We start from the raw sequence: 144,179 nt of genomic DNA on the forward strand, positions 1-144,179 counted from the left end.
GCAACCCGTAGATCCCCTTCCGGCTGCAGTCGAGACCGATGTTTCGTCTTGATGGATGCCATTGCGGAAAATGTTGACTCACACAAGTAAGTTGAAGCGAAGGGTAATAACACGTCCATTGCTTTAATTGATAAATGGGGATATTCATTCCAAATCTGCATCCAGAAATGTTCAAGAGACTTCGACTAATTCATTTCGAAGAGTTCAATCACTTTAGAGTTATATTAGCTTCTCCTGTTCTACCGTTGACAAGTGGGCTGTTACGTTCGTATCGAACGGACTGTGAATCCAGTCATACTCAGCTGATGGTTCTGGAAATTTGTCCTCGAATTGTTGGCGAACATTTTCGAGGTGTGCTAAGGCAATTCCACTAATTTTACCTAAAACTAACTCATTTTACTCCAGGAATTCATTCAGACAAGAAAACATCTCACAGCTACTTTTGTCCATCTGAGTTTTCCACAGTTCAAGTTGTCTCTTAAACGCAAGCACTTTCTCGCATAGGAAGACAATATTACTATTTCGTCCTTGAAGTGACACGTTAATATCATACAGTTTCTCAAATACGTCAGCCAGATAGCACAGTATCAGGAGCCATTTTTCATCCAGAAACAGAGCTGCTAGTGTACGATTGGTGTCCAATAGGAAAAGACGAAGTTGATTCTTCAGCTCCAAAACGCTACATAGGGCACGAACACGAGACAACCAATGTACCTCCATGTGCAATAGAAGCAAATCATGTGTATATCCCATCTCCCCGCACAAAATGGAAAATAGCCTACTGTTTAAAAGTCTTGCTTTCACAAAATTTACAATTCTGATTGCATCGTTCAGAACTTTATTGACTTCTGGTTGTAATACTTTCGAAGCCAATATTGAACTCATAATTCTACCTTGCTAAAAATGTTTGCAACTACAAGACGGAGTGTACCCATATTTTTTATTGCAAACTCCTCCCGCGCTCCGTGGCGTGACAACTCACCGTGGGGAGCGAGCCACCAAACATTCGAACAATGTCGGAACCTTTCAGCAAACCTCGAGTAATTCATAATGAAATTCTAGATAATAACCCTCATTGCAAGAGATTTCGGCATATTCATTAAGAAAGAAATAAGTAATTCAGAATTTTTGGAAAATCTGATGAAGCTGAAGTCTACAGGGTGGAATGTATTTAATTAAGACTTGTAGAGTGGTGATACGTGTCAAGGACATACAGTAACAAAAATGCGCGGTAAACCTAATGCACGAAATTAATTAATTACGCCCGTTAAAGTAACGGAAGAAATCAGCAAGCAACACCATCATGACTGGAAAATTAGGTGGAATCTTTGGAGTGAGTCTCGAAGAAATCGGTCCAGTGGTCTTCAGTCGGAATGATTGCACCACAGTACATCATCCCAAGAATAGCGTCCGTACAAAATACATAAATACTCCCTCCTCAGGCAGGAGCGTCAGTCGTAATTCTATGTTCCGAAAGTGTGAACCTACGTCAAGCAACGTTAAAGAAGAAAACTTAAAGTGGGCGAAATAGACTTGTAGAATTTCTAAAGCCAGTTGGCTTGAGGTATGAATATTTTACCAAGTGGTAAATAGTAAACGAAGACAATAATATTGATACAAGGTCGGAGAAGAGAATCAAAACTTTAATAATTATAGGATTCCTGAACTTCTCGTAGGGAGACCGCAGATTCATAGATAGTTTTGTGAATTACTGCGGACAATGTTATTTTTGTTTATAATTGGTAAGAGAAGACGATAGTCTGGCGGAGATGAGCTTTTGTCTCACGGTCAGTCATATCTGTAGAACACCTGGACAGGACGGAGTTGGGAGATTCCGCGAACCGTATTAGTTGAGTTATCGACATGAAGCGAGGAGGTCTAGCTGTAATATGTGTATAGAATAGTTTATGGTAACGTGTGTTGCTTCAGGCTAAGTGTAAAATCTGTTTATGTATAAAGTAATGTTTAATTGAAGAAAGTATCCAACAATGATGAAGGGCTAAGTTAGAGTTGGCTGGCATAAGAAAAAGCCAAGATAATGCCATGCCACACGACTACAATTACAGGTCTGTCTAATTTAAATATTGTTTTGTAGTTAGAGATGTAAATGCTTGTCACTTTAAATTAATTAAATTAATCAAAGCATCGTGTTGTATAAGTGGCATGTGTAATCAAGTATATTGGGATGGTTAGGAAGGCTTTTGTCGGTACCGGTACTCTACTGTGCAGGCGAATTCTCTATTATTTATGCCAGCGCGCGAGACTTTAAAATGTGTTTAAATTTATTTTTTAAGTGTAAAAGTGAAAAAATATTGCAATGAAAATCAATGAAATAATCTTCATACCGGTAATAGTTAGAATAATGATAACGGTAAAATAACCGTTATGAGTGTGATGAAGGAAAATAACAAATTATCCGATAATAATAATAATAATAATAATAATAATAATAATAATCACGTCAGGATAAAAATTGAGATTATAAATCATGCGTTCAGCAGTTATAAGAGAGATTTGCTGTTTATATCGAAATCCAGTGAAGTATGATAAGATTAGCATTTTTGGGAAACTTAAATGTTGTGACACCGTGTATTTGTGATACAGGAAATCACAGTATGCTATTTTGCTCCTAAGGTCAGGAAAAATACAGAGAAGCAAATTGTGAGATCATTATAAAGTTGGTTGGTTATGGGATCGCTTGTATTTAAACGTTTCAAGAAAGAAGAAAATGGATTGTAATGGAAATAAAATATTGTGAGAATAGTTCGGAAGATGTTAAAGGCAGAGTGAGCCTTTTTATGAGTGATGCAGCATGAGCAGGATGCCGAGGAGGAGAGGTCCTGTATTTCGACAGAGAGGAATTTTTTTATATGGTGTATAAGTTGAGGTGTAATATTTCTGAGACAGGCTGTATAAGATGAGCAATGTCCTGTAGCAATCCAGAATTGTTGATGAATTTAAAGGTTGTCAAATTCAAGTGAGAGCGTTGTAACGCCTATTTTAAGTACAAGTATATGTTTCTCTCATGATTACTATTTCATGTAAGACCGTAGGTGACGGCAATTAAGTCTAAGTGACGGTTCTATTTGATACCAGAGAGAGTGCATTTTGTGATAGCCGACCTCACGAACGAAATACATTCTGACACACGGTCAAGATTATACTTGATTATTGTAAATTGAATTATATTCTGTATCTTTACGAGACGAAATCATCGCTGACTAGAAACATTGCGGGTGTGAAAAATGAATTATATTCGAATGATAGTTTAGCTTGAGTAGATTGATGAAAAGTTACTTCACTGGACAATTCACGGTGATACATGTTTGGAATCTTGAGATGAAAGGCCAGTTGGAGCCTGACACTTGAGTTATGCCGTGATATCGTGATGGTAGTGATTACTGTTTTCAGTGATATGACATAAAATCAAACGAGAGACGAGTTTATTTTTATTTACCGAACTTCACAGCATGTGTTGAGATTGTATTAAGGAATAGATTAATCTATTCGGACATGTTGTTTAATTTCGAGTTCACGCTTTATTGTAGGAAATGGAAACGGTAATATTTCCATGTTCGAGTATCTTCTTCTTCTTTTTCTACCACTTTTTCCTACACCTGTGGGGTCGCGGGTGCGAACTCTGTCGCACATGTGGATTTGGCCCTGTTTTACGGCCGGATGCCCTTCCTGATGCCAACCTTATATGGAGGGATGTAATCACTATTGCGTGTTTCTGTGGTGGTTGGTAGTGTAGTGTGTTGTGTGAATATGGAGAGGAAAGTGTTGGGACAAACACAAATACCCAGTCCCCGGGCCAGAAGAATTAATCAGAGGCGATTAAAATCCCCAACCCGACCGGGAATCGAACCCGGGACCCTCTGAACCGAAGGCCTCAGCGCTGACCATTTAGCCAGTGAGTCGGACATGTTCGAGTATATTTTATTTTATTTTATTTTTTATGTTCGAGTTTCAACGAGGATCAGATCTAAATATCCGGACATTGTGTTAAAGTGTCGATTTCGCCTGGCAGTATGAATGTTGTGTAGATACCATAACGTTGGCTCAACGATAGATTTAGGATGCCGCGAGCATTATATAACTCAATGATGAGTAGAAAGTAGTGGCATTAATGTAAGGTTTGTCCCGCGTGGAAACCTAGCTAGTGGAGACTGATCATTACTGCTTAGTCGCGCGTGTTCAAGTTCGATGAACTTTCGTTTTCCATTTACTTTCTCTCTACTTTTAGATTTATTGTTCGGATGCCCGGTATCTTATAATGCCGTATGTTCACACTTAGTTTATTTATGTAGGATTTACACTATGAATGCGGTTTCGATTCGCCAGTTGTTAATGTATTTTATTTTCATTGTCGTTATTCACATTATTTATGTGAGACGTTGATCTACCGATCACTTGTAGCTTAGTTTAATGGGACAAGTATAGGTAGATAGATTTGTAATAGTGGTCGTAGTTATAGAAAATTGGAAAGATTTCCATTTATGTGTTTTATATTGTGGACTTGTATTTTAACAAACTTAACGACGTAATTGTTTTATAACCTGAAACTTGGTTTAGTAAGAACATTTTCTTTTCTTTAACTTCAGTGTTTGGCATTTATTTTAAATGCATAATGAATTAATGTTTCCTGCATTTCTCAGTTTTGTTCCTTCAGGACGACGTAACGTAAGATCCCCTTGGATCAAGTGTTGTAGGTTCCTTCTGAACATCTGTTTGTGATTATCCATGTTTCAGCATCGGGATTCCTCTGTAACTTAAGGGTGTCACGAGATGACGATACATGGTGGAATTTTATTTTTGATTTTGACAATTGCCGTTAACTTGTAATGAACACCGTGCTTTCTAGTAATATTTTGCAACCTATCTAAAGCAACTGATAGTCGATTGGGTTCGATTAAGGGTCCATTCGGGGGATGTTCCAATATCCGATAGGATAGGAGACTGGTGGATAACCTTAATTAAATGTAAATCTGGAATTCTACTTGTTGAAGGTCAGATTTTCCACGGATCGTGTGGATTAACTCTCAGTTATCGTTTGGATTAATGGTGCCCGATTTTCAGGTTTTATTCTCGTTTTTCTGGTTTTTGCTGTCCACGAATTTTCACTATGTTTTCATTCTTTGAAAGACAATACTGTAATGAACAGTTCCAATAAAACTTTATCATTCACATTATGCAATGCAACTGGGTTAAAACATTTTTTTTTTTAATTTTAAGTGACTTTTCTTGCCAATCTAATTAATGAATTATCGTGATTTACATTGAATAAATATTTTAGTAAGCGCATTTTTTGCTCCTCATTTCAAGCAGTTATGCTCTCCTCTGAACCCTATCGTTTGGTCGATGTAGTGACAGAAAGAACTCGTAACGACCCCAAGATCCAAGAGTACGATATTGCTCTACTGAAGCAGCCGAGGCAGACGACCAACGATGGAGTGGTAAGTTCAAGGGTTCAATACCTCCCTGTGTACCATGCAGTGTGTGAATTTTACAGAATTATTAACAGCAGTCACTCTTGCTCCTTGAGTTCCAGTAAATGCCACCGCCCCATCGGTACATATCGATGGCTTACTTCTAAAACCTCGTATGTTCCATTGCTCATCCTACCCATTATATTTCCTTATACTGGTCACGCTTCCCAGCCACATATTTATATGCAGTCCATCAGACTAATTTTCGTTGTGTTCATTTTCCTGTCCTAATGTGTCAAGGAAAATAGATCTTAGTGTACTCCATTGTAGGGATGTTTTTTGCAAGCGAATTAAACATTCTTAAAGTATGATGTATTTAAGGTTCACTTTCTGTCACACAAAATTAATTAATTAATTAATTAATTCACAAATATTGTGTGAAGACCAAGGGACAGGTCTACAGAGAAATATTCCAATAATATCGCGATAATCGTTCTAATTAATTGGAAATGTGGGAAATCGATAATGAGAAACGATCCGGGAGGTCAGAAAAATATTTTTTCAATTATTTGTGGAATGGGAATTTTTTTTGCTAGGGGCTTTACGTCGCACCGACACAGATAGGTCTTATGGCGACGATGGGATAGGAAAGGCCTAGGAGTTGGAAGGAAGCGGCCGTGGCCATAATTAAGGTACAACCCCAGCATTTGCCTGGTGTGAAAATGGGAAACCACGGAAAAACCATTTTCAGGGCTGCTGATAGTGGGATTCGAACCTACTATCTCCCGGATGCAAGCTCACAGCCACACGCCTCTACGCGCACGGCCAACTCGCCCGGTGGAATGGGAATTTTATGAGCTTGTATTAAAGTAGATGAATATTCATGCCGAATATTTACGAAGATAATGTTTGTTATTATTTGTTTTACGTCCCACTAACTACTCTTTTACGGTTTTCGGAGACGCCGAGGTGCCGGAATTTAGTCCCGCAGGAGTTCTTTTACGTGCCAGTAAATCTACCGACAGGAGGCTGACGTATTTGAGCACCTTCAAATACCACCGGACTGAGCCAGGATCGAACCTGCCAAGTTGGGGTCAGAAGGCCAGCGCCTTAACCGTCTGAGCCACTCAGCCCGGCTTTACGAAGATAAACTTGCCATGTTTATACTACCTGGAAAAACATTACGCTGACGATATAAAGGCGCATGTGGTATTCTAATTTATATGACTTCGGTTGTTTTACCTGAAATTGACGATTACCTCCGAGGAGACATTTGCATGAGCTCTTCAGTGAGGTAGACAATGTCACTGAAGTGGTTTAGGAAACCTGGGCAATATTTAGATTCAAAATTAAAGTGAGTGCAAATATATACACACTGATCATCTAGAAACGAAATGCAAAAAAAATTGCATTCATATCTTTATTCGTTAGACTTCTGTGTTATTTTCTTTAAAGGGTAGCATTTATGTTCCAGCGTCTATTGGGATTTAAATACCCCTGTCAGAAAACACAGTAATTCCGGCCGGGCAGCCGCCCGTAAGTGGGGAACGGCAAAGGGTTAAACTGTTGCAGCATCTTTATTTATATTTTAACTTGATTTCACAGATGCAGGTTGCTAGGATATGAATCACTGGTGGTTTCCATAATTATAGTTTCATATTTACTTATTTAAGCCTCCGTGGCTCAGGCGGCAGCACGTCGGCTTCTCACCGCCGGGTTCCGTGGTTCAAATCCCGGTCACCCCATGTGAGATTTGTGCTGGACAAAGCGGAGGTAGGACAGAATTTTCTACGGATACTCCAGTATTCCCTGTCATCTTTCATTCCAGAAACACTCTCCAATATCATTTCATTTTTGATCTGTCAGTCATTAATCATTGCCCCAGAGGAGTGCGACAGGCCTCGGCAGCTGGCACAATTCCTATCCTCACCGCAAGATAGGGGCTTCATTCATTTCATCCCTAACCCGGTAAATGGCTGGAAAACATGCTCTAGATTTTCATTTTCATTTATTTATTTATTTATTTAAACTATTGGCAGGATTAAACAAAATTTTAAAAATCTGTTCAAAAAGAGAGAAACCGATCTAAACTTTTAAAAACGCGGGGAAAGGAGCTGAAGCAAGAAATAGAAAGGAAAGGTGGTAAAATGCAATAATCTCACAAAAAGGTGCAGCAAAATGTGTTTGTTTCGCTTCATTTCAAGTCCCCAGATGCATACTGTATACTATACTGACTTACCTGTATAAAAATAGCTGTATTGTTGGAAAGGTGCTACACCTTAAAATCCTTTCCCTATTCATAACTCTGCAGCTGCGGCCTGTGTGATGTTAGAGAAAAACATGCGCTGGGTTGCTGAACTTGCCATTTTCGGTGACACTGCAAACCATTTGAGTGATTTAAATGTTTCTTTGCAAGTTAAATATTTGTTAATTGTTGCTGTATGGGACAGAATTTGTGCTTTTAAGGTGCAAATTTCATTGTTCGAAAAATAATTACAGAAGAAAGATTTTGAAGAATTCCCATCTTAAAACCGTGTGACTTGTCCTATTGTAACACTATTATTTACTGTGAAGCCCTTATACAATTCGACAACGATTTAGGAATATAGGCCTACCGAAGGAGTGACTGCGTGTTTGACATCCCGTAGCTGCCAATTTGCATTCGGAAGCCAGTGGGTTCGAACCGCGCTGTCGGCAGCCCTTAAGATGGTTTTCTGTGGTTATCAATTTTACGCCAATTTTTACCTCAATTAAGGCCACGGTCGTTTCTTTCCTGCTCCTAGCCCATTCCTATCCCATCGTCGCCTTAAGACCTATCTGTGTCGGGGCTAAGTAACGCAAATTTGTTCAGGGATATCGAAGAAATGTCACCTGAATTAAACATTTTGGCGCCTTTTTCTGTAAATCTCCTCGAGATTCGATTCAAATTTCAAATAAAACGGATAAAGATTCAATGTAACACAATTTTGAAAGATAGGTATTAAAATATTCCAGGCCATGCTCGCGTACAATACGAACGCTCCGTGTTGATCAGAAACTGGGTTGATACCAAGATGTTATTGTGACAGACTTCTGCGTGGCTGCGGTGATTTTCGGTCCTCTCTGTGTTTTGTGTTCGAGGTTCATGCACGGAGCTGATAAAATACCTTTATTCATTTATATCAATCCCATGTGAGCCGAAGTAATGAAGATCATTAGTAATTATGATCAAATATCATATTCGACTCACTTTACTAACTTATTTCTGCATGTTAGATAACCCTTACGGGGCTCATGTAGGCCTACTGTATATTCTATCGGCAATGTTCAATTCCTTACTATAGGTACGCTCAGTTATAAAACCGGAAGCTACATATGCAGCAGAAACACTCTTTTACCTGAATAAACAATCAAAGACTGACAGACTTCAGAAAATTGAAAGGAGGATTGGAAGAACCTGTATCAACAAAAAATATCAGAAAGATGGACAGTGGCGGTTAATACCTAACAAAGTCGTGTACAAAGAGCTAGAACCCATTACAGATACTATGCGTAAGAGGAGACTGGGATTCTTTGGACATATCATGAGGATGCAGGACTCGAGACTTCTGAAACAACTAGTACAACACAATCTCGTCTCAAAAAATACCACAACAGGATGTAAATGGATCAGAGAAGTAAGAGAGGATCTGAAGGAAATAGGCCTTACAACAGAAGACACCAAAAATAAGATAAAATTGAATACAAAACTCAAGAATACAAACCTCCGCTTTACCCTTACACAAAACAAACCAACAACACGCACATTTTCAACTGAGGAAAGGGCACGAAGATCGGAGCGTCTGAAGAAGTACTGGGAGGACCGCAAAGCCCGAACAATCCCTTCAAAGAGACCTGAACGACGGACTGACTAAAGTGATCCTATGTGGTCATAAAAGAAGAAGAAGAAGAAGAAGGTACGCTCAGATTAAAAGTACTTTGATATACAGATAGGAAACAGTACTCCATTGAAGAATAAATATGTGGCTGTTCATCACTGTATTCGGTTTTGAGGTTCTTTAAATTTTTAGTATTTATACATTTCGATTTCACTCGTCAAACTTTAAGCACAAAATTTTAGTACCAACTTTTCCTGGTGGCATATAACTTATGTTGATGTAATAAAACAAACAGGATAGCTGTAGATACAACAAGTTTATAAGTTCTACAGGTAGGCTCTCAAATGTTTACTTTCTACCATTTATAGAATTTTAAATGAGAGTACCTAAATAAAAAAATTGCTTTACATTTTTCTTTATACAAATCCGATTGAACAAAAGTTAAGAATCCTTCTGTAGCATATCACTCGCATTCTTTGTCCTCCAGACTTATTTTGGCTGCTTTACTTCTCTTTCTTGCACTAGCTTCCACCATATACACTTCTTTATCTTCCAATTTAATGTGTCGAGCAACAACAGAATTGCCCCTAGATATACAAGTACTCTAACTTTCCCTACATTTTCCATATTAAATGGTATCACAGCATCAAGGAATCCGAGATTCTGGGGTTACAAATGACACTCTTAAAAGTTTCATTAAAATTTGCAGTTTACTGTGGAATATTTTCAACACATCATTGCGGGCAAGGTCTCGATATATGTACTTCATAAAAAGCACTGCTCCTTCAGGAATTTCATTTTGTTTTTAGACTTCCTTATTTCTGTTGTACTTGAACCATGAACCACAGAGATGAAGCTGGGATCCGCAGTTGGTAGTCTTTGTCCAGGAAATTTCTTTTACGAGTATCACTGTATAAGTGCATGAGACCTAGATATGTTGAAGTTATCAAATAGGCTTCATTATGATTAGGCTTGGACTCAGAAAACAGGCGTTGGATTGCAAGACCTATCCAGGAACAGACGTGAACTCTGACCAAAACTTAGTGGCTATGAAATGTCGACAGAATTTGAAGAAACTGAAGAAGGGAAGGAATGTAACGGGATGGGATCTAGACCGGCTGAAGGGAAAATATTGTGAGGGATTGCATCAAGGAATATGTTGCACAAGGCCTAAATGAAAAGGCTGAAGGAAACACAACAGATGAAGGAAAGTCGTGAAGAATGAGATCATCAGGGTTGTTAAAAAATTGTTAGAAGGAAAGGCAAGAAAAAGTAAGAAGTAAGAATCAATGTATAACTTAGGAGATACTACAGTTTCGCCAAAAAGTTTAAGAACACGCTATGATTTGAACTTATGCGAAAATATCCATAGGCCCTATATTATTAACAATGGTTAACAATTATTTTTTGGAGCAAACTAGGCATTTCTACGACAATGGTTACTCCTTCTAGAGAATTATATAAACTTTTAAGCAAACGATTTTTTAAATATTTTGGCAATAAAATGCAAATTACTTGAGTAACTAACTGGGAAGCAATTTAGGTTTATTGTTAGATTGTCTCTAACATATTATATTTTAAATTAGCAGGGTTGAAATATCCGTTGAAAAATTATTTCGCAAAGGTCCGAGCATTATCTGAACTTTGCTTTTTCTAGTCAAGTGTGGGGAAAATAATGGCATAAGTTGTTTGATATAACCTCCAAATGGAAGCACACAGCGCTCGCGGATCCTGTCTCGCCTACAGAGCGGCTCTCAAGGAACGCTGCTGTGAATACCTACTGGGTTTTAAATGGGAATCCACTGAAAACTATCTTCAGGGCTGCCGACAGTGGGGTTAGAACCCTCTATCTCCCATATGCACACTGATAGCTACGTGACTCAAACCGTGTAGTCCCTTCTAGGTGAATATTGATATAGTTGTTAGAAATATGTTCTTGATTATTTTCATCCGGAGCGTAGAATTGTAAGTGAAACATTGGCAATAACTAGCTCAGAAAGAAAGAGAATTGCAGCTTTTGAAATGTGGTGTTACAGAAGAATCCTGAAGGTAATGCAATGCAATGGCGTATAGCTTTTAGTGCCGTGAGTGTCCGAAGACATGTTCGGCTCGCCAGGTGCAGGTCTTTTGATTTGACTCCCGTAGGTGGCCTGCGCGTCGTGATGAGGATGAAATGATGAAGGGGACGACAAATATACCCAGCCCCCGTGCCAACGGAATAAACCAATGATGGTTAAAATTCCCGATCGCGCCGGAAATCGAACCCGAGACCCCTGTGATCAAAGGCCAGCACGCTAACATTTAGCCATGGAGCCGGGCATCCTGAAGGTGAAAAGGATAGATCGAATCACGGCTGAAGATATACTGATTCGAATTGGTGAGAGGAGAGGAGAACGATTTGACCAGAAGGAGTGATCTAATGATAGGACACATTTAAGACACCTAGGTTTGCTCTGAGGGTGGTGGAGGTGGTAAGAACGTTAGGGCTTTACCAAGGTATGAATATGACAAACAGATTAGAACAGATGTAGGATATAGTAGTTACGTAGCAATGAAACGCTGAGCACAGGATAGGGTGGCATGGAGCCATGCATCTGACAAGTCTACGGACTGATTACCCGACAACGATATGAACAAAATTACTAGATATCACACGAAGAAAACCATACCAGTAGGCCTACTGGTAGTTGTCTCTTGTCTTTTTCCCGAAACTTAACAAATGTCTTGAATTCTTACACATTCAGTCAATGCAAACCCATCTCCACTATTCCCATGAATTTTAGACCTTCTTATTATTCTTCTTCTTATTATTATTATTCCTCCTCCTCCACTTCCTAGCCTCTATCATAATTTATTCCAGCCGGAAGCGGATTTGGCCCAGGTTTATGGCCTCGTGCACTTTCTGACGCCAACTCTACGTTGAAGGATATAACTTACTCTGTTTCAGAGGGTGTCGACAGTGAGCTGTATTCGTATCCAGCCTCCTCTAGATGAAGAGATGTGTGATAAGTAGAGACCGGATTATATGTAATATAAAAATGAGAAATATGTACATAAATATGTAGTTAAAATTGACAAAATATTTAGTTAAATATGTAATAAATAAAAATATGTAACTTAATATCTAAGCTTTATTTGATGTATTCTTGTACACAGAAAAGGAAACAAAACCGAAAAAAATTAAAAGTGCAGATTTCATTCAACCTCTAATTTTAAATTGGAGGCGCAATTAACAACTAAATATTTGTCCAAATTTTCTGCCTTCTGTCTGTTAGAACGTTCTTATATAGGAAAAGACCTTTCAGCTTCACATGAAATCACTGGCGCGCATTTCAAATGAGGAATGATACTGAAAGATATGTTCTCATCCCCAGGGAGCTGCACAATCACCTTTAAGTATTTGGCATACATTTGAAAAATATATATATCCTGGGGTCTTTTTCAATATATCATTGAATTTTTCTGAAACAGACTCACCAACTACTCCCGGCTCAACACTCAATTTACTGATTGCATCTTCCACTATTGACATAGATTCATGGAGGGGCTGTCCCGAAGTTTCCAGCTTTGTAATGCTGTTTGGAATTCAACTAAAATTGCTTGTGATATGTGCAATCGATGAAGCTGCATTTGAATCTTGAAAGGCACTCATACATTATCTATTAGCTTGACCATGATGGCCACTAATGGTCAGTGTTGACTTAATTACTGTTATTAATTATGTCAAGGTCCGCCTTGTCAATACAATTCAAACTCTAGTGTATAGGCTATACTAAACCATCAAATACATAAAAATTTAAGTACATGTTTTGAGAATTAAAATTATCTTCTTAAGCTTACAGATTAAAGTCAAATGCATGTAAAAGACCTTATTTAAAATGATTTTATATCCTAACAAGCTTTATTTGATGTATTCTTGTACACAGAAAAGGAAACAAAACCGAAAAAAATTAAAAGTGCAGATTTCATTCAACCTCTAATTTTCAATTGGAGGCGCAATTAACAACTAAATATTTGTCCAAATTTTCTGTCTTCTGTCTGTTAGAACGTTCTTATATAGGAAAAGACCTTTCAGCTTCACATGAAATCACTGGCGCGCCTTGCCATACCGTATTTTAGCGATGTTGTTTGCATGACAAATTTACGCACTCCTACAGGATAAGGTATTTAATGTTCATTTTCCTGTACACATTAGCATAGGGAAATGAACACAACGAATATTATTCTGATGGACTGCATATAAACATGTGACTGGGTGGCGTGACCAGTCTTAAGGAATATAATGGGTAGAAATTCCGGCTCCATGGCTAAATGGTTAGCGTGCTGGCCTTTGGTCACAGTGTTCCGGGTTCGATTCTCGGCAGGGTTGGGAATTTTAACCATCATTGGTTAATTTCCCTAGCACGGGGTTGGGTGTATGTGTTGTCTTCATCATCATTTCATCCTCATCAAGACACGCAGGTCGCCTACGGGAGTCAAATTAAAAGACCTGCACCTGGCGAGCCGAACACGTCCTGGGATCTCCCGGTACTAAAAGCCATACGCCATTTCATTTTCATGGGTAGGAAGAGCATTGAGGCATACGAGGTTTTAAAGGAAAGCCTTCGATATGGTACTACAATTGAGCTGGTTGACAATTATCTAATGTTATTGTGGTGTGACATCTTTATGATCTTCATAGTCCCACCGCCCTTCATGGGTCTCAAGTTCTTATACTTAGCGAAGTTAAAACAGTATGGGTATGCTTATCCAAAACAATATCTCGACGCATCTAACAAATGATTGTATTCTTTTCTGGAGATCAAGTCTGCCAGGTTAAATTGGGCTTGATCTGTTTTAGATGCAAAAAAAGTCTTACAGGTGTGTTGGCACTATAAGCTCAATCGGCAGACTCTGGAGGTTTGCAGTATTTGCGTACGAATCCTTGAAACTTTGGCACTCTAAGTTTATACCATAGTATGTTTGCAGCTACCGCTGCCATGCACAAATCTTTATTAAATTCACTGGGAAAATACGAAGAAGTACTTATTTGGTTATTGTTTGGTCGGAGGAGCTATATCATATGAATGGAGAGTTGCTATAGTAGCCCCTGTGTATAAAGGAAAGGGTGATAGACATAAAGCTGAAAATTACAGGCCAGTAAGTTTGACATGCATTGTATGTAAGCTTTGGGAAGGCATTCTTTCTGATTATATTAGACATGTTTGTGAAATTAATAACTGGTTCGATAGAAGGCAATTAGGTTTTAGGAAAGTTTATTCCACTGAAGCTCAACTTGTAGGATTCCAGCAAGATATAGCAGATATCTTGGATTCTGGAGGTCAAATGGACTGTATCGCGATTGACCTGTCTAAAGCATTTGATAGGGTGGATCATGGGAGACTACTGGCAAAAATGAGTGCAATTGGACTAGACAAAAGAGTGACTGAATGGGTTTCTATATTTCTAGAAAATAGATCTCAGAGAATTAGAGTAGGCAAAGCTTTATCTGACCCTGTAATAATTAAGAGGGGAATTCCTCAAGGCAGTATTATTGGACCTTTATGTTTTCTTATATATATAAATGATATGAGTAAAGGAGTGGAATCGGAGGTAAGGCTTTTTGCGGATGATGTTATTCTCTATAGAGTGATAAATAAGTTGCAAGATTGTGAGCAACTACAACGTGACCTCGAAAATGTTGTGAGATGGACAGCAGGCAATGGTATGTTGATAAACGGGGTTAAAAGTCAGGTTGTGAGTTTCACAAATAGGAAAAGTCCTCTCAATTTTAATTACTGCGTTGATGGGGTGAAAGTTCCTTTTGGGGATCATTGTAAGTATCTAGGTGTTAATATAAGGAAAGATCTTCATTGGGGTAATCACATAAATATGATTGTAAATAAAGGGTACAGATCTCTGCACATGGTTATGAGGGTGTTTAGGGGTTGTAGTAAGGATGTAAAGGAGAGTGCATATAAGTCTCCGGTAAGACCCCAACTAGAGTATGGTTCCAGTGTATGGGACCCTCACCAGGATTACCTGATTCAGGAACTGGAAAAAATCCAAAGAAAAGCAGGTCGATTTGTTCTGGGTGATTTCCGACAAAAGAGTAGCGTTACACAAATGTTGCAATGTTTGGGTTGGGAAGAACTGAGAGAAAGAAGAAGAGCTGTTCGACTAAGTGGTATGTTCCGAGCTGTCAGCGGAGAGATGGCGTGGAATGACATTAGTAGACGAATAAGTTTGAATGGCGTTTATAAAAGTAGGAAAGATCACAATATGAAGATAAAGTTGGAATTCAAGAGGACAAACTGGGGCAAATATTCATTTATAGGAAGGGGAGTTAGGGATTGGAATAACTTACCAAGGGAGATGTTCAATAAATTTCCAATTTCTTTGAAATCATTTAGGGAAAGGCTAGGAAAACAACAGATAGGGAATCTGCCACCTGGGCGGCTGCCCTAAATGCAGATCAGTATTGATTGATTGATTGATTGATTGATTGATTGATTGATTGATTGAAGAATGTTCCCGCGTCCCTTGTGTAAAAAGAACTTGTTTCTTCAACGAATAACGTTTTTTCTTATTTTCCAAAGCATCAGTTTTTAAATACTATTCCAATTGTGACTTCATGGAGCACTCGATACGTTTGTCACACACTCTGCGTAAGACAATTTTACCGTCACTTATAAAGGCTCCATCAGTCGAAATCCAATCTCTTAACTTTGATGTTACTTTGGATGCGACTGGTGCCATACCGATCCATTAACTGTGACTCAGAATATGGTTCGAGCAAGCGTTTTCTTTCACGGGTTGTTTTTGCCAAAAGGTCATCCCAGCCGCGGGGTATCTTTAACTTTGCGTCTTTCCCTGTAGTTGCAGCGACATGTCATTGACCCAGCATTCACACCGTACCATTACTTCATAAGGGATGTACAGACCATCAACATAGCTAAGGGGTGCGATTCTTTGACATAATACTTCACTTTAAATTATTAACTTATTTTTAGATGTTAGAGACATACAGGCTTTTACAAGTTTTTTCGCCGGGCTGAGTGGCTTAGACGGTTGAGGCACTGGCCTTCTGACCCCAACTTGGCAGGTTCGGTCCTGGCTCAGTCCGGTGGTATTTGAAGGTGCTCAAATACGCCAGCCTCTTACTGACACGTAAAAGAACTCCTGCGGGACTAAATTCCGGCATCTTGGCGTCTCCGAAAACCGTAAAATTGCAGTTAGTGGGACGTAAAGAAAATAACATTATTATTATTAAAACTATTTTGAAGTGTTTAATTAAAAATATTAAATCGGTGTAAAATTAACAAGAAAAGAATTGTTTTCTTCCAAATGCGCAGTATCCTTCAAATATGTAAAATATGTATTATCTATCCAAATATTTACTATGCATCGAAATATGTACAAATATGTAACTTTAATCTCCTGGAATAATGGTCCTTTTAGTGTGATTCGCCGATATTTTAGCTTTTCTTGTAGCTACATATATGGGAGCAGAATATGTAATTCCATATTATAATCCGGGCTCTAGTGATAAGACAAACAACAATTCCGAGCGAGTTGGTTACACGTTTAGGGTCACGTAGCTGTGAGCTTGCATTCGGAAGAGAGTGGGTTAGAACCCCACTGTCGGCAGCCCTGAACATGGTTCTGTGTGGTTTCCCATTTTCACACCAGGCAAATTCTGAGGCTGTACCTTAATTGAGGCCACGGCTGCTTCCTTCCCACTCCTAGCCCTTACCTGTCCCATTGTTATCGGAAGACCTATATTTGTCGGTGCGACGTTAAGCAACGTATAAAAAACAAATCTGCCCTTGTCACTGCTTCAGCACGATGTAAAACAAAGAGGAAAAGAAAACACAAGCACCCAAGTCCCGAAACACAAACAATTTAACCATGCGCAGGTAAAATCTCTGGCCTGATCGAAAATCACACTCAGGTTCTGAACGGAAGGTCAGTATTCTCGCCTTTAAGCCAAGGACCCGGAAAAATTACAGACACATCACCATCACGCGCACGTCGCCTACGGGAGTCAAATCAATAGACCAGCACCTGGCGAGCCGAACATGTCCTCGGACACTCCCGGCACTAACAACCATACGCCATTTCATTGTTTTCATCACTTAAATATATAAAATCTCATATTCTCTTTTCCATCTCTTTACACTTAAAGGCAAAAGGCGTAGGTTTAACGTAAAAGACAGGGTATAACGACATACCGATTCGACTGTCGTCCTCACAAGGCATTGTAGGATATTACCACCTAGCGCAAGACAAAACTGGAGACTGGGAGAGAGCGCGAAGTTTGAAATTCGGGGTTTAGCTAGTGGACGACGTCTGTTGAATTCCGAGTTTACTAGGGCGTGGGATGGAAAAAAAGGTAAATGTATTAATTATGATTGCGGTTAGTGATTGTATTTCCGAAAATGTGTGCTAGTACACAAAGGCCAAGTTCCGGTCACAGCTACTGCGCTGGAGACTGTTTTCAGCGCACAGCCGCCAGAGTGTGGGCAGTGAGACAAGAACTGCTGGCAGCTGGCAGTTGAGGAGCGCTGGCAGGCCGCGACAGAAGTACTTGGACATCCCAGGAGCACTGGAATTGTTGAAGTAGTGTACAGTAGTGGTTCCTTTCACCGTGAGCTTGTCAATCGTTCTAGACTCCAGGTAAGATTCTCTTCTAAATATTATACGTTGCGTTTCTTTCTCTGAAAAAGAATATGCCTATAATGTATCTACCGTACACTGCCATCATTCTTTGTGTTTTACAAAGAGTAGTATGTAGGCCTAAAAGAGACACAGACGAGGGATAAGAAGTAGGAGGTAATCCAAGGACTATTTCTATTGTAGAGTGTTCTCTTTTTCTCACTTTTACAAAACACCATCATCACACTGGTATTCGGGAACCACGCTGCGGCACAAGCATCACATAACTCGAATTCGAAGTGATATGCCATCTGTCTGATAGCAGAATGGAAACTTTCCTCACAAGTTGGTATTTACAACGCTTAATTGCATGTTACGGCTACCAGCATGGGTTAGTACTGTATTTGTTTCATTCTTTGTTCGTTCCTGGATGTTTCTATTACACATTACAAACTACATTACCGTTCAGTCTCTTTTCTGGGTTTCTTTCTGATAAGCTAATAAGTGTAACTGAATATATTTTCTCACTGCTGGTTTGTTTTTGAGGTTGAAGACATGCCGGTACTTGACTATCAGCCATGCAGAATGTGTGTGTGTGTGTGTGTGTGTGAGAGAGTGAGAGAGAGAGAGAGAGAGAAAGATGTCTTTTCCTAACTGTTTAACTGTCATACCGGGCGAGTTGGCCGTGCGCGTAGAGGCGCGCGGCTGTGAGCTTGCATCCGGGAGATAGTAGGTTCGAATCCCACTATCGGCAGCCCTGAAGATGGTTTTCCGTGGTTTCCCATTTTCACACCAGGCAAATGCTGGGGCTGTACCTTAATTAAGGCCACGGCCGCTTCCTTCCAACTCCTAGGCCTTTCCTATCCTATCGTCGCCATAAGACCTATCTGTGTCGGTGCGACGTAAAGCCCCTAGCAAAAAAAAATAACTGCCATACTAACAGAGTGAGAGGTTTCCAGTCCTTGGGAGAAGAAAGTGTTAGAATTGAGCAGGTAGCGGCGTGTCGTTTGAAGCAGACAGATGAGTGACGGGGCGTGATTTAAAGGAGGTCGTAAAAAAATAGTGCGGATTTCAGCATGAACGACTATGTAAGTAAGTATTAGTACATATTTTTAAAGCTGGTGTCCATTATGTATTATACCACATCCTAAAATACATATCGGCAATCCTACGTTAAAGCCGCGATTGTGACAATGCGTGACAAGTCTTAAAGAAAAATAATGGATAGGAAGAGCATTGTCACATTAGCGCTTTGGCATAGGAGCGACGATATGTTACTCGCCTGCAATAAGGGTGATACTGATCCGATAGTCACTGTTTCTAACATAACTTACGTATACATACATACATATACAGAGTGTTAGGGGTATACGTGCATATATTAAGCTAGTCGGCAAAGAAAAATACATCTCATAATATACGCTATGTATTTTTTTCCTTGTCCTATTAGTTTGCCCATAACTGAGCCAAATATTTCAGGACGTAATGTGTTTTGAACGGCCGTAGCAGGATATGCCGATTACGTCATTCTGTCTACGCGTAGTGGAAGTTCAGTAGCAGAGTCTAGGGCTTGTTGAACCTGTTTCTTATCGCAGGCCAACACATGTTGTTGTGCACTTCCCCTAAAGGCTTGGCAAGTAGGAGAGGATGACTCACGTGCCAGGCTACTTGCTGTACTCGAAAACCGGTCTAGGGTACTCTGTGTGAAATGTACACAGAATCCTTACAGTGACCTCAAAGTTACGTACCAGCACATACATGCGAATCAAGTACTGTGTAGTTGTGTGTGATTTATAAGACGTCAATGGCATTACTCAGTGATCCAAGCTGACAAAACGAAAGGAAATAGTTAATAAGTAAATGAAAAATGAGCGCAACATTTCCGTGTTGTTATTGCGACAGTCTACGATGAATTTCTGACAATAGACAATGCGAGTTGTCTATGCTTATTCATAAACTTTTCAGGTCAATGAAAGGACAGTGGACACTGAAAGAAAAGGATGTAAGTATTCAGTCATATTGTTATTAATGAGACAGATTTCAAAAACCGTAGTTGCAACCATGCGTGAACATTGCTCGAAGGAAAAATAGCTACTGTGGATTTGTTTTTCTAGTTGCTTTACGTCGCACCGACACAGATAGGTCTTATGGCGACGATGGGACAGGAAAGGGCTAGGAGTGTGAAGGAAGCGGCTGTGGCCTTAATAAGGTACAGCCCCAGCATTTGCCTGGTGTGAAAATGGGAAAACACGGAAAACCATCTTCAGGGCCGCCGACAGTGGGGTTCGAACCTGCTATCTACCGAATACTGGATACTGGCCGCAGTTAAGCGACTGCAGCTATCGAACTCGGTCTACTGTGTAATTGCCGCCGGGCATTTCTAATAGAAGGCTTATTCTTCTTTTTCCTAAACTGTTTACCCTTCAGGGTTGGTTTTCCCTCGGACTCAGCGAGGGATCCCACCTCTACCGCCTCAAGGGCAGTGTCCTGGAGCATGAGACATTGGGTCGGGGGATACAACTGGGGAGAATGACCAGTACCTCGCCCAGGCGGCCTCACCTTCTATGCTGAACAGGGGTCTTGCTGGGGCCTTGCGGGGGAATGGGGAGATTGGAAGGGACAGACAAGGAAGAGGGAAGGAAGCGGCCGTGGCCTTAAGTTAGGTACCATCCCGGCATTTGCCTGGAGAAGTAGGAAACTACGGGAAACCACTTTCAGGATGGCTGAGGTGGGAATCGAACCACCTCTACTCATTTGACCTCCCGAGGCTTAGTGGACCCCGTTCCAGCCCTCGTACCACTTTTCAAATTTCGTGGCGGAGCTGGGAATGGAACACGGGCCTCCGGGGGGTGGCAATTAATCACACTAACCACTATACCACAGAGGTGGACAGAAGGCTAATTACTGGACAGTAAGTGCCGATAGGTAATGTAACGGACCCGTTTAATTAAATCTTCTGTAATAATAATGTTACTACTACTACTAATATCTTTACGTTCCAATAACTAATTTTCACGGTTTTCGGAGACGCTGAAGTGCCAGAATTTTGTAAAGCAGTAAGTAAATCCACAGACACGAGACTGGCGTATTTCAGCACCTTCAAATACCACCGAACTGAGCCGCCATCGAACCTGCCAAGGTGGGATCAGAAGACCAGCGCTCTATCGTCCGAGCTACGCAGACCGGCATTGGAGCTTAGAGTAAGTTGAACGTGCGGTTAGGGGCGCGCAGCTGTGAGCTTGTATTCTGGTGATAGTGGGTTCGAACTCCACTGTCGGCAGCCGGGAAGATGGTTTTCCGTAGTTTCCCATTTTCACATCAGGGAAATGCTGGGACTGTACCTTTATTAGACTTCGAACGCTTCCTTCCCACTTGTATCTCTTTTCTTTCCCATCGTCGCCGTAAGACCTATTTGTGTCGGTGCGACGTAAAACAATTTGTAAGTACATGTTTCGGTAATTTCGGAGACATGTCTGCAATTATAATATTAATAATAATTCGGACCTGTTAAAAGTTCACTATTTTCTTTAGTGTTTTCTGACAGATTATGAGCTACGAAGTTTGAGTGGGGGGATTAACTTTTATTTTCATAATGGTTAGTAATAATAGACTAACACATTTTTTATAATAATACTGTTAGTGGCTTTTCGACGGATGCAAGCTGACAGCTGCGCGCTCCTAATCCCACGGCCAACTCGCCCAGTATTATTAATAATAATAATAATAATAATAATAATAATAATAATAATAAATCTTCACGTGCCAATGGAGATGTGCGGTGTTGGAATTGTGCCCACAGGTATTCTTTAACGTGCCTGTAAATCTACCGATCAGAAGCGGTCGTATTTTAGCAGCTTCAAATACCAGCGGACTGAGCCAGGATCGAGCCTGCTAAGTTCATGAAACCAGTGCTTGAACCGTCTGAGCCACTCAGCCTGGCAACGTTTATTTTGATACGTTTAATAGGCACTGCAATATCAGCAGTAAGCTAGAAGGTTTTCATTTACATTTAAACATGTTCTCTTCGGTTGGAAGCACGAAAGGAAGGTACGTTTAATCAATTTATAACATGTCTCTTACTGGTATGAAGTAAAACGTTCGATGTGTTTTGACATTTCAATTCCGATACTACTCACTTGGAAATCCTATCCCATGCATTCTTTCGTTGACATAATGAACTTTATTTACGTACACGTCAACACGGGATGTTTCTGCATACGGCGAGTTGGACTCCCAAAAGACCATGATATTGAAATCGCACTATGGGAGAATATTCCACGTAAGCAGTTCGACAAAAGCACTAGACCTTTCACGTGCCAGTTCGGTTGTCTGCTGTTCCTAGCGACGGGGATGTGGCTGGACGGGTTCCCCGCCCCTACATGAAACCGGTCTGTCTGACCTTGACCTGAATAACAGCTGTCAGAGATGCGAATTATCGTCCGTACTAGTACGCGAGTTACTTCGTAGTAGTAGCATCAGTAGTAGTATTTGAATAATGCCAGTGTATAAATACCACGAATACCATGATATACTGCTAGTGTATCGTGTGGCAGAACAGAACACGGGTCGCCCTCCATGAATCTATCGGGAAAGGCTTCGAGCAATTTATATTTTGTTTCTTATTCACTACGAGTTAAAACAGAGGACACTTTGCGTTTTTAAGGGCCGATGACATTAAGACAGCAATCATCATCATCATCATCATCATCATCATCATCATCATCATCATCATCATCATCGTCATCATCATCACGTATAAATATTCAATAAAATAATTGTTTTCTATTCAACATTACTGAAATAGGAACTGGAAGTTAACATTTAACTTAAGAAGGTTGCCTAGAGTGTTTTGTTAATTTACAAAAGAAAGTTTAACATTTCTTTAAATGTAAGGCAATCTGTATGTTTTTGTTTTCTAAACTGTTGTACTGTAATGTTTAACATAGGTACATTTTTGGTTCACAGGCGTTTTCGTGTACGTTCGTAAATCCGTACTTTTCTATTCGAGATAGTCTTGTTACCGTCCACCTGGAATTACGGAGCCCGTACTGTATTTTAGTTCATTATTATTCTACAACTGAGTGTTACTAATTCGACTGTAGTTCCTGCGACCACGCCACTCTTATGCCTGTGTCACTAATGTGCGCTATGTTCGGCTCTGTGCTGCTTGACTATGTGGCTCTCGTTACCTTCTTCTTCTTCATCTTCTTCTTCTACTGCAGCCTTATGTCTTAACAGGTATACTGTATTCTACCGACATCATCTTAACACGCAGTAGCGTAATCTGCTCCGGTTTACCGAGCTCGATAGCTGCAGTCGCTTAAGTCCGGCTCCATGGCTAAATGGCCTTTGGTCACAGGGGTCCCGGGTTCGATTCCCGGCAGGGTCAGGTATTTAACCTTAATTGGTTAAATTTGCTGGCACGGGAACTGGGTGTATATGCCATCTTCATCATCATTTCATCCTCATCACGACGCGCAGGTCGCCTACAGGAGTCAAATCAAAAGACCTGCATCTGGCGAGACGAACTTGTCCTCGGACACTCCCGGCACTAAAAGCCATACGACATTTCATTTCAGTGTGGCCAGTATCCATTATTCGGGAGATAGTGTGTCCGAACCCCACTCTCGGCAGCCCAGAAGACGGTTTTCCGTGGTTTCCCATTCTCACACCAGGCAAATGCTGGGGCTGTACCTTAATTAAGGCCACGGCCGCTTCTTTCCCTGTCCTAGCCCTTTCCAGTCCCACCGTCGCCATAAGGCCTATCTGTGCAGGTGCGACGTAAAGCCAATAGCTGCTGTGATTTGTTATTAGCACCATCATAGTAAAATGTAATATTGTTGTGGCGGAATCTTATTAGATACGTTCGACATCTGTGGATTGTGTATAATTTGATAACTCATCTGTACTCATGAAAGCGACCGTCGGCCTGGCGTTCAGGTTAATAGCTACATGTCTCTAACGTGTAACCTTGTTTATGTTTCTTAGATTTGTTGATGTGTATGTTCGATGTTTATACACAATACGAGATTACAGCTGACTCATCCCCACGAGCTTGATCTGATTCTCGTCTTACGCATAGTAATCTGTAGGTAACTACTGCGACCGATGCTAACTCACGTGACATACATTTCATCTTGTTTCCTCTTAAATCACGCATATTTTACTATTTTCTTCCACGTATTTCAGCTTCTAATGACCTGATAATAATAATAATAATAATAATAATAACGTTAAGTGCTTTACGTCCCACTAACTACTTCTACGGTTTTCTGAGACGCTGAGGTGCCCGAATTTAGTCCCGCACGAGTCCTTTTTATGTACCATAAAATCTGCCGACACGAGGCTGACGTACAGTACTTGAGCACCTTCAAATACCACCGGACTGGGCCAGGTTCGAACCTGTGAAGTTGGACTCAAAAGGCCTGCACCTCAACCGTCTGAGCCACTCAGCCTGGAAGGAGGCACGAAATATAGGTACGTTTATTTAGTTGTATAACATGTCCAATATTCCTTTGAAACTAAAAGTTCGATGTGTTTCGATAATGCAATTCCGATGCTACTCATTTGGGCATCCCATGACTGCTTTCGTTGACGTAAGGACCTGCCATCTTTCTTCTACCTTTACGCAATGCACAACGGGGATCTACTGTATTTCACGTCCCGGTGCGCCTATCCCAACCAATAATAATATCACACGCTCGTACAGGTCCCGCACCGATGCAGGTTTTCAGGTCATTTCCATACTCACTAGACCACTGGGCTGATGACCACAGATATCCCAATCCCCTAAAGGACATAACAGCAAATGAACCAGTATTAACGCTGAGAATTCGGAATATCTCCAGGGTCCGAAACCGATGACCAGGGTTGTCTGAAGCCCCTAAGACGGAAACTAAATACTGACAACGAAACCAGTCTGGCGAGAATGTAACGTAACATGGCATACACTACTGTAGTAGCCACCTTCAGCTGTTATCGTAGCTCAGTTGCTCTTAAACTTAAAATCAGTTTGACAAGTATGTTACGTAACATCTCGTGCATTGCATAGGTAGCGTTCAGCTGTTACAGTAGTATATTTGCACGTAAACATAAACAGAAACCAGTTTGGCACGCATGGCGCGTGACTCGCCTGTTCTCAAAGGGAAGCTATTCATTCACAAGAACAAGGCATACTACCTATTCTAAAAACATCGTATCTCTTTGCTCTCGAAAATAACTTCCGAAGATTACTAAAAGTAACATCGTTCTCTATTGCTAGAAGAAATATCTGCAGGTATACACCTAACACCCTGCATATGTATGTATGCATGTACACGCATCACGAGAAAACAGCTGAAGAGAATTTAATGAAAATCGGTATGTAAAGTCGGGGGATGAGCCACTACAACTTAGGCTATAAATCATTTTATTCACGCTAAGTGAAATGGTAGTTTAGGGGAAGGCCTAAAATTAAATTCTCAAATATTTATATTATTAGTGGTCCTATTGATAAATACTACATAACTAAAGTTATATAGAATTACATTTCCGATCATTTATGTCTGATACATTTTTACCGGAACGGCATGATAACACAGATATTCATAAATTTGTATTTTTGTTGCTGAGTCCATATCAACGCCGAGCCACGAGAAAGTGGGTTATCAGAATGTAATGAAAATCGGTATATAGAGTCGGGGAATAAAAATCTGCAGTCTAAGCTATAAACAATTTTATTCACACTGGATGAAATTGTAGTTTAGGGGAAGGCGCCTATAATAAGTTATTTAAATAGACTACCTATGTTATTGGTCCTATCGAAAAGTACTACATAAAAAAAGTTACAGATAATACAATTTCCGATCATTTATGTTTTACTCAATTTTACCGTACCGACTATGATACGAGTGGTATTTACAAGTCGGAAGAAAACTAAACGTGAAGCCTACAACATCGAAAGCGCTTAACACTGATCAACAATAACATTATACTGACCATGATTTGTTGTGTCGGCTCCATTGCTAAGAGGTTAGCTTGCTGGCCTTTGGCCACAGGGGTCCCGGGTTCAATTCCCGGCAGGGTCGGGAATTTTAACCATCATTGGTTAATTTCCCTGGCACTGGGGCTGGGTGTATGTGTTGTCTTCATCATCATTTCATCCTTATCACGACGCGCAGGTCGCCTACGGGAGTCAAATCAAAAGACCTGCACCTGGCGAGCAGAACCCGTCCTGGGATCTCCCGGCACTAAAAGCCATACGCCATTTCATTTCATGGTTTTTTGTGATGTTCTTTGTCCCTTATGCGGCCACTCAACTCCGATAGATGGGATTACTGCTGCGTACCGAGTATAACAGCCTGACTGAATACTGGCGGGAAATAGCTGGGGAGTTAGAAAACTTTCTTCTTTAGCATGCCATTCCTCTGGTTCATACATTTTCTGATACTGCTGGTACGTAACACACTGGTTCATCATAGTATTCCAGCTATTCGATTCCTACTCTGACGTGCATACTTAGGCAGAGGCTCTCTTAAGGCGGGTACTCACTAGGAGGCTGCAACATGCAACGCAACGGTTGCTGCAACCATATTTTTCTACTGAGTAGGACTACGCCTTGAGCTTCGTTGCTGCAGCCGTTCGCAGTGAGGCGCGCTGTGATCCATCTGGTTGTCGGTATTCCGGCGAACACAAAGCGGCGCGCAGTGTGTTCGTTGACGTGTTCCAGGCACATTTCGTAGTCAGGACGCGCAAAGGTCATGGAGTGGACTGAGGAATCCTGTCTAAATTTAATAGAATTATATCGCAATTCTACATTATTATGGGAACCTTCAGTGAAGTGCCAAATGATTTCAATATCAATGACCTGTCATACAAAAAATATGTTTAATGAAATGAAATTAAATTAAATGAACCTTACCTCTATGTGATCTTTTAATTCGGTGATGATTGCTTGACACACTTGTGGTACAAATTTACGTATGACTACCGGGTGAGTTGGCCGTGCAGTTAGGGGCGCGCAGCTATGTACTTGCATTCGGGAGATAGTGGGTTCGAACCCCACTGTCGGCAGCCCTGAAGATGGTTTACCGTGGTTTCCCATTTACACTTCAATTAAGGCCACGGCCGCTTCCTTCCCAGTCCTAGCCCTTTCCTATCCCATCGTCGCCATAAGGCCTATCTGTGTCGGTGCGACGTAAAGCAAATAAAAAAATACTTATGTCTTGCTTGGATTTCTAAAGAGATACTGCAAGATGGTGAAACTGTCACTGGTAGCTAAAAATCTCAAAGTAAGTGCCCTTTCTGAAGCCGATCTTACGGGCAGGGTTTTATTCATTTTTGCGTGTTTCTGTGGTTGCTGATACGTTGTGCATTGTATGCATATGAACAAGTATAAGGCAAACATAAACATCCAGTCCCCAAGTCAGAAAGTTAACCATATACGGATAAATCCGAGGTCCACCCGGTAATCAAACGCGGCACCTTCTGAACCGAACGCCCATACACTGACCATTCATTTAACAACTGAATTATAAATACTATTAGGGTCCATAATGATGACTTATTATTACTGTCAGCCCTGTAGTGTGAGAGTAGCGTGCCTCTCTCATATGTAGAGGCCCTATGTTCGCTTCCCGGCCAGTCCAGACTTTTAACTCCAGACATAGCTGGAAGTGGTTTAACGATGCCTCGTGAGAACTGCTGAAGAGCTGATAGCTATGAGAGGCAGCGGACTCAGTCCCGAAAGCCAAGGAATATGGCTCAGTACGACGTTACGAAGACCGCAAGGCTCTCCAGTATCTGCAAGTCATTTGGCTGGGTAGCAGTCGTCTTGGCAGGCCAAGGCTCTAATGTTGTGCCACGAGTTTCTTTTTTGGATTAGGAAAGTAAAAGAGAGTCATTTCCGTAATAGCCGTGACTGGCCTTGGAGGAGTGTAAGGTAAAAGCTTCTAATTTCTGTGACTTCCGCAATAGAGTCTGTGTCAAAGGGGAAGCGTTTTGGCCTCAAGAGGTTACTGAGGTTAGTCCGACCAATCGGCTGTTATGTTGACGCGTTATCCAAACCACTCACTGCGCTGCGCTCTGAAGAATAATGTATTCCGTTATATTATATTACTTGCACCGGGACAAAATATTTTTACTTCATAAAACCGACCAGAAAGGAAGCATCTACCCTTTTGACACAGGTTATAAGTGAGCTATGTGTTGAACGTCGCACCGACGCAAATATGTCTTATTGGGACAACGGAATGGGATGGGATAGTGCTGGAACTGGGAGAGACGTGACCAGGGCCTTAATGAAGATCTAGCCCAAGCATTTGCCTACAGCGAAAATGGGAAACCATAAAAAACTATCTTCAGGGCTGCCGAGAGTTGGGTTTGAACCTACTACAGTATCTCCCAAATGCAAGACCATAGTTTTGAAACGCAAACCACGTAGCCTACTCGCTGGGGGCTATTACGTGAATGTAGCATCTGGCCACCTTTGGCGCAAGGAATTAATCTTATCTTAATTTTTTCATAGTTTTATCAGTTAACCTCCCACTAACTACTTTTACGGCTTACTCTGTTGCCGAGGTGCCGGAATTTTGTCCCACAGGAGTTATTTTACGTCCCGAAAAAACTACCCACAAGAGGCTGGCATATTTGAGCACCTTCAAATACCACTGGATTGCGCCGAAATCGGACTCGCAAGTTTGAGGTCAGGAGGCTAGCGCTCCAGGGCTACTTTGCACAGCGATATTAGTTGTTTTACGGCGCACCGATACAGACAGGTTTTATAACTACTGTGCGATGGTGTAGGAAAGGAAGGAAGCGGCCGTAGACTTAATTCAGGTATTTGCCCGGTATGAAAATAGGAAATGGCGGAATACCATTTTCAGGTCTGCAAATAGAGTGAGTGATTCGAATCCACTCTATCCCGAATTCAGGCTGACAGCTCAGTGACCCGAACCCCATAGCCAACGGGCATAACTTGTATCGCCCGAGAATAGGCCCGGAATCGAAGCCGGGACCCTCTGAACCGAAGCGCACTATACTGACCATTCAGTCAAAGAGAGGAACAATAATAATAATCCAGAAAGAACAAACAGAAACATTTTGGCAAGAAGTTTCAAACACCTTGGAACAAATTCCATCCAAAAACACAATAGTATTGCTTGGAGATTTTAATGCTCAAATTGGCAATATTATTGTGTTTTGGATGAAATTTGCTCCAGGTGGTCCTGGCTTCGATTCCCGGCCGGAACGGGAATTTTAACCTTCAATGGTTAATTCCCCTGACTCGGGAATTGGGTATTTGTGCTGAGACCAACATCCCTGCAACTCACACACTACTGTACACACAGCGCTATCCTTCACCACAAATACACGCAGTTTCCCATACACGGTAGATGCCACCTACCCAAGTCGGGCTGTACCCGGCGAGAAATACTTATACGAAATTAAATGAAAGGGGCCGATGACCTAGATGTTAGGCCCCTTTGAATAGCAAGCAAGTATCTAATTAAATTATATATTATAGGTCTATTATTATTATTATTATTATTATTATTATTATTATTATCGTGAAGTATTAGGCTACTACGTATAACATAATTATAAGTAGAGGAAACGGGCCTGCTTCTTACCCGCCAGCCCCTAGTTCGATTTTCGGCTCATATATAATACTGTAGGCTATAGGCTATATATTAATTCTTGACCATCACTTTTGCTTGGAACCCGAACCACACGGACCCGGACAAAAATGCCATATTGATAAACTGGGATTTCAAACGCGGCCGTCTTGTTGAGAAACCAGTGGCGATGACACTCAGCTATCAAGCCCACTTCTTCAATATCTGTACATCGTCCGACTGAGCAGCGGCCATCGTCTCAGAACAAGGCTTTTAGTGGGCTGTATTAACCACGAATTTTATTACTATTCTTTCCCCTCCAGGGTTAGCTTTCCCTTGGACTCAGCGATGGATCCCATCCCTACCGCCTCAAGGGCAGTATTCTGGAGCGTGAGACTTTCGGTCGGAGGATACAAGTTTGGAGAAGGACCAGTACCTCGCCAAGGCAGCCTCACCTGCTATGCTGAACAGGGGCATTGTGCGGCGATGGAAAGATTGGAAGGGACAGACAAGGAAGAGGGAAGGAAGCGGCCATAGCCTCAAGTTAGGTACCATCCCGGCATTTGCCTGGGGGAGAAGTGGGAAACCTCGGAAAAATACTTCGAGGATGGCTGAGGTGGAAATCGAACCCCCTCTACTCAGTTGACCTCTCGAGGCTGAGTGGACCCGGTTCCAGCACTCCTACCAATTTTCAAATTTCGTGGCATAGCCGGGAGTCGAAACCGGACCTCCGGAGGTGGCAGCTAATCACACTAACCACTACACCACTGAGGCGGACTTTGATTATTATTATTATTATTATTATTATTATTATTATTATTATTATTATTATTATTATTATTATTATTACCGGGGTTGGTGGACCAGCAGAGGTGAAAGAAGGTGCCGGGATGAATAGGTCTAACTACAAAATCAAAATTAATTTAAAACATTAACAATGGTTATTTTTTTCAACAATCAACAACAACAAAACTTTAACAACTTTTCACTAGGTGAGATAACAATAACATACCAGGTACCATGACAAAGTTTATACAAGTCAAGTACATCCAAAATTTAGTGACAGTTTAGTAATCCGGGCTTCCAGCCCCTCGCTTTACATTTCCTGAGCTCTCAGCTCGACCTTACAAAAGATTACTATTTTACACAAGGGCAGAAAACTCCTAGTCCCTGGAGCACTTGCTCCCGACTTCAAATATCAAGCCTCCCAGAGGCACAGTTACCACACTTGAAATGAGCTGACACGCTCTCACTTTTTCAAGCCTATTCTAGGCAATATCAGACTTTACAATTACTTGCCCTCATGGCACAACTTACAAAAATGAAACGGGGGTATCTTGTACCCAACCTACTGGGCCTTAGCAGAAAAAGAACAGGTTAAGTAAATGGCCCGAAACACCAAATTGAATGAAGGCGTGTACTTGCACTCCTAAATATGCATTCTTAAAACCTGAGAGGCACTAGGCCGATGAAACAGGGGCTATTCCCAAACTATGGAGGTGACTCGTACAAGAATAAATTAAGACATTACGGAAATGAAGAAAACCAGTTACCAAAACGTAGTCACCTCAAACCGATATGAAGGAGAGCTCGAGAGGGTAAATCACTCTCTAACCCCGAATTACGGTTACAGATTTTATGAAATTTTCACATTAGCCGGCAGAACTTACTTTTTAGAGAGGTAGGTTACATACTAAAGTTTCGGACCTCTCCCTCGGGTTAAACTGCGGAGCTAGCAAGAAAGAAAGATGTTAAACGGCCATTACCTTGCTGAAGAACTGCTGCCTGATGAAAGAGGCACCTCCTGCTTCACATACACACACTTAGTTAGATGTTGATCAAATGGCCAAGAGACGTGAAAATCCGTAGTTTATAAACCCTCGGGGAAAGTTCGAGACCTTTCATGAATGATCAAGACACACCCACGGCGTTTTATTGGTTAACATCAAAAGTTACACTCAAAATCGAAGAAGAAATACGTGATTGGTTGGAAATTAATTACAGAAATTCTTGATTGGCTAAATTCAGAACTGGTGGAAAGAAAAGATAAATATTGCCAAACCAAAAATAAATAAACATCAATTAGTAAAAAAACATATGAATACAAAACTTCTCAAAAAAAAGTTCTTTCACTTCGCACTTCTTGATAAATGGTAAACAAAACGCGTAGAATTTTATACAGTACTGGAAACTTCACAATAACAAAATTAAGGAGGTGACATCTTCTGAAGAAAAGTTTAAGTAGGTCTAGTTCCAAGTTCAGTGCTTCTCCTGTAGAGGAGTTCTTATTGGCGCAAGATTTAAATGTGCGGCGTAGAGGTGTACCTCCCGGTAGAATTATTATTATTATTATTATTATTATTATTAGACTATTATTATTATCATCTCTCTTAATCCGTTTGCTCTCCAGGGTTGGTTTTTTTACCTCGAACTCAGCGAGAGATCACACCTTCACCGCTTAAAGAGCAGTGCCGGATCGCTTCGTGCGCATCAACTCACGGCCTGGAGAAGTAGTATTTTCTCTGGTCATGCGGCAGCCTTTTGAGGAGCTCCGTGTCAAGCGTCTTCGTGTTGGTAGTATATATGTTCAAAATATTCCCTCCACCTCTCCAGAGATTCCCTGGGGATCCATTATGTGTTCACCTGAATTACTCAAAACACTGTTCATTTCCTTTTTTCCCTCCCTTTCTACGATTCTTTATTACTGTCCAGAAAGGTTTCCCTGCTGCTTGACCTAGTCTTTCCAGTTATTACCAAAATCTTCCCACGACTTCTTTTTGGATTCAACAACTATTTGTTTCGCTCTGTTTCTTTCATCTTTGTACAAATCCCTGTCTGCCTCGGCCCTTGTTTGGAGCCATTTCTCATAAGTCTTCTTTTTTACGTTTACAAGCTGCTCTCACTTCACTCCACCAAGATGTTCGCCTTTTCCCATTTTTACACACAGTTGTTCCTAGGCATTCCCTTGCTATTTCTACTACAGCATCCCTGTATGCTACCGATTCTCTTCTATATCCTGAACCTGCTTACTGTCTACTGTTCGAAACTTCTCACTTATCATATCCATGTACTTCTGTCTAATTTCCTCGTCCTGGAGATTTTCTACCCTTATTTGTTTGCAGACAGATTTCACTTTCTCTACCCTAGCCCTAGAGATACTTAGTTCACTACAGATCAGATAGTGGTCTGTATCATCGAAAAATCCCCAGAAACCTCGTACATTCGTAACAGACTTCCTGAATTCGAAGTCAGTTAGGATATAGTCTATTATGGATCTGGTACCCCTAGCCTCCCATATGAAGCGGTGAATAGCCTTGTGCTTGAAGAATGTATTAATCGTAACTGCTAAACCCATACTGTACCGTACCCGTCTTCATTATATCCCGGGCTAGTCGCGGCAGAGACGTGGTTTCCGTTCGAAAAATTATGATATGGGCAAAACTAAATTTAAAACTCGTCATGAGCAATATACCAAAGGTACATGACAGGAAGTCGGGTACATAGACTACGTGAATAAGACAGAGAAATTGGGGTACAATGGATTTATTAAAGACATTAACCCATTCACTTACGACATGAAATATATAAAACAACACTAAGCCTGATGGCCTCATAAAACCAGTAAAATATGTGCCCCGCACATGTCCATGTTAAAACACACAATTTATACACTAGGGACTCTGCCCTATGAAGAAAGACACGACTTGGAACTGACTTCGGATGAATACATTTTTAATTTAAGTCGACGCAAGATTCGCTTCAATGTCATGATTCCCTTATGGGATGCGCTTCGGAAAGTGTCTATACATGACCGCGGTAAATAGTTAAACACACTAGTAACCGATCCAAACTATACATATTTACATATCAATAACAAAATCAATTCAATTCAACACTAGCACTGAGCTGCAACTTATGATTACACAGATTCTAAATATGTGGCCGTCCACATAGCAATTGGATGGCATGAATGCCAGCGACCATCTAATTAGCAAACGAGCTAATAAAACACACAAATAATCTAACGCAACGCTGGTCACGCCGACACCTAATGCAAAGGAAATAAACAAACACAAACAAAACAAACCAGTCGTCACCATCTCATAGAAATCATGGATCAAACCAGATAAGCATGATAACATATGTAAATAAAGTAGGAGTATGGAACCTGAAAAATAACAACATGAAATATGCATAGGCCTAAATGCTCCACATGTGGTCAGCGGGATCCTCCCCAGCAGGCAGGTACATGGGTTACGTCCATAAGTCAGACGCAAGGGCAATCCCTTAGGGCCACTTTCACTGTCGCAAACAGCTGTTACCTGTAACTTCCTGACTTGTTTATTTTATTTTATTTATTATGGCTTCTTTCATGTGGCGAAGTTAGGTCACACGGCCCTCTCTTACACTTAACCACAATACAATAAATAATATTAAGGTTACCTATTACTGATTATACTAATTACACTACTTATACTATTTCCTAAATTAAGCTTAAGTTACACATCCGCACAATATGCAGCTTATTAGCTTATTAGCTCGTTACTTCAGTCCTCTTTTCTATCTCACACAGACACTTGCACATACACTTACAATGTACACACTTATCAACTACCCTTACGTTTATATTATATAAAACTAACAGAAACAATTTTTAATTTTACAATTACCAATCACGCGCACACAATACACACCAATACACACTTCAATCGGTATCTCTCAACAGGAAGTCTCGGCAAGATATTTTAAATTTGAGGAAGGAATCAATGCCCCTGACACTTACTGGCAGGGAATTCCAAAGCCTGGATCCGGTTACAATGAAAGATTTATTATACACAGAAGAGTGGTGAAGAGGAATAGCTAAAGTGGAGCCCGAGCGAGTGTTACGATTATGGAAGGAAGAGAGGAAGTGAAGTTTAGATGAAATATACCGGGGGGAGTTACTATGCAGGAGTTTGTGTATTAAGACAAGTATATGATATTCACGTCTCTTATCAGGTTTTAACCACTGCAGTGCCTGATAATAAGGAGTAATATGCACATCATACCTTAGGTTAAAAATGAATCTAAGGCAACAATTCATAATACGCTGCAGTTTCCTAGTTTGTTCTTTAGTAGCGTCTACCAAGATAACATCACAGTAGTCAAGGATAGGAAGAATTAGGGTCTGTGTTAATCTTTGCCGCATGTTTAGTGGTATAATATCTTTGTTTAATTTCAGTGGGTGTAGAGTAGCAAACACCTTATGACTTATGTTTTTGATATGTTCTGTCCAATTTAGAGTTTCAGTCATAGTCACCCCAAGATTTCTCACTGTTTTACTGTACGGAATTGTGCTATTATTTATTTGTAAAGGAGGAATGATCGAATCATTGATCTTGTGTAGGAGCTTCTGGGAACCGACAATGATAGCTTGCGATTTTGATGGATTTATGAGAAGTCTGTTTGCGAGAGCATATTCACTGAGTTTTTTCATGTCATCATTTATGCATTTTACTGCGTTTGGTAATTCGCTTAAGCTGCAATGGTAGTAAATTTGGAGATCATCAGCATATAGGTGATAATTACACGTTTTTAGAGAAGATGAAATGTCATTGATATACAATGTAAAAAGCAACGGTCCTAAAATACTACCTTGTGGCGTGCCAACTTTCCTTGTACGCCATTCTGAATTTCTTTCGCGAGTTATCACCCGCTGCCTCCGATCTTTCAAATATGACGTAAAAAACTTCAGTACTAAAGGGTCAAACAAGTAAGATTCCATTTTCTTAATTAGTAGCTGTACGTCTATTGTATCAAATGCACCACTGAAATCCAGTAGCGTTAGTACTGTAAGTTGTCGTTGTTCCATAGCTAGTCTGATGTCTTCTGTCACTTTAAGGAGAGCCGTGGCAGTGCTGTACCCTTTCTTAAAGCCCGATTGTAATGGGTCAAGGAGAGAATAGTTATTTAAATATTTCAATACTTGCTCGTACACCAGTCTTTCCAAAGCCTTAGAAAGCGCTGGAAGAATAGAAACTGGGCGATAGTCAGAGGTCAGTTTAGGATCGTTTATCTTGGGCACTGGGATGACATTAGCTTGTTTCCAGAGTGCAGGGAAAGTTCCATTTCTGAGACAGTAATTGAATATATGTGTGATAATCGGGAGGATAGCGCCTATTATATTATGTATGAAATGTATAGGGATGTCATCTACTCCTACTGCTTTAGATTTAATAGAGTACAGTACTTTTTTTAATTTGGTTGCTAGTGACCTCTTGGAACGAAAATTGAGGACGGTTAAGTGGAGGGACGGCTGGTTGATTCGTATTTAATTCTGCCTGATTGATTAGTTTAAACGCGATTCGTTCTTCAGAGAAATATGTAATAAGCTCATCTAGGGGAACAGTTGGTTCACGTTGCTGTTGTTGGCCTTTTACAATACCAAGAGAGCGTAGTTCTTTCCAGGAATTCCTGGCATTCAGTTTACCTGAAAGACAGTTTAAGTACTTAAATTTCTGATTTCTGATTTCTGATTTCTTGCTTAATTCTGTTCCTAAGTACCCGATAGTTTTCAAAATCGGATTCGTTACGGGTACGTTTGTACCGTCGGAACCATGAATCACGGCGAGCCATCAAATTCTTAATTTCGTCATTTAGCCATGGGCAGGGGGGGCGACTCACTTTCACTTGTCGTTTGGGAGCGTGTTTGTCGTATAGACTAGTAATGAGGGAATTTAGTTTGTCTATTTTTGCGTCAATATCGTCTAGTAGTAGAATATCGTTCCATGGTAGGTTGTGGGCGTCATACTTCAGTTGATCTAAATTAATATCTCTTATATTCCTACAAGTGATGAACTTAGGTTTGTATTTGGGTATGCGAAGAGAATAGGATAAATAAACTAGGTCGTGTGTTGAGATCGATGGAACAGGAATTTGGCCGTGATTTAAGGCTTTCTGGGGATTGTTTGTTATGATTAGATCGATTAGTGAGTGTGAAGTGTGATTATTGCTATATATATGGTTGGTAGGATTTAATGGGAGAATCGTAAGGTTACAGGAAAATAGTATATCAAGTAGTTTGTCCTTCTGAGCTGATTCTTTCAGTAAGTTTATATTTAAGTCTCCTAATAGTACGATATGTTCGTAAGTTGGTACTAGGTTGAATAAACAAGCTTCCAACTCCGTCATGTTCACTACATCTGGAGGTTTATAAACTACGGCGAAGAGGACTTTCGTCCCTTTAACGGTGATCTCCACGACCATGAACTCTGGTCCCGGTTGAGTGGCATTTTGTGATGTGCATATTACTCTACCTCTCAAGTCATTTCTGAAATATAGGGCTACACCGCCACCTTTCCTACCATCCGTTCTATCCCAGCGGACGAGTTCGTAATTATTAATATTTACCATAGCGGAAGGGATAGTAGGCCTTAGCCAAGTTTCACTAATACAAAAAACATGTACGTCATTGTCGTTAACAATTGTACGTATTTCATCTATGTGAGCAGGGAGAGAGAGAGCGTTCACATGGCAACATTGCAAACCATGTGGCGTAGAGGAGAGAGCCTGTCTCAACAAGAGACTTGTTGCAACAGGGGGTTGCGGACCGGAGCCAGGCTCAGGTAGCGGGCGTTGAGCTAACATTACAAGGGGATTATGTTTAACTTAGATTGACAGAAACAATGGGTACTCACCTCTGCCTCCCGTTGAATGAGACCGTTGACTGTTGCACACACACATTCACACTCACATTTCAAAAAAATAACATAACTAACACTATTTGAGGAAAATTTGAAACTCATGGTAAACAAGAGTACATATTTTAAAACTAGCCCAATTATAACACATTCACTCATTGTCACTGATTCTGTGCTCCGCTACGCTGCCTGATGAGAACGTTTAGGTCCCTAGGAGTGATCAGAGTGGTTTTCTTGCCGTCTGGTGTAATTACAGTCACACGTCCATCCTGAGTATACACATTTCGCAGACCAAATGCGTCGCGTGCCTTATTCAAAATCCCTTTTCTTGTTGCCGTGAGGGATTCCGTGACCATGATGTTTGTGCCCTTCAGTAGTCGCTTCGCCCGCCAGACTTGGTCCCGCTGATGGTATCGCAGAAACTTCACAATTATTGGCCTGTTCCCAGTGGCCACTACGTTGGCAGTCGTCCTGCGCTGGCCACCCAATCTGTGACATCTATCGATACTGTCCATGCCAATATCTACCTTGAGTCTGTTCTTAATGACGTCTATAACAGCCCCATAGGTGTCCTCTTCAGGTGATTCCTTAACCCCATGTATCAGTAGGCAATTTCGCCTACTGTACTGGGCTGCTTCATCAGCCATCTCCTCTTGTTTATCCATCCTTTGATGGATCTCCGCAATGGCCTGCTTCATGTCAGCTATCTCAGCACCCATGGAATCTCTGAAGTTCTTAAAGTCGGAGCTTAGGCTGGTGAGCAGCTCCTGGGGGTTGGCGGCACTGCTGTCTGCACTGCGGTCGGAAGCCGTCATGGCTTCCTCCAAGCGAGCTTGAAATTCAGCCATGCGGTTCTCGTACTGTGACAACCTCTTCTCGACGTCCTTGAGAGTCATTTTGACCGTTTTAAATCAAAACGTGCACTTAGTGATGACGACTAAACACACACAAGGAATCCCAGCTGCTAGTTATCTTGATAATTAGGCAGGTAAGTGCGGAGCAAGTTTACACGTGACTGGTCGTAGTCGCCATCAACTATGTCGGGAGAGAATGCGAATAACGGTCCACCTAGCACTCCCCGCGACCCCACAGATGTTGGAAAAGCAGTAGAAGAAGAACACATGAAAAATGAAATGGCGTATGGCTTTTAGTGCCGGGAGTGTCCGACGACGAGTTCGGCTCGCCAGGTGCAGGTCTTTTGATTTGATGCCCGTAGGCGACTGCGCGTCGTGATGGGGATGAAATGATGATGAAGACGACACATAGGCCTACACCACTGATCTCTATACCTGGATGGCTGGTAGCTTGGGTAGCAGTAAGCCGAATAGAAGATGACTGGCGTCGTAAGATGGCAGCGAGCGCATGGTGCAATAGACCACGAGGAGCGCGCTTGCTTTGTTTATGCTTAGTTCAGTGACGCCAGGCCTCTTGATTGTAGTTTCACGAGTGTTCTGTGCTGTGTTATTGCAAAGTAAATAGTAGTGTATTTTACGAATTTAGGTTCGTTGCCTTGTAGTATGCTTGTGAATTACAAGATTAAGTTTAAATATGTATGTGTTTATCTGAAATATGAATGAAGAAACATTCTACGGGGTATTAACATACCGCAGTGTTCAGGTTATGGATGTACAAACAGAACCGATCAGCAGAAGGAGAAATCATTTCATCGGGGAGTTTTAATAATAATGTTATTTGCTTTACGTCCCACTAACTACTTTTTTAAGGTCTTCGGAGACGCCGAGGTGCCGGAATTTAGTCCCACAGGAGTTCTTTTACCTGCCAGTAAATCTACCGACACGGGGCTGTCGTATTTGAGCACCTTCAAATACCACCGGACTGAGCCAGGATCGAACCTGCCAAGTTGGGGTTAGAAGGCCAGTGCCTTAACCGTCTGAGCCACTCAGCCCGGCTCGGGGAGTTTTATACTGTACATAAGAATCTTCCTAGGGTAGTGTTTTGAGTTTTAGGTTTATTGTATCTTATTTCGCATATTCCGGGAGCAAAATGGCAATTAATTTTTGTAGGTTTCCTTTCTCGAGACCCGAACATCTAAGATCATCGATTAGCAGTATCAGGCGGGAGAATTGGGAGCCTTCTAAAACAGCTATTCTCTGCTCGGATCACTTAGAGGAAGACTGTTTTGATAGAAATGGACAAACTGTACACCTTAGAAGTGATGTACCGCAACTGTTTTCAATTTTGCTGAACATTAACTGCAAGTAAAGATTTACTTATATATTTTTTTATTTCTCGTAAGTAAACTGACGGTTTCGATGAAATAATTGACGTGACCTTATAACAATCTTAGAAAATGAAGTCTGGAGGAATTCTAGACCTTATTTACATCAGTAATAATTATGGGTTTCAGACACTGGAGTGGTGGGAGAAGGGAAAGTGTGGTGGTTGTTTGGGGCTATTCCATTATACTATTCATGGTATTTGGGACTCTTTTAACTGGTGTTACATATTTCTGATGATGACTATCAATATCGCTTTGCTAGCTGAATTTAATTAAAGAGGTCTGTAATAGTACATTAAGCTGGAGGTAATGTGATATATTGACTAGTTTTGAATATTTGCTGGTTTCATAAATGTGTACATTTGCTTCAATGATATTTTAATTTGATAATATGCGCGTTATTTCTTGGAAACAGGAAACAGAAATTCATTATCAAGCACCGATTACGATATGTCGAATCTAGGCCTGTATATTGAGCTACGTTTATAGGTACATCATTTTAAGAATGCATAATTTCGTGGCATACATGTATACAATTTACAGCAATGTTTCCAGAAACTGGTTTTCACTCGTATTGTGTTACCGATCGCTAATTGCATGTATTCAGCACCTAAGTTAATATTTGCCGGCCGTTATTATACACTCATTTTTATTGCTATCCCGGTGATTTACTGACCTCGGAATGACGTGTCAGTGATCCCAATGTCCTTATGCTTTGAATGAACATGTCTCTATATTTTTAATTATTCCAATGCGCCATTAATTGCGACTTAAAATTGACTATATTATCATTGCTTCCCCATAAGGAGAGCTCGAGGTTGGGTACGCCAACATGGCGAACCGCGCGTTCAACTTGGCGTACTTTCTCCTGCAGCGGAGACCTGCCATCAGCGATCCATGTATAGAGATCAGTGGCCTACACCCAGTCCCCGTGCCAGCGAAATTTACCAAAGATGGTTAAAATTCCCGACCCTGCCGGAAATAGAACCCCGGACACGTGTGACCAAAGGCCAGCACGCTAACCATGAGCCGGACAGAAGAACACATAAACCCAGTTAACGAACGAAAGGAATTAACTGTGCGCAATTAAATTCCATGGCCCAGCCAGGAATGGAACCCGTCACCAACTAACAGACCAGGCATCCAGAAGTTCTCGTTTTACGGAACCAATGAGGCCTCGTCCTGCTGCGCTAAATGAATCTCTTTATTGTAGCCTAACGTTTATATCTTCTTTCAGTCTCTTCCACCTGCCGCCATTATCATTTGCGTTCTATCTGCGGAGAGCCAACGGGAGCTTAACATGACAACGGCCAATGAATGTCGGGCGTGTGCTTGTGTGATTCGTTGTTCGCAAGAAGGATGGCTGAACAGAATGTCCAAGACAGCCGTGGCTTGTCTCCTGGCTCTTCCCCCAATATTTTGCTTCATTCTTCAATGTACATATATAGCAGAGGTTCCTTCATCGTCGATGGCTGAAGATTTCTTGATGGAAAAAGATTCCATCAAACTCAAAATATACACTTCTTCGTCGAACACCTTAAACCGGAATAAACTGGCATAGTTGGACAACATAACACAGAGGCCACTTGCTCGGAAAAAATTAATACGTTCAAAAGACATCCACTGTTTATTATTTTAATAATAATAATAATAATAATAATAATAATAATAATAATAATAATAATAATAATAATAATCTCATCTTCAATATAGACAATATAGGCTATTCAGCGTTCCCTCTGCAAGCCTCTGTGACCTAACTAAACGCCTCCACAATATTATATTAACAGTCTAACCATCTCTGCGACTTCGCTTAAATCCATGGCTCCTCTCTTAATTCATTAGAAACTAACCATCATCCACTTATAGTCTAGTCTCTTCCTACAGCTCTTACACACCATGATGGAGTCCATTATTCTCTTAGGCAACAATGGTCTTCCACTCGCATCACATGATCCAACCACCGAAGCCGGTTTAAGCATACGGTAGGCCTACAGCTTCATCCAATGGACTTTTTCCTAACTTATCCTTTACCTTCTTATTCTGAGTACTCTCTTGCCATTGTGCCTACCTGTTTGTCCCAACTTTCCTTCTCGCTACTTTCATGTCCGTATCTTCTAAATTATGAATAAGATATCCTGAGCCCAACCGGCCTGCCATTTCCTGCAGCAAAGTCTGATTTCAGACCGATGTAAAACATCGTCGTTGCCGGGACAAAACCTCCTATGAGATAATATTTTTGGAGATATACTGACCCGCAGCACATACATTATGAAGAGCGAGAATGCCTTGACAATACTCACACAATATTGCACCTTAGATGGCATAACCTTACCGGCCAAAGTTCTAAGCTAAAATATTTCACATAGGATGTTTTGTCCCGGCAGCGACGACATATAGTTTCGTCCGGGAGCTGGTTTCTTTCTTATAAATTACTGCCAACCGCAAATCCGGATTCACTGCATTAATTTTACTGCACCTTAATTCAACTTCAATCCCCTTAATTTACTTCCCTAATAACATCACTTTTGTCTAGGAAATTCTAATTCTCATATCATAATCAAGTTCCAACTTAGGCCTATGAGTTTGCAGGCTTTCAGCACAGTCTGCCATTGAGAGCAAGTCTGTAGGCTATAGGCCAATATGCTTAAAACATTTCAACCTAAGTGAATCCCTCCCACGTTATAACTTGTACACTTCACACCAGGCAAGTTCTGGGGTTGAACGCCTACCTTAATTAAGACTACGGCCGCTTCCTTCATAATCCTACCCATTTCCTCTCGTATCATCGCTATACGATCTATCTGTGTCGGTGAGACGTAAAGCAAATTGAAAATATAGGGCCTATATAGGCGTATATATTTTGTCGAGAATGTATGCTAGTACAGTACACGAAGGCCCATGTTATCAACAATCACTAACTGACGAGAGCAGCTACAGAGATGGAGTTCAGCCCACAGCCGCCAGAGTGCGGGTAGAGAGACAAGAAGTACACTGACTTAGCAAATGTCATGGGAAAGTCACCTAAGAGAGTGTGGGGCCTCCTCTGGCCCTGCGAACTGCAGTGAGACGCCATGGAAGTAGTCCTCTGGACGCAGCTGACACCAAATCGTTTGCAGAGCGGCCACCAATGCTGGTCTGTTCGTGGGTGAAGGATCCATGGCACGGAGCCTGTGTTCCAGGACATCCCAGATATGCTCGATAGGATTCATATCGGGGCTCCTGGGTGGCCATGGCAGTCGTTGGACCTCTGCTGCATGTTCCTGGAACCATTCGCGGGCGACGTGGGAGCGATGTGGCGGCGCTTTATCATCTTGAAACACCGCAGAACCGTCTGGGCGCTGGAAGGCCAAACATGGGTAGAGATGGTCTCCGAGAAGCTCAACATACCGCGTGCCATTCAAAGTCTCTTCCAGAACAAGTAGGGGGCCCATTCCATACCAGGAAAATGCACCCCAGACCATAACAGAGACACCAGCGCCCTGGACCACACCTTCGAGGCAGGCGGGATCCATCGCTTCATGTGGTCTGCGCCATACACGGTGCCTCCCATCGGCATGGTGCATTTGAAATCGTGATTCGTCCGACCATATCACGGTACGCCATTGAGTTCCAGTGTCCATCTCTGGTGACTGGCGACAAATGCGCGTCGTTGAGCCCGATGACGTTGGGTTAACAGTGGAACCCGTATGCGGCGCCGGCTCCCATACCCCATAGAACCCATATTCCTACGGATTGTCCACTGGGAGACGTGTCTAGCACGGCCTGTGTTGAATTGAGCCGTGATTTGTTGCACGGTTGCCCGTCTGTCACTAGCCTATTAACAATCCGTCTCAGATGTCGCCGGTCACGGTCATCGAGGATGGCTGGACGGTGACACCCACATTCAACCATTCACGATACACCCTGGACACGGTTGATCGTGTGAAGCCGAATTCCCCACTACTTCCGAAATCGCACTTCCCATCCGTCGGGCACCGACCACCATACCCCGTTCGAACGTTGTCAGCTCACGACGATGTTCCATGTTACATCTGTCACATGCACAGCCACTGCTCACAAGGTCTCCTATACAACTGCCGCTGGCACAGGGGGAGTGTGGTGCGCAGACAACACCTGCGCATCAGTGCTCCGCTATCCCATGACATTTGCTCAGCCAGTGTACGAGCAGTTGAGGAGCGCTGGCAGGTCGCGACACAACGTCTCGGGAGCAGCCTACCTACTGGTCGTATTGTTGTTCTCTTCACGGTGTAATTCTCAGACTTTCAGATTCAAGATTCAAGGTAAGATTCTCTTCTTCTATACAACATCATACATTGCGTTTCTTTCTCCGAATGTTAAATAAATGTGCCTATGGTGGATCTGTCGAAGACTTCCATCATTCTATGTGTTTTACAAAGACCAGTATAACGAGAATGTCGTACAGTAAGCAAAGGCGAGATTGAATGCGCTAGCGAGTGGTTGGCTGTTCCAAGAGCTCTGCCTTATCTTAGTGATAAAGTAGTTAATAATTATTGTAGAAATTTAGCAAAGAGAGAGCGAGAGAGAGAGAGAGAGAGAGAGAGAGAGATACATTTAGTGCCACAGATATTGGTGTTTAGTGTTTGTTTGTAGTAAATTAGATTAGTGGTATTTACACTGACTGACAGTGACAATGCAACACCAAGGAGGAGTGGTTCGAAAGGGATGAAAGTTGGGGAAAAAACAGAGACGGCACGGACGAATAATTGATGTTTATTTCAAACCGATATGCAGGTTACACAATGCGCACGGCATCGACTCAGTAGGATGTAGGACCACCGCGAGCGGCGATGCACGCAGAAACACGTCGAGGTACAGAGTCAATAAGAGTGCGGATGGTGTCCTGAGGGATGGTTCTCCATTCTCTGTCAACCATTTGCCACAGTTGGTCGTCCGTACGAGGCTGGGGCAGAGTTTGCAAACGGCGTCCAATGAGATCCCACACGTGTTCGATTGGTGAGAGATCCGGAGAGTACGCTGGCCACGGAAGCATCTGTACACCTCGTAGAGCCTGTTGGGAGATGCGAGCAGTGTGTGGGCGGGCATTATCCTGCTGAAACAGAGCATTGGGCAGCCCCTGAAGGTACGGGAGTGCCACCGGCCGCAGCACATGCTGCACGTAGCGGTGGGCATTTAACGTGCCTTGAATACGCACTAGAGGTGACGTGGAATCATACGCAATAGCGCCCCCAACCATGATGCCGCGTTGTCTAGCGGTAGGGCGCTCCACAGTTACTGCCGAATTTGACCTTCCTCCACGCCGACGCCACACTCGTCTGTGGTGACTATCACTGACAGAACAGAAGCGTGACTCATCGGAGAACACGACGTTCCGCCATTCCCTCATCCAAGTCGCTCTAGCCCGGCACCATGCCAGGCGTGCACGTCTATGCTGTGGAGTCAATGGTAGTCTTCTGAGCGGACGCTGGGAGTGCAGGCCTCCTTCAACCAATCGACGGGAAATTGTTCTGGTCGATATTGGAACAGCCAGGGTGTCTTGCACATGCTGAAGAATGGCGGTTGACGTGGCGTGCGGAGCTGCCACCGCTTGGCGGCGGATGCGCCGATCCTCGCGTGCTGACGTCACTCGGCCTGCGCCTGGACCCCTCGCACGTGCCACATGTCCCTGCGCCAACCATCTTTGCCACAGGCGCTGCACCGTGGACACATCCCTATGGTATCGGCTGCGATTTGACGAAGCGACCAACCTGCCCTTCTCAGCCCGATCACCATACCCCTCGTAAAGTCGTCTGTCTGCTGGAAATGCCTCCGTTGACGGCGGCCTGGCATTCTTAGCTATACACGTGTCCTGTGGCACACGACAACATGTTCTACAATGACTGTCGGCTGAGAAATCACGGTACGAAGTGGGCCATTCGCCAACGCCGTGTCCCATTTATCGTTCGCTACGTGCGCAGCACAGCGGCGCATTTCACATCATGAGCATACCTCAGTGACGTCAGTCTACCCTGCAATTGGCATAAAGTTCTGACCACTCCTTCTTGGTGTTGCATTTGCTTTGTCAGTCAGTGTATTTGCAATTGTTACACTGAGTAGTTCCGTAGGCGTTCGCTAGATTACAAGCTGTAATTTAGACTGCTTGAAAGAAGAAAACTCATTTTAAAATTATTATTATTAAAATATCAGTAGGTTTGTTGATAAAATACTTATAAATACGGGATATTAAAAAAGAGTCGTAACTTCGGCAGCGGTTACATTAGTGCAGGCAATTGACAGGGCACTTTAAATAGCAGTTCAGCTGTTTCACCTATCACAAAGGTAATAACTTCTTTAAATAACGCGATACTCTTGTAAATTTTGTTTAAAGAAAGGATTTCATCAGAATGTAGGCTACAGTATTTCACTGGCGAAATAGTTAACAGTCGTATTGTTATCGACTATTGTCGCTCTTCATATTCAAATATTGCATTGTTGGCTACAGTCGTGAACAAAGGGTGTAGTGTAGTCAAGAAAATATAAATAAAAATCAGCCGATTCTTGTATTCCGATCATTTGTAGGAACGTTCCGATATACTGAAATATCGATATTTCATTCGATATCGATATTAAATGAAGTTATCGATATGCCGATATTACCAAAAGAAAATATCGATATCTCTCGATATCAATTGGTATATTTTCAAAACAAATAAGGATTTTATATTAGGCTATAAAGTACGTTAAATTTGGGATCACATGAGGTTTTTTTTTTTTTTTGCTTTACATCGCATCGACACAGGATAGGTCTTATGGCGACGATTAGAAAGGGAAAGGGTTAGGAGTGGGAAGGAAGCGGCCGTGGCCTTAATTAAGCTCCAGTATTTGCCTGGTGTGAAAATGGTAAACCATCTTCAGGGCTGCCGACAGTGGGGTTCGAACTCACTTCTCCCTTTATGTTTTCTTATATATATCAATGATAACGTAGGCCTATGTGTAAACAAGTGGCATCAGAGATAAGCCCTTTCCTGTCCCATTGTCGCCGTAAGACCTATCTGTGTCGGTGCGACGTAAAACAACTAGCAAAAAAAAAAATGAGATGTTAGGAAGGAAGAAAAGATCAACTAAGAATCAGTGGATAACTCAGGAGATACCGTACTAGACATGATTAATGAACGACGAAAGTACAAGAATGCTAGAAATGAAGAGGGCAGAAAAGAATACTGGCGATTAAAGAATCAAGTGGACAGAAAGTGCAAGGTAGCTAAGGAAGAATGGCTGAAGGAGAAGTGCAAGGATGTGGAAAGTTGTATGGTTCTGGGAAAGGTAGATGCTGCGTATAGGAAAATCAAGGAAACCTTTGGAGAAAGGAAATCTAGGTGTATGAATATTAAGAGCTCAGATGGAAAGCCACTTCTAGGGAAAGAAGACAAAGCAGAAAGATGGCAAGAACATATCCAACAGTTGTATCAAGGTAAAGATGTAGATAATTTGGTTCTGGAACAAGAAGAGGCTGTTAATACTGATGAAATGGGAGACACAATTTTGAGGTCAGAGTTTGACAGAGCTACGAGCAACCTAAATAGGAACAAGGCACCTGGAATTGATGACATTCCTTCTGAATTACTGACTGCCTTAGGAGAAACCAGCATGGCAAGGTTATTCGATTTGGTGTGTAAGATGTATGAGACAGGAGAAGTCCCATCCGATTTTCGGCAGAATGTTGTTATACCTATTCCCAAGAAAGCCGGTGCCGACAGGTGTGAAAACTATCGCACCATTAGTTTAGTATCTCATGCCTGCAAAATTTTAACACGTATTGTTTACAGAAGAATGGAAAAACAAGTTGAAGTTGAGTTGGGAGAAGATCAGTTTGGCTTCAGAAGACATGTAGGAACACGTGAAGAAATCCTGACTTTACGTCTGATCTTAGAGGACCGAATCAAGAAGGACAAGCCCACGTACATGGCATTCGTAGACCTAGAAAAGGCATTCGATAATGTTGATTGGACCAAGCTATTTACGATTCTGAAGGTGATTGGGATCAGATACCGAGAACGAAGAATTATCTAGAATCTGTATAAAAATCAGTCTGCAGTGATGAGAATTGAGGGCTTTGAAAAAGAAGCAGCAATCCAGAAAGGAGTGAGGCAAGGCTGCAGTTTGTCCCCCCCTCCTTTTCAATGTTTAAACAGAACAGGCAGTAAAGGAAATCAGCGAGGAATTTGGAAATTGAATCACAATCCAAGGAGAGGAAAACAAAACCTTGAGATTTGCGGATGATATTGTTATTTTATCTGAGACTGCAAAAGATCTCGAGAAGCTGCTGAATGGTATGGACAGAGTCTTGGGTAAGAAGTACAAGATGAAAATAAATAAGTCCAGAACAAAAGTAATGGAGTGCAGTCGAACGAAGGCATGTGATGCAGGAAATATTAGATTAGGAAATGAAGTCTTAAAGGAAGTAGATGAATATTGTTACTTGGGTAGTAAAATAACTAACGATGGCAGAAGTAAGGAGGACATAAAATGCAGACTAGCACAAGCAAGGAAGAGCTTTCTTAAGAAAAGAAATTTGCTCACTTCAAACATTGATATAGGAATTAGAAAGATGTTTTTGAAGACTTTCGTGTGGAGCGAGGCATTGTATGGAAGTGAAGCATGGACAATAACTAGCTCAGAAAGAAAGAGAATAGAAGCTTTTGAAATGTGGTGTTACAGAAGAATGCTGAAGGTGAGATGGGTAGATCGAATCACTAATGAAGAGATAATGAATCGAATTAGTGAGAGGAGATCGATTTGGCTAAATTTGACAAGAAGAAGAGATAGAATGATAGGACACATCTTAAGACACCCAGGACTTGTTCATTTGGTTTTTGAAGGAAGTGTAGGTGGTAAGAACGGTAGTGGTAGACCAAGGTATGAATATGACAAACAGATTAGAACAGATGTAGGATGCAATAGTTACGTAGAAATGAAAAGGTTAGCACAGGATAGGGTGCCATGGAGGGTTGCATCAAACCAATCTGTGGACTGATGACTCAAACAAAAACAACAACAACAACTATTATTATTATTATTATTATTATTATTATTATTATTATTATTACTTTTATTATTATTATTATTATTATCATCACTGGCATGCCTTGAAAATGAGGTAGCGTGTCGGCCTCTTTCATGCTGGCTCCGGTTCGTTCAGGGATTTTAATTCTGGACTCTGGGCTCGAATGTGGGATTTCGTGAGACCAGCTGAGAAACTTGATGATATGAAGAAAGTCAAGCAATGCAGCTGTGGGTGTCGTTACGCTGACCACGTGACTCCAATATGTGCAAGAGGAAGAAAAGTTCTAGTTTAGTTTTACATGACTATTGACACAGGACCACCAGTTTGGAAATCGTACAAGAAGGTTCTGTCTTTATTTCATAAGTCGCATATGCATTGACTGGGATTCGAAACGCGGTCTTCTTTGTGAGAAACTAGTGGTGATGGCACCCGGCTATCAGACACCCCTTCTCCAGTGGGCTTTTTTGTAGATCGTCTGGCTGAACAACAGTCCTCTTGCCAGATCAAGGCTTTTATTGCGCTTTATTAACTGCGATTATTATTATTATTATTATTATTATTATTATTATTATTATTATTATTATTATTATTATTATTATTATTATTATTATTATTATTATTATTATTATTATTATTATAGTCGACCGCAGTGGCCCACTCAGTTCAGTTTTATCCTTCTGTAACCAAGATAACCGTCAGCTATGAAAATGCAACAGAAACGCAATTAAAATACAACTCTGTTAAAGTGGGATGTTGAACAGAAATTTATCGTTCTCGTGTGGAAGATCAGTACCATGTTTATCCACCTCTGGCTCTGAGGCATTCTTGAACATAACGAGGCATATTCAGTAGCAAAGAACTGAACTTGTTTTGGGGCTGCTTATACACCTCTTCGGTAAGCAGTTTCAGTCAGTTGCTGTAGGTTAGCAGTATCATATGGTTAGGAATGTGGACAATAATTACTCTCTTCAGTTCAAGCTATGCCTGTTCAATAATAATAATAATAATAATAATAATAATAATAATAATAATAATAATAATAATAATAATAATAATAATAATAATAATAATAATAATAATAATAATGTCATTTGCTTTACGTCCCACTAACTACTATTACGGTTTTCGGAGACGCCGATGTGCCGAAATTTAGTCCCGCAGGAGTTCATTTACGTGCCAGTAAATCTACCGACACGAGGCTGACGTATTTGAGCACCTTTAAATACCACCGGTCTGAGCCAGGATATAACCTTCCAAGTTGGTGTCAGAAGGCCAGTGCCTCAACCCTCTGAGCCACTCAGCCCGGCTATGCATGTTCAAACCGGTCGAGTTGGCCGTACGGTTAGATGCGCGCAGCTGTGACCTTGCATCCGGGAGATAGTGGGTTCGAACCCCACTGTCAGCAGCGCTAAAGATAGTTTTGCGTGGTTTCCCATGTTCACACCAGGCAAATGCTGGGGTTGTACCTTAATTAAGGCCACGGCCGCTTTCTTCCCACTTTCCATATCCCATCGTCGCCATGAGACCCGTGTTGGCGCGACTTAAAGCAAATTGAAAGAAAAAAAGTTCAACACATTGAGAATGAAAATCCACAGCCTGTTCCCAATCATTCGACCGGGTCAGGAATGGAATGAATGAAGCTCCCATCTAGCGGCGAGGATAGGAAGTGTCCCGGCTGCCGAAGCCTGTCGCACTCCTACCGGGCAGTGATTAGTGACTGGCAGAGGAACTGAAATGATATTGGAAAGTGTTGCTACAATGACAGATGACAGGTAAAACCGGAGTACCCGGAGATAAACCTGTCTCGCCTCCGCTTTGTCGACCATAAATCTCAAATTGAGTGACCGTATTTTGAACCACGGAACACAATGGTGAGTGGCCGGCACGCTGACGCCAGAACCACGGAAGCTCTCTGTTCAACACATAAAGCTATTATTATTATTATTATTATTATTATTATTATTATTATTATTATTATTATTATTATTATTATCATCATCTTGGTGTGAAAAAGGTGATCTTCCTTGTCCAAACAACAGATGGCGTGAATGGACGATTCATACTAAGACCTAATGTCACACTATCGCGGGAGGCATCTTTGAAACTTCGTTATAGAGTCGATAATGGAGGGATATGTTGTTGTTGTTGCTTTATATATTCCGTTATATATTTCATTCCACGAGTGTAAAGCATATAGCGAACATAAAACACCGCCGTGTTCGATTACTAATTTAAAGGTAACAAACACTTGACCATGTTTCCAACCTACAATATGATATATCTTACGTTGTATACACCAGTGCATCACACTTTTCGTGGGCATCAGAGGCCTGATGGATTTATTGCGTCGTCAAGTAATACTGCAGAGTATGTTCGGAGAAGTGAACTAGCAGCACTATTCTCTTTGGGTTCTCGATAAAAGGGCCTACGTATTCTTGGCAGCAGTCTTTTTTTTTTTTTTTTTTTTTTTTTTTTGGCTTTACGTCGCACCGACACAGATATGTGTTATGGCGACGATGGGACAGGAAAGGGCTAGGAGTGGGAAGGAAGCGGCCGTGGCCAGGTACAGCACCCGCATTTGACTGGTGTGAAAATGGGAAACCACGGAAAACCATCTTCAGAGCTGCCGACAGTGGGGTTCGAACATACTATCTCCCGAATACTGGATACTGGCCGCACTTAAGCGACTGCAGCAGTCTCGTCGAAATCTTGTTTCATGAAACAGCGAGACATGTAGTGTTACTTTTGTGACGCTACAAGTCTCAGTTTCTATGACTCAGCGGAGAGATAACGACCCCAGTCAGGCTTCTATTTCAAAATGTTTTCAGCTTGAATTCTTTAACTAGTCGAATACTCGCTCCCTTTACTCAGATCACAATATTATCTTAATAATAGACCTAACAATAGCAAGTGATTTGACTGCGCAGTTTGTCACGTAGGTGTGAGATTTTTTTTCGGAAGATGATGGATTTACCCCATCTTCGGAAGTTCTGAAATTAATTTTCTCTGGTTTCCCATAATTTTCACACCAGGCAAATTCTGGGGCTGTGGCCTAATTAAATCCACGCCAAGTGCCTTCACGATACTCGCCAATCCCATCCCTGCATCGTTGAAAGCTTTAATGTTACTACAGCGTTAAAACTACTAGGGCCTACTAATAATAATGATAATAATATTATTATTAATAATAACTGCCGGGCTGAGTGGTTCAGACAGTTGAGGCGCTGGCCTTCTGACCCCAACTTGGCAGGTTATATCCTGGCTCAGTCCGGTGGTATTTGAAGGTGTTCCAATACGTCAGCCTCCTGTCGGTAGATTTAGTGGCACGTTAAAGAACTCCTGCGGGACAAAATTGCGGCATCTCGGCGTCTACAAAAACCATTGAAGTAGTTAGTGGGACGTAAAGCCAACAACATAATAATTATTAGGCGTAATGCTTCATGGTGTGGGTTACTGTAGTCACGTCCTAGTTCGTGAACCATGGGCAACGGCTGAGTGGCCTAGTAAGTGGTCCTGAGGGTCGGGATACCAGTTGCTATGGAATGGGAGTGGGCATCTCGGACATATTCTGAGTCATGGCCCTTCTTGTGCTCCGGCGGCTGGGACTAAACAATCCACCGATGGTCCATAACCCGTTAGAGGAGAGATCCTCACTTGGACCATGTGTAAGTAGCGTAGCATCCTACTTCATGAATCTACCGAGCTCAAAACATTTTAAGCAAGCCTCGGACCTATGGGAGTAAAGGAGTTCCACTCGCATTTGACAGGCGATGGGCTCCTTTGAAACAAGTTGGCGAAAGAAATGGAATTCGATGCGGAGCTATCAATATTAATGGGGCTTATGGAAGAAATAAATTAGAACTGGCTGAGTCAGCAAAAAAGATGCATCTGGATGTGCTAGGAGTAACTTAAATGCTATTCGGGTAAGGAGAGATACTGAGGCAGAGATAGGAGACTATAAAAGGTAGTTGACGGGTGTTAAAAAGGGAAGGGCAGGCAGTTGGGTTGTTCATCAGGAATACCGTTACACGCAACATAGTTTCGGGTTAGGCACGTAAATGAGCGAATGATGTGGGTAGATTTGGCAGTTGGAGGAATTAGGACGAGAATTGTCTCAGTGTACTCACCACGTGAGGGTGCAGATGAGGATGAAGTTGACAAGTTTTATAAAGCATTGAGTGGCATCAACAGCAAGGACAGGATAGTGCTAATGGGCGGTTTCAATGCGAGAGTTGAAAATAGAGCAGCAGGATACGAAAGGGTGATTGGTAAGTATGGGTAAGATATCGATGGTTTTCTTTTAAAACCTCGTATGTCTGAATTCTCTTCCTACTCATTATATTCCTTAAGAGTGGTCACGCCTCCCAGCCATATATTTATATGCAGTCCATCAGAATAATTTTCGTTGTGTTCATTTTCCGATGCCGATGTGTAAATAGACCTTACCATACCGTATTGTAGGGTTGTTGTTTGCATGGATAAGTTACGTACTCCTACAGTATAGAGTATTTAAGGTATAAGGAAATCTTCCTGGTGGTGTCGTGGACAGTCAAGCTCATGGGGAGGAGGAAAATGATGTTGGTGAAATTACGCTTGAGGAAGTGGAAAGGATGGCAAATGAACTCCACTGTCATAGAGCAGCTGGAATAGATTAAATTAGACCTGAAGTGGTGAAGTATAGTGGGAAAGCAGGGATGAAATAGCTTCATAGAGTAGTAAGATTAGCATGGAGTATTGGTAAGATACCTTTACATTGGACAAAAGCAGTAATTGCACCTATCTATAAGCAAGGGAACAGGAAGGATTGCAACAACTATCGAGGTATCTCATTGATTAGTATACCAGGCAAATTATTCGCTAACATCTTGGAAGGGATGGTGCAATCAGTGGTTGAGAGGAAGTTGGATGATTCATACCACAGAGGGGCTGTCAGGATCAGATTTTCAGTATGCGCCAGGTAATTGAAAAATGTTACGAGTTGTGTTTATGTTTCGTAGATGTAGAGAAAGCATATGACAGGGTACCGAGGGAAAAGATGTTCGCCATACTGGGGGACTATGGAATTAATGGTATATTGTTAAAATCAATCAAAGGCATCTATGCTGACAATTGGGCTTCAGTGGGAATTGATGGTAGAATGAGTTCTTGGTTCAGGGTACTTACAGGTGTTAGACAAGGCTGTAATCTTTCACCTTTGCTGTTCGTAGTTTACATGGATCATCATGTTCCGAGTTGTCAGCGGAGAGATGGAGTGGAATTACATTAGTACCCGAATAAGTTTGAGTGGCGTCTTTAAAAGTAGAAAAGATCACAATATGAAGATAATGTTGGAATTCAAGAGGACAAATTGGGGCAAGTATTCTTTTATAGGAAGGGGAGTTAGGGATTGGAATAACTTACCAAGGGAGATGTTCAATAAATTTCCAATTTCTTTGAAATCATTCAAGAAACGTCTAGCAAAACAACAGATAGGGGATCTGCCACCTGGGCGACTGCCCTAAATGCAGATCAGTATTGACGGATTGATTGATCTGCTGAAAGGTATAAAGTGCAGTCTATTGGAGCCCTGCAAACGAAGCAGACGTGTGTGCGGAGTGCTGAGTGTTGTGGCGTAAGCATAATGGGAATAAGCATAGAACTCTACCGAGCGGTCATCGGCCGATGGAACAATCGAATAAAATATCAGGTATGTGGTTTAAAATGTGATATAAGATACTCTGAAATCGTGCTGGCAGCGTTACTGATTGCTGCATTATTAGTAATTGGAGGAGTGGAAAGCAACCCTGGGCCACTGAATTGGGAAGAGCTAAGATCAAGGAGGTGATAAAAGAGGGCAGCCAAACAGACACAACGAGGGAGCTCATTATGGCACAGAGCAAAGGTATTCAGGATATGAAAGACAGCCTTCGGGGTGATATGGCAGGTATAAAAGAATCTCTAGATAAATACCAGGAAGAAATGAAAATTGCTAAGGAACACCGACTGGTGTTGGAGCAGCGCACACGGGAGCTGGAGATGCAGGTCCGGAGATCAGTGCTTGCCCAACGTAGCAGATGTCTGGTCATACATGGGATTAAGGACAATAGAAGCGAGGACAAACTGGCGTTACTAGATGCTGTGTTGGAAGTGTTCACACAAGGAGTGAAAGTAAATTGCACGGAATCCGATGTGGACGACGTGCAGAGAATAGGAAGGATCCAAGGGAACAGGCCGATTAAAGTACAATTGGTATCTGGAATGAAAACCTACCAAATTCTCCGGAATGCCAGGAATTTAAAAGGGACGGAAGTCTGGATCCAGAAAGACCTGGGAATTGAAGAAAGGAAAGAGATGAAAATACTACGATTTCACTTGGAAAGAGCAAGAAGGGAGGGCATTACAGCGTTTATTAGAGGCAAGAGACTATTCATCACAGGCGATGGTTGGAGAAAGAACTACACGCCATCCCAGCTGGAAGCCCTGGCGCGAGGAGGAAGTGCGGTACCGGCGCAACACGGAAGAAAGAATGATGACGTGCAGGAAACAGGAGCAGAGCTCGTGTCGCCAAGGTTGCTGACACCTACTGACAGTGAGGGCGTTGCCACTACTACGGAGAGACGACCTGTAAGTAAATGTTTAACACCTGATGTGGAACCGGGCAATAGCTCGTGTACTACTCCGGTAGCTGAAAAAAACAGCTGCAGGACAGAGGACGATAAGAAAGAGAAGCAGGGACAGAGCTTGAAGGACTTATGGGCTAAGAAGGGAGTGTTCTCAGATGGAAAAGGTAATAAACGGGAAGGAAAGAAGTTAGGGGAAATTAATAGTTCTCCTCATGGAAGTATAGTACAAATTGATAAAACAATAAACACACGTAGTAAAACAGGTAGTGTCTCAGATAATAGGAAAGTGAAATAACTAGCATTGAAAATTGGTTTTGTAAATATAGAAGGCATATTAAGTAAACTGGGGAATGATGGAGTGTCTGAGCTTGTGGAAAATTTTGAGATATTTGCTTTTTTAGAAACATGGATGCCGGAAGGAAAGATTTTAACATGGAAGGGCTATGTTACGAGAAGTGTAATAAAAAGAAAACGAGGGACTCGAGGGAGAATTCCGGGAGGAATAACACTTCTGATAAAGGAAGAGTTTAGTAGTCAGATAGAAGAATTGCCTAACGATATGCAAGATGTAATTTGGATCAAACTTAAACTGGAAGGGAGTAAACAGAGAGACATATGCTTAGCCTTTATATATAACCATCCAATGGGGTCACCATATACCAATGTGAACTTTTTTGAGGATTTAATAGAGGAGATTAACCTAATGAGAGGTAAATATGAAGAAGCAGGAATCATTATGTTGGGGGATTGGAACGCACGAATTGGAGAGCCAATTCCCGCATATAGTAAAGAAGGAATAGAGCCAATGAGAGGTAGCAGAAACAGTCGGGATAAAGAACGTAATGTTTATGGGGATAAACTACTAGAACTATGTACCGCAGAGAATTTATATATTCTAAATGGATGGTGGCGGGGAGATGAAACGGGAAAGCTAACATATATTACAGCGCAGGGAGGTAGTGTAATTGATTTGGTTGTGTGTACGGGAGATATTTTAGAGATGGTAAAGGAAATAGAGATATTAGAATGGGCCGAATCACATCATTCCCCGGTATCTGTTACCCTAGAAGTGTATGAGAAAGAACAGGAGGAACGTAACACTGTAACAGAAAAAGATAATATTAGGATAATTAATAAATACAAGTGGTGCGAGAATACCCCAAAAAGAGTAGAGTCATATTTAAAGGGAGAAGAATTCCAGATAATTAAGAGTGGAATAGAGGTTGCGTTACTGAGTAGTAAGGTGGACTTAGCGGTAGAACTGGTAGAGAAACCCTTTAAAACTATAGCTCATGTGAAAAGGAAACAGAATAATAATAAAGATAAAAGGAAAGGATGGTACAATGATGTGTGTAAAACAAAGAAAATGGAGGTGATTAGAGCCCTAAAGGCATATAGAAAAGAGGGGGAGCCTAAGGTTCGGGCACACTATTGTAAACTAAGAAAAGAATATAAAGTGTTGTTAGTAGAGCAAAAGAGGATATGGCAACAGGAGGAGGCAAAATTAATAAACATAGACTGTAAGAATAATCAAAGTGATAAGGTATGGAATAGAATTAACAAAATAAGTAGAGGTGAGAGAGGATATGCCAATGTTCAAATTGAGAATGGAGTCTGAATTGATTATTTTAATAAATTGCTAGGAGGACAGGATACTTGGATAAATAATAGAACGTGCATGGATATCTCGAGGGGCTTAGAGATTTGTATCCCTTGTTTAGATGAAGAAATAACAGAATGTGAGGTTTTAGAAATGATTAGAAAGGTCAAATGTAGGAAAGCGGGAGGCTTCAGTGGTATAACTAATGAATTTTGGAAAGAAGCAGTAAAAAGTCAACAAATGCTCGAAATATTAGTAAAATTGTTCAATAGGATATTTGATTCTTTGGAGTTTCCTAAGGCATGGCAGACAGGTATAATATGTCCAATTTACAAGAAGCGTGGGGAGAGAAGTAATCCAAACAACTACAGAGGTATAACACTATTGGACTCCCTAAGTAAATTATATACAGGAATTCTGGCAAATAGACTGATGAAATGGGCGGAAGAATTCTCCATCCTCTCGAAATATCAAAGTGGTTTCAGAAAACGCAGAAGAACAATAGATAACATCATGATTGTAAAAACAATAATAGATAAGTATATAAAACCGAAAGCAGGAAAATTATATATATCGGCTATAGATTTTGAAAAGGCTTTTGACACAGTCAGCAGGGGCGCATTGTTCGCAAAATTACGCCTATTAGGGGTATCTAGTAAGATGGTACAAGCATTGGAGGCAGTTTACCGAAGGGTGCAATGCAGTATAAGGGTAGGTGATGGGGTAGCATGTGGTCAAATAGATTCTTTATTGGGTTTGAAACAAGGATGTAAGCTATCTCCTATTTTATTTCTGTTATTTATAAACGATATATTAAATGGATATGGAGGTGATAACTGGATGAGCCCAGTTTTAGTAAATCAAGAAATACCAGGCCTAATTTTCGCGGACGATGTCCTGCTGATGACGTTAACGGCCGGAGGCATGCAAAAGAGCATTAATGCTGTGACAGAGTTTGCTAAAACGTGGTCATTAAAAATTCACATTTCCAAGACGAAAGTTCTGATCTGTAAGAAAGGCTGTAAACGAGCGAAGAATGAACAATGGACGATTGATGGTTGTCAAGTGGAGGTCACAAATAGATTAGAGTACCTGGGAATATATATAGCAAACAACGGGAAGTGGATCCATCAAATAAAACAAGCCAAATGGAAAGGTCTTGCAGCATTATCAGTAATTAGAATTCTTGAAAATAAATTCCCAAATATAGACTATAAGATTCAGAGAAATGTCCTGCAAGCCGTAGTTAAAAATCGAATGCTTTATGGAGCTGAGCTATGGGGTGTAGAGAAAGAGTGTGAGATGCTGAATCAGGTTATAAGTAAGTTCTGTAAAATTGTAATGGGGTTACCAAATTGTACAGCAAATTGTGGAGTAAGATTAATATGTGAAGAAAATATCCAAGTAGATGTTCTTAAGAGAGTTCTGAAATATCTGTTGAGATTGAAAGGAAGAGAGGGTGGCGAGCTTCTGCAGATCGCATATCAACATCAGAGAGATAATATCCAGGGAGAGTATTGGTTAACGAAAATCAGAAGTATATTAGATAGGTTGGGATATGGAAGTTATTGGGAGATGTTGGAAAGATCAACGAATAAACTAATCATTAGACGACTCAGAGATATTCAAAGACAGTGGTTGGTATCCGAGTGTAGAGGCAAGGCGACCCTCTCAGAGTTTATTAGGATAAGGCAGGATATGAACATAAATATTGTGAGTGTAAATAGAAGAGAAATCAGGGGTTTGATATGGTGGTTAATGGGAATTTACAAGAACAGGGGATGGATTAAAGTGAAAGATGTAACAAGGTGCCTTCTCTGTGGTGAAAATAGAGAAGAATTTCACATGTTGAAATCATGTAAAGAAACCATAGCGGTGAGAAGGAAATTTTTGAATAACAAGGAACAATATATGATAAATGAGGATGAGAATGGCTATAGGATTATTAAGATGATAAGCAAAGAATGGTATAAACCTGGTAATCTCAGTAAACTGTTAATTGTAATTAGAAATTCATGTAGAAGAGTGTTGAAAGAGCCTACAATGAGGGTAGGTCATATTACGGATGGATGATTGTGTTGCGAACCGATTAGATAAGAAATTGCCAATAGGGATATGTAGTAAAAGGAATATTAGTATATGTAGCACTGTAATAGTCGATATGTTAGTAAGCCATAACGTAATTAACTGTCAAACTGTTTGTAATGAGACAGGGCCCAATGGATATAATGTTTCATCCTCAGCTGCTGGCGGCGATCCGTGGCTGTAGGTTGATAACATTCACTCATTCATTCACTACTCATTCCACATATATTATTCATTCAATCATTTACACTGACTGACAGAGCAAATGCAACACCAAGAAGGAGTGGTCAGAACTTTATGCCAATTGCAGGGTAGACTGTCGTCACTGAGGTATGCTCATGATGTGAAATGCGCCGCTGTGCTGCGCACGTAGCGAACGATAAATGGGACACAGCGTTGGCGAATGGCCCACTTCGTACCGTGATTTCTCAGCCGACAGTCATTGTAGAACGTGTTGTCGTGTGCCACAGGACACGTGTATAGCTAAGAATGCCAGGCCGCCGTCAACGGAGGCATTTCCAGCAGACAGACGACGTTACGAGGGGTATGGTGATCGGGCTGAGAAGGGCAGGTTGGTCGCTTCGTCAAATCGCAGCCGATACCCATAGGGATGTGTCCACGGTGCAGCGCCTGTGGCGAAGATGGTTGGCGCAGGGACATGTGGCACGTGCGAGGGGTCCAGGCGCAGCCCGAGTGACGTCAGCACGCGAGGATCGGCGCATCCGCCGCCAAGCGGTGGCAGCCCCGCACGCCACGTCAACCGCCATTCTTCAGCATGTGCAAGACACCCTGGCTGTTCCAGTATCGACCAGAACAATTTCCCGTCGATTGGTTGAAGGAGGCCTGCACTCCCGGCGTCCGCTCAGAAGACTACCATTGACTCCACAGCATAGACGTGCTCGCCTGGCATAGTGCCGGGCTAGAGCGACTGGGATGAGGGAATGGCGGAACGTCCGATGAGTCACGCTTCTGTTCTGTCAGTGATAGTCACCGCAGACGAGTGTGGCGTCGGGGTGGAGAAAGGTCAAATCCGGCAGTAATTGTGGAGCGCCCTACCGCTAGACAACGCGGCATCATGGTTTGGGGCGCTATTGCGTATGATTCCACGTCACCTCTAGTGCGTATTCAAGGCACGTTAAATGTCCACCGCTACGTGCAGCATGTGCTGCGGCCGGTGGCACTCCCGTACCTTCAGGGGCTGCCCAATGCTCTGTTTCAGCAGGATAATGCCCGCCCACACACTGCTCGCATCTCCCAACAGGCTCTACGAGGTGTACAGGTGCTTCCGTGGCCAGCGTACTCTCCGGATCTCTCACCAATCGAACACGTGTGGGATCTCATTGGACGCCGTTTGCAAACTCTGCCCCAGCCTCGTACGGACGACCAACTGTGGCAAATGGTTGACAGAGAATGGAGAACCATCCCTCAGGACACCATCCGCACTCTTATTGACTCTGTACCTCGACGTGTTTCTGCGTGCATCGCCGCTCGCGGTGGTCCTACATCCTACTGAGTCGATGCCGTGCGCATTGTGTAACCTGCATATCTGTTTGAAATAAACATCAATTATTCGTCCGTGCCGTCTCTGTTTTTTCCCCAACTTTCATCCCTTTCGAACCACTCCTTCTTGGTGTTGCATTTGCTCTGTCAGTCAGTGTATTTAATTCATAATAAGGGCTCTCTCCCCAGTTACTGGTTATCCGTACTGGGAGGGATGAGTATTTTTTCCTAACATGCATGCATGAATATCCATATACCCATTCATAAACCCATCCTTACGTGTTATCTCAATACAGTTAGGGAATTGGTAATTAATTAATTAATTCATACACTCATGTAGATAATCGTAGGCGTGGCCCTTGCATGTGGAATGGCGATCCGCCTGTGCAAAGGGCACTATTTTAGATAGGGAATCATAGCCAATTAATTAATTCATTCATTAATTCATACACTTATGTAAGGCTATAACCGAAGTAGGTCGGGATAGGACGGGCCTATCCCAATCGAATATGTTGTTGTTGTTTGAGTCATCAGTCCACAGACTGGTTTGATGCAGCTCTCCATGCCACCCTATCCTGTGCTAACCTTTTCATTTCTACGTAACTATTGCATCCTACATCTGCTCTAATCTGTTTGTCATATTCATACCTTGGTCTACCCCTACCGTTCTTGCCACCTACACTTCCTTCAAAAACCAACTGAACAAGTCCTGGGTGTCTTAAGATGTGTCCTATCATTCTATCTCTTCTTCTCGTCAAATTTAGCCAAATCGATCTCCTCTCACCAATTCGATTCAGTATCTCTTCATTCGTGATTCGATCTATCCATCTCACCTTCAGCATTCTTCTGTAACACCACATTTCAAAAGCTTCTATTCTCTTTCTTTCTGAGCTAGTTATCGTCCATGTTTCACTTCCATACAATGCCACGCTCCACACAAAAGTCTTCAAAAACATCTTTCTAATTCCGATATCAATGTTTGAAGTGAGCAAATTTCTTTTCTTAAGAAAGCTCTTCCTTGCTTGTGCTAGTCTGCATTTTATGTCCTCCTTACTTCTGCCATCGTTGGTTATTTTACTACCCAAGTAACAATATTCATCTACTTCCTTTAAGACTTCGTTTCCTAATCTATTATTTCCTACATCACCTGCCTTCGTTCGACTGCACTCCATTACTTTTGTTTTGGACTTATTTATTTTCATCTTGAACTCCTTACCTAAGACTTCATCCATACCATTCAGCAACTTCTCGAGATCTTCTGCAGTCTCAGATAAAATAACAATATCATCGGCAAATCTCAAGGTTTTGATTTCCTCTCCTTGGACTGTGATTCCCTTTCCAAATTCCTCTTTGATTTCCTTTACTGCCTGTTCTATGTAAACATTGAAAAGGAGAGGGGACAAACTGCAGCCTTGCCTCACTCCTTTCTGGATTGCTGTTTCTTTTTGAAAGCCCTCGATTCTTATCACTGCAGACTGATTTTTATACAGGTTGTAGATAATTCTTCGTTCTCGGTATCTGATCCCTATCATCTTCAGAATCATAAATAGCCTGGTCCAATCAACATTATCGAATGCCTTTTCTAGATCTACGAATGGCATGTACGTGGGCTTGTCCTTCTTGATTCGATCCTCTAAGATCAGACGTAAAGTCAGGATTGCTTCACGTGTTCCTACATTTCTTCTGAAGCCAAATTGATCTTCCCCCAACTTAGCTTCAACTTGTTTTTCCATTCTTCTGTAAATAATACGTGTTAAAATTTTGCAGGCATGAGATACTAAACAAATAGTGCGGTAGTTTTCACACCTGTCAGCACCGGCTTTCTTGGGAATAGGTATAACAACATTCTGCCGAAAATCGGATGGGACTTCTCCTGTCTCATACATCTTGCACACTAAATGAAATAACCTTACCATGCTGGTTTCTCCTAAGGCAGTCAGTAATTCAGAGGGAATATCATCAATTCCAGGTGCCTTGTTCCTATTTAGGTCACTCACAGCTCTGTCAAACTCTGACCTCAAAATTGGGTCTCCCATTTCATCAGCATCAACAGCCTCTTCATGTTCCAGAACGAAATTATCTACATCGTTACCTTGATACAACTGTTGGATATGCTCCTGCCATCTTTCTGCTTTGTCTTCTTTCCCTAGAAGTGGTTTTCCATCTGAGCTCTTAATATTCATGCACCTAGATTTCCTTTCTCCAAAGGTTTCCTTGATTTTCCTGTATGCAGCATCTACCTTTCCCAGGACCATACAGCCTTCGACATCCTTGCACTTCTCCTTCAGCCATTCTTCCTTAGCTACCTTGCACTTTCTATCCACTTCATTCTTTAATCGCCTGTATTCTTTTCTGCCCTCTTCATTTCTAGCATTCTTGTATTTTCGTCGTTCATCAATCAGATCTAGTATCTCCTGAGTTATCCACTGATTCTTAGTTAATCTTTTCTTCCTTCCTAACATTTCTTCAGCAGCCCTACTGACTTCATTTTTCATGACTCTCTACTCTTCCTCTACTGTGTTTCCTTCGGCCTTTTCATTTAGTCCTTGTGCAACATGTTCCTTGAAACGATCCATCAAACTCTTTTCTTTCAACTTGTCTAGATCCCATCTTTTTGCATTCTTTCCTTTCTTCAATTTCTTCAACTTCAGATGGCATTTCATGACCAACAAGTTGTGGTCAGAGTCCACGTCTGCTCCTGGGAAAGTTTTGCAACCCAACACCTGGTTTCTGAATCTCTGCCTAATCATAATGAAGTCTATTTGATACCTTCCAGTGTCTCCAGGTCTCGTCCACGTATACAGCCGTCGTTTGTGGTGTTTGAACCAAGTATTGGCGAGGACTAAATTATGGTCAGTGCAGAATTCAACCAGCCGACTTCCTCTTTCGTTCCTTTGTCCCAATCCAAATTCTCCTACTGTGCTACCTTCTCTTCCTTGGCCTACCACTGCGTTCCAGTCTCCCATCACAATTAGATTCTCGTCACCTTTGACATATTGTATTAAATCTTCTATCTCCTCATATATTCTTTCAATTTCTTCATCATCCGCTGAACTAGTAGGCATATAGACCTGCACTATTGTGGTGGGCATTGGTTTGGTGTCTATCTTGGCGACAATAATTCTTTCACTATGCTGGTCGTAGTAGCTTATCCGCTGCCCTATTTTCTTATTCATTATTAAACCAACTCCTGCATTACCCCTGTTTGATTTCGTGTTGATAATTCGGTAGTCGCCTGACCAAAAATCCTGTTCTTCCTGCCAACGTACTTCACTTATACCAACTACATCTAACTTTAGCCTATCCATCTCCCTTTTCAGATTCTCTAACCTACCACAACGATTCAAACTTCTAACATTCCACGCTCCGACTCGCAGAATGTCAGTATCCATCTTCCTGATGATCGCCCCCTCTCGTGTAGTCCCCACCCGGAGATCCGAATGGGGGACTAGTTTACCTCCGGAATATTTTACCCGGGAGGAAGCCATCATCAGTACATCTTTCATACAGAGAGAGCTGCATGTCCTCGGGGGGTGGTTACGGCTGTAGTTTCCCGTTGCTTTCAGCCGTGTAGCAGTATCAACACAGCTAATCCATGTTGAGTATTATTACAAGGCCGTATCAGTCAATCATCTAGACTGCCGCCCTTGCAACTACCGAAAGGCTGCTACCCCCCTTTCGATGAACCATTCGTTAGTCTGGTCTCTCAACAGATACCCATCCGATATGGTTGCACCTGCGGCTCGGCTATCTGCATCATTGGGACACGCAAGCCTCCCCACCGCGGCAAGGTCACATGGTTCGCAGAGGAGGATCGAATATGTAGAGTGATCTAAATGCAACAGAGAAGGAAGAATAGGGAGGGGGGCACATGGGGAGCGGGATTTCCGCTTACATGTGCCTCGCAGCAATTAGGGAATGGTGAGAAATTAGTGTTTGACAGCTATTAGATCAGGTGGGGTCTTCCGTTTGGGCCTCAAGGGAAAGGGCCGGACGTGTTATCCTCGGGAACGTGGCTCCCTTTTCTCACCAGGGGTGGATAACACGACCGGGCAGTAGTCATGCATAATCCCATCCATGCATTTATCCTGCCAACCGAATGCTCTCTCCCCAGTTGGTGGCTATCCGTGACTGGGAGAGAAGTGTTCATTCATTTATTCATGCATGCATGACAATTTAATTCGGTCATGGAATCATTAAAAAAAAACCTCATTCATGCATTTATGTACACCTATGTATAGTGTCTGTGAAAATGGAGGAGAACTCTGTACAGACTTAAAAAAAAAAAAAGGTATAAAGTGACTGGGAGGGGTTCAGTTAGGTGGAAATGTAGTACTGTAAGCAGTCTTGCCTATGCTGACGACTTGGTCTTAATGGCAGATTTTGCCGAAAACCTAGTCTAATATCTTGGAACTTCAAAATAGGTGCAAGGAGTATGGTATGAAAATTAGTCTTTCGAAGACTAAATTGATGTCAGTAGGTAAGAAATTCAACAGAATTGAATGTCAGATTGGTGATAAAAAGCTGGAACAGGTACATAATTTTAAGTATTTAGGTTGTGTGAGATTGAATCAAGGTGTAGTAAAGCTAATGCAGTGAGTTCGCAGTTTAAATGAACAGTAGTAGAAATAGAAGGAAGTCAGCTCCCGGACGAAACTATATTTATATCGGTCTGTTTCCAGACCAATTTTGCTTAGCTGGGTAGACTCAGGATATCTTATTCATAAGTTAGAAGCAACGGACATAAAGTAGCGAGAATGATTGCTGGTACAAACAGGTGGGAATAATGGCAGGAAGGTACTCGGAATGAGGAAATAAAGGCTAAGTTAGGAATGAACTCGATGGATGAAGCTATACGCATAAAGCGGCTTCGGTGGTGGGGTCATGTGATGCGAATGGAGGAGGACAGGTTACCTTAGAGAAATAATGGACTCTGTTATGGAGGGTAAGAGAAATAGAGGGAGACCAAGACGACGATGGTTAGACTCAGTTTCTAACAATTTAAAGATAATAGGTATAGAACTAAATGAGGCCACAGCACTAGTTGCAAATAGAGGATTGTGGCGACGTTTAGTAAATTCACAGAGGTTTGCAGACTGAACGCTGAAAGGCATAATGGTCTTTAATGATAATGTATATATGTAATAATTATGATGCCGCGTAAGTGGCTGCGTGTTTTGGGTCACGGAGCTGTCAACTTGCATTCGGGAATTAGTAGGCTCGAACCCCACTTTTTGGAGCCCAAAAGTTAATTTTCCGTGGTTTCCTATTTTGACACCAGGCAAATACTTGGGCTGTACCTTAATTAAGGCCACGGTCGCTTCCTTCCCGTTCCTAGCCCTTTCCTATCCCATCGTCACCGTTGGACCTATCTGTTTTGATGCCACGTAAAGCTAATTGTAAAAACAATAACAATGATAATAGTTGTTTATCGAGTCCAACTCGTTGACTGAATGGTCAGTGTTGAGGCCTTCGGCTCAGAGGGTCCCGGGTTCGATTTCCGACCGGGTCGGGGTTTTTAAAACGTGTCTGATTAATTCTTCTGGCTCGGGGACTGGTTTTTGTGTTTGTCCCAACACTTTCCTCTTCATATTCACACAGCACACTACACTATCAACCACCACAGAAACACGAAATTGTGATTACATCCTTCCACATAAGGTTGGCGTCAGGAAGGTCATCCGGCCGTAAAACAGGACCAGATCCACATGCTTGACACTGGTCGCACCCGCGACCCCACAAATATGGGAAAAGCTGTAGTAGTAGTAGTAGTAGTAGTAGTAGTAGTAGTAAGTTAGTAGAAGTAGAAGAAGAATTGTTGAACGTCCCTTCATCTATTGCAAATTTGAAGAGACGCCAGAGTATCACAATTTGTCCCTGAGGAGATCTTGTACGAGCCGGTAAATCTACAGGTACAACGCTGGCGTATCAGAGTACTATCAAATAGGCTGCCACTGGACTGAGGCGGTATCGAACTTACCGAGTTTAGCTCAGAGAGCTCCGCTCCACCGTCCAAGCAAATCAGCCCGGCAAGCTTTTTCGACAAGAAGTGTGACCAACAGACGAAGGGTTGGATGTTTGGTACAGTCAACGTGGACAACAGTAGACATGCGCGAATAACAAATTTTATTGTGATTTTTCTTCCATGTGGTCACTCGCAATAAACAGTTAACTTACATGCCTTGTTATTTGCCCCAGCCTAACTTGGTCCAATTGTCAGAGTAACCGTAAACTTAAGTGCTTCGCTCCATACTTCGTGTGATTTTAACATGGTACTGAACTAAATAATAATAATAATAATAATAATAATAATAATAATAATAATAATAATAATAATAATAATAATCTGGTAACCTTGATCGTTGAAGCGTCAAATCTATAAGGTCTGACACCGTGGTTTAAATTGTTCGAATTCCGTTGCCCGAAAAAATGTTCACCTTCAGAATGTTGGCCGGCAGGGTAGGGGAAGTGGTGGTATACAATTTCTAATCACCAGACGGCGTTCCAAAAGCATGGAATCAATTCCTTACCTCTCCGCAGTGTGTATATGGCGTGAGATCATTTGGCGCTGTTGATGGTGATTCATCCGTCGGATGGAGACGTTAAGCTTTGAGCGGACCGCTTTGTGCTATTCGACAGAAAAGGGCTATTTACCGGCGCCGGGCTTCACTCTCTCACTTCCTGCTGTCATAACTTATATCACGTCATTCATTTCATCTCATTAACTCCTCTGATGAGTTTGACGTAAGGAAGGACATTCGGTCGTAAAAACTCACTACCACGTTTCTACTCACTTCATACCAGACAGCGTAGAAAAGTGGGACAAGGGTTGACAATAATAATAATAATAATAATAATAATAATAATAATAATAATAATAATAATAATAATAATAATAATAATAATAATAATCTGATAGATTTAAATATCTAGGGTAAGGGATAGAACCTAACGGATTAGATGAAGAGGCAAATAGGGCAAGAATTAGACAACTAGAATTAGCTTACAGGTTAACCCAGAACATACAACAAAAGAGCAATACCTTACAAGGCGAAACTTAGAAACTACAGTACAGTGGTAAAGCCAGAGAATCTCTACGCTTCAGAGAGCCTGACAATGAATAAAAAGGGTGAGCTTCAAGATCTAGAAAAAAAGGAGAGGAGAATTTTAAGGAAAATTTTAGAACCACAGAAAAATGCTGATGGGGAGTGGAGGAATAGAAAAAAATGGTGATCTCTACAAATACACCGAAAAAACAGTCACCATGCGAAAGCGAAAGCTAAATTTCTATGGGCATCCAGAAAGAATGGATGAGAAACGGCTAAGAAAATATTCAAGTACATCATTGGACTGAAAGCTTCGACGAAGTCGGTAGAAGAGGTAAAAAGAGATGCAATAGAAAGTGGACTTACAATGAATATGATTCACAACAGAAAATAATTTAGAAGCTAAGTGGACAGCACCAAAACATTCCAGGAGAAGCCACCAAAATGTAGACCCAAATTGGTCATATCATATCTGAGAAAGAAAGGAAGATCAGAAGTGAAAGGATGAAGAGGTTCTGGGGGGAGAAGAAGAGAAAGCCTTAAGTTCAATGCGGTCCATAGGCGGCCAAATTAGGAAATAATAATAATAATAATAATAATAATAATAATAATAATAATAATAATAATAATAATAATAATAATAATAATAATAATAATAATAATAATAATAATAATAATTGTTTGTCCAACCCATTTCTCTACGGGGTGAGGTAAAAGGTGAGATGAATCTGTCGTGGCGGGTTTTCATGACCGGGTACTCTTCCTGACGTCAACCTTATCAGATGAGTTAATGAGATGAAATGAATGACGTGATATAGCCTATGGTAATAAGAAGGGAGAGGGTGAAACCCGGTGCCGGCACATAGCCTACCCCTGTGGAATGGCACCAAGGAGTCTGTTCAAGGCTTAACGTCTCCATCCCACGGCCGAATCACCATCAACAGCGTCATATGCCCTCACTCCGTATGAGCACTGCGGAGAGGTTTGGAATTAAATCCAGGCTTTTGGCATGCAATCAAACGATTAGAAATTGTATAGCACCACCTCCCCTACCCTGCCGGCCACCATTCTGATGGCCAACCACGGTCTCAGACCGTTTAGACTTTAACGCGTTAACGATCCTGGCCACCGTGCGAGCAACAGTAATAATAATAGTAATAATAATAATAAAAATTATAATAATAATAATACCGAGCGCGTTGGCCATGCGCTTAGGCCTATGCAGCTGTGAGCTTGCATTCGGGAGATAGTGGGTTCGAATCCCACCGTCAGCAGGCCTGAAGTTGGTTTCCCATGGGCCTTATTTTCACACCAAGCAACAGCCCATTAAGGCTTTGGTTTCTCAATAAGACTGCTTCCTATCCTAATAGCCTGCAGATACTGAAGTGATATGTGGATATCCTTATGCATTCCTCATCCGAATTGTTTGCCTTAATTAAGGCCACAGCCGATACCTTCCAAACCCTAGACCTTTCCCATCCTTCCGTCGTTAAACAAGTAGTAATGATGATGATGATGATGATGATGATGATGATGATGATGATGATAATGATGATGATGATGATGATGATGACAATAATAATAATAGGCCTAATACTAATAATAAAGCAATGAGTTATCAATAGTTATCCCCATGGTGCATGTGTAGCATTTCTGTCTCTTTCCCGGAGGTCTCGGGTTCAGTTCCCGGCCAGTCCAATACTGAACTGAAGGCTTAAACGGGATTCACACACTCCGTGAGACTGAAGATCTGTCTGATGCGAGAGACAGTGGATCCGGTCAAGAAAGGCAAACAATTCAGGTGAGGAGTGCATAAGGGTGACCACATATCACTTCAGTATCTGCAGACTATTAGGATGGGAAGCAGTCTTATTGAGAAACCAAAGCCTTAATGGGCTGTTGCACCATGGGTTTGTTTCATGATTAATATAATTGAAGTATAGGTCAACTATCGCAAGTAGGTCTATACAAGTTACCCAGTACCTTTACACGCAGAATAACCTGGTCTTCATAAGGCTGACGTCGGCGTTATCTCTAGCTACTCAGGTGAATAATAATATTAATAATAATAATAATAATAATAATAATAATAATAATAATAATAATAATAATAGAAGGGTAAGAAGGGTAACAAGCAAGATGTCGACAATTATAGAGGTATTTCTCTTCTACCAAGTGCTTATAAAGTATTCACAACAATGTTACTCAACAGAGTACAATCTACACTTGACTGTGTACTGGGTGAATATCAAGCTGGATTTAGGAAGGGCAGGTCCTGCTCTGAACAGATATTCAACTTGAAGTCGGTAATTCGTCACAGACAAATGAACTCGAAAGACATAGTCGTTATATTAATCGATTTTAAAAAAAGCTTTTAACTCTGTTGATAGAGAAATCTTAGATAAAACCATACGTGAGTTTGGAGTTAAAACTAAATTGGCAAACCTGATCCACGAAACCCTTACAGACATAGTCTTAAAAGTTAAATTTATGGGTGAAATATCACGACCTTTTAAAATAAAAACAGGTGTCAGACAAGGTGATGGCTTATCTCCACTCGTTTTCAACTGTATCTTGGAAAACGTTGTGAGAATTTGGAACGAAAAATTGAAGCACCATAATATATTACCACTTATGCTGGGGAGAAAGAACAAAGGTGTTGCAATAAATTGCCTACCACTTGCAGATGATTTTGCCATACTCTATGAAAGCCTGACTAATACAGCAATATAAGTAAATCTTCTGGAAGAGACAGCCAACATGACAGGCTTAAGAATTTCGGCAGAGGAAACAAAATTCATGACGAATATAAAAAATGCTCCAAAATTGCTGGGAACAGATGTTGGTTCAATCGAAAGGGTAAAGCAATTCAAATATTCGGGGGAAACAATCCAAGAAAATGGTTTGGAAAAATCTGCTATAGAGGCAAGGATACACAAAATGGAAAGAGCATATGGTATAACAAAAAAAGTTTATCTATAAATCTTAAAATAAAGCACTACAACTCAGTTGTGAAACTAGAATGCTTATATGCCAGTGAATGCTTAGTACTCAACTATAAACTTGAAACATTGGAAATACTAGAAAGAAGAATTATAAGAAAAATATTAGGCCCTCTAAAAACTACAGAATTTTGGAAACTAAGAAGTAATAACGAAATTTATCAGAACATAGAAAACATATCTATAACCGTACAGAAGAGGAGACTGATATTTTTTGGACATGTTTACAGAATGGATGAGAGTAGACTAACCAAAAAGATCTTCACGTATCTTTGGAAGAAAAAGTCAAGACTTGGAAAGAAACAACATCAGAGAAGAAGTAATGGAACGAGAAATTTTCAGGAAGACAGTTTTAAAGATGGAAGGATTCCAAGGGAAGGAGGCAAAGAAAACTGGCATAAAGTGGTCTGAAGAAAGAAAAAAGAAAAGTAGTGAAACAACGAAGGAATACTGGAAGAAAAGGAACGAACAACAACAACAAAGGATGAAGAATTGAAACTGGAACGTGGTCCCTAGTAGGCCCTAATGCAACAATAATAATAATAATAATAATAATAATAATAATAATAATAATAATAATAATAATAATAATAATAATAATAATAATAATAATCGGTCGTACAAGACCCTGGAATGTCAAAACAGTGATTTCAATGTGGTTTCTTGAACGCACCAGAAAATTTGACACGGGTTTTATGAACACTAAATACCAACCCAATGAGCAGGAAAATAAGACTAGGATACGAGCATTCATAAAAGAAGTAGATGAATATATTACTTGGGTTGTAGGATTATCAATGGCAGCAGAAGTAAAGAGGACATTAAATGTAGACTAGCTCAAGCAAAGAAGACCTTATTTAAGAAAAAAAAATCGCTGTATACAAACGTAGTTATTCATGTTAGAGAGCTGTATCCGAATAGTCTAATGGTGTTTGACGGCGTTGAATGGAATTGAAGCAGGGCCAATATGTGGCACAAGAAGGAAGAGAATAAAAGCCTTTGAAACATGGTGTTATGCAGAATGTTAGGGTTAAATGGATAAACTGGATCACAAATGTAGACATACTGAAACAAGATGGTGACAAGAGAACGTGGTCGGACAGCTAATAATGTTATTTGCTTTACGTCCCACTAACTACTTTTAAGATTTTCGGAGACGCCGAGGTGCCGGAATTTAGTCCAGCAGAAGTTCTTTTTACGTGCCAGTAAATCTACCGACATGAGGCTGTCGTATTTGAGCATCATCATATACCACCGGCCACCGGACTGAGCCAGGATCGAACCTGCCAAGTTGGGGTCGGAAGGCCAGCGCCTCACCCGTCTGAGCCACTCAGCCATGCATTCTTCTTCTTCTTCTTCTTCTTCTTCTTCTTCTTCTTCTTCTTCTTCTTCTTCTTATTATTATTATTATTATTATTATTATTATTCGTAGTGTGGGTTACTGTAGTCACGTCCTAGTTCTTGAACCATGGCCAACTGTTGAGTGGCATAGTAACTGGTCCTGAGATTCGGGATACCAGTTGCTATGGAATGGGAGTGGGCATCTCGGACATACTCTGGGTCATTGCCCTCCCTGTGCTCAGGCGACTGGACTATATAATCCACCGGTCGTCCCTAAACCGTTAGAGGAAAGATACTCACTGGACTACGTGTAAGCAGAGTAGCATCCTGCTTCACAGAATTTACCGACCGTAGAACATTTTAAGCCAGCCTCGGACCTATTGGATTAACGGAGTCCCACTTCCGCTGGATAGGCGAGGGATTCTTTCGAAATAACTTGGCGATCAAACTGGAATTCGACGGGAAGCTGTCAATATTAATTGGGCTTATGAAAGAATGTAGACCTGGCTGAGTTAGCAGAGAGGTTGCGTCTGGATGTGTCAGGAGTTAATGCTGTGCGGGTAAGGGAGATAACGAGGAAGAAATAGTGGAATATTAAGTATTCATAATACGTGTTAAAAAGGGAAGGGTTGAGTGTGGGGTAGGACTGTTCATCAAGAATACTTTTGCACGCAACACAGTTTCTGTTAGGCACGTAGCGAATGATTATTATTATTATTATTATTATTATTATTATTATTATTATTATTATTATTATTATTATTACTTTTTTCTTTAACAATTTGTCTTACGTCGCGTCGACACAGACAGGTCTTATGGCAACGATGGGATAGGAGGCTTAGGAGTGGGAAGAAAACGGCCGGGCCTTAATTAAGGTACAAAAACAAACCCCATGGCGCAACAGCCCCGAAGGACCATAGCCTACCAAGCGACCGCTGCGCAGCCCGAAGGCCTGCAGATTACGAGATGTCGTGTGATCAAGACGGTGGATCCTCTCGGCCGTTATTCTTGGCTTTCTAGACCGGGGCCGCCATCTCACCGTCAGATAGGTCCTCAATGATTGTAATCACGTCGGCTGAGTGGACTTCGAACCAGCCCTCAGATGCAGGTAAAAATCTCTGACCTGGCCTGGAATCGAACCCGGGGCCTCCTGGTAAGAAGAATTAAGGTACAGCCCCACCAATTATTATTATTATTATTATTATTATTATTATTATTATTATTATTATTACATTCTTTTTCCACATCCTGTTGGGGCCGTGAATACGCACTGTGTCGCATATGTGGATTTGGCCCTGTCCTTCCCTATTCCAATCCTATGTGAACAAATTTATCATTCTGTGGTGGCTGGTAATATAGTAATAATGGCGTTTGGCCTCCAGAAATGCCTAGTGCAGGCCTTTCGATTTGATGTCCGTTGGCGATCCGCACGCCTGTAAGTATGGTTTTCTACTGAGGATTAACTTATATCTAATACTGAAGACAGCACAAGCACCCAGTCCCTCGAGCCATATCAATTAACCAATACATCTCCAAATCACGAGTCCATCCGGGAATCAAACCCAGGACCACTGAGAAAAAAGGCCAGTATGCTAACCAGTTAGTCACGGAGCGAAATTCGTGTCCTCATCCCAACGTGACCGCAGCTCTTTTTTATTTTCATCATTCGTATGATACTCATTGCCATTTGCCAGCCAGCCCCATGGTGCAGAGGTAGCATTCCTGTCTCGTTCGTGGAGACCACGGATTCAATTCCCGGCCAGTCGACGGATTTTAATTCTTGACTGAGGAATGAAACGTGATTCACTCGGCCTCGTAAGACCATATGAAGAGCTGCTGATAAGAGTGGCAACGAACGCGGTTGCGAAAACAAAACAATACGGCTGACGGTATCGTCACGCTGACCAGATGGCACTCCAGTATCTGCTGGGCAGCTGTCGTCCTGGCAGGTCAAGACCGTTGTGCCACGGCTCTGTTGGTTTGTATGTTTTTGTTTGTTTGGTTGGTTGGTTGGTTGGTTGGTTGGTTGGTTGGTTGGTTGGTTGGTTGGTTGGTTGGTTGGTTGGTTGGTAACTAGTCGAGTATTTTAATTGTTATTTCACACATTTAGGCACTCAGAATCAAAAGTTCTTAAGTTAAGTTTTCGAGAAATCAGGTGGAATGCATAGTTTTTGTCCTGAAGGCCCGTACTCATGTTGTGTTAATTTACAAACGGAATAGAAAATCTTAAGTCAGTCAAATGATGACCTTGTCGTGTTGTATAAGTACAGTAACTTATAATTTTTGAAACAGAAATCGTAAAGTCCACTTCCGAAGTCACAAGTAGATAAGTAAAACACCTTTCGGGTTAGAAATGGTTAAGTTGGCTGCGCTGCTGCCACCCTGCCGGCTGACTTTATCGCAATTTGCTAAATGGTGGATGGAGATAGTTATTCGATGGGCGGTTCCTCGACTGAATTGTTCGTTAAAGGATATCAGCTCCGAATATAATCGTAATGGGTACTCGATATGATCATAAGGCATAAGGTGAATACAAACAAATGTTCCTGTATAGGTGGAAACAAGTCTGCTGGGCCAGACGAGAAGTTTACCTGTATTGCCCATTTCAGGGCATTCTTTCATATCTTTCGAGAGAGCCTTTTGACAATACTGAAGGGGAGAAAAAGAAGAAGGAGAAGAGAGGTCAAAGGTTAAGACCCTTTTTCCTTGGGTTGGTGATCTAGATGTTAGGCCCCTTTAAACAGCAATCATCATCACCATCATCATCATAAACCTTTTCCCTTCTACATTGGTTACTCTGTTTAGAGGAACTCTACACACGATATTGTTAAAGTCAGTTGTACTCTCACTGATAATGGGGAAAACAGCGACACGCCTGTTAATGAGGTCCGTGATTTCAATGCTGCCTTTGACCAAATCCCGGTGAAAATTATTACTGATTTCCTTGCAGTAGGTGTGTCTTCTTAAATGAAGATATTAACTTTAAATTCGGCATACAATTTTATCCATATTGTTCAACTCCCATTCCCTTGAAGAGAAGAATTTGGATTTTGGTTTCAAGTCTTGTAGAAGGCATATGAAGACATCGGGCAGATTTCGACCGGTGAAGAAGACAAAGTATGATGATGTTCGCGCATAGCTAGAGCATAAATTACTCTACCCGAGACAGAACATTTTATAACTCCATGCTACGTAGGAATGATGTAGAAGGCGATGTAGTAGAGTCAAAGAAAATCCGGAAGCGGTTGCAACAGTGCTGTACGAAGAAAATGAGAAAATTCAAACAAGTTTCAAATGGAAATTGCATTTAAAATGGAACTACATTTAAACAAGCCTCTTTGAAATATATTATCCACTTCGTAGACTTGTGCAATGAGGTTTCTCGCATAGTTGCATCTAACAATATCCATAGATTTTCTTGCAGTATCTACCTTGTCTCTGAGTTTACTAGGTTACAATCTTGACTTAGATTACATAGACTACATCGGTGAATTCGTTAACTTGAAATCAGTGATTTAATCGCCTAAGGAGATTTTGCCATATCCCTTGTTTTCTGTTTGAAACACTATTTACCGGGCGAATTTTCCGTGCGGTTAGGGACGTGCAGCTGTGACCTCGCATCAGGGAGATAGTGGGTTTGAACTGCACTGTCGGCCTCCCTGAAGATGATTTTCCGTGGTTTCCCATTTTCACACCAGGCAAATGCTGGAGCTGTACCTTAATTAAGGCCACGCCCGCTCCCTTCCCATTCCTAGCCCTTTCCTGTCCCATTGTCGCCATAAGACCTATCTGTGTTGGTGCGTCGTAAAGCAAAATAGCAAAAAAAGAAAATGTGAAACACTATTTATTCCTTTGTAAAACAAACGTTTGTCACTGATTATTTTAAATTTTAAAGTACGGCTCCATGGCTAAATGATTAGCGTGCTTGCCTTTAGTCACAGGGGTCCCGGATTCGATTCCCGGCAAGGTCGGGAATTTTAACTATCATTGGTTAATTCCGCTGGCACGGGGCTGAGTACATGTGTCGTCTTCATCATCATTTCATCTTCATCACGACGCGCAGGTCGCCTACGGGAGTAAAATAAAAGGCCAGCACCTTGCGAGCCTAACATGTCCTCCGACACTCCCGGCACTAAAAGCCATACGCCATTTCATTCAAACTTTATGAACCATATCGTTAATACAGTAATATAAATTCCTCTCGGACTATCATAGTCCTAAGATATTCTACTCCTCCTTCTCCAGGGGCCTATTCCACAAAAGTATGGTCTTGTACATTACAAGTAAATTCTCTAGTAACTAGTACAAATACCAGAGTTTCTGTTCCACAAAAGAATTTTCTACAGTTGTGCTTTACTTCTCCATACTTACAAATTACCAGTGAATTTGTATGGGTGTGTTCCACGAAAGTACTAGTACTTGTAACTTACTAGTGAAAGGACAATAATATATAAATGCACTAGTGCTATTTAAATATACTTATTTCAGATACATTTTGATACGTATGTGGTCTAGCAGTAGTGTTAGTGATGGTGGTGAAAATGAAAACTACCGTCTGTATAGGGAAAGAATAAATTTCCAGTTTAACACTGAATTTGAATACAATGCGCGTTTTAGGTTAAGCACAATACAAGTGGAAGAAATTTTGAGAGATATTGGGCATAGGTTAAAACATCCTACGAACAGAAATACATCTCTCTCTGCTAAAGAACAGTTACTGACAACACTACATTGGCTAGTAAATGGTGGTCAGTACCATGGTATTGCAGATATGCATGGGATGGCCAAATCTTCGGTCGGTAGGTCAATACATTCTGTGGTAGCTGCAATAAATTATATAAAATTTCTTCAAATTGTTCGTTGGCCCGAAAATACTGAACAAACCTGTTCCAAGAAGGACATTCCTGGAATCATTAATGAGCAGTATATCTCTTACATACGCCCAACTTTTCCCCTCAAAAGCTCCATGAGATTTTCCCAAGTCAAAAATTTCCATCCAACCATTTATTTTGTCATATTTTTTCAGTCTCTCACTGAATGCACCGAAAAGAATATCTTTCCTTCTTTCTATTTCCTTCAAAATGAATAACTTCGTTTCTATTGACACCATTTTAACAATTCATGCAGAGTTTGCAATTTCGTAACAATAAAGTTTGGCCGCCGAATATCGTTATTAGCGGCATCTGATTCCTAATGAGAGATCAAGGTATGTCAGACTATCGTGGAACATGCGAGGATCGCGGAAGAACAGAATGAGTGATAATAACGAGTAATTTCCTATCATCAAAGAAATAAACTGAAAAATAACATTGTAGCATTAAGAAATTCACAGAAATATTAGAGTTCTTTGAATCTTTGCTGCATAACTTACCTTAAAATACGAGATTACGATAAATGAGGCAAGCATAACCTAATTCAACGAATGAAATACGAAGATAAACAGCTGATTCATGCTATGACGTAGTATGTTTATTGATATATCGTCACTTGTAAAACTTGTAACAATTCACTGATAATATACAAGAGACTTTCAATCTTTTGTGGAACAGAAATGTACAACTCCATACATTACAAGAACCCACACTAGTAGCTTGTAATGTATAAGACCATACTTTTGTGGAATAGGCTCCAGTTATTCCTGTCAATAGAATGTAAACCTCTATGCGAGCGAGACTAAACCGTACCCCCACGTCTCTCAGCTAAGTTCCGTGCGAGTTGTCGAGACTGGCGATACAAGCTCGCTGTACACGCAGGAGGGCGAAATTAACGGGAGCGGGAGGGTTTCTTGTTCATGTTTCTGAAGACATTTGTATAATGTGTGGCCTTGTATGGAAGTGAAACACGTACAGAGACTAGTGCAGAAAGAGAAATTCGTTTTTAGAGTGTGGCGTTAGGCCTACAGAAGATTCCTGAAGGTAAGGTGGTTATATCGAGTCACAAACGATCAGATACCGGTATTGAATCGATTCGGTGAGAGAAGAACGATTTGGCGAAATTTGACCTGAAGAAGAGGTAGATTGACAGGGCACGTCCTAAGACACTCAGGACTTGTTCAACTGGTTTTGTGCTGGTACTGCGGCGGCTTCCGGATAGTGTCGTCATCCGTTGGATTGGAGATGGAGCGTTTCGCAGCGATCTTGTCGATTCGTTGTGGTACTGGATCTGATAAGATATGGCGTGTTGGCGGCGGCAGAGTGAGGATTTCTATGCTGGGGCATGTGACCCCTCAGTTGTGTGCGGGAGTGGTGATCGTCAAAGCGCTGGATGATAGCGAAACGTTGGTCGTAGTTGTGGTGGTGCAGGTTGTAGTGGCAGTACTGAACTTGGTGTCGTCGTGATGAGTCTGTAACTCTCAGGCTTAAACGGGGAGACCCCCAGTTGTCCTACGAGCAAGTCCAGGATACCTGGGGTTTTTTGAACCCGGCCAGACACAGACAGAAAATTTCACGAAGTCCTGAGGTGACACCTCTCGTCAATCACTTAGTCCACCTAGGGATCCACGCGATAAACCGCCGTGGCCTCGTACGGTGTTGGTATTGACGCTGGACACAGAGCACAAATAGTAGAGAAACATCCCACTACTTGCGTTGTGGACGGCGAAGATGTCTGTATTGTGCAAAGGACACAATATTTTATTTCCGGCGCCATTGTCTGTTTGGTGATACAGAGTAATTCCCTAATATGAGTTACTGCTGTCATTTTCATCCATATCTGACTCGAAACTAATAATAACTCGGGGCCGATGACCTTTGATGTTAGGCCCCTTTAAACAACAAGCATCATCATCATCAATAATAACTCGTAATATTTCTTCTTCATTCAGCGAACGACTTGACTTGAAAAGATATTCAGATTAATCACCAACACAGGCGTAGAGATACAGACATTTTGTTCGATGAACACCATCAACTCGGGGCATACATCAAAATTAGAAAGAAGGATGTCACCAGATGTTATAACGTCGCCGTTCGGACAAAAGGTCATATATCACAATGCTCTTCCTATTCATTATTTTCCTTAATATGTTCACGCCTCCTAGCCACATATGGATATGCACTCCACCAGAATAATTTTCGTTGTGTTCATTTTCGTGTGCCAAAGTGTAAAGGAAAATGAACCTTAAGTACATTATACCGTAGGAGTGCGTAAATAAGTCATGCAAACATACATTCCTAGAGTGCGGTACAGTAAGGTTCATTTACCTTTACACGCAAGCATAAAATAATTAACACAAAGAATATTGTCCTGATGAAGTAAATATCCATATGTGACCGGGAAGCGTGAGTAATCGTAAGGAAAATCATGGATAGAAAGAGCATTGCCCGAACAGCGACCATAATGTAACTTAGAAGGGATCGTACTCGTATGTGCATAGTAACTGAGGCAAAAGTCTCCGAAAAGTACCAATAAATGTATAGGCCATATGGCACATACTGTAGCGAACTTGAGTAGTAATGTAACCGTCCAGGCTTCTCCAGCCCTACTAATTTAATATAATATCATTTTACGCGATATCATTTGATATCAAGTTTACCCGCCATCGGCAATTATTTGTAATAACATATTTATTCAATGTCAATCATTTGTAATCAAGGCTTTTTGGAATCATATTGTATATATGATAACATCGTTTTATTATTTAAATTATTATATTATGTAGGATAAGAATTCATTATGTTGTAAATACGGTCAATATGTTGAGACATAGTTGTTTTCATTTCATCTCATGTTTGTGTATACGGAGGGTTATTTTTGAAGCTTGGGATTTTGCGTGAGTCATGGGTTTATTTTATGACCAAGGCTAGTAAACAGCGACCCGTGCGCGAGGCTTGCAAGATGGTCAGCTATATCATCGCCACGCCTCCTGGACTTGTCGAGGAAGAAGGGAAGGGGAGTTGATGCTTCGATCTATCGAATCAGATACTTCGTTGTATATGAGTTTTAAGATTGAACTGTTACCAAGAGTGGGGGTGAGCCCGGATATATACTGATTCTCAACACGAGAATGGGACCTTGCGACCTTACGACCTTACAACCTTACAACCTAACTACGTGTACTCCATCACTAGTACTTCTACTGTGAACATCTACTTTGGACGACGTGATTTGATATTTGAAACAGAGTGTGGTCGCTCCGCGACATAGTTATTTTTGTACAATGTGTTATCGCTTCGATACAGTACTCAGCTGCGGTAATGTTATCGGATCTGCGTGACACGAAACAAGCTTACGGCTTGTGTTATATTCAGTAAATATTGTGGACGAAGAACTATGTTTAGTTCAAGTCTACGGAATTTTGGTACAAGTCTGTACAGTATAAATAGTATAGCTCAATTGGATTGAGATTTCTACTAATATGGAAAAATTCATATCTCTGAATTTTCTCCTCATACGATCAACGCTGATCAGTTTTTACAAGTATAGGGCCAATGTCTAATTTAAAGACTAGGCAAGTAGGGAGTGTTAGTCCAGATAGCCCGTACCACATCAGAGAAGGAAGGAAGGATGTCCATGGAACAAAGTCTACATCGAGAAGGAGAGAACGAGTAACCACGGAAACCAGATGACTTCAACGGAAGCTGCAATTGGTGAGCTTCAATTAGATAAAGCAAGCAATAGTAAATTCAGTAAATTTTAAATCCCTCCACGCTTTAAGGAAACTTTTCCGATTCATCTCATTTTTTTTGTATAATAAATTCATTTGTATTTTATATTGCGTTAATTTTCTTTCTTAAGCGATACTTAATGGTTAATTATTTAAAATCCTACCCCTGTGATTTCAATATAAGTCTCTATGCTAGTAAATATAAATGTTGGTTTACAGTTTTATTTAAAATTTATTACACAGAGAAATGGGGAACCATGGAATGTTAATTGTTTCTATTTGCGTGGCAATTTTCGGGCAAGCCACAAATAGTTTATTTAATATTCATGTGTCCCAAGATCATAAATTTCATCTCCACAAGTGTTTTGACGAGAGGGAACAGTTACATTTGTCGCACCAACGTGAAGCTCGAAAACCATTAAGTATTCGTGGAAAGAAAGCAGTAAAGTAGAGTCTGTGTTTGTGGGGATTAAGTGGGTGTCCATATAATTTGTATGTGTGATTTTGGGGGAATCATGGCTGCACAAAATGAAAAGGACATGAAATTACGTAGCGGAAACTTAGTAAAGGGAGGCGAGACACTGAATTCTAGGAATGTTGTAGATGAAAGTATTGAAGTAGATAAAACGGTAGAGAGTGGTGGGAGCATGGAAAATAGTACAGAATCTGATGTAGCTAGGATGTAGGGCGAGAAATGTAATACTAATAGTGATAAGAATATGGAGCAACTGTTTGTGATGATGCAAGGGATATTTGAACAAACGAATGAAATAAAGAAAGAAGTAGAGAAAACACAGACAGAGATTAAAGAAAATAGAAAGGAGATAGAACAGACGAAAACCGAAATTAGCAGAGAAATAGAACAGACGAAAACCGAAATTAGCTGAGAAATTAATGCTAGGATGGATGCTTTAGATCATAGATTAGATGAAGCACTAGAGCAGCAGAAACGTTTTGAGAATCAGTTAGCGGAACAGGGAATGAGACGTAGCCAGCATGAGAAAGTGGTAGAAAGTAAGTTAACTGAACATAGAAGCGAAGTAGACCAGCAGATCACAGCAATTAATTGTAAAATTCAGGAACAAGTAGGAGAAGTTAGTAAAGTTAGAGAAGAAGTACAACAATACGATGATCTGTGTGGTAAGGTAGAGATTAAAGCCAAAAATGTAATGAAAAGTTTAAGAAAGCAGAGGAATATGCTATTGAAATTAAAGCCACCAAGGAAAGACAGGAACACATTGCAAATGACGTAGAAACTAGAGAGAAAAGAATTAATGAACGTATTGAGAGGTCGGAGGCACTAATACGTAAAGAAATCAGAGAAAAGAGAGGTAATATAGGAAGTCAGTGCCATGGTACAAATTTCATATATGAAACTGAACTACCTAAATTCAATGGGAGGCAGACAAACCCTTTAGATTTTTTAAACACTGTTAAGAAACGGTTTGAAAAGCGAATCGAAGAAGGAATCATTGAATGGGAAGAAGCGTTAGAAGTAATTGGTAAAGCTTTTATTGGAGAAACGAAATCATGGTTTGCGGTGTATAAGAGCAGCATGACCAGCATGGTGGAATTCCAGAAATATTTCACGGAAAATTTTTGGAGTGAAGCTATACAAAGCAGGGAAGGAGAACGCATTGTCTTTGGGAAATTTAGGCCACACGAAGGAGTTTCTATGACCGAATATTGTTTAGCCCACGTTATGATTTGTAAAAACGTAGATGGGATGTCAGCGGAGAGAGATATTGTTAAGTTATTACTCAGACATTTTCCCAACAAAATCCGCGAAGCTAGCTGTATGCAACAGATAGAGTCTATTCAGGGAATGGAAAGATTGCCAGCAAGTTTCGATGCGTTAGGAAGTAGTAATAGTACACGTGAGCACACAAACTTTCAGACACCACCCAGAAGACAAGAACACAATCACCGTGGTCAGTTTCAACCGAGACAACAACCTGTAGGTAATCAGTCACACCAGCAAAATAGGAATGTTCAGAGGGAACGCAATGTAGAGGAAGGTACAAGCCGAAATCAGGATACAAGGAGACACAGTAATTTAAACTGATAGTAGACGGTAATGAGAGATCAGATTATCAGTCTTCAGTACATGTTGCGAGAAATTGTGTAATGACGCACATGAATTATGATCTCGATGTTAGAGATGAGTTATTACGGGAGGTGGAAGTAAATCAAGTCGATGTTGGTAGTAAAAGTGATAACCCCGTTGTTACGATCGTTATATGGAGGGCGCAGTATCAGGCTTTATTGGATTCAGGCAGTCAAAGATCATGTGTAAGTTTGAAGTGGTATGAGGACAGAAAGAAGGAGAATTTTGAGATTGAGGAAATGCCTGTGAAATCCACATATATCGTCACTGCTGTAGGTAAACGATCCAAGCAAATATGTAAACAAGTTGCCATACCTATTTGTATTAACGGGAAGTCGAAAATTCAGATATGTCTTGTTATTCCGAATCTTATATTTGATGTTATCTTGGGATCTGACTGGCTAAGTTTATACTCAGCTCGGCTAGATTACAATGAGGCGATAGTATATTTAAGGTGGGATAATGAGGATGTTAAAGTCACGTGGGATGCCGACGTTCAGACGAAAGTGGAGGTTTGTAACATGTGGTGTGTTAATGAGGTTTCAAAAGATGAAGAAGAGAGAGCGGATTTTAAGTTGTGTGAAGTGTGGTTAGAGGATAACACGATGATGCTTTGAGAGAAGCGGTAGATAGTAGCAATTTGGAAGAAGGTCAGAGGAACCGATTGTTGTATGTGTTGAGAGAACACAAGGAAGTATTTTCATCGAAACCTGGCAAAACACATGTGTATGAACACTCATTTTCAGTGCTGGATAAAAGTATATTCGCTGGACCGAGATATCCGATACCACATAAATATGCTAAAGCGGTAGACAATCAAATTGAAGCTATGTTAGAGGATGGTATTATTGAAGTTTCGAGTAGTCTGTATGTCAATCTTTTAATGAGAAAAGCGACAGGTCTTAGTTGTAGTAAGATTATTAGTGACAAGTATGTTCAGGAATTAGGTACGCCTAGTAGGTTATTATCTGATAGCGGATCTCAATTTACCTCGAAGAAGTGGAAGGCTGTGATGACAGAGTTAGGTATCACACATGTTTTTTCCTCAATTAGGAATCCGCAAGGGAATATGTGTGAACGCACGATGAAGGAATTAGGTAGGATGTTTAGATCTTTAGTTCATGACAAGCACACTGCGTGGGTGGGTTCTTTAACGTTGATTGAGAAATGGATTAACATGGTTCAGCATGATAGTACGAAATTCACCCCATTAGAGGTTCATTTTGGCAGCAATCCAAGGAATGAGCTGACAAAAGTACTAGGTATTACACAGGAACCTCAGCGGGACTCTCAGATATATGTCAGGTTAGCGAGAGAGAATTTGATTAAAGCGGCTGAGAAGCGTAGCAGACAGCAGAAACGTCAGGTGTTAGACGAATTTCAGGTAGGAGATTCTGTTCTGTTACGTGTTCCCATGCTCTCGTCCAGTGAAGAGAAAGTGACGAAGAAATTCTTTTTGTTGTATCAGGGTCCATTCCAGATTCACTGTCGGGTTGGTCCTTGTGCATACAGATTGAAAGATGGTAATCGTGTCATGTTGGCCACTTATAATATTCGCTCTCTGAGAAGATATACTTCTGCGAATTAAGTGTAATGTCTCCCAGGTGTTGTTTTGATAACATTAAATGTACTTGAGTTGGAAAACGTGAATTCATGTATAGGTTGTCAACCTAGACCTGACACCATTGTAGAAGCCATGAGTAACTTGGGATTTCTTTTGAAACTGCAGAAGGAAATGAATGCAATGATTTTCTCAGTAGTAATATTTTTTGCAATGAAAACAAGAAATTGCTTGCGGCCATCTAAGAGAGGTAATCCACGTGTGATTACGTGTGTGTGTGGTGTATATATTATTATAACCTGGAACTGCCGAACACTTTGATGGTGAAGTGCAAAGATAGAGTTATTTACCTGTTGTTTTGTTGTATATATGAGTGTTGCTGACAAACTTTCGCAAGAAAATCGGCAGGAATTATTACTAATGTTATCTGGTATCGTTGAAACAGATACTCTACAGTGAGATACAAGATTTAATTATGTATATTTTTATTAATTGTGCGTCAGATGTAATGATGTATATATCAACCATTTTGGTGTAGTGTGTTATTTTCATATATGTTATATCTGTAAATAACAGGAGGGCGTATGTAACCGTCCAGGCTTCTCCAGCCCTACTAATTTAATATAATATCATTTTACGCGATATCATTTGATATCAAGTTTACCCGCCGTCGGCAATTATTTGTAATAACATATTTATTCAACGTCAATCATTTGTAATCAAGGCTTTTTGGAATCATATTGTATATATGATAACATCGTTTTATTATTTAAATTATTATATTATGTAGGATAAGAATTCATTATGTTGTAAATACGGTCAATATGTTGAGACATAGTTGTTTTCATTTCATCTCATGTTTGTGTATACGGAGGGTTATTCTTGAAGCTTGGGATTTTGCGTGAGTCATGGGTTTATTTTATGACCAAGGCTAGTAAACAGCGACCCGTGCGCGAGGCTTGCAAGATGGTCAGCTATATCATCGCCACGCCTTCTGGACCTGTCGAGGAAGAAGGGAAGGGGAGTTGATGCTTCGATCTATCGAATCAGATACTTCGTTGTATATGAGTTTTAAGATTGAACTGTTACCAAGAGTGGGGGTGAGCCCGGATATATACTGATTCTCAACACGAGAATGGGACCTTGCGACCTTACGACCTTACAACCTTACAACCTAACTACGTGTACTCCATCACTAGTACTTCTACTGTGAACATCTACTTTGGACGACGTGATTTGATATTTGAAACAGAGTGTGGTCGCTCCGCGACATAGTTATTTTTGTACAATGTGTTATCGCTTCGATACAGTACTCAGCTGCGGTAATGTTATCGGATCTGCGTGACACGAAACAAGCTTACGGCTTGTGTTATATTCAGTAAATATTGTGGACGATGAACTATGTTTAGTTCAAGTCTACGGAATTTTGGTACAAGTCTGTACAGTATAAATAGTATAGCTCAGTTGGATTGAGATTTCTGCTAATATGGAAAAATTCATATCTCTGAATTTTCTCCTCATACGATCAACGCTGATCAGTTTTTACAAGTATAGGGCCAATGTCTAATTTAAAGACTAGGCAAGTAGGGAGTGTTAGTCCAGATAGCCCGTACCACATCAGAGAAGGAAGGAAGGATGTCCATGGAACAAAGTCTACATCGAGAAGGAGAGAACGAGTAACCACGGAAACCAGATGACTTCAACGGAAGCTGCAATTGGTGAGCTTCAATTAGATAAAGCAAGCAATAGTAAATTCAGTAAATTCTAAATCCCTCCACGCTTTAAGGAAACTTTTCCGATTCATCTCATTTTTTTTGTATAATAAATTCATTTGTATTTTATATTGCGTTAATTTTCTTTCTTAAGCGATACTTAATGGTTAATTATTTAAAATCCTACCCCTGTGATTTCAATATAAGTCTCTATGCTAGTAAATATAAATGTTGGTTTACAGTTTTATTTAAAACTGTAATCATGGCGCCCAAACATTACATAGAGAAATGGGGAACCATGGAATGTTAATTGTTTCTATTTGCGTGGCAATTTGCGGGCAAGCCACAAATAGTTTATTTAATATTCATGTGTCCCAAGATTATAACTTTCATCTCCACAAGTGTTTTGACGAGAGGGAACAGTTACAGTAAGAACAAGGTTAAAATAAGAGACATTGAAACTGCTGGTGCTGGGTGCCTCAATTACCGATTATCTTCATAGTACATAAGCTTGTCATTTAAGACCCAGTACGTATAGAAGCGAGCGGAGTGACAAGCTGTAATCTTAAAACCGTTAGACGGGCCGTGTATTGCCCTCGCTTCACTAGCGATGAAATTCCATTACTCACTGTACGAGATACCACACCGCTTTCTCAGCTATGATGTTCTCATCTGTCTAAGCTCAATCTGCTTATTGATATCTTACTCGATTTTATTCATGCAGATATCTAGATCGATGAGTAGAGCGGCGAAGTAAGATAAAATTTCATTTCTACTTAGGGTCCAGTTCCTTGGCTGAATAGCCAATGCAGTGACGCTTGGTTCGATTCACAGCTAGGTCATGGATTTTAGCCATATCTAGTTAATTCTTTTGGAGCTCGTACTGGGCGTTTGTGTTTGATTTTATACATATCGTCCCTGCTGTGCCAAAACCGCGAATGTGACAATGCTCTTCCTAGCCACTAATTCCCTTAAGACTGGTCACGCCTCCCTCAGCCACATATTGTTATACAGTCCATCGGAACAATTTTCGTGGTGTTCATTTTCCTATATAAATGTGTAAAGGCAAATGAACCTTACCGTACCGTACTGTAGGAAGATATGTTTGCATGACATATTTACCCACTTCTAGAATATGATGTATGTAAGGTTCATTATCGTTTACGCACGCCCATAGGAAAAGAAACTCAACGAAAATTGTTCTGATGGACTGCATATCAATATGTGGCTGGGAGGCGTGACCAAGTCTTAGTGGGAAATAATGGATAGGAAGAGCATTGTCACAATCGTGGTTTTGGCATAGCAGGGACGATAAACATTCATTCAAACAAAGTATACCACACTACCAACCACCAACAGAAGCATGCTCTAGTGAGTATATACATCTACACATAGTTGGCACTAGAAACGCATGCGGTTTTACAAGTGGGCCATGTTCATATGTGCGATAAAATACCAACTCGCAACCCCACCAGGATGTGGGAAAGAGCGGTACAAAAAGGATATTTCTACTTAGAAACCTTGTTTATAGCAATGCTGTTCAGCATCTTGTTCATTTCTCCACCATCGTCATAGCACTTCGTACCTTGTTTAAGGCAGTCACTTCCTTCCCTGTCCTGTCCTATCTCATCGTCGCCGAAAATCTATAATCTCATAAAATCATCGCCCCTAAACCTACCAGAGGGATTCATACCCCAGCTTCTTTATGTTTTACTGAACTGTATTTACTGTGTTTACGTGAAATCTTCCCTATTTTTCAGGTATCATGGATCAACAAAAGAGCCTAGGAGCTCGGCCAAAGACGACAGTGCGTCGTCATGTTTCAGCGCCTCGTTCGCGTATTCCGGTAAGTAGATAATTTAATCCTCCATTATACAGTAACGATATAATTGTCAAACGGTCAGTCAATGACAACATTTATGATGATCCTTATTTTACTGACACCAGTAGCCTAGTATAATGATACCTTTTAAATCATTCTCAGTGGTTGATATACTGTGGATGTGGTACACGTATCCCAATCACAATTCCTTCACCCGAATAACTTACATTATTTGTCAGCGTACTGGCCTTCGGTTCAGAGGGCCCGGGTTCGATTTCCGGCCGGGTCAGGGATTTTCTTCACGTCTTATTATATCCTCCAATTCGGAGCTGGATATTTGTGTTCGTCTTAATAGAGATCTTCAGATATCCACAACAAACCAGCATAAAAGTACGCAGTAGTGAATAAATAACCCCACAGATGGCTGGCGTCAAGAAGGGCATCCGACCTTAAAACGTAGCTAAACCCACTCAAAGTTATGACCCTAGGTAACAGGAAGAAGACAAGAATGTAGAAGGAGAAGAACAAGTAACTGGAAGCAGACATCTTAATTATTATAAACAGATTATCCCCCTCTCATTAGCCTACAAATAAATGGAAACCCCTATATTTTGGGAAGTAAGCACCTCTCTGAGGAGAGTACCAACTGCCTATAAAACCTGCAGTGTCACCGTATTAAATTCCAAGCATGGTATATGTTGTTGTTTGAGTCATCAGTCCATAGACTGGTTTGATGCAGCCCTCCATGCCACCCTATCCCGTGCCAACCTTTCCATTTCTACATTACTACGTCGGGGCGTCGACCCATGTGGACCTTTTGCCCGTACTGGCACCATCTAGTATGAACCTGCGTGTTAATGGAATGGCGATAGTGTGGAATGTTGTGTGTGAGGAAAGGAACATTAAGGACGTCACAAACACCCAGTCCCCAGGCCAGAGATATTAATCATTACAATCAAAAACCCTGAACCGGCCGGGAATCGACCTCGAGGCCGCCGGGTGACACACCTACACCGCGGGGCCGGACAATACTACATCTTACATCTGCTCGAATCTACTTGTCATATTCGTAACTTGGTCTACCCCTGCCGTTCTTACCACCTACACGTCCCTCAAAAACCAACTGCACAAGTCCTGGGTGTCTTAAGACGTGCCCTATCATTCTATCTCTTCTTCTGGTCAAATTTAGCCAAATCGATCTTCTCTCACCAATTCGATTCAGTATCTCCTCATTCGTGATTCTATCTACCCACCTCACCTTCAGCATTCTTCTGTAACACCACATTTCAAAAGTTTCTATTCTCTTTCTTTCGGAGCTAGTTATCGTCCATGTTTCACTTCCATACAGTGCCACGCTCCAGAAGAAAGTCTTCAAAGACATCTTTCTAATTCCTATATCAACGTTCCAGGTGAACAAATTTATTTTCTTAAGGAAGGCCTTCTTTGGTTGTACTAGTCCGCATTTTATGTCCTCCTTACTTCTGCCATCGTTAATTATTTTACTACCCAAGTGACAATATTCCTCTACTTCTTTTAAGACTTCATTTAATAATCTCATATTTCCTGCATCACCTGACTTTGTTCCACCGCACTCCATTACTTTTGTTTTGGTCTTTTGTTATTTTCGTCGGCACATCTCAAGGTTTTGATTTCCTCTCCTTGGAATTGATTCCCTTTCCAAATTTCTCTTTGATTTCCTTTATCATGTGTTCTATGTAAGCATTGAAAAGGGGAGGGGACAACTGCAGCCTTGCCCCACTCCTTTATGGATTGCTGCCACTCCAAGACTCCAAGACTCTGTCCATACCATTCAGCAATTTCTCCAGATCTTTTACAGAGTCAGATAAAATAACAACATCATCGGCACATCTCAAGGTTTTGATTTCCTCTCCTTGGAATTGATTCCCTTTCCAAATTTCTCTTTGATTTCCTTTATCATGTGTTCTATGTAAGCATTGAAAAGGGGAGGGGACAACTGCAGCCTTGCCCCACTCCTTTATGGATTGCTGCCACTTTTTCAAAGCCCCCGATTCTTATCACTGTAGACTGATTTTTGTATAGATTGTAGATAATCCCGATCACCTTCAGAATTTCAAACAGCTTGGTCCAATCAACGTTATCGAATGCCTTCTCTATATCTACGAAAGCCATGTACGTGGGTTTGTCTTTCTTAATTCGGTCCTCTAAGATCAGGCGTAAAGTCAGGATTGCTTCACGTGTTCCCACATTATTTTCTTCTGAAGTCAAATTGTTCTTCTCTCAACTCAGTTTCAACTTGTCTTTCCATTCTACTGTAAATAATACGTGTTAAAATTTTGCAGGCGTGAGATACTAAACTATTGGTGCGGTAGTTTTCACACTTGTCAGCACCGGCTTTCTTGGGAATAGGTATAACCACATTCTGCCGAAAATCGGGTGGCACTTCTCCTGTATCATACATCTTACACACTAAATGGAATAACCTTGCCATGCTGGTTTCTCCTAAGGCAGTCAGAAATTCTGAGGGCATGTCATCAAGTCCCGGTGTCTTGTTCCTACTTAGGTCTCTCAAAGCTCTTCTGAATTCTAACCTCAAAATTGGGCCTCCCATGTCATCAGCATCAACAGTCTCTTCTTGTTCCAGAACCCTATCATCTACTTCTTTACCTTCATACCTTCCTGCCATTTTTTCTGACTTGTCTTCTTTCCCTAGAAGTGGTTTTCCACCTGAGCTTTTAATATTCATACACCTAGTTTTCCTTTCTCCAAAGGTTTCCTTGATTTTTCTGAATGCAGCATCTACCTTTCCTAGGACCATACAACTTGCAACATCCTTGCACTTCTCTTTCAGCAATTCCTCCTTAGATGTCCTGCACTTTCTATCTATTTCATTCTTTATTCGCCTGTATGCTTTTCTGCCCTCCTCATTTTTGCGTTCTTGTACTTTCGTCGTTCGTCAATCAGGTCTAGTATCTCTTGAGTTATCCATTGTTTTTTAGTTGATATTTCCTTTCTTCCAAACTTTTCTTCAGCAGCCTTACTGATCTCATTATTCATGACTGTCCATTCTTTCTCTACTGTGTTTCCTTCAGCCTTTCCATTTAGTCCTTGTGTTACATGTTCCTTGAAACAATTCCTCACACTCTTTTCTTTCAACTTTTCTAGATCCCATTTCCTTGCATTCCTCCCTTTCTTCAATTTCTTCAACTTCATATGGCATTTCATGACCAACAGGTTGTGGTCAGAGTCCACACCTGCTCCTGGGAAAATCTTGCAATCCAACACCTGGTTTCTGAATCTCTGCCTAATCATAATGAAGTCTATTTGATACCTTCCAGTGTCTCCAGGTCTCGTACATGTATGCAACCGTCGTTTGTAGGGTTTGAACCAAGTGTTAGCAAGGACTAAATTGTGATCGGTGCAGAATTCAACCAGCCGGCTTCCTCTTTCTTTCCTTTGTCCCAATCCAAATTCTCCTACTATGTTACCTACTCTTCCTTGGCCTACCATTGCATTCCAGTCTCCCATCACAATTAGATTCTCGTCGCCTGTTACATATTGTATTCAATCTTCTATCTCTTCGTACATTCTTTCGATTTCTTCATCATCCGCTGAACTAGTAGGCATATAGACCTGCACTATTGTGGTGGGCTTTGGCTTGGTGTCTATCTTGACAACAATAATTCTTTCACTATGCTGGTCGTAGTAGCTTACCCGCTGCCCTATTTTCTAATTCATTATTAAACCTTCTCCTGAATTCCCCCTGTTTGATTTTGTGTTGATAATTCTGTAGTCGCCTGACCAAAAATCCTGCTCTTCCTGCGAATGCACTTCACTTATACCAACTACATCTAACTTTAGTCTGTCCATCTCTATCTTCAGATTCTCTAACCTACCACAGCGATTCAAACGTCTAACATTCCACGCTCCGACTCGCAGAATGTCAGTATCCATCTTGCTGATGATTGTCCCCTCTCGCGTAGTCCCCACCCGGAGATCCGAATGGGGGACGATTTTACCTCCGGATTTACCCGGGAGGAAGCCATCATCAGTACATTATTCATACAGAGAGGGCTGCATGTCCTCCGGAGTTAGTTACGGCTGTAGTTTCCCGTTGCTTTCAGCCGCGTAGCAGCATCTACATAGCTAAGCCATGTTAAGTAATTTTACAAGACCATTTCAGTCAATCATCTAGAATGCCACCCTTGCAACTTCCGAAAGTTTGCTCCCCCCTTTCGATGAACCATTCGTTAGTGTGGCCTCTCGACAGATACCCATCCGATATGGTTGCACCTACGGCTCGGCTACCTGCTTGATTGGGACACTCAAGCCTCCCCACCGCGGCATGGTCACATGGTTCACAGGGCAGGGAATGGTATATTGGATTCCAGAAAAATAAGACACTTACTGAGAGGTCAGGAATTCCAAAAGTGGTGTCAGCTTCCTCAAAAGGGAAAAGGTGTTTCCTTATTTAAAGAAAACTCAGCGAACAGTTGGATAACACATCATAATGATTTATTTTGCAGTGACTGGCGTGATGTTCTAAAGATGACCGCTAATTTCACAGCCGTTCGAGCCGTGCCAGGCAGGTCCAAGGGCAATAACCGTTGTCGGCATTGCCACAACGAGATAGAAACCCTTCCCCATACCCTGGGATAGTCTCCTACGGTGAAACCCTGCGACTTAATAGACACTACGCGACACGAAGCTCCATCCCTCAGTCATTAAGAGACGCACTTCGGATGGTCTACCCCACAAGGGCTGCACCAGGCTAGAAATAGCCACATGAAATTATTTTAGTGCTTAATTAAACTTCTCAGCTTCATTCTCAACTACACCCTCACATGGTGAATACGCTGAGATAATTCTCGTCATAATTCCTACAACAACTAAATCTATCCACACCAATCACTCATTGACTTTTGTAACAGAAACTATGTTGCGGGAAATAATACTCTTGACCAACAGTCCTACCCCGCACTCTGTCCTTCCCTGTTTTAACACCTGATTAAGAATATTTTATAACATCCTGCCTCTTCCTCGTTATCTCCCCTGATCCGAATCACGTTATCTCCTAACACATACAGTCGCATCCTCTTTGCTGACTCAGTCAGTTCTACCTTCTTTTTCCGTAATACTGATAGCTCCTCATCGAATTCCATTTCGTTCGCCAAGTTATTTCCGAGGAGTCCCTCGCCTACCAAACGGAAGTAGGACTCCGTTACCCTCGTAGGTCTGAGACTTGCTTAAAATGTTCTGAACTCGGTAAATTTTGTGAAGCAGGATGCTGCCCTACTTACACATAGTCCCAGAGAAAATTTCTTCCCTAACGGGTTAGAAACCACCAGTGGATTGTATAGTCCTAGCCGTCGGAGCACAAGGAGGACCATGACTCAGAATGTGTCCGAGATGCCCACTTCCATTCCATAGCAACTGGTATCCCGACTCTCAGGACCACTTACTAGGCCACTCACCCATTGCCCACGGTTCACGAACTAGGACGTGACTACAGTAACCTACACCATGAACCACCTGGTATAGTGCCCCCCATAACAGATCATGACCGCTGAATATGCGTCGCAATCATTCCCAATGAAAAATCCACAGCCTGTTTCCAGTTTCAACTGGGTCAGGAATGAAATAAATGAAGCCCCATCTAGCGGCGAGGATAAGAACTGTGCAGGCTGCCGAAGACCGTTGCATTCTTTCGGGGCAATGATCAATTGCTGATAGAAGAAATGATATTAGACAGTGTTGCCGAAATTAAAGATGACAGAGAAAACAGGAGTATCCGTAGCAAAACCTATCCCGCCTCCACTTTGTCCAGCTCAAATCTCACATGGTGTGACCGGGATTTGAACCACGGAACCCAGCGGTGAGAGGCCGGCGCACTGCCACCCGAGCAACGAAGGCTTACAATCATTCCCAATAAATGGTTAAAATTTGCAAGTTGCAGTCTCAAACGAGCCTTGTTGGTATTCCTTTGGATCCTCGAAAAGAAACTGAAACTCCCCGAGTGTCCTTTCGTTGCAACCATTCACTACTCCAAAGTCTTCTTCTTCTTCTTTTTCCTGGATTTCGCCCAATTTATTGGGATCCACATCCGATGAGGACTTGGCGCAGTTTTAGGGCTGGATGCCCACCCTGACGCCCACTATACGCAGTGTTACGTGTTTCGGAGGTGACTGGTAGTGTGGTGTGTTGTATTGTAGATGAAGAGAAGTGTATTGAGACGAACAAAAATACCCAGACCTGAACAATAGGAATTAACCATACACGGTTAAAACACCCAGTCCACAGCCCGGCTCCATGGCTAAATAGTTAGCGTGCTGGCCTTTGGTTACAGGGGTCCCGGGTTCGATTCCCGACAGGGTCGGGAATTTTAACCATCATTGGTTAATTTCGCTGGCACGGGGGCTGGGGGTGTGTGTCGTCTTCAATATCATTTCATCACCACCACCACCACCACCACCACCACGACGCACAAGTCGCCTACGGGCGTTAAATCAAAGGACCTGCACCTAGCGAGCCGAACATGTCCTCGGACACTCCCGGCATTAAAAGCCATACGCCATTTCATTTACCCAGTCCACAGGGAAATTGAACCCGGGACCCTCTGAAACGAAGGCCACCTGTAAAAATATCGTCTGCAGTAGTTAACTCACTACGGCGATATATTCTTGTTATCGTGAAAATATCAGGCTCCTTAGCTGAATGGTCAGCATAGTGACCTTTGTTGAGAGGTACCCAAGCTCAATCTCCGGCTGGATTGTAATTTTAATCTTAAATGACTAACTCCCGTGGCTCGGGTATTGGGTGCTTTTGCTGTCCTCAATATTCCTACAACTCACACACTACATGGCAAATGCCGCCCACCTTAGTCGGAGGGCCTCGCCTACAAGGACTGCACTAGGCTAGCAGTAGTTACACAAAATTAAAAATAGTAAAAAGTACGGTCAAGATATAACTTATATCAAATCGATCGTCACTTCACAGTGCACTGTTCAATGTGTTGAACAACATAACTGCCGCGACAGCCTAAACTCGGGACCGCGAGGGAACACGACGTTTGAAATCGGAGTTATCTCGGAGGTAGGATGGAATAGGTTAATAATAATAATAAGAAGAAGAATACCGAGAAGAGTTGGCGGTGCTGTTAGGGGCGCGCAGCTGTGCGCTTGCATTCGGGAGATAGTGGGTTCGAACCCCACTCTCGGCGGCGCCGAAGATGATTTTCCGGCTCCAAGTGGTCAGGATCAATCCTGGCTCAGTCTGGTAGTATCTGAAAGTGCTCCAATACCCCAGCATCATGTCGGTGAAGAACCCCTGCGGGACAAAATCACGGCATCTCGGCATCTCCGAAAACCCAGCACTCTGCCGTGTGAGCTACTCAGCCAGGCGAATAATGAATGAATAAAGATGCAGTCTGCTTCTAAATTCTGATGTATAATCTTCCACGATTTACAGAAACTAGAGGGGCTACCCAGTCGGCTGTAAAAGCTTCTCCGGTTCAGACGGAAGGACGTGGGTTCGATATGCCGTCAGAAATTCATAAAATTTCGAGATTTTCACTTCTGGAGATGCACATGGCCCTGAGATTCCCTCAACTTGCACAAAAATGAATACAATAGAATGGAAGAGTACAATCCTATCCCTTAGTTACGGATGGCCTGAGACTGAGGAGAGAGTAATGATGTATTGCAATCGACATTGTATGTTGATACATGCATGATTTTTCTAATTACAGTTAGGTTACCTTGTACTGCGTTAAACATTACCGTTAAGCCTAATAACCATTTACCGAGCTCGATAGCTGCAGTCGCTTAAGTGCGGCCAGTATCCAGTATTCGGGAGATAGTAGGTTCGAATCCCACTGTCGGCAGCCCTGAAAATTGTTTTCCGTGGTTTCCCATTTTCACGCCAAGCAAATACTGGGGCTGTACCTTAATTAAGGCCACGGCCGCTTCCTTCCCACTCCTAGCCCTTTCCTGTCCCATCGTCGCCGTAAGACCTATCTGTGTCGGTGCGACGTAAAGCAACTTTTTTAAACATTATACTTATTTTTGTCCTGGATGTTAACTTATAGTCTAGGACAATAAGTTATATATATATATATATATATATATATATTACCCTTCATAAGTTGAATTGATGCCTTTGCTGGCAGGACCTAGTATTTACAGTGCACTATGTCTTCTGGTATGGGCTAGAGTAATTATGTTACTTTCATTGATCTGTTTCTGTCTTATCCTTCGCTTTGACAATATGAAAGTGACTGAGGTATGAGCGATGCTAGTAATGCCATTCCTTGTACAGCCATTCCCTGCTATGAATGGTGTGAAAATATTGCTCATAGGGTCGGTTGGTGCATGCATTTCAGTGGGCTTGGCAGACTAATATGTAATAGCAACTTCTGGCTCGGTTAGGAAAGCAACGGGAAACTACCTCACTCCTCATTTCCCTAGTACGCCTCTTCAGTGATGCCTAGGCCATCTATGACAGCTGATGGCAGAGCTGTTGAGGATCCAACCAGCCTTAGGGCTGAACATACATACAAGTTGAATTAGTGCAAGTATCTACTGTATGTCACACGTCTGCACAGAATTATCTTCCAATTACAGCATGCATTGTGAAAGAATTGAATGAATGAATGAGTGCATGAATGGATGAATGAATGAATTAATTGTAATCATGCATGCATGAATGAATAAACACTCTTCTCTCGTAGTCACGGAAAACCACCGACTGGGGAAGACAGCATTCATTATTGAATGAGTTCTTGATTTAATGAATGAATGAATGAATGAATTCATTAATTGAATGAATGATCTCAGCCTACAGCTACTGAACCACAGCAGATAAGGTGAGAACATGTCGTTATTGATGAATGAATGAATGAATGAATGAATGACAACTGAATTCATGCATGCATAAACAAAGTGAAACTCTCTCTCCTAGTCACAGATAACCACAAACTGGGAAGAGAGGCTTCACTATTGAATGAATGAATGAAGAATGAATGAATGAATGCTCTCAGCCAGCAGCTACGGTGGCGAGTTGGCTGTGCGCGTAGAGGCGCGCGGCTGTGAGCTTGCATCCGGGAGATAGTAGGTTCGAATCCCGCTATCGGCAGCCCTGAAGATGGTGTTCCGTGGTTTCCCATTTTCACACCAGGCAAATGCTGGGGCTGTACCTTAATTAAGGCCACGGCTGCTTCCTTCCAACTCCTAGGCCTTTCCTATCCCATCGTCGCCATAAGACCTATCTGTGTCGGTGCGACGTAAAGCCCCTAACAAAAAAAAATAGCAGCTACGGTACTCCGGCTGCTGAGGAAGGAACATTCCATCCATTTGTACCTAAGCAAATTCACAATTTAAGGAAAAGTAATAATGACAACGACAATACAACTTCTTCTTCCACCGCCTTTCCCACACCTGTGGAGTCGCGGGTGTGAAATGTGTCACACATGTTGATTTGACCCTGTTTCTCGGCCGGATGCCCTTCCTGATGCCAACCTGATATGGAGGGATGTAGTCACTATTGCGTGTTTCTGTGGTGGTTGTTAGTATAGTGTGTTGTCTGAATATGAAGAGGGAAGTGTTGAAACAAACACTAACACCCAGTCCCCGAGCCAGAACAATTAATCAGACGCGATTAAAATCTCCGACCCGGCCACGAATCGAACCCAGGACCATCTGAACCGATGGCCTCAACACTGACCATTCAGCCAAGGAGTCGAACCACAAAGACAACAACAACAACAATAATAATAATAATAATAATAATAATAATAATAATAATAATAATAATAATAATAATAATAACAATAATAATAATAATAATAATAATAATAATAATAATAATAATAATAATAATAATAATAATAATAATAATAATAATAATAATATACATTGAATTAGCGCTTACTTTCTTTTATTCTCTTTTGTCACGTGTGTTTTACTATAACAAGAAATGTTGCTGTCCTAACCGGCGCGATCCATTCTTCGTTTAATAATTTTATAGTTATATACAGTTATTTCTCCCTATCTCTTTTTGTTTTACAATCACTATCCAGGAAATTGATCCTGAGTGAGTCTATTTCCCTACACACTGTACTTTCAACAAACGTGCCTGGTCAATTAATTCTCAACATAGCAAACAATAATTCTCTTCATTTTCCTCTGAGACCCTTATAGCGGCAGATATCCATTAGCCACAACACCAAAATGAGTATCAGGTTGGTGCCTTGTGATAAAGGCGGTCACACATAGGCCTATTAGGCTACTAACTACTTTATCCTAATTAGTGTCGAGGTTACGTACAGCAGTCGGCTCCGCTGTCTAGGGGTAGCGTGTCTGCTCCCTACTCGGAGGTCCCGGGTTCAAATCTCGGCCAGGTCAGGGAATTTTACTTGGATCTGAGGGTTGTTTCGAGGTCCACTCTCCCTGCGTGATTACAGTTGAGGAGCTATCAGACAGTGAGATGGCGGCCCTGGTCTAGAAAGCCCAAGAATAACGGACGAGAGGATTTGTCGCGTTCACCACACGGCACCTTGTAACCTGCAGTCTTTCGGGCTTCGCAGCGGTCGCTTGGTAGGCCATGGCCCTTCGGGGCTTGCTTACTTCAATCTCTACTTGCCTCTTTTTTGCTTGCCTACATGTTTGCTTGTTTATTAGTGGGTTGGTTTCTTGGCTGCTTTCTTACTTACTTGCTTGTTTTCTTATTTATTTATTTATTTATTTATTTATTTATTTATTTATTTATTTATTTATTTGCTTGCTTGTTCGCTCGCTCACTTGCTTGTTTGCTATTTCGTTTGTTTACTTGTTTGTTTGTTTGCTTAAGCATACTTGATTTTGTTTGCTTGCTAACTTGATAGTTTGTTTGCTCGCTTGGTTGTTTATTTGCATGTATGTTTGCTTGCTTGCTTGTTTGTTTATTTGCATGTATGCTTGCTTGCTTGCTTGCTTGTATGTTTGCTTGCTTGCTTGCTTGTTTGTTTCTTTGCTTGCTGGTTTGTTGTTGCTTGTTTGCTTGTTTGCTTGCCTGTTTGCCTGCTTGCTTGCATGTTTGTTTGTTTGTTTGTTTACTTGTTTGCTTGCTCGCTTGCTTGTTTATTTTCTTGTATGTTTGCTTGTTGCATGTATGTTTGCTTGTTTGCCTGCTTGTTTATTTACTTGTTTGCTTGCTTGCTGATTTGCTTCTTTGTTTGTCTGCTTGCTTGCTTGTTTGCTTGCTTGTTTGCTTGCTTGTTTGCCCGCTTGTATGTCTGCTTGTGCTTGCTGGTTTGCTTGTTTGTTTGCTTGTTTGCTTGCTAGTTTGCTTGTTTGCTTGCTAGTATGCTTGTTTGCTTGCTAGTATGCTTGTTTGATTCTTTGCTTGTTTGCTTGTTGGTTCGCTTGTTTGCTTGCTGGTTTGCTTGCTCGCTTGCTTGATTGCTTGCCTTCTTGCATGGAAGGATTTTGGGAAATCACATATTTCTAATCCCGAACGATGGCTGCCATGGCTGTAATGTATGCTATGTATACTCCTACATCATGCCGTAATCCACCTCTATCACTTCTCGTCCTAAATGTACAGACACGTCCACTGGTCCTACGCAAAACACTCGTCATATAGTTTCTACGCCCACTAGGCTCATGACAAAGTATGTTCCAAGTCGTCAATAAACTTATGATTAAACTATTCCAAGAATCTAAATAAAATGTTATATTTTGGAAAGTAATCTTTGGAGGAATTTGGTGGTTGGGATATCAAGTATCCACACTTTCTTATACAGCTGTAGAAACCATGCAAATATAACTATAAATGCGTTTATTTTAGCACACGTAATAATGTAACTCGTTTCACAAAGTCAGTGCTGAATTCATACTCTTTTCCAGGTTCGAGAATGCGCAGTGGAGAAAGTCGACTGGTTCGCAAAGGCCAGGAAACAACTGCAGGTAAGGTACACAAATCTACAGTGATGGTAAAAGTACAAGGCTGGATTACACTTACTTGATAATTTTTTTACTCAGATACAATTACAAATTACTTTTGCAACAAACAATCAATATAATTACAAATACAAATAAAATTTCTTCACAGATCGCCAGTCTCAAGCAAATCACTGACTTTTGTTTTTCGCATGGGTAAAAAATGACACAAAAATTTGCAAGGAAAAATAATTTACTTCCATTTGATTTTTTTTTTTTTAGCATAAAGACGTTTGGCTATCATCACTAGGTGAGACGAATCATGATACATTGGATTTTTCGAAATGATCTTTTCTCATCATTTTTATTTATGTAAGTGAAGTTTTGCAGTTTAAATAATTTGTCATTTACTTTACAAAGTAATTAATTGTTAAACTCCTCATCCCTATGTATCGACTTCCTTGGGGGAAGTACATCTTTGCATTTCCTGAAAAGACGCTCTACAGGGTCACTTGTGTTTAAATTTAAGAGCATTAACACCAGTGATAGATAGTTTGTAATTACTGCAGAGGTAAGAATATACCTCATCCAACACTGATGGAGCTACTGGTTCTGATGTAATAGAAATGAACAAATTATCTTCATCATTACCAATTTTTTACCGATTGTTCTTCCATGCGATGTGTATAGATTATTAGAATGTAACAAGAAGTAAATTACGATTAAAGATTACATTTTGCTAAAAGTAACGGCTACAAGTAATAAATACTAAGAAAGCATTCGTTACAAGCTCTTCGATTACTTTTCCTCAATTACTTTCCATCTCCGCAAACCGTTCATTACCGAGCGTGTTGGCTGCGCGATTAGGTCGCGCGCTGTGAGTTTACATTCGGGAGACAGTGGATTCGAATCCCACGGTCGGCAGTCTTGAAGAGGGTTTCCCTTGGTTTTCAATTCTCACACCAGGCAAATGCTGAGGCTGTACCTTAATTGAGGCTACGGCCGCTACCTTCCCATCCTTTTCCATCCTTCCGTCGCCGAAAACTTTCAACGTGTTAGTGCGACGTTAAACAAAAAGCTAAAAACACGTGTATTGATCTTGTAGTTAATAAGCAGAAGAAGGAGAAGAAGGAGAAGAATCGTTTCTGGGGTTTCGTGGAACGCAGAGGTGTAAGAAGGTGTAACGTTCCAGACGTTACAGTGTAATTATGTTAATTTTATTATGTGTAATTAATTCAGGAATTTAACGTCATGATATTTATTTTGGTATGTAATTGTATTATAATTCATGTTTAATCATTTGCTCACTATCATTTCATTACTTTGTAACTACGACTTGTAAACGAGGGCTGAATATCCTAATATTCACTTAGATTCTTGCGACATTCGTTTAAAATTAACTTGCAGTAGATTTCCTCTATCTTGCCACATCACCGAGGAAGAAGGAAGGACAAATTTAGACACCAAGTTCTGGGAAAAGCGAGCACGTGTTCAAGCGTTCTAACGTAAGCTACCGTATTTCGACCAGAATTATTCAAACTGATCACCGCCTATATTTTCAAAGGAGCGTCATGTTGCCATGGATACTGAGTGAAAGGACTAATAGAAGAACAGTTGATATCAGAGTTAAGACCCGTCAACTCTAATATCTGGAGTGGGGAGAGACGTGTCATCTGATTGGACCACGTGTAGCGACCTGTAATTAGCGCCAGAGAAGGTTATAAAAGGGCGTGTTGGAGCTCTTGGCTTCACCTGCTACTTGATCTTCTACGTGATTCTTATTGAGTTTCTACAATCTTCTACGTGATTCTTATTGAGTTTCTACAATCTTCTACTTGATCTTCTACGTGATTCTTATTGAGTTTCTACAATCTTCTACTTGATCTTCTACTTGATTCTTCTACTTGATTCTTCGGATTCTTCGTTTGATTCTGCATTCGTATTCTACATTAATTACTTCATTTACCACGACGTGGTACTTAGAAATTCTGAATGAGGGGTGTATAGCCACTCTCATCAGGAAGTACGTACAGCTCGGCTACAAGACCGGTTTGAACCAGTCTAAGTCAATAGGTAGTATTAATCTAGATAGAAATGAAACTTCAGAGCACATTTTCAGTAAAGTTGGAAGGATTCTTAATTGAGTATCCTCTCCATAAAACCCAAGGTGGTTCTTCTAACTATGACTTAGGGCTTATCTCCAATATATGGGATAGAGCATAATAGGGAGTGTTAGTTTTGAAGTCATCTTCCAATTAGTGGCAGGTGCAATTTGCAAGGTAGGAATGGTACTTAGCTGCAGATGAAGAGATCTCAAAGACGACCGGTGATGTTCCAGCTACAAGGATGGAAGCTTTCCAAGGACCAGCAGAACAAGACTACATGGTGAGCAAGCGAGTTAAAGATATTGCAAGTTTTCGCGAAGTAGAGTCATTCAATTTTTTGTTAAATTCATTTTCTATTTTAAATTCAGTTCTCGTTAAACCGTCGTCATTTATATTCAATATAATAAATAGTATTTTTCTAGTTCACTTTAATCAATCTGCCTTAATTAGCCTTTTGATTTCTAATTCTCCTGCTTATTGATTAGTGCACTATCACCCCACCCCTGTGATAAGAGTCCGTCCAAGCTTGATTATAAATTTTTATCTTTAAGTCCTCAACTTAAAGATTGGCGCCCTTAGCTTGAATGGTTGCATTTCTCGTTCGATGATTGTTCTCCGAGAGGGGAAGTCACATAAATGCCGCTCCAACGTAGGGCGAGAAAATCATTAAGTACGGAGCAGTTAATGACAGTAACGATATCAGAATTCGTATTATGGGCAAAATTTGGATATCCACGTTTCATTAGGAGTGTTTGATTGTGGGAAGGGTCATGGCTGATCAGACGAAAGAGGAGAGGATGTTGCGCAGTGGACGGGCGATAAAAGGCAATAACGTATTGAGTTCAGAGGAAGAGTTGTGTAGTCTAGTAGAGGAAATTGAAGATAGAAGTGTAAGTAGTATGGAGAGTGAAGGCAAGCAGAAAGAAGTCAGTATGGAGTCAGATGATAGTAGGATGGGGGGCGAAGCGGAAGTAAACACTAACAATGAAAGTAATAATAATGATCAGTTAATGGGAATGATGCAGTTAATATTAAGTAAGATAGAGGACAGTAAAACTGAAATAAAAAGTGAATTGGAACAAAATAAAACAGATGTAGAACAAACTAAATCTGAGCTTAAAGGTGAATTAGAACAAACTAAATCTGAACTGAAAGAACAGTTAGAACAAACTAAAGCTGAATTAAGCAGGGAGATGAGGGAAAATAAGGAGGAAGCGAATCGGAGAATGGACGAACACAGTAGGCAGTTACGCGATCTGGTGGTAAAAAATGAACATTTTAATAAGCGATTAGAGGATCAGAAAAATGAATATGTACGGCAAGGGAAAGAGGTAGAAGAAAAGTTTGCGGAGCAGAGAAGTGAATTCCTGGAATTAATGGGGAAGGAAAACAACTCTACTAGGGAGGAAGTAATGAGGCAGGTCACTAGTATTGATAAGAGAGTTGAGACTCAAAGAGGGGAAGTACGGATATTCAAAGACCACGTCCAACAAGAGATTGACACGGTAAAGCTTAGAATAGAAGATGAGACCCGGGCAAGTGAAGAAAGGTTTGCGATAGCTGAAGAGAATAAGATTGAAATTAGGACATTGAAAGAGAAGCAGGTTAATTTGGAGAGGGTTTTTTCTAAATTAGAGTATGCTGGTTTTACTCTGAAACTTGACAAATGTGTTCTCAGTAGACGAGAGGTGACTTTTTTGGGGCACCGTGTATCGGCAATGGGAGTGACGCCTGAGAGCACAAGAATTGAAAAAATATTGAATACTACGACACCTAGAAATATTAAGGAGCTCAGATCGTATATTGGTGTATGTAATTTTTTCAGACGATTTGTAGTGAGATTTGGTAACTTACTAGAGCCATTTAGAGAACTATTGAAAGCTGGCAGTAAGTGGGAATGGACACAAGATCATGATAGAGCTTTCCTAAAATTAAAAGAAGGATTCAGGCAGGCGGTTGTTTTGAGATACCCCATGCCCGATAGGAAGTATGTGTTGCTGACGGACGCATCTCACTGTGGTATCGCTGGTGCACTATGTCAAGTAGATGATGATGGTAATTTAGGGATTGTGTCTTTAGCTTCCAGAGGTTTAAGTGCTGCTGAAAAGCGTTATACTATAACGGAACTTGAATTCCTAGCTATCGTATACTCCCTCAGTAAATTTAGGATGTATGTTTTAGGTACCGAATTTGAAATTAGGACGGATCATCATGCTCTTTCTTTTGTATCCAAGTGTAAATTATCATCTAACAGAGTTAGTAGATGGATACTCGCCCTACAAGAGTATGATTTTAAGGTAACTCACATTAAGGGAAAGAATAATGTCCTTGCTGATTTATTGTCACGTGATCCGAAGTTGAGCGAAGAAGGTAGCCTTCTAGAGCCACGTGAGCGCATTATTATATGTACATGTCTGTCTAAGGAAAATGAAACTGCTCTAAATAGACTACGTAACCTATTGGTTGAACAGTCGGTAGACGAAGAATGTCGGGAACCTTTGTCTGTACTTCAGGGAGGAGAGCAGCTCACTGTGTCGCATGGTAGGCACACGTACAAACTGGTTAACGGGTTTCTAGCCAGGAAATGTGGCGAGGATCTCTGGGGGATTTGTGTACCCAAAGCGCTACGTGTGGAATTGATTTGGTTTATCCACAAGGAATTAGGACATTTTGGAGCTAATAAAGTTCTGTATGAGATCCGACAGAATTTTATATGGGACAAGATGGGAAGAGATATAAGAAAAATTCTTTCCACTTGCGATCTGTGTCAGCGTAGCAAAGTTCCTAACCGCTATTTAGAAGGACCTCGTCAGGCAGTAATCTCAGAAAGACCTGGTGACTTGGTGTGTACTGATTTATTTGGACCTGTGGTAAAGGGACAGTTCGGCTTCCAATATATTTTAGTCATTATTGATGCCTTCTCGAAATTGGTCAGATTATACGGTATGGGAAAAGCCACTGGAAAATCTTGTAGTCGTATAATCAAAGAGAAGTATATCCCTGAATTAGGTACTCCTCTTAGAATATTATCAGACAGTGGACCGCAATTTATTTCGAGAAAATGGAAGTCCATAATTAGAGAGCTAGGTATTACACAGGTTCATTCATCTATTAGATACCCTCAGGGCAATATGTGTGAACGCGTTATGAAAGAGTTATCTCGCATGTTTAGATGCTTAGTGTTCGATAAGCATACAGCCTGGGTGGCTCATTTATCCCGCATAGAGACATGGATCAATGCAGTTCAACATGAAAGCACTAGATTGGCGCCGTCACAAGTTCATTTTGGTTGTAAGCCTCAGAATGAACTAGTGAGAGTGTTAGGTTTGCCTGAGGAACCACCTCGTAATGCTGAATTTTACGTCCGACTGGCACGGGAGAACCTGATTAAATCTGGAGATAAACGTAAAAGGCAGCAGAAACGTAAGGTACTGGATAACTTTGAGGTAGGTGATATGGTTTTGGTGAGAGTTCCAATGTTGTCAAATAGTGAGGATAAGGTAACAAAGAAATTTTTTCTTTTATATCAAGGCCCTTATAAAGTACATAGAAAACTAGGACCCTGTGCTTACAAGTTAGCGGATGGCGAGAGCGTAATGAATGGTTCATATAACATTAGTAGTTTACGGAGATACCTGTCGTGTGAGGTGGCTGAACCGGATTGTGAGATATAGGTCAGTAACTCGGGGAAGTTGCTACTTGTTATGTCAGACTACGAGCGGAATGAGTTTACGTCTCAATTGTGGTGGTATTTCCTAGTTGTGTTTGTAAACAAGGGAGGTGTTTGTGTGGCGGTAGATTTACGCTCGTTCATTGACGATAGATCATCTGTTTTCCGTATGTGAGGCCATGAAATTTTATATATTTGTTTTCTGAGATGTTACAGAAGGCTAATTAAAGCTGACGACGGCAAATAATTAATTTTCCCGTATGTGCATTTCTAACTTGCAATAATTTTACCGTGAGCTTAAATCACGTGTGTATTCGTGTGAAGTGTATTGCATCCTGCTTCAAGATAAGGTTGAAACATTCGAAAGAGTGATAAAAGTGTAAATTGTTTGTATCATTTGTTTTCCATGGTTCTAATGTAAAAGATTGGAAGAGAACGTGTTACTGCTATCTAGCAAAGAATGTCGGAGAGATGGGGAGTAAAAGGACAAATAGACACTCGGCAGAGTCTGTAATCTGAATTGTATATATATTATGTTATATTCTCTAGGATAATCTTGTTTTTTACAAAAATGGAAAGTTGCTTGTGTTGGGCATAATTTAGTATCTAAACCTCAAGATGAACTGAAATAACAGACATTCGCAATGGTAAGCAGTCTAAGAGAGATATGGAAACAGTGAGATATAATTAATTGTATGAAAATAATGTCGCTCGTTATGGGCAGGTAATAGAGGTATTTCAAGTCAATGTGGGAGTAAGTGTGTGAGTTCTCAACTCATGTGATATTTGTTAAGAACTCATGGGGGCGTATGTAACGTTCCAGACGTTACAGTGTAATTATGTTAATTTTATTATGTGTAATTAATTCAGGAATTTAACGTCATGATATTTATTTTGGTATGTAATTGTATTATAATTCATGTTTAATCATTTGCTCACTATCATTTCATTACTTTGTAACTGCGACTTGTAAACGAGGGCTGAATATCCTAATATTCACTTAGATTCTTGCGACATTCGTTTAAAATTAACTTGCAGTAGATTTCCTCTATCTTGCCACATCACCGAGGAAGAAGGAAGGACAAATTTAGACACCAAGTTCTGGGAAAAGCGAGCACGTGTTCAAGCGTTCTAACGTAAGCTACCGTATTTCGACCAGAATTATTCAAACTGATCACCGCCTATATTTTCAAAGGAGCGTCATGTTGCCATGGATACTGAGTGAAAGGACTAATAGAAGAACAGTTGATATCAGGGTTAAGACCCGTCAACTCTAATATCTGGAGTGGGGAGAGACGTGTCATCTGATTGGACCACGTGTAGCGACCTGTAATTAGCGCCAGAGAAGGTTATAAAAGGGCGTGTTGGAGCTCTTGGCTTCACCTGCTACTTGATCTTCTACGTGATTCTTATTGAGTTTCTACAATCTTCTACGTGATTCTTATTGAGTTTCTACAATCTTCTACTTGATCTTCTACGTGATTCTTATTGAGTTTCTACAATCTTCTACTTGATCTTCTACTTGATTCTTCTACTTGATTCTTCGGATTCTTCGTTTGATTCTGCATTCGTATTCTACATTAATTACTTCATTTACCACGACGTGGTACTTAGAAATTCTGAATGAGGGGTGTATAGCCACTCTCATCAGGAAGTACGTACAGCTCGGCTACAAGACCGGTTTGAACCAGTCTAAGTCAATAGGTAGTATTAATCTAGATAGAAATGAAACTTCAGAGCACATTTTCAGTAAAGTTGGAAGGATTCTTAATTGAGTATCCTCTCCATAAAACCCAAGGTGGTTCTTCTAACTATGACTTAGGGCTTATCTCCAATATATGGGATAGAGCATAATAGGGAGTGTTAGTTTTGAAGTCATCTTCCAATTAGTGGCAGGTGCAATTTGCAAGGTAGGAATGGTACTTAGCTGCAGATGAAGAGATCTCAAAGACGACCGGTGATGTTCCAGCTACAAGGATGGAAGCTTTCCAAGGACCAGCAGAACAAGACTACATGGTGAGCAAGCGAGTTAAAGATATTGCAAGTTTTCGCGAAGTAGAGTCATTCAATTTTTTGTTAAATTCATTTTCTATTTTAAATTCAGTTCTCGTTAAACCGTCGTCATTTATATTCAATATAATAAATAGTATTTTTCTAGTTCACTTTAATCAATCTGCCTTAATTAGCCTTTTGATTTCTAATTCTCCTGCTTATTGATTAGTGCACTATCACCCCACCCCTGTGATAAGAGTCCGTCCAAGCTTGATTATAAATTTTTATCTTTAAGTCCTCAACTTAAAGATTGGCGCCCTTAGCTTGAATGGTTGCATTTCTCGTTCGATGATTGTTCTCCGAGAGGGGAAGTCACAAAGGTGCCGGGGTGAATGGGCGGACAGGGAAATGATCAGAGCATAAGTTAAAGTAGGCTACTAAATTTTGAAATTTTATTTCTTCCCTTTCATTTTAATTTTAAAATTTATAGATAATTTGAATGAACAACAACAATGTAATAATGACCTCGTCAGCTCACCCAGCAAATGACTTAAAGTCAAAAATCAGGTACAAAATTAGAGAGAATTATCCATGTGATAATTTACAAGGGATGAGCAATATAGCTCTAAATAGGTACACTTTTACAAGAGCATGTTTGCTCCGCTCATTTACATTCCAGGAGACTGAGCTCCAAAATGTTACTGTAGTCCAGCCTCTAAGAGGCACAAGCTTCTTACAAAATTATGCCTTCAAAATACTGTGTTAACAGTCACTTCTGCTCAACAGTCTGTTACACACTCGTCTACAATACAAACAACAGGCCCAATGAGTGCCCATTCTAAATAGCCTTAAAGTAAAAATAAAAGGATTAACACGGACGGCCATGGGCAAAAGGCTAGGAGGCGAAATACTTGCACTTTTTTTAGGAAAAATTCTTAAAACCCTAAATGGGCTTACGGCCCGAAGTTGCAGAGGCTAAGCCTATACTACAGAGAAGCGACTAAACGAACAATATTAGATGCCGAAGGAGTGTGAAGAGTTGAGAGGTTTAGAAAATTTAGTCACCCCTTACCAAGCTGAATGGGAATCAACAGAGGGTGAACACTCTTTGTTCCCTTAATTTACATGTTTCCCAGCAGGGATTTGAACAGAGTCTTCAGACTTGCCCAAAATGTACATTTAAACAATTCCTTTATAACATTAATCAAAGAAGTTTGAAACATTCCTTTCAAGCTATCTGCCTGGAGCTATCACATGTTAAGAAATTTCTGCCATTACCTTGAGTTAGATGGACCTTCTGAACGTCGGTAGGCAGCCCCTGCCTCCTAATAACACGCCGCACTCACTAGACCGGAGCGATGAAGATGACAATACGGCCCTAAAGCGCCCAGCTTTTATGGCATCTCAGAGGGGAAAGTCCCAGAACTCTTTATAGATAGGCTGGATGCCTGTACACACCACCAATTTTAATTGGCTAGAGAAATATAGCCTACACAAAATTCATGAATGGTTAATAACTAAGGAAGAAGGAAGCCATAGAAGCAACACATAAAAAAACAATCTACAAAAACTTAAGGATTACCACCTTCAAAAAATTGAAGTTCCCTTAAGAATTAATTGTCCTTAATCCCGCCAGCGAGGGCACATAGGCCGATAGTAGAGACGCCTAATGGTTAAAGGTCCAAGTATCTTGAGTTATATTAGTTCGAGATTCCTAGCACAGATGGCCTTCTAGAAGGCGCGCAGTTCAACGGGACGGAGAAGGTGAACTCCGGTACAATAATAATAATAATAATAATAATAATAATAATAATAATAATAATAATAATAATAATAATAATAATAATCGTAATGCTATTTGCTTTATGTTCGACTAACTACTTTTACAGTTTTCGGAAACGCCGAGGTGCCGGAAGTTAGTCCCACAGGACTTACTTTACGTGCCAGTAAATCTACTGACACGAGGCTGAGCCACCGGACTGAGCCAGGATCGAACCTGCCACGTTAGGATCAGAAGACTAGCGCCTCAACCGTCTGAGCCACTCAGCCCGGCGATCTTGTAGATAAGAGTTGCGGTCCAGATGCTTATTTTAACGAAAGTAGACCAGTATTTTAGAACCGATAATTATTTAACACTAGTGAGTCTTTCAGTATGTATTGCAACTCCTGTCTGCCTGCTCTTAATCATTTTCATTACCAATACGCAAACAATTTCCCTTAAAGACAACCCCTCGTCCAAGTCGTGGGAGGCGGGGAACAGCATGATGTAGGGGGCTACCTGTAGGGGTGATGTACAGCGGAGACTAAGTGTACCCCATGACGGCTACGGCAGCAGTGAAGGCCTTACAGGGACTCGGAGCAGTGACGGCTAACGGGAGCTCTGATGAAGACCTCAGCGGCAGCAACGGTGGAGATGTCCTTTGTGACGACGAAGCCGGCAGAAGAGGCAGCCGTTCTTCTAGGGCGTAAATAAGGAAGAAACCACTGCCTTGTGGAAAAGAGATATATTTAAAAGCTATGGGAGATAACCCTTACAGACCAGTATCTCGCCCAGGCGGCCTCATCTGCTATGCTGAACAGAGGCCTTGTGGAGAGAATGGGAAGGTTGGAAGGGATAGGCAGGGAAGGAAGCGGCCGTGGCCTTAAGTTAGGTACCATCCCGGCATTTGCCTGGAGGAGAAGTGGGAAACCACTGGGATGGCTGAAGTGGGAATCGAATCCCCTCCATTGAGTTGACCTCCCGAGGCTGAGTGTACCCCGTTCCAATGCACGTACCACGTTTCAAATTTCATAACAGAGCCGGGAATCGAACCCGGGCCTCCGGGAGTGGCAGCTAATCACACTAACCACTACACCACACAGGCAGACAATGGGAGACTTAACCCTCAAACACACGCGTATGGGGTGGAATCCACCCCAGGTCATTTTATTTCCTAGTGAAATGTACAAATAACTTTTCTGTGCTCTCCCCGCTCTTATACCTTTCTGGCTGGATCCCTGCAGAAAGATTCATTCGTACATAATCTACCTTAAAATCTCCAATTAATACAGTAATTCATATTTTATAATACAATGATATGTGGGGTGGAAAGCACCCCCACGCGTGTGTCTGCGTCCTAAGATCTGGCGCGTGTGCTTGAGGGTTAAATGCAGAAAATGATAGTGAAAATGAAGGAAGAGAAGAAAATAATAACGCCCAGAGATTCATAGACCTGTGCATTAATTGTGGGTGGTTATAGGTGGATCAATGCTTCCATATATCTTGATTGTCGCCTAATCTCCCGACAGAAAATAAATCGATCACTTGGCAATAAGCAATAGATGGAGGCATTCACTCCTGTATGTGAGGAATAAACGTGGAGCAGATATAGGGAGCGAACATCAGCTTATGTTTGCTAACATTCAATGAAAGTTGCAATATCAATAAAATAGGCTGAACATACACATTTTCAGAGAGAAACACATGTTTTGGAAGGCATTTAGTATTAAAGGGAAGTATCCCACAAAGCTCAAACCCAGCGACAGCAGTCCCAACGGCAGCAGCGCTATTCCCGCCTCTATAAAAATACTATCAAACTCGACTTTATTAATACCTAATCCTGAATTTCTCCTGATGTAATTGCTACAGGCATTATTGTATTACGCCATAAATGGGCCAAACAATGGCTCATCGAGTGTTTGTAGCATGCGTGTACTGTGAGGTGGTAGGCAAAAGACAAGGTCCTAGTTCATTGCGTTTTTGAGTGTAGGAGGATTCAACAATGTGAACCATGCCCATCGATAGTTAAAATGACGGGTCCACAAGGCTTCACGTCAATGAAGTGATACAGTAGATGAGCAAATTGTTCCCATTCCATGTAGTCACTCTTCGAAAAAACTCAATCAATCAGTCAATACTGATCTGCATTTAGGGCAGTCGCCCAGGTGGCAGATTCCCTATCTGTTGCTTTCCTAGCCTTTTCCTAAATGATTTCAAAGAAATTGGAAATTTATTGAACATCTCCCTTGGTAAGTTATTCCAATCCCTAACTCCCCTTCCTATAAATGAATATTTGCCCCAGTTTGTCCTCTTGAATTCCAACTTTATCTTCATATTGTGATCTTTCCTACTTTTATAAACGCCATTCAAACTTATTCGTCTACTAATGTCATTCCACGCCATCTCTCCGCTGACAGCTCGGAACATACCACTTAGTCGAGCAGCTCTTCTTCTTTCTCTCAATTCTTCCCAACCCAAACATTGCAACATTTTTGTAACGCTACTCTTTTGTCGGAAATCACCCAGAACAAATCGAGCTGCTTTTCTTTGGATTTTTTCCAGTTCTTGAATCAGGTAATCCTGGTGAGGGTCCCATACACTGGAACCATACTCTAGTTGGGGTCTTACCAGAGACTTATATGCACTCTCCTTTACATCCTTACCACAACCCTTAAACAACCTCATAACCATGTGCAGAGATCTGTACCCTTTATTTACAATCCCATTTATGTGATTACCCCAGTGAAGATCTTTCCTTATATTAACACCTAGATACTTACAATGATCCCCAAAAGGAACTTTCACCCCATCAACGCAGGAATTTAAACTGAGAGGACTTTTCCTATTTGTGAAACTCACAACCTGACTTATAACCCCGTTTATCAACATGCCATTGCCTGCTGTCCATCTCAGGTTGCATAAGCCCTTCCAATAACAACATTTGGATTTTATCTCTGATCTTTCATTACAACAATAGATGGAAAGTACTGACCACTAGCTTCTGCACAAGCTACAATACTAATGGTCTTCTCCCGTGCAAAATTTGTCTGGCTGACAATAATTCGTTATCGTTATTGAGAGATCACCTTCTTGGGTTTAAAATAAGCTGCAAGTCTGTTTTATTGCAGATGAATATTTTCCCAGGTTGGTCGCATGAATTAAACTTTTAGAAGATTGAATAGATCAGTCCTGCTCACGCTGGGTTTTTCGCACCGTGGGCACACAGCATATAAATGTGAGCCCGGGGGATAACGTGTGTGCTTGAGCCGCAGTGACGTTGTGGTTACATCACAGGCCGTGCAGCTCAACGGCGGGTGAAGGTCTGCCAGTCAGTCTCGATCCTTCGTCGATACCCGAGTTTGAAATGGTGGCACAAATTAATGAAGAAAAGAATAAAAGGGCAGCGCCGAATTTGACTGCAGAGAGCCAGTGGGAAGGACAGTACTTTTAGAGCAAAAGGAGACAGTGAAAAATGCCTACAATGTGGGCAGTCCATTATATCGAAAATATATAATGTATAACGCCACTACAAAACTTAATGAATGGGGAAAGTCACATTACACTACCACACTGTGCAGAATCAAGCATTATAGGCCTACTTGTAGATTTATGTTTTGCTGAATCTTATAATTCCTGGCCTTTTCCCAATCACTTTGAGTCGGCACTTCTCGTGGCCTTAGCCCAATTTTACGGCCGGATACGCTTCCTGCCGCTAAACCTACGTGGAGGGATGTATTTGTGATTTCGCAGTTGAGATCAACAGTATTCTGTAAGTAAGAAATCAGCTCCAGGAAAAAAAAAAAACTATTTTTACACCAGTCTATTTTCTGGCCAACTTTGCTTTACGGGAGTGAAAGCTGGATGGGCTCGGGATATCTTATTCATAAGTCTGAAGTAACAGACATGAAAGTAACGAGAATGATCAATGGTACAAACAGGTGAGAACAATGACAGGAGGGTACTCGGAATGAGGAGATATAGGCTAAGTTAAAAATGACCTCGATTGATGAAGCTGTACGCATAAATCGGCTACGGTGGTGGTGTCATGTGAGGCGAATGGAGGAGGATAGGTTACCTGGGAGAATAATGGAGTCGGTCGTGCAGGGTAAGAAAAGTGGAGGGAGATGGTTAGACTCAGTCTGTAATGATTTAAACACAAGAGGTGTGGAAGTAAAGGATGCCACAGAAATAGTTAAAAATAGAGTATTATAGCGGCGTTTAGTAAATTCAAAGAGGCTTGCAGACGGAACGCTCAGAGAGATGGTGCGTTCGAATCACACCGGCGGCAGCCCTGAAGGTGGTTTTCCATGGTTTCCCATTTCACACCAGGCAAATGTTGGGACTGTATCTTAATTAAGGCCACGGCCGCTTCATTCCCAATTCTAACCCTTTCCCATTCTTGCGTCGCCGAAATCCTTCGACGTATTAGTGCGACGTTAGCAAAAGACAGGGTATAAATGAAACACGAATATTTAAAAAAAGGTGTGTTTATCGAGCGATTATTTATAGTGTACTTCAATCTACATTTCCTTGAGAATTGTGCGAGGAAAACTCCGTAGTCACAATCGATCGTTACTGCTCCTGTTCGCTGCCGAGACATCTGTACTACTACTACTACTACTACTAGGATATTTCACAGTATCTTCAGTTGGGTGATAGCAAGAATCGAAATACGCTCGAGAGTTTATTTCTTATTAATAAATGTGTATTGCTTGATAACAAAGAAACGAAAAGGTCAAAATGTATATTTTTTTAGCCTACTAACAATTACATATTACAAGTTGTTATACATCGCACCGACACAGATAGGTCTTATGGCGACGATGGGATAGGAAAGGGCTAGGAGTGGGAAGGGGGCCGCCATTGCCTTAATTAAGGCACAGCCGCAGTATTTACCTGGTGTGAACATGAGGAAACCACGGAAAACCATCTTCAGGGCCGCCGACAGTGGGATTCGAACCCTCTCTCTCCAGAATGCAAGCTGAGAGCTATGTGACCCAAACCAAGCGGCCACTCGCTCGGTCTACTGCGTTTTAGTATGAGAAACTAGGTCCACTAACGCTTGTGGAATTTCACCCAGATATTGCCCAGTTAAGCTAAAGCGTGGGAAGCGATCGCTCATTCTCTCTTATTTTCGCGGACTTGACCTGCGACACTCCGTGTCGTATTTTAAGTACCGTGCCGGGAAATCTGTACTTAGAGACGTTTACAAAAGTGCGTTAAAGTGTGAAGTTTTGTGGACAGGATTTGAGAACTGGACTATTCAACAGAATTGGTTTGCACAAGTAAATTTCGTGATGTAAGACCGTCGGGTTTCGTGTTTATCCAAGTAACCAGTATTTCAACTTCCACTCGTCAATGAGGAAAAGACTCCTACAGATTAAGCGTAATACCTAGCATCAGCGAGCCAGGGCTGACGAGGTCCATTTTGCAGCCAGATATATACTGTATTTGTGCTAGGCGACAACTTTTGTTTCAACCGAGGGGAGATGATTATCCGAGAAGAAACACCTGGACGAACGACGTGTTTAAACAGTTGAAATTCTCGCCGTAACCGAAAGATGCACTACAGTTCACGGATTGCTCGGGATATAACTGCATAAAAATACGTGGGCGATATTCACGCGATTCCGAGTATCAGAAGTGCTTTTATCGGCTATCCGAAGTGCCAATAGTGTAACTTAAAGTGAAGAATGAAAACCTACAACCTGTTTTCCAGTCAGTGACCGGGTCAGGGATGGAATGAATGAAGCCCCTATCTTGCGGCGAGGATAGGAATTGTGCCGGCTGCCGAAGCCTGTCGCACTCCTCTGGGGCAATGATTAATGAGTGACAGATGAAATGAAATGTTAATGGAAAATGTAGCTGGAATGAAAGATGACAGGGAAAACCGGAGTACCCGGAGGAAAACCTGTCCTGCCTCCACTTTGTCCAGCACACATCTTACATTGAGTGACCGGGATTTGTACCACGGAATCCAACAGTGAGAGGCTGCCGCCTGAGCCACGGAGGCTCAGTGTACTTTAAGTATTTAATAAATAAAAGTGTATATATAGCGTTTATTAATGAAAATGTTGTGTGTGAAGCTGAGTCATCATATCCATTGTAATTTACAATATGGAGAAATGAAATGGCGTATGGCTTTTAGTGCCGGGAGTGTCCGAGGACATGTTCGGCTCGCCAGGTGCAGGTCTTTTGATTTGACACCCGGAGGTGACCTGCGCGTCGTGATGAGGATGAAATGATGATGAAGACGACACATACACCCAGCCCCCGTGCCAGCAAAATTAACCAATTAAGGTTAAAATTCCCGACCCTGCCGGGAATCGAACCCGGGACCCCTGTGACCAAAAGCCAGCACGCTAACCATTTAGCCATAGAGCCGGACTATGGAGAAATAAACACATGGGATAGCCGGTTGGCTGATGACGATGGAGACGAGGAACCACATATAGGCCTAAAGGTCTGTGTAACTGTGTAAAAACGTAATTAAAATGTATATTTTGTAAATGTAATGTTCCGTCACGCTTTGTTTTGTTTTTTGTTTTTCGGCTGAGTAATGCCATTTTTCATTTCTTGTTTTAAAGTACGGTAGATCTCAGATTTGAGGAATAAGTCACCATATGGACATGTACAGCGATTTATTTGCGCCGTGCGGGAGGCACATTCGAGTGTTATAGTGTCCAACAGTTACATTCATTTTGTTTTCGACATTGTGTACAAAGTAAATTCAAGACCCTAATACTAAATTTGCGATGATAATAATCATAATATATTGTGTCGCGTAATTAATCAAGTCATTTTTTTAAAAGAACATGGTTATAACTTCTAGGGGAATTCTGAGTTCCGAAATATAGTACAGTATATGTTACTATTTTTGGGATAGATAAAAGGCCCAAGCTTTACGTGCAGATGCTGGGATTTTGTATGTCAACAGATGTGAAGTAGGAGTTACTGTTACGTGTCGGGGAGCCAATGATTTCAGACAATGTTGTATTTTATCCAGAGAGTGGAATTTTATTCAGGTAGAACGCGAGAGCCCCTGTGGAATTCGTTTGTGTACACAATATTTTGGGAGAGGGTATAGCCAGGTTTGAGCCCCTTTGTCGAGGTTATAAATTGTAAATTATAAATTATATGTTGTCATGTAGTGTTTGGGATTTTGTGTGCACTATTTTTGTATCCGCGGATTAGCCTGGAGGGCACACGTGATTGTTTTAGATGTCTGAAAAGGTTTTGTGAATTTTCGTCAGCAGGACTTGTTCAGTTGGTTTTTGAAGGAAGTGTAGGTGGTAAGAACGGTAGGGGTAGACCAAGGTATGAATATGACAAGCAGATTAGATCAGATGTCGGATGCAATAATTACGTGGAAATGAAAAGGTTAGCACAGGATAGGGTGGTATGGAGGGCTGCATCAAACCAGTCTTTGGACTGATGACTCAAACAACAACAGTTCGATGAAACTTGCCTAACGATTTCCAAGTGAAGCTTAGTGAGAGTGGCCTCTGAACTGAGAGAGTAGATGGGAAGATCATGTTGTAAGCATTTCATGTCATGTTTGCCCCTGTTAATAACTTCATGTTAAGTTCAGTCTTCTGTTGGGAATGCCGTAGGTTCATTTCCGTCTGTTATTGAAGATCAACGTTTGTTTTCATGAGAGATCAGGACGCATTTTGCTGCGCAGTAGTGAAATCTTCGTACATAATTACCTAATTTTCACCAGAAACCACTTAGTTCAGATTTTTTATATTCTCAAAAGTACCCACGGACATGGTAGGTATGTTTAATCCTCTCCAGTAGCCACCAAAGTTGTAGGTCGGGTGGATCCTCAATAATGACTCGCTGCGACGGAGGTGGACTTCAATAATTAATGATATTTTGCAGTGCCAGTGTCGTAACTTTTTGTTGGATTTCGTCCATAGTTTAGTTCGACGTTGTACACGATTGGACTTCACCGGTCACTTGACGTGGTCGCGGTCACTTTTAATTTATTTTTATTTTTTTGGATTTACTTATTTAACAGTTTGATAAATAGTACGTGGATTTATTTGTTGCTAGTGTTTGTGGTTAGATCTTAGAGGATGGTTTAGTGGGAAACGGGGGTCATTGGCGGTGTTGAAACCGAGTCAGGTGAGGTACACTTTCAGAATTAATACTGCGTAACCTAGTCTGACATAATCAGTCCTCATCCCCACGAAATCGTGATTGACTTTGGCCACTAGTACACGGTTGTCCGGCCCCGCGGTGTAGGGGGCAGCGTGTCCGCCTGTCACCCGGCGGCCCCGGGTTCGATTCCCGGCCGGGTCAGGGCTTTTTAATTGTACACGATTAATATCTCTGGCCTGGGGACTGGGTGTTTGTGTCGTCCTTGATGTTTCTTTCCCCACATTCAACACTTTACACTTCCGCAATTTCCAAATACACGCAGATGCAAAGTATGGGCAAAATATCTTCTTAGGTCGACGCCCCGAATAAATAGCATGTTAAAAAAAAGCATACGGTTATGTGTCTTTGTCGTAGCATTCCGTGTTCAATGTAATTGTAAGTGACGTGGTAGGTACGTTTAATCCTCTCCAGTAGCCACCAACGTGGTAGGTTGGGTGGATCCTCAATAGTTTATTATCAGCGAGTTTATGCGTACCTAGTCTAGGGTTGTACCGGTAAATATTTCTTTAATAAGTTAATAATGTTATTGGCTTTTAGGTCCCACTAAGTAATTTTTCAGTTTTCGGAAACGCCGGGCTGCTGGAATTTAGTCACGCAGGAATTCTTTTACGTACCAGTAAATCTGTAAATATTATATATGTCAATGATATATATAAAGGAGTGGAATCAGAGATAAGGCTTTTTGCAGATGATGTCATTCTGTACAGAGTAATAAATAAGTTACAAGATTGTGAGCAACTGAAAAATGACCTCGATAATGTTGTGAAATGGACAGTAGGCAATGGTATGATGATAAACGGAGTTAAAAGTCAGGTTGTGATTTTCACAAATAGGAAAAGCCGTCACAGTTTTAATTTCTGCGTTGATGGGGTGAAAATTCCATTTGGGGATCATTGTAAATACCTATGTCTTAATATAAGGAAAGATCTTCTTTGGGGTAATCACATAAATATGATTGTTAATAAAGGGTACATATCTCTGCGCATGGTTATGAGGGCATTTGGGGGTTGTAGTAATGATGTAAAGGAGAGGGCATATAAGTCTCTGGTAAGACCCCAACTAGAGTATGGTTCCAGTGTATGGGACCCTCACCAGGATTACTTGGTTCAAGAACTGGGAAAAAATCCAAAGAAAACCAGCTCGATTTGTTCTGGGTGATTTCCGACAAAAGTGTAGCGTTACAAAAATGTTGCGAAGTTTGGGCTGGGAAGAACTGGGAGAATGGAGACGAGCTGCTCGACTAAGAGGTATGTTCCGAGTTGTCAGTGGAGAGATGGCGTGGAATGACATCAGTAGACGAATAAGTTTGAGTGGCGTCTTTAAAAGTAGGAAATATCACAATATGAAGATAAATTTGGAATTCAAGAGGACAAATTGGGGCAAATATTCGTTTATAGGAAGGGGAGTTAGGGATTTGAATAACTTACCAAGGGAGATGTTCAATAAATTTCCAATTTCTTTGCAATCATTTAAGAAAAGGCTAGGAAAGCAACAGATGGGGAATCTGCCATCTGGGCGTCCGACACGAGGCCGACGTACTGTATTTGAGTACGTTTAAATTACACCGGACTGAGCAAGGATCGAACCTGCCAATCTGAGGTCAGAAAGCCAGCGCCTCAACCGTCTGAGCTACTAAGCCCGCCAAATAATAATAATAATAATAATAATAATAATAATAATAATAATAATAATAATAATAATAATAATAATAATAATTTCCTTGAGCGCACAGCATGTTGCTGTTTGTTTTTCGAGTGCGGTTGGACTCGGTGATAGTGAAGCCGATTTATTTGATACTTGTCCACATGTGATAATTGATTTTTATGTTGTGTAATCGTTTTAGTGTGACGGAACGTTAAAACTTACAAATTTGTAAATATGCATTTTCAAGCCAGCAGCTCACGTTCGAGTGAAATGAAATGTCGTATGGCTTTTAGTGCCGGGAGTGTCCGAGGGTAGTTCGGCTCGCCAGCTTCAGGTCTTTTGATTTGACGCCGGTAGGCTACCTGTGCGTCGTGATGAGGATGAAATTAAGATGAAAACAACTCATGCACCCAGCCCCCGTGCCAGCGAATTAACCAATTATGGTTAAAATTCCCGACCCAGCCGGGAATCGAACCCGGGACCCCTGTGACGAAAGGCCAGCACGCTCACCATTTAGCCGTGGAGCCGACTTGATTCGAGTAATTCGAATGCATACCGATACTTGTTTTAATCGTTTTTATTAATCACGCCAGGAGCCTGAAGATTATTTTTATTATTAATTCATCTTAGATGCAACAGTTCAAGAATAGTTGAAGATTTCAAAGTCATTAACGTGTTCATTAGGAACAGATTTTTCTCGGTGATGGTTTTAGGCATTATTGTTGGCATGGTCATGATGTCAATTCTTATTGCCAGTGATGCAATTATTATTCTTGCTTGGTCTTGGTTTTCAGTTATTTGAATCTGAACTGTAGAGCATTAAGGTCAGATGAGAAGCATTTAACTTCATGAAATGGTGCTTAAGAATTAATTTGGTTCATATTGGATTAAAGGATGGGTCATATCAGTTAAGGGTTCATTTCATAATTGCGTGATACCATGTTGGGCGATTTTAATCATTGGATATCCTTACTATAGATGAAATGTGGCAATCGTTTGTCCGAGAAACCAAACTTTCACATGCAGGCAATTTAACTTACGGTTTAATTTAAAATCCGCTTTAGTGTTCAGGTTCTGTTTTTTCTTAATTTAATTGTAAAATAAATGCAACCTCAGAAAGCATTATTATTATTATTATTATTATTATTATTATTATTATTATTATTATTATTATTATTATTAACAAATACATCGTAATTGGGAAATATCCCGATGGCAATGGCCACTTAGTGTAGTGTGATAATAAGGTAAAGTTAACACATAATTACACCACCACCACCACAATAACAACAAAAGTACAGCAAGCCATTCCACGAAAATAAAATATTACAAAAAATACTACTAGTTTAACATTCTAAATCCAGCATCATCATTTACAAATTCACGCACAGCTTAAAATATATCCAGTACCTAACAGTACACCTTACAGTATTATAGGTTGATCTTACTACTAGCTTAATATAACAAGTGATGTTTCCGGCTCCATGGCTAAATGGTTAGCGTGCTGGCCTTTGGTCACAGGGGTCCCGGGTTCGATTCCCGACAGGATCTGGAATTTTAACCATCCATGGTTAATTTCGCTGACACGGGGCTGGGTGTATGTGTCGTCTTCATCATCATTTCATCCTCATCACGACGCGCAGGTCGCCTACGAAGTCACATCAAAAGACCTGCATCTGGCGAACCGAACATGTTCTCCGACACTCCCGGCACTAAAAGCCGTACGCCATTTCATTTTTCATTACAAGTGATAAATAAAACCAAACCCAAACCCCATGGCGCAACAGCCCCGAAGGACCTTGGCCTACCAAGCGACCGCTGCTCAGCCTTAAGGCCTGCAGATTATGAGGTGTCGTGTGGTCAGCACGACGAATACTCTCGGCCGTTATTCTTGGCTTTCTTGACCGGGAAGTGATAAATAAAGTTAAAACCTAACTACCCAACCACGCCACTACAGCGACTAGAGTAGCCTACAATAAGCAATTCCATGAAAAGAAAATACGACAAGAAATACTACTAGTTTAACATTCTGTATTCACCATCTTCATATATTATCATTTCACACACAACTTAAGTAACTGCAGTGCATAACACTAAGTCTTACAATACTTTTTTTTTTTTTTTTGCTAGTTGTTTTAAGTCGCACCGACACAGATAGGTCTTACGGCGACGATGGGACAGGGAAGGGCTAGGAGTGGGAAGGAAGCGGCCGTGGCCTTAATTAAGGTACAGCCCCAGCATTTGCCTGGTGTGAAAATGGGCAACCACGGAAAACCATTTTCAGGGCTGCCGACAGTGGGATTCGAACCTACTATCTCCCGAATACTGGATACTGGCCGCACTTAAGCGACTGCAGCTATCGAGCTCGGTATCTTACAATACTATTGGCTGAGCTTACGACTAGCTTAGCATTACAAGTGATAATGAAGTAAAGTTAAAACATAATTACAAAACAACAACAACGAGAGTACAACAAGCAATTCAATGGAAAGAAAATAGTACAAGGAATACTACTAGTTTAACATTCTAAATCCAGCATCTCCAGCACAGGACAATACATTGTCAAAGTTTATTTTTCACAAAGTTTACTCCGTTATTTAGGCCTATACCTGTCGACATGATATAGGCCAAATATTCACTTATTTGTTTCTTCGGTTCTTTTTTTTTTTTTTTTTTCAATTTTGATTACTTTTACTTAAATATTTATTAAAGAAAATTCTTTTTTTTTCATTTCAAGTAGTTAATATCTCTCTCCTACAATGTCGATCAGTAGAATATGTACAACGGATAACAGCTATCCCTGAGATCAAGAAGACTTCATAATGCGGCCAGTATCCAATATTCGGGAGATAGTGGGTTCGAACCCCACTGTCGGCAGCGCTGAAGATGGATTTCCGTGTTTTCCCATTTTCACGCAAGGCAAATGCTAGGGCTGTACCTTAATTAAGGCCACGGCCGCTTTTTTTTTTTCACTCCTAGCCCTTTCTTGCCCAACCGTCGCCATAAGACCTAGTGTGTCGGTGCAACATAAAGCAACTTGTAATTTCTTTTTAACAAGACTTCATGAGTTGTGCTCATGACAGTGAAATTCTGGGATCGTCAACGGCAAGGGTAAATCCTGGTGCATAATGGTCTCCAATCGTAGGTCAGTGTAATGTAAACGCTACGGTGGTCCTAATAAAATGTCATAAAGTTATGAATTCACTAAAATCATTCTGGTTATTAATTCCGTTTTCAAATTGTCTTCCGCAGCGATTGAAGATCTCAACCGCTCCCGTCCTGCCTCAGAAGCTTCATTCTAAACGACGGCTATTCCAGAAGGAACGCCTACTTGATATTCAGCCTGCAACTTATAAGCCCGCAGATCAGTCGGTAAGAATCTACCATACAATATTTATTATACCAATGCATAAAATTCAACTTCCTTGCACAAGCGACCTTTCCAAAAAATGCAGTTTACGGCTTAAATGTACTCTGATAACAAGGGTTTGTACCTGGAAGAAGTAGGCCTATCTACCCCATTTACAAAGTCTGAGTTAATCAAACTCACTATGGAAATAGCTGAGGTGGAGTTGATTGTCCAATTACGAAAAGAGGAAATGAGCACTGTGTCAAAGTTCAGATCATTTATTTTCAGATTCGCAATATTCTTAACTTAAACAATATGTATGGTAGGTACATGTAACCTAATTGCACTAAATATCGTATTGTAGTACGGTAATGCTTACGAGTATTTCGTTGTACGAGTATTTTGCTGAATGGTCACCGCAACGACCTTCAATTGAGTGGGACCCGAGTTCGAATTCACAGCCGGCTGGGGATTTTAGCTCAGATTAATACTTCTGACGGTCCTTAAGGCCATGGATTCCACTTCCGACCGGGTCGAGGGATTTAATTCGTAAACCATTAATTCCCTTGGCTCGGGGACTGGGTGTTCTTGCTGTCCCCAACATTCCCACAAAGTATACACCAAACACAACATAATACTCCATCATACAAGCAAGCAATTTCTTACGTAAGGTAGACCCCAGCTATCCTCATCAGAGGGTCTGCCATACAAGGACTGCACTAGGCTAGCAGTAGCCTTAGGAAATTAAAATGTATCACAGAACCAACAACTACAGCGGCATTCAATAGTGAATATATCCCTCCACATAGAATTGGCATCAGGAAGAGCAATCAGACATCAAACATGGACTAATCCCAAATAATTTGAAAAGGCCAGGATTCAGTCCTACGGGCTCGAGTCTACGAGTTCATCTGAATAACTTGAGCTTGAGCTTGTTTGAGCTTTCTCAGTTAGACAGGCGTTGTTTTAGCGGCGACCGTGAGTGGGTAACCACTTTGATTCCCATTTCAGGCTTCAGCTACTCTTAGTGTGATGTGCCAAGTAGGGTTATTTCTAATGATTCCGGTACAACTTAGGAATGTCTTCTGGCAAATGTTAATACGGACATACTGTGTAGTTTTAGAGGGTACTGACTACACCCAGTTACTTCCCGAACTTTTCGGAACTCTGCGGTTACGTAATATTTCTTTAAAACTTCCCACATGCGGTGATTAGGATTTCAAATGTCCAGTGTATAAAGGTAACCAAAGGGCTTGACCAAGCACTCACACATTATTTTCATTTTCTTTAGTATAGGGTTGAGAGTTTATGGACTGTGTGATAACAACCAGTTTCACTGATGGTGTCTACATCTCTTCTTCCGGCTTTGACATCCTCCCTGAATTTCTTGAGTCCACCAGCCAGCGTTTCCTTGTGCTCTTCGGGTAGAGATCCTCTCAGTCTTTTGGGCTCTGACTCCATCTTAAAACATAGATAGCACTTTACTGTCTAAATTTGACATTGTCATTAACTTTACATTTTGGGATACAGTTCTTTCTCAATTACTTTTTACGTTCCTGAAACTACCTTGGCCATGTTGACTTCGGTTTGATCCTATATTCTTCTTCTTAGTCGGTCAGCTGACATCCTGGAAGTGTGCCTGCAGAATAGCAGTCTTTTGTTCTTGATCGATTCTACAATAGGTACTATATTTCTATACACCTTTCGATCTCAATCGTACCAGTGCTTCGACCCATCTGTTGTCTAGAATTTTTCTTAATATCCAGTGTTCCCTTTTGTCAATTTGACTGATTTTTCCCTGTTTACTCATGGACAAGGTTTCTGATTCATATAAACATCTGTTGTCTAGAATTTTTCTTAATATCCAGTGTTCCTTTTGTCAATTTGACTTATTTTTCCCTGTCTACACATGGACAAGCTTTCTGATTCATATAAACCCTCTCTTTAACAACTGTGTTGTAATGCATAAACTTGGCTCCTCTTCTCATTGTCCTTTGTTGCACGCGTTTTTTGTGAGATGGTATGACCGGTCTAATTTCCATTTCCTGACGTTAATAGCTTTCTCTCCTAACCCAATCTGCTGGATCACCTCACCTACGGGTAGATATCTGAGATATTTGACTTGTCTAATTTTCCCATCTTAGTCGTGCCATCACTGATGTTTGTCATATAACATACTTTGTCTTCTCAGAAGAAATATCCATTTCTACATTCTTGGCCATTTCTGCCAGCCAGTTGATCTTATTCATTGCTGAATTAATGCCATTAGCAAAGACCAGCACTCCCTGTACACCTCTTTACGTTTGGGAACAAGTCTGCAACGAACTTCGTTTGTTCCTTTTTGGCTAAACATTTTCTTCCACCCTCGAATGACCTTATTTGGAACACAGTTGAGGAAGAGTGAGGATTGTCCATCACCTTGTCTGAGTCTTGTTTTGATCATAAACGGCTGTGAGATTTCACCCATGAATTTCACTTTAAAACCAAACATGGCAACATTGATCCTTTTCTCATTTTGAACTTCAGCTTTCATTAATGACGTGAATTTAGTACGCCGTTGTTCTGCATCAGCAATATCACTATATAATGGACTTCACTGCCATACTCTTAAAAAGTCTTCCGTCATGCATGATTCTAACAAAGGGCGAAGAATTGCTGCACAGAGAGATTCAAGTGCCCTGAAATGACACTCCAGCTTATCATATATCTCCGTGAGGGAACGGCATGATTTACTAGCAGGAAGGGTCAAATTGATAAGATCCCTAATGTATACTTCAATTAGAAGATCCTTCCTCCCAAAACATTCTTGAAGTGCCTCCATCACTAACATGTAATTGTCATCTGTAGCTGGAAAACTGTCTACAACAGACCTAGCTCTTGAATTTGGTAAAGTAGCTTGCATCATTAATAAAACTTATCTAACTGTCCAAAATCTATATTATCATGAATACGCCGAAACTGGTTCGAAAATAACAACCAATCTCTGAGTTCACCACCGAACTTACAAAATCCTATGGTTGGGAGCTTGATTTTCCTATTTGCTTGAGCAACATTTCCTGAATTTACTGAATCTTCACTTGCGACAGACTGTCAGTATAGGGAATCAATTTTTAAGCACCGTACTTTTAATGGTTTGTACCCACTGTGGTACTTGTCGGCTGATAACACCTCTTGATCTATTTCTTCCTCGCTAGTACAGTCATCCAACATCCATTCCATAACCTCTTCATTCTGGGCACTGATGTTCTCGAAATATTGTTCGAAGGAAGCAAGGTTCAATAAATTTCCAATTTCTTTGCAATCATTTAAAAATAGGCCAGGAAAACAACAGATAGGGAATCTGCCACCTGGGCGACTGCCCTAAATACAGATCAGTAGTGATTGATATTTCATGAATGCTGTGCAAGCTTCTTCATATTTCTTCTCTTCAAGAAACTTATTAAAAGCAACGGAATGTCTGGCAAACAATGATCTGTCGATTTTTCTTCTATGTTTAATCTTCTTCATTGCGGAAGTAATCACAAAACACTGATAAGAAAAATATTCTGCCGTCACGCTGGGCGCCAAATGTCAAATGTTCGACCCTCCACCAAATGTAAAGGGTCTATAAACTTAAAGGAACAGAACATTATTACATAATAGTACCTATGTCGCTAATTCTTCTTAACTGACTACAAGGATTATATAAGAGATTGACTTTACACAGCCTCCTCCATCTTAGAAACTACCAACTTTTTATAAGTAAGCAAAACATATCACTCAGTGTTCCCAACACCAGCAATCATTAATGAACAAGGGGAGAGTGTATGTGAGGATCTTCAAAAGGCAGAACTATTCAGTCAGCAGTATGTAAAGATTGTTGGTTACAATGATAATGCCCAGATAGAGGATGTTACTAATGCTAAAGAAGTACCGGTACTAAACTTTACCTATGATAACAATGGCATGAGATACAAAAGTTGCAAACTAGAAAAGCGGATGCAATTGATAAGATTTCTGGGGATATACTAAAGACAATGGTTTGGGATACAGTACAATATCTGAAGTACTTAGCCTACTTGATTATTGCTTGCATGAAGGAGCTATACCAAATGAATGGACAGTTGCTATAGTAGCCCCTGTATATAAAGGAAAAGGTGTTAGACATAAAGCTGAAAATTACAGGCCAGTCAGTTTGACATGCACTGCATGTAAGCTTGGAGAAAGCATACTTTCTGATTATATTAGACATGTTTGCAAAATTCATAACTGGTTCGACAGAAGGGAGTTCGTGTTTACGAAAGGTTATTCTATTGTAGCACAGCTTGTAGGATTCCAGCAAGATATTGCAGATGACTTGGAATCAGGAGGTCAAATGGACTGTTTGCGGATTGACCTGTCTAAGGCATTTGATAGGGTGGATCATGGGAGACTACTGGCAAAAATGAGTGCAATTGGACTAGACAAAAGAGTGACTGAATGGATTGCTATACTTCTAGGAAATAGATCTCAGAGAATTAGCTTTATCTGACCCTGTAATATTTAAGAGGGGAATTCCTCAAGGCACTATTATTGAACCTTTGTGTTTTCTTATACATATAAATGATATGAGTAAAAGAGATAAGGCTTTTTGTAGATGATATTATTCTGTATAGAGTAATAAATTAAAAGATTGTGAGAAACTGCAAAATGACCTCGATAATGTTGTGAGACGGACAGCAGGCAATGGTATGATGATAAACGGGGTTAAGAGTCAGGTTACGAGTTTCACAGGTAGGAAAAGTCCTCTCAGTTTTAATTACTGCATTGATGGGGTGAAAGTACTTAAGGGGATCACTGTGAGTACCTAGGTGTTAATATAAGGAAAGATCTTCATGGGGTAATCTCATAAACAGGATTGTAAATCAAGGGTACAGAACTCTGCACATGATTATGAGGGTATTTAGGGGTTGTAGTAAGAATGAAAAGGAGAGCCCATACAAGTCTCTGGTAGGACCCCCAGCTAGAGTATGGTTCCAGTGTATGGGACCCTCAACAGGATTACTTGATTCAAGAACTAGAAAATATTCAAAGAAAAGCAGCTTGATTTGTTCTGGGTGATTTCCGACAAAAGAGTAGCGTTACAAAAATGTTGCAGAGTTTGGGCTGGGAAGACTTGGGAGAAAGGAGACGAGCTGCTCGACTACGTGGTATGTGATAAAGGTGTTGATTCCCATAGGGAATCTGAAATATTTGTTTCGAATGAGTAAATTTATAATACCAATACAGTTGGTCCATTATTGCACATTATAAATTTTCCAGTTAACTCATTCCTGGTTGCCAGCATTTCTCCCCAGTGTGCTACGTGGGCTCATCACTTGGTAAATAGCACACCTAAAAAGACGCATTGCTAGTGCATACCACAGAGGCTTTTTTTATAAAAGATTTCGTTCCCCACCCTGAAGGGTTGGGGCGGGCCACCTAAAGAATTACGCCCTCTCTCTGGCCAAGAGATGCGGGTGGGTCAAGGAGATAGAATGGAGAAGGAAGTTGGGTAAACGAAGTGAAAAATGATAGGAGATGTGTGCAAGGAGGAAAGGTTAGATGAGAGTACCAGGATGGAGATGGAGGGTTAAGAGGAGTATGGTTGGGTTGATATTTCATAGGGAATTGGTGAGGAATCGGAGGAGATCGAGCGTCAGAGGTTGTTGTGGGAAGAAACTAGTTGTAAGAAGGAGTGGACAAATGGGTTGACGAAGTTGAAAGGAAGGAGGGGCTGGCTGGGTGAGTAGGTAGGTGTTGTTGGGGGGATGTCGAATAGGTTGAGGTGGAGAACGAGAGGGCTCCACTTTTTATCGGTGTTGGTAGATATAAGCTCTGCTGCTAATGAGGTGTTGTACATCATCTGCGGTTGGGAGATGCCGTGGAGGCCACTACATAGGCTACTTGGGGCCACCGGCAGTACCACTGCACTATGAGATACTGTGCCTCGTTTTCAAAAACTGACGCCACCGAGCTCGATAGCTGCAGTCGCTTAAGTGCTGCCAGTATCCAGTATTCGGGAGATAGTAGGTTCGAACCCCACTGTCGGCAGACCTGAAAATGGTTTTCTGTGGTTTCCTATTTTCACACCAGGCAAATCATGGGGCTGTACCTTAATTAAGGCCACAGCCGCATCCTGCCCACTCCTAGCCCTTCCCTGTCCCATCATCGCCATAAGACCTATCTGTGTCGGTGCGACGTAAGGCAACTAGCAAAAAAAAAAAACTGATGCCTGCCTTGCCATCAGATGATATAGATGTTGATTCCCATAGGGAACCTGAAATATTTGTTCAGAATGAGGAAATTTATAATACCAAAATAGTTGGTCCGTTATTGGACTAAATAAATTTCCCAGCTAACTCATTCCTAGTTGCCAGCGTTTTGCCCCAGTGTGATAAGATAAGTTGGACTCATAAGTTGGTAATTAGCACACCTACAGAGACGGATGTCTAGTGCATACAGTGGAGGCCACTGTGTAGGCTACATGGAGCCAACGGCAGTGCCAATGCATTTTCAAAAATTGATGCCTGCCAGGCCTGCCTTGAAAAGCAAGGATATTCATAAACTATGGATAGCCACTGCCTGAAGGGATGATAATTGGAATCCTGCTACCTGCACAATATGTTCATCCTATTTCAAACAAGGGGATTTTGAAAAAATCTGCATCAGCCAACTTATGTATGGATCTCTTAATACTTTCCGTGAAAACTGGGGTAGTATATATGCTAAAATCATTCACCTTCGATAGGTACTGAGGATGAAAACTTGGTCTCCTAAACATCAGATATTAACAAAATTGTTGATTATACCATGTTTCACTTGTGAAAATGCTATCAATATTTTGCCACAAGAATGAAAAGAAATGTAATCTTATTCGTCCTTTGTTTTAAGCATTTTCTACTAATACATATCTTCACACAGGAGTTAAGATTGAATGGTTAATATCTCTGTTACTTTCACAAATTGGTTCAGAATGGTCCCAAATATGAAGTCAGTCTAAAGTGAATACTATAGTGGATTAAATAACACACATTAAAGCTACAAAATCAGTAAAATCTAAGTGTTTATTGATTAAATGACTTCTGTGTATCTCTCTACTAAGTAATTTACTTCAAAATGCTTTCCACAGCATTCGGAGGCCAATGAGCTGAGTTTGTCATTGCCGAAGCAGGTAGTGCTTGATGAGGAACAGAAACGGCAACCTAAGCAAGGAGCATCACAGGTGAATGAGAAATCTCGAGACAAACATGAGCCAGCAGTGAATGAGACTCCACACGAGACGGTAAAACATCTTTCATACAATATTTATACCATTGCATAAAATTAAACTCCTTCCACAAGTAAACTTTTCAATGCCACAGTTTACAGATTAAATGGGCTGTGATAACAAATTTTTGTATGTGGTAGGATTATCTCATTTACAAAATCTGAGCTGTTCAAACTACCTATGGTAATCAGTAAAGTAGAATTCAGTGTGCAGTCACGAAAGGGCAAGTCAGCACCATGACAAATTAAAGATCAATTTTCTTTCAGCTAAGTTAAGCATTATCTTATGGTACATGTAATTACACTAAATGTGGTATTATTGTAATTACTATTTTATTGTCCAACTATTTAGCTGAATGATCACCGTTTTATACTACAATTCAGAGGGTCCCAGATTTGATTCCCTTTTGGCAAGTAATCCAAATAAAAGCAGCTCGATTTGTTCTGGGTCATTTCTCACAACAGAGTAGCGTTACAAAAATGTTGCAAAGTTTGGGCTGGGAAATCTTACGAGAGAGGAGATGAGCTGCTCAACTAATAGAATGTTAAACTGGTAGTATTTCTTATATTATTGTTTTTCCATGGAATTAGTTGTTGTATACTTGTTATTGTAGTAGTAGTAGTTGTTGTTGTTGGTGTAAGTCATTATGTAAAATTTTGAAATACTTAAGGTACATGTGAATTTGTATATGATGGTGTTGTAATGTTAAGCTAATAGCAAATACAATAGAGACAATATGCGACACTTCCAGATTTAACCTTGTTAAAATGGGAGACAAGTCGCAAGTGGCTTGACCTGAAAATTCTCGCTAAATTCAAATATAATTGGAAATGTATGTACGGAAATGCATAAATAAATTACGTCTAGAAAGAAAGTGTTACTAAGATATTAACTTCAAAGTTGCTAAAGCAATTCTGAATAAATGAATGAAGAATTACTTAACAGGTTATTATTTACAGAGTGAAATTAGGCATATAATCAAGATGTGAATTGGACTGCTGTGAAAGGTCTTGATCTTTCATTTATGCATTACTTTTTTAGCTTTAGAATTCCTGCCTGAATGTTCACAGCTAGATTTTTCTTTTTTCTCATTTAAAAGCATTGTATCATCATATTAAAACACTTGTCAACAAAAATATTGGCACATTCCTTACATACATGATACAATGACTTTACATTTAAGAGCTGGACAATTTTCCTTTTAACTTGAAGCCTACTAACAGAAAGAAAATCTATAAATTTAGCCTCAAAAACATTCAAACTTTCTCTATAAGCAATACTTGCCATAATGCCATTACATTAGGGTAAAGCAAAATTGCATCATCATATTGTTTCAACAAAATATGTACATTTCTTAAATCACCCATATTTTCTTCAGTGCTTCACAATGCATTACGGCATTCCAAATGGAGTAACTTAGAACACAACCAGCCACACTCATATGCATATATATTCCTGAATTAAATCAAACCCACAGATCACACCTACAACAACACATTGGTATTGAAGGTTAACTGCTGTACCATACAATAAAATATGCGTTTTGTATTTTAAGCCAGTTAAAATATGGGTCGAGCAGGTCAGAAGGTTATGAAGTAGGAACTATAAAAATCTCTTTGTCACTGGAAGAATATATATGCAAACACAATATTACTTACATTTTCTTATCACGAGGGAAACGGAAGAAAGACCACGCATTCTTCTCTACCTCAAAGTTACTGCAGCTGTTCAAAATCTCTGTAGAAATAACTTAAAGTGGGGTTGAGTATGCAATAATGCAAAAGGGAAAGTGAGCACTATGTCAAAGTACAGATCAAGTTTCATTCATCTATGTTAGTCATTATTCATGGTAAATGTAATTGCACTAAATATGAAGCAGACAGCCGAGCCGCAGGTGCAACCATATCGGATGGGTATCTGTTGAGAGACCAGACTAAGGAATGGTTCATCGAAAGGGGGCTAGCAGCCTATTGGAAGTTGCAAGGGCGGCAGTCTGGATGATTGACTGATATGGCCTTGTAATAATACTCAACATGGCTTAGCTGTGTTGATACTGCTACACGGCTGAAAGCAACAGGAAACTACAGCTGTAACTAACTCCCGAGGACATGCAGCTCTCTCTGTATGAGTGATGTACTGATGATGGCTTCCCCCTGGGTAAAATATTCCGGAGTTAAACTAGTCCCCCATTCGGATCTCCGGGTGGGGCTACACGAGAGGGGGCGATCATCAGGAAGATGGATACTGACATTCTGCAAGTCGGAGCGTGGAATGTTAGAAGTTTGAATCATTGTGGTAGATTAGAGAATCTGAAAAGGGAGATGGATAGACTAAAGTTAGATGTAGTTGGTATAAGTGAAGTACGTTAGCAAGAAGAACAGGATTTCTGGTCAGGCGACTACCGAATTATCAACACAAAATCAAACAGAGGAAATGGAGGAGTTGGTTTAATAATGAATAAGAAAATAGGGCAGCGGGTAAGCTACTATGACCAGCATAGTGAAAGAATTATTGTCGTAAAGATAGACACAAAACCAATGCCCACCACAATAGTGCAGGTCTATAGGCCCACCAGCTCAGCGGATGATGAGGAAATAGAAAGAACACATGAAGAGATAGAAGATTTAGTATAATACGTAAAAGGTGACGAGAATCTAATTGTGATGGGAGACTGGAATGCAGTGGTCGTCCAAGGAAGAGAAGGTAATACAGTAGGAGAATTCGAATTGGGACATAGGAACGAAAGAGGAACTCGGCTGGTTGAATTCTGCACTGATCATAATTTAGTCCTTGCTAATACTTGGTTCAAACACCACAAATGACGGCTTTATACGTGGACGAGACCTGGAGACACTGGAAGGTATCAAATAGACTTCATTATGATTAGGCAGAGATTCAGAAACCAGGTGTTGGATTGCAAAACTTTCCCAGGAGCAGACGTGGACTCTGACCTCAACTTGTTGGTCATGAAATGCCATCTGAAGCGGAAGAAATTGAAGAAAGGAAAGAATGCAAAAAGATGGAATCTAGACAAGTTGAAAGAAAAGAGTGTGAGGGATTGTTTCAAGGAACATGTTGCAAAGGGACTGAATGAAAAGGCTGAAGGAAACACAACAGAGGAAGAGTGGACAGTCATGAAAAATGAAGTCAGCAGGGTTGCTGAAGAAATGTTAGGAAGGAAGAAAAGATCAAATAAGAATCAGTGGATAACTCAGGAGATACCGTACTAGACATGATTAGTGAACGACGAAAGTACAAGAATGCTAGAAATGAAGAGGGCAGAAAAGAATACTGGCAATTAAAGAATGAAGTGGACAGAACGAGCAAGGTAGCTAAGGAGGACTGGCTAAAGGAGAAATGCAAGGAGGTTGTATGGTCCAGGGATAGGTAGATGCAGCATAAAGGAAAATCATGGAAACCTTTGGAGAAAGGAAATCTAGGTGTATTAATATTAAGAGCTCAGATGGAAAGCCACTTCTAGGGAAAGGAGACAAAGCAGAAAGATGGCAGGAACATATTCAAGAGTTGTATCAAGGTGAAGATGTAGATAATTTGGTCTGGAACAAGAAAAGTCTGTCGATGCTGTTGAAATGGGAGACCCAATTTTGAGGTCAGACTTTGACAGAGCTGTGAGAGACCTAAATAGGAACAAGGCACCTGGAATTGATGACATTCCTTCTGAATTACTGACTGCCTTAGGAGAACGCAGCATGGCAAGGTTATTCCATTTAGTGTGTAAGATGTATGAGACAGGAGAAGTCCCATCCGATTTTCAGCAGAATGTTGTTAAACCTATTCCCAAGAAAGCCGTTGCCGACAGGTGTGAAAACTTTCGCACCATTAGTTTACTATCTCATGCCTGCAAAATTTTAACATGCATTGTTTACAGAAGAATGGAAAAACAAGCTGAAGCTGAGTTGGGAGAAGATCAAATTGGCTTCAGAAGAAATGTAGGAACACGTGAAGCAATCCTGACTTTACGTCTGATCTCAGAGGATCGAATCAAGAAGGACAAGCCCACGTACATGGCATTCTTAGATCTAGAAAAGGCATTCGAAAATGTTGATTGGACCAAGCTATTTAAGATTCTGAAGATGATTGGGATCGGATACCGAGAACAAAGAATTATCTACAATCTGTATAAAAATCAGTCTGCAGTGATAAGACTTGAGGGCTTTGAAAAGTAAGCAGCAGTCCAGAAAGGAGTGAGGCAAGTCTGCAGTTTGTCCCCCTCCTTTTCAATGTTTACATAGAACAGGCAGAAAAGGAAATGAAAGAGGAATTTGGAAAGGGAATCACAATCCAAGGAGAGGATATCAAAACCTTGAGATTTGCCGATGATATTGTTATTTTATCTGACCACTGCAGAAGATCTCAAGAAGCTGCTGAATGGTATGGATGAAGTCTTGGGTAAGGAGTACAAGATGAAAATAAAGAAGTCCAAAACAAATGTAATGGAGTGCAGTCGAACGAAGGCATGTGATGCAGGAAATATTAAATTAGGAAATGAAGTCCTAAAGGAAGTAGATGAATACTGTTATTTGCGTAGTAAAATAACTAATGATGGCAGAAGTAAGGAGGACATAAAATGCAGATTAGCACAAGCAAGGAAGAGCTTTCTTAAGAAAAGAAATTTGCTTACTTCAAACATTGATATAGGAATTAGAAAGATGTTTTTGAAGACTTTCGTGTGGAGCGTGGCATTGTATGGAAGTGAAACATGGACGATAACTAGCTCAGACAGAAAGAGAATAGAAGATTTTGAAATGTGGTGCTACAGAAGAATGTTGAAGGTGAGAGGGGTAGATCGAATCACAAATGAAGAGATACTGAATCGAATTGGTGAGAGGAGATCGATTTGGCTAAATTTGACGAGAAGAAGAGATAGAATGATAGGACACATCTTAAGACCCAGGACTTGTTCAGTTGGTTTTTGAAGGAAGTGTAGGTGGTAAGAACGGTAGGGGTAAAACAAGGTATGAATATGACAAGCAGATTAGAGCAGATGTAGGATGCAGTAGTTACATAGAAATGAAAAGGTTAGCACAGGATAGGGTGGCATGGAGGGCTGCATCAGACGAGTCTATGGACTGATGACTTAAACACAACAACACAAATTATATTATATTATATTATATTATATTATATTATATTATATTATATTATATTATATTAATGCTTATTTTGTTGGCTGTTATTTTGGTGAATGACCACCATAAAGGCCATAAATTCAGAGGGTCCACGTTTTGATTCCTAGTCAGCTGAGCATTTTAGTCCCATTTGATTAATCCTTCCGACTCCAGGACTTGTATTTGCATGTTCCTAACACTCACCACTTACACACTACTGTCTCGTCCCAAGGCTTAGTGGCCAGCATATTTCAATATGGTCCGTGACCATGGGTTCGATTCCTAACTTCTCGTAAGATTTTAATCTGAAACGGTTAATTTCCTTAGCTTGGTGACTAGATTAATATGCTATCTCACACACATCTGCAATTCATACATCAAACAAAGAACTATCCTTCAACACATAAACACACAGTTTCTTGTATGTGGCAGACTCTTCAACAGTAGTTCTGCCTAGCAATGGTTGCACCAGGCTAGCAATAGCCAAGGTAAATAAAATTGAAATTTATTACACTGCCAACCAGCACACAGGCATGCAATAGAGAATACATCCGTCCTCAGAGGAATCAGAAAGTGAATTCAGTCATAAAACACAGGCTAGTCCATAAGTAATTGGAAAAAGACCAGAAATCAGTCCAATGCGCTCAATTCTACAAGTTTGTCCTGGTAAATCGAGCTCTGGGCTCTGAGCCAGTTTTAAACTGAGTCATCATTATAGTAATTAGAGACCATGCCAAATTCATGAACTGGTTTGAGTCTTCTCGGTTTGACGTAGGATGATTTAGTCATGACCACAATGAGGTAACCAATATAAGATCCATTTCAGACTCAGTACCTGCCTCCAGCTTCAGCTGTTCTAACTGGGATGTGCCAAGTATTTTTATTTCCAATAATTCCATTACAACTTCAGAATGTCTTCATTAGATATTCATACGAATGTATACGAGTGTACTGACCTCGTCCTGATAGCCTTCCTTATTTTTGGTAACACTATCGGTCCATGAAATGTCATTTAAAAATCCCAGATGCATTGTTTAGGATTCAAAATATGTGGTGTATAAAAGTGACCAAAGGGTTTGGCTCAGCTGTCACAGAATATCCAAACATTCCATGAATAAAAATAAGGACAATGTTTAGTATTGAAGTAACATATACTACACTCACTGCACAAAACTCGACAAGCAAAGAAATATTTAGCTTCATATATTCTTCATACGCAAGGATATTCATAAACTGTGGATAGCCACTGGCTTAAGGGATGATAATTGGAATCCTGCTACTTGAACAATATGTTCATCCTATTTCAAACAATAGGATTTTGAAAAAATATGCATAAGCCAACTTATGTATGGGTCTTTCAGTACATTCCATGAAAACTGGGGTAGTATATATATGCTAAAGTCATTCATCTTCGCTAGGTACTGAGGAAGATAACTTGGTCGCCTAAACATCATATTTAAAAAAATGTTGATTATACCATGTTCACTTGTAAAATACTACCAATATTTTGCCCCAAGAAGAAAAAACATATCTTATTAGTCCCTTGTTTTAAGCATTTTTTATTTATATTCTTACACATGACTTAATATTTAATGGTTAATATCTTGTTACTTTGTTTTGAAAACTTGGCACAGTATGATCCCAAACCTGAAGTCAGTGTAAAGTGCATGTTATGATGGATTAAAAAACTCAAAATAAAGCTACAAAATCAGTAAAATCTAAATGTTTATTGATTAAATGTCTTCTCGTTTTCTCTCTACTAAGTAATTTACTTCAAATTGTTTTCCACAGCATTCGGAGGCCAGTGAGCTAAGTTTGTCATTGCCGAAGCAGGTAGTGCTAGAAGAGGAAAAAAAACGTCAACCTAAGCAAGGAGCACCACAGATCAATATGAAATCTCGAGACAAATATGAGCTAGCAGTGAATGAGACTCCACACGAGACGGTAAGGAATCTTCCATACGATATTTATACCATTGCATAAAATTAAACTTCTTCCACAAGTGAACTTTTAAATACTGGTGCTTACAGATTAAATGGACTCTGGTAACAAATGTTTGTATGCGATAGGAGTACCTAGTTTACAAACTCTGAGCTATTCAAACTACCTGTTGTAATCAGTAACGTAGAATTCAGTATGCAGACACTGAAGGCAAATTACAGATCAATTTTCTTTCAGCTAAGTTAGGCATTGCCTTATGGTAAATGTAATTACACTAAATATTGTATTATTGTAATTATTATTCTGTTGTCTGACTATTTAGCTGAATGTCACCATTTCATACCACAATTCAGAGGGTCCCAGATTTGATTCCCTGTTGGCAAGTGGTGTTTACCCGGTCTGATAAATTCTTCTAGCTAGAGAATTTGGTGTCTGTGTTACATTTACATTTACCAATCTCACACTACCGTCCACCTGTTCACCTGAATGGTCAGTATCTTGACTTTGGTCCTTGTGCCTTGGGTTCGATTCCCAACCGGCTCCAATGATATTAATCTTAAGCGGTTAATTCCCTTGGCTCTGGGACTGGATTTTTGTGCCATCCCTAATAGATCACAACACTATCAACCATCACACAAACACCTGGTTTCCTATGCATGAGAGATGCCCGATATCCCCATCAGAGGGGTCTGCCTTACAAGGGCTGCACCAGACTAGCAATAGCCACAGGAAATTAAAATTACATTTTATCACAGTCAATCACCACAGATGCATGCTATAGTGAATATATCCTTCCAAGATTTGGCATCAAGTCCATTCAGATGTAAAAACTGGGACTGATCCACCAGACAACTGGAAAAAGGCAAGGAATCAGTCAAATGCATTCAAGTCTGCGAGTTTATCTGCGAAACTCGAGTTTGATTAGACTCATTGACCACTAAGCAAATTTAAAGTGAGGTGCTGTTAAAGCCATAGGGATGACGCCATGCTCATGAGATTGTTTGAGCCTTCCTGGTTAGACATATGATGTTTAAGTCACGACCATGAGTAGGTAAGCACTTTGAGACCTATTTCAGTCTCAATGCATGCTTCTAGCTTCAGCTACTCTTAGTGGGATATGCCAAGTAGACCTGTTTCCAGTAATTCCATTACAAGTGTAGAATGTCTTCAGGTGAATATTCATACAGATGTATTGTGACATTTTAGACTGCACTGACCTCAACCCAATTACATAACACAATTCTGGGAACACTACAGATACATGATATTTCCTGAAAGATTTTCTACAAGGTGTATAACTTTGCTTCCGCCGTTTTGTCCCCAACATTGGAGGCTTTAATGAAACAGATTACTTACACATGTATCATTCAAAGTAGTGTCCATCACTGGCCACGACTTTCTCCCATCTTTCGGGCAGTGTTCGAATCCCGTATCAAAAAAATTGTTCATCTTTTGAAGCAATCCACGAATCAATCCAATTTGTGACTTCTTCATGAGATCGGAAGTGTCGGTCAGCCAGGCCATGCGCGATTGATCGAAACAGGTGATAATCAGAGGGAGCAATGTCTGGAGAATACAGCGGATGGGGTAGGATGTCCCATTTTAACATTCCCAGGTATGTTTTGACCTCTTTTGCAATGTGGGGTCAAGCGTTGTTGTGTTGCAAAATCACTTTATCGTGCCTCTCGCTGTATTGCAGCCATTTGTCTTTCAATGCTCTGCTCAAATGCATCAATTGCATTCGATAACGAGCACCTGTGATTGTTTCACCGGGTTTTAACATCTCATAGTACACGACGCCGAGCTGGTCCCACCAAATGCAGCCGTGAATATTCGGTTTTGCTGTCGATGTTGAAGCATGGCCGGGATATACCCATGATTTTTTGCATTTAGGGTTATCGTAATGAACCCATTTTTCATCCCCGTTCAACGTCTCTTGGTTTCAACTCATACGGGAACCAAGTACTTTCTTTCTGAATCATGCCCATGGTTTTGAGACGTTTCGAAATGGCTTGCTGTGTCATTCCCACTGATCGCGCCAATTCTTCTTGAGTTTGACGCGAGTCTTCACTCAGCAATGTCTCCAATTCTGCATCTTCGAAAACTTTCTCTCTTCCACCATTATGCCGGTCTTCGACGTTAAAAATCACCATTATTGAAGCATTGAAACCACTCACGACATGTTCTTCCACTAATAGCGTCCTCACATACGTACGTGAGAGCATTCGATGAGACTCAGCCGCTGTTTTCTTCATATTGAAACAAAACGGTAACACCTCCCGCAAATGCCAAGAATTTGGCTCGTACGCCGCCATGCTCAATCGAGAAGAACTTTATGATGCAGACACACATCAACTAAGTTTGAATGGGGTTATGTTGACCGAGGTCCAAGCTAACTGCCTGACGTCTGCGATCTGATTCGTTCGACCGCTACGTACTGTTGTCGCCATCCATCAGCAAACGGCGGAAGCAAAGTTGTACACCTTGTACATGCAATGATTAGGATTCAAAATATCTAGTGTATGAAAGCAAGCAAGCAATTGGCCAAGTAGTAACAGAAAATTCTCATTCAATTTAGCATCGGTTTATGGATCTATAGTCTGTATGATAACAACCAATTTCATTGTCCAGATCTTGTTCTTATTCCAGCTTTGACATCACTGCTGTATTTCTTCGGGTAATCACATAAATGGTATTGTAAGTAAAGGGTACATATCTCTGCACGTGACTATGAGGGTACTTACGGGTCGTAGTATGGATGTAAAGGAGACGGCTTATACGTCTCTGGTAAGACCTCAACTCGAGTGTGGTTCAGAGTCTGGGACCCTCACCAGCATTACTTGATTCGAGAACTAGATTAAAAAATGTTTCAAAGTTTGGGTTGGGAAGTCTTTGGAGAAAGGAGACGAACTGCTCAAATAATGGAATATTATACTAGTAGTATTTATTGTACCATTGTTTTTTCATAGAATTGGTTATTGTACTCATGTTATTGTTGTTGTTGTTGTTGTTGTTGTTGTTGTTGCTCCTGCTTTAAGCCATGGTATAAAATTTTGAAATACTTAAGGTACATGTGAATTTGTATATGACGGTGTTGTAATGTTAAGCTAATAGTAAGCCCATTGCAAGCCATAGTGATAAGCACAGGAAATACTTCAGTTGTGAATGAATTTTTATATAATGATGCTGGATTTAGAATGTTAAACTAGTAGTATTTCCTGTGATATTTTATTTCCATGGAATTGCTTGTTGTACTCTTGTTGTTGTTGTTATTGTTTTGTTGGGTAATTATGTTTCAAATTTACTTTAATGTCACATCATTGTGATCATTGCCATTGGGATACTTCCCAATTGCGATATATTTGTTAATAATACTAATAATGAAGCAGTAATAAACACCACCACCTCAACGATTAGTACAGATTATCTAAATCTCACCAGTAACCATTAAAACCGTGTTTAAATGAACGACTGCACGTCGTCACCTGGAATAACCCTTGGTGCGACGCCTTGTGTGTGCTGGGGCCACACACTAACCAAGTTTTCGAAGCGATATATATATCGATTACTAGAATGAAACAATTACAATTTAATTTTCATAAGTAAATTATGAGTAAAAATTACATTTTTTAAGAAATAGTTATTTAGAGTAAAAATTACTAAAAAAATGTAATCATTACAAGTAATTCAATTACTTTTACTTAATTACTTCCCAACCATGATCATAGTCCAAAGTATGTGATCATTAATCTCTCACTCTCTCGTATATCAACCAGTTCCCCTCCATTAAGTACCGGTACTTCACACAAAATTGTTATCCACAGCGTTCAGAGGCTGATGAATTTAGTGAATTGTGGTCGTTACTGTTAGATATTGACAAGAATTAGGAGTGTGAGCTTTAACAAGGGGCACCAAAGAAAAACTATGATACTGCAGACCTGTTGGTAAGAAATCTACCATGCAATATTTATACTTCTGTATGAAATTCAACTCTCTTCCACAAGAAAACCTTGCAAAACAAAGGCAGCTTACAGCTTAAATGCACTCAAATAGCAATGTGCATAACATGCTAGGAGTATCTCAGTTATGAAGTCTGAACTGTTCAAACTCTCTGTAGAAATAACTAAAGAGGGATTGAGTGTGCAACAATGGAAAAGGGGAAGTAAGCACGATGTCAAAGTACAGATCTAGTTTCATTCATCTAACTTAAACATGATTAATTTTATATGTAATTGCACTAAATATTATATTATATTATATTATATTATATTATATTATATTATATTATATTATATTATATTATATTATATTATATTATATTATATTATATTATATTATATTATATTATATTATATTATATTATATTATATTATATTATAGTAATGCTTATTTTGCTGTCTTATGATTTTGGTGAATGGCCACCATAATAGCTTTTAATTCAAAGGGTCGAAGGCTTAAATCCCAGTCAGCTGAGAATTTTAGTCCCGTTTGATTAATTCTAACTCCAGGACTTGTGTTTGCATGTTCCTAACACTCAGCATTTTCACACTACTGTCTCCTTCCATGGCTGAGTGGCAGGCATATTTCAATATGGTGTATGTGTATGTGCTATCTCCCACACATCTGCAATTCGTACATCAAACAAAGAACTATCCTTCATCCCATAAACACACAGTTTCCTATATGTGGCAGATTCTTCATCAGAAGTTCTACCTATCAATGGTTGCACCAGACTAGCAAAGGCAAGGTAAATATAATTAAAATTTATTACACTGCCAACCAGCACACAGGCATGCAATAGAGAATACATCCCTTCTCATAGGTATCAGAAAGTGAATTCAGTCATAAAACACAGGCTAGTCCATAAGTAATTGGAAAAAGACCAGAAATCAGTCCAGCGCGCTGGAATCTACAAGTTTATCTGGGTAAATCGAGCTTGGTTAGACTCATTGGGCTCTGAGCCACTTTTGAACTGAGTCGTCATTAAAGTTATTAGAGGCCAAGCCAAATTCATGAGCTGGTTTGAGTCTTCTCAGTTAGACGTAGGATGTTTTAGTCATGACCACAGTAAGGAAACCAACTGAAGATCCATTTCAGGCTTAGCGCCTACATCTAGCTTCAGCTATTCTAAGTGGGATGTGCCAAGTAGTTTTATTTCCAATAGTTCTATTACAACTTCTCAATATCTTCATTCGATATTCATACCAAAATATTGTGTCATTTTAGAGTGTTCTGACCTCGTCCTGATTACCTTCCACATTTCTGGGAACACTATGGGTCTATGAAATGTCATTTAAAAATCCCACATGCATTGTTTAGGATTCAAAATGTGTAGTGTATAATAGTGACCAAAGGGTATGGCCAAGCTGTCACAGAAAATCTGTACATTCCTTGAACAAAAATAAGATAAACTTTTAGTACCAAACTAACGTATAAGTACACACACTGCACAAAAAAAAAGCCTGCAAAGAAATATTTAACTTCATATATTCTTGAAACGCAAGGATATTCATAAACTGTGGACAGCCACTGGCCGGAGGGATGATAATTAGAATCCTGCTACCTGCACAATATGTTCATCCCATTTCAAACAAGAGGATTTTGAAAAAATCTGCGTCAGCCAACTAATGTACTTTCCGTGAAAACTGGGGTAATATATATGCTAAAATCATTTATTCTTGCTAGATACTGAGAATGATAACTTGGTCTCCTAAACATCAAATATCAAAGAAATTGTTGATGATACCATGTTTCACTTGTGAAACTGCTATCAACATTTGGCCAGAAGAATGAAAAAAAAAAAAAAAGTTATTTGTCATTTGTTTTAAGCATTTTTACTTATACATATTTTCACACATGAGCTAAGATTTAATGGTTAATATCTCTATTAATTTGCTTTTAAAACTTGGTACAGTATGGTCCCAAATCTGAAGTCAGTCTAAAGTGAATACTAAGATGGATTAAAAAACACATAATAAAGCTACAAAATCAGTAAAATCTAAATGTTTATTGATTAAAAGACTTCTGTCTTTCTCTCTACTAAGTAATTTACTTCAAATTGCTTTCCACAGCATTCGGAGGCCAATGAGCTGAGTTTGTCATTGCCGAAGAAGGTAGTGCTCGATGAGGAACAGAAACGTCAATCTAAACAAGGAGCACCACAGGTGAATAAACATGAGCCGGCAGTGAATGAGACTCCACACGAGATGGTAAAGCATCTTCCATACAAAATTTATACCATTGCATAAAATTAAAATTCTTCCACAAGTAAATTTTTCAATACCACAGCTTACAGATTAAATAGGCTGTGATTACAAATTTTTGTATGCGGTAGGATTATCTCATTTACGAAATCTGAGCTGTTCAAACTACCTATGGTAATCAGTAAAGTAGAATTCAGCGTCCAGTCACGAAAGGGCAAGTCAGCACCATGACAAATTAAAGATCAATTTTCTTTCAGCTAAGTTAAGCATTATCTTATGGTACATGTAATTACACTAAATATCGTATTATTGTAATTATTATTTTGTTGCCTGACTATTTAGCTGAATGATCGCCGTTTTATACTACAATTCAGAGGGTCCCAGATTTGATTCTCTGTCGGCAAGTTGTGTTTACCTGGTCTGATAAATTCTTCTAGCTAGAGAATTTGGTGTCTGTGTTACGTTTATATTTACCAATCTCACACTACTGTCCAGCTGCACACCTGAGTGGTCAGAGTCTTGACTTCAATCCTTGGGCCTTGGGTTCAAATCCCGACCAACTCGAATGCTCTTTATCTAAAGCGGTTAATTCCCTTGGTTCCGGGACTGGGTTTTTAGGCCATCCCTAATAGATCTGCAATGCATATACCACTCACAACACTATCAACCATCACACAAACACCTGGTTTCCTATACACAACAGATACCCGATATTCTCATCAGAAGTGTTTGTCTTACATGGGCTGCACTATGCTATCTATAACAGCAGGAAATTAAAATTACATTTTATCACAGTCAATCACCACAGATGCATGCTATCATGAATATATCCTTTCAAGATTTGGCATCAAGAAGTCCATTCAGATGTAAAAACTGGGACTGATCCACCAGACAACTGGAAAAAGGCAAGGAATCAGTCAAATGCACTCAAGCCTGCGGGTTTATCTGAGAAACTCGAGTTTGATTAGACTCATTGACCACTAAGCAAATGCTCATGAGATTGTTTGAGCCTTCTTGGTTAGACATATGATTTTTAAGTCACGACCATGAGTAGGTAAGCACTTTGAGACCTATTTCAGTCTCAATGCATGACTCTAGCTTCAGCTATTCTTAGTGGGATATGCCAAGTAGACCTGTTTCCAGTAATTCCATTACAAGTGTAGAATGTCTTCAGGGGAATATTCGTACAGATGTATTGTGTCATTTTGGACTGCACCTACCTCAACCCAATTACATAACACAATTTTGGGAACACTACAGATACATGATATTTCCTGCAAGATTTTCTACATGCAATGATTAGGATTCATAATATCTAGTGCATGAAAGCAAGCAAGCAATTGGCCAAGTAGTAACAGAATATTCTCATTCAATTTAGCATCAGTTTGTGGATCTATAGTCCGTATGGTAACAACCAATTTCATTGTCCAGATCTTTTTCTTATTCCAGCTTTGACTCCCTGCTGTATTTCTTCAGGTAATCACATAAATGGTATTGTAAGTAAAGGGTACATATCTCTGCTCATGGCTACGAGTGTATTTACGGGTTGTAGTATGGATGTAAAGGAGATGGCTTATACGTCTCTGGCAAGACCTCAACTCGAGTGTGGTTCAGAGT

This window comes from Anabrus simplex, chromosome 2 (genome assembly GCF_040414725.1).
Source record: "Anabrus simplex isolate iqAnaSimp1 chromosome 2, ASM4041472v1, whole genome shotgun sequence".
Lineage (NCBI taxonomy): Eukaryota > Metazoa > Arthropoda > Insecta > Orthoptera > Tettigoniidae > Anabrus > Anabrus simplex.